Below are 135,725 nucleotides of genomic sequence, written 5' to 3' on the forward strand. Positions count from 1 at the left end.
CCATGTTTCTTGTTGGAATCATAGTCCTCTCATTCTTTTTAATCTCATTCGTAGTGGGAATGGACTAGTTACAATGCCAACGAAATCTTATTATGTGGCTTGAAAGACAAGCATCATGGCTTGTCGTTATGTTTATGTACGAACGCATAAAAATCAAATAAGTGAAATTTTTATCTCATTTCTGTTATTCCCTGGAATGTCGTTTGAGCACTCTGACTGTTTTCTCTTTCCTACTACTATATGTCAGTCCTTTAATAGAAGTCAGGGAAAATTGGGGGGAAAGAAATCACGCCTCTGACATATAAAAGAAGAGAAGAATCTGAAGGTGTATTATAATCTCAACCGCGAGAAGGCAATGAATTTGGATATAATTATGTGAAAGCGTCTAGTCTACAAATGCATGATGTAATCCAAATTGCAAATTGTCGTTTGCGAGTTCAAAATTTGAGCACTTGAATGCTGCAATGTATCTTGAAGAGGTTGAACGGTTCCCTTAGTCAGTTTAACCACATCATAGATAATGTGATGGTCAGAATCAGGTCTGTGAGATTTCAACGTACAACTGTCGAAGAAGTGTAAGAGCAGTTACACTTTCCAATGCACAGCACCTATTTCTTCCATACAAGGATTGCAGTTAAGGTCATTGTTTTCAATTTACACCCCATTTGTAAGTGCTAAGCTCTGCTGAAGTTTCACCTGTGTTACCTTCCTAATAATATTTGACATGTGAAAGGATTTCTAAAATAAGCACGCTGGATCTGGTCTATCATAATGTAGTTACCTCATTGATGTTGAATTACATGAGGCAGCTACCTGTCTTAAGCAAAAACTAACTTGCGCATGCCTTAAGAGGCTTTGAATTCTTGCAAATTCAGTGGGTTCACTGGAGACCATCTGTGGGTTTAAATTGTGATTGGCTGATTTTTAATTCCACAACTTGATTTGTTAACTGTTTGAATGCACCTTTTGGTTCTGTTTGGGATTGAAAGGCAATAATAGAGGCCTTAGTTTGGATGGAACCAGTGGTTTTATTGTTATTTTGTTAAGGAAAGATGTGCCATAAAATCCATCTACTGGTCACATCAGATTTCTATTACCTGCCCCAACCATGGAGTAACCTTCGACTTGAGCATGTATAAGCTGTGTTGGAATGCAAATCCAATCATGCTGTGAAAATATTTGAAGGCTTTAATCATGTGATTCCTTCTTTATAATGTGAAGTGTCGATGCCTAGTCATAAGTTGGCGACCTCGATTTTATAGTAAACGAAGATGAATAACACAACTATTCCATTTCATGGATCCATGACTGTCGCAAAATGCCATTGAATAGACTTTGGTTCCTATTTTTTGGCCCACACCTTTTGACTGAGTCAAAGTCCAGATACTAAATAAAATTCCAAAGTTGCAGTTACGTCATGTCTTGAACAGCAGTTCCAACAGACAACCTATGAAAAACAAGGCACCGGCAGTTCACAATTCGCGTTAGGATAAAGTGAACTCAGCACGTTCTCACTGAGAAACTAATAACACAGAAAGAAAAACAAAGCACCGGCAGTTCGCATTTAATAAAGGAACATGTTCTCAATGAGCAATCATCTCCCTTCTCTAATATTTGAAATCTATAGGTGGTAGTTAGAGCGAAAGTACAACGCATATTCTAAACTAATCCCTTATCCTAATTAAATTGTTAGTATCAGATTATTTGTTGACCTTTTCTGTAGGCACATACTTATGTTACTTCTGCAGATATATTGATATGTAGCAATAAGGTGGAGATGATTTAGCTACCAACACATAGAGAAGCTTTCCACTTCCGAGCTCGGGGAAAGAAGCATTTCAGATTTGACAAAGAAAAAGGGGGTGACGCTAGCTTATAACTGTAGACAATCTGCACTTTGTCGAGGTCGAATCCAGCAGGACGAATGGCAGATCACATGACTATGCATGGATCTTTGCAGATGGCCGTACATATGTCAGCCAACATTGTTTCTAATTATCAGCATTGTGTGCATTATGTCGGAACCTCAGAGGACACGCCTATGTTCCGTGAAAAACTGTGAGTCTGCCTAATCACTTTTCTTTGATATATTCAAGTTTCATCATACAGTCAATCATGTCTTGAAAAATCATGGAAATCCACTAAAAGCAATGAGAATACACCGTTCCGAGGCATTCATTTGTGTGAAATAAGGCAGATTGGATGTACAATGTGCGGTTCTTCAGTACATTCAGAGGCAAAAAAAAGCTTTACTAGATAAAGGAGTTGACCCTGTTACTCTCTCGCGAAATTCATGATCGCTCTCTCCTGAGTATACTTTATATGATTGTCAGGCATGAGGCTAGGCAACATGTTGGGGATCTGCTGAAAGATATATCAGCTATAATAGAACATGAAATCCACGATCATATCAAAGTTAGTATGACTTAATCCGCATCACTTTGTTTTCCTTGCTCTCCTCCTCCTTTTCTGTCTTCCTATCAATTAGAGACTGCATTTTCCTCTCACATGGAACATAAATTTCTTGTTCAGTGAGATGACCTAATGCTATCTTATTTTTCTACCTTGATTCCAGTCAGTTATCCTTTATATTAGCTCAACATTTTCATCATCGTCTTGCCAGGCTAAGAATAATGTTGTAGATGCCAAAATTGTCGAAGAGTTTGGTGCAGTTGTAAGGGAATATCAAGGGACTGAAAAGCTTGAAGCTGAAGAGGATGCATCGCATGTCCCTATTGCTCCCCAACAAGCAAATCTTTCGACTTCAAGGTGACCATATAGCTCTTGGCAGAAATTTGCCCGTCTTGTCCTCTGTTTATCATTTCCCTTCACTAACATCTCTCTCGTTGCATGCAACTCAAATGAAAAAAATGAAGCTATAAGTTTCCAAAGATTAGTGCATCATTGTTCTAATTTTTCAATGTGGTGATCTCGTGTTCTGAGTTGGTTTGACAGAGATCAGAACGATGAGGCAGGCAGACGTGCAGACCAAGACACCGATTTGTGTGAACCTCTTGACGAACTGAAAAGGTCAGCTTGCCGAACATTCTAAGACTAATTCGATGTTGTTGCAATTCGGCAACCCCTACTTTTATTTCTTTCCCTACAAAATATTTCAACATTTGCCCTTGATGGTTTTAAATTTTCTATAGCAATTGGTCGCCTCGTGAAGTTATCACTTGTCTCTCTTGAGATGTAGAATGGAGGCGTTGCTCCTGGAAAATGAGAATGCCCTCAAAGAGATCCTTAGAGATGGAGAAGAAGACGAGGAGGAATTCCGTCGAGTCCAAGGAGAAATTGATTCATTAAAAGCTTTGATCAATGATCTCAAATCACTCAAAGAGAAACAAGCCGATGCCACCAACATTCAGAGAGCTTGCGACAAAAAATCAAACTCAACATTTCTGGTAAGTTCTTACTGACAATCATAGGCTTTGAAGCTTCCGTGGTTGTCTGAACATTCCTTGTTTTTTCTCTTATTATTTGAAGGAAAGTGCTGGGGTATCAGGGACTAATGGAACTTTGCTCCTGTGTTTTCTTTTCAGGATTGCCTTCTTCAGATCATGCTTTCTGTGGGAATGATAGTTTCTGTGTATCTTACTTCCGTTTTGATCCTGGATTGCTGTTAATAGTGCAAGATCAGTCAAAAGTTATGTTGTGGTTGAATGGCAAGCCTCCTTGCTTGCTTATAGTCATGTTCATGTACCGAAAAATAAGCAAAACCGTGCTCCTTCACTTTCTTCTTTCCATTGACAGATGGGAAAAGCCACAAGGCTGAGTTAAGCCTGATGGAGTTCTCAAAGCTCAAGCTTAGATCAATACATCCATACTTAGTATTAGGTAAATAACTAGACTAAGCATGAGGGGGAGTGTAAGAATATTTAAAATAATAAACCACACTATTACTGAAAAGGAATAAAGAGGACAGGAGAACCCAATAATCAAATCTAATCACAGCCACTACAAGTCGACAGACTTGGAAAGTTCTTATGTGGTAGAATACTATATCTGCCTAAAAAGACGGTCAAGCTCATAATCGTACATGTTTCATGACACAAATAAGAGCATGTCCAGGGACCCGGGACCAATTTTCTTTATCCGATTTCGGCAAGTTTTTTTTTTTTTTTTAAATATCTTTTTCCAAAATAATTCCATGGGAATGACTAGGAAATTGGCACTCGGGAAGTAGTCTACATGGTATAATGATTTCCAACTACGGGGAGATTCGGAAGCAATGACCACATTAGAAAAGAAAGAGCATGAATAAATTATAGGAACTGAAATGACGTAGTAAATTATTGTTTTGGGGAGAAAATGAAACCTAAATAGGTTATCCATAACTCGATACCCCTTAAAATGCAGGTTTCTTGAGTATATTAAAATATGTATCGAGTTTCAAGCCCATATATAAACTCGGTCTAAAAGTGGATGTGGAAATTCGACTGGAATTTTCTGGTATACTCCGGATGCGGCATATATTTGCAAGGTTTATATAGGCGTTGAATCGTTGTTAACTTGGATGTTTCTTGAAGTTTGACTTTGGGTCAGAAATCAAGAAAAGGAAGTGTAAGAGAAAGAATAGGAAATATTCTTTCATAATTTCTGTGGAAGTCACGGTCAAGATTGGAAAATCCAATATGGACTTGAAGACCAAGGCCAATTGACTTCATATGTTTTGAAGCTAACTAAATCTTATAATAAGATTTGTGAATTTTTTCATGAGATTGAGAGATTGTAAGACATGTAACTGGTGGCTAAATAATAATTAAAATTGTTTGAATGACTCAAGTATGATTGTAATCTCATGAGAATTTGCAAAAAGGTTATGAATTTATTGAAATTATGTTAATTCAATTTTATAAAAAAAAATTAACTAATTGAATATTAAATCTTTTGTATTTGTATTAATTTAGCCTTCTTGGCCAATTTTCTTCTCAGGATAACACATACTACCTCAAGAAAACGCATATATACAGGCCAGACTGTACACATATTGTCCGCTTTGGACACTAAGTTTTGTTCTTCTCGGGGCAGCCCATACTACCTCAAGAAAATGTGTATATATATTTAGAGGGCCCATTGCCTTATAAGGCAGCCCAGAACTCTCTCCCTAGGCGATGTGGGATAAGAGAGGGACCCCTTCCTTACGCACGTTCGGGAACCGAGGTGAGAATGCACCACCATCCCTCCTCCCCACGCACCGCCGCTTGGGCCGTCACATAAACGTCGGTTGTCTTACGTTTTTAAATAATATTTTAATATATTTTCAAAGTTTTTTTTATGTATTTGTATTTATTCTACTCTTTTTCTTTTTTTTTTTCTTTTTTAATTCTCGCCTCCACCCTTCCTCTAGGAGGTCGCCAGATCAAGATGAGGTTGACCTCAACAAATCTAGCAAAATGGAGCCTCGTAGCCCACACTTGTAGCTAGTCATCGATCGTTGCCAAGGCCTGACAATTGATAGAGGAAGAAGGAAAAATAAAAATAAAAATAAATAATTATGGCCTTGGTGGATCCAGACATAGGCGTTGAGGACCTAGGCTCGACGTTGATATTGCCGAGCCTAGGTCTCGAGCACGGGCACCGGTGCTTAGGGCCTGATCTCAATGGACTTGGGCGTGGCCCAAATGGATCCGAGATTGGGCAAGAGTCCCAAGCCTAGCCTCAATGGACCCGGGCCCGCCTTGTTGCCAAGGGCTTGAGAACGAAGGATAGTCATATTTTGGAAAATGATTTCTGATTTTGAAGAGGTCATTTTCTAAATTTAAGCCTTTGTTGCAAAAAAAAAATTATTGACTAAGAAAATGTTTTAGGATGAGTCATTAGCTAAGTGATCCAAACACCGAAAAATAAGGAAAATATTTTCTTGAAAAATATTTTCTGTGAAACAAATGGATTATTAAACTACTTATGTCTCACTGGTTTGAAGTACATGAAATCCAGCGAAAATATATAAAATCACAGATGGGGTTGACCAGGATGCTCCTCCAGAAGTAGCATCAGAAAAATTCCAAAGTTGCAGTCACGGCGTGTCTTGAACAAGTTCAACAACAACCAATGAAAAACAAGGCACCGGCAGTTCACAATTCGCGTCAGAATAAGGGGTACTCAGCACGTTCTCACTGAAACTAATAGCACACTAAGAAAGAAAAAGCACGGGCAGTTCACAATCCGCGTTAGAAAAACAAGACACGGCGTTTCTTGAACATCAGTTTAAGAACGACCTATGGAAAACAAGGCACCGGCAGTTCAGGATTCGTGTCAGAATAAGTAAACTTGGCATGATCTCACTGCGAAACAAATAACACACTAAGAATAATAAAGCACCTCTGCAGTTCGCGTTGAATAACGGAAATTAGCATGTTCTCAACGAGCAATTATCTCCGTTCTTTAATAATAAAAATCCAAAGGTGGTAGTTGGAGCGAAAGCACAACGCATGTTCTAAACTAATTCCTGGTTGACTTTTTCTGTAGGCACGTACTTATGTTGCTTCTGCAGGTACTCCTTTATATAGCATTAAAGTGGAGATGATTTAGCTATCAACACATAGAGAAGCTTTCCACCTCCTAGTTCTGGGGAAAAAGGATTTCGGATTTTTACAAAGAAAAAAGGGGGCGACACTTGCTTAAAACTCTAGACGATGTGCACTATGTCGAGGTTGCATCCGCCAGGACGGATGGCCGGTCGGGTGACCACTCATAGATCTTTGCAGAAGGTCGTACATCAGTCAGCCGGCATCGTTTCTAAGTATCGTCACTATGTGCATTACCTTGGAACCTCGAAGGACACCCCCGAGTTCCGTGAAAAACTGTGAGTCTGCCTAGTCACTTTTCTTCGACATATTCGAGTTTAATCATATAGCTGATCATAGCTTAGGAAGTTACAGGAAATCCACTAATGGCTACAACAAAACAACGTGTCCGAGGCATTTGGTTTGTGTGAAAAAATTTACAAGCATTCGTAAATTGTTTCACTTGCGGACCACAATATATCAGACGTCCAACATCATGACCGGTTAGTTATCAAGGTTTCGTTGATTTCATCAGGACCTCCAAAGACACTCCTGTGTTTCGCGAAAAACTGTGATGTCTGTCTAATAGGTTTTCCTTGCTTCTGACTATTACATGTGCTGCATATGTGATCATATAGCCATCACTGGCTTTAGAAAGTCATGGAGGTCCAATAGCATAAAAATGGACTATATCTCTGGCATGTGTTTCATACGAAGTAAAAGCTGTTGCGATTAAGCGAGCGATCGAACAATAATATAGACAAAAGAAGAAAATTAATCATACACTAGATTTACATGGTTCAGTGGTAAAGACCTACGTCCACGGGGAGAGCAGTAGCGAATTTCACTATAGATCAAGCAATACAAGGAGATTACACACTTGAGTCACTCAAACACTCTCTCGGTATTTCCCAAACCCCAATTACACCCAATAACGCACGCAGTGTTTAGCCCCGAAATTCCTCACGAAAATAATTTCTCGATCTCACAAAGGAATTATACGCAAACCTTACCTCAAGATTTAATCGGCTACAAACACTAATTCTTCTCGGATGTAATTGCACGAACGAAAATCAACGACGAAACCCACGTCAAGCACTCGCTTAGAAAACGGTGCTTCAAGAGATCTTCACGTTTGCCACAGCGTGAAGACCACGTTGCTCTGCTCGCATCAACAAACCCTCTGGCAACCACACGCACTCTTACGGCAAAAAAAGAGAACAAATATATATGATATAATATGCATGGCAGCCAACTTCAAATCAGAATAGGAAAGTTGGACACGTCAGTCAACAAGTCCAACTTGGACTTTCCTCTTTTTCTTGTTATCTTGAACGTGCAGTAATACGAAATTTGATTTCCGTAATCTATAAATTCATGGCTTGGTCTCTACAAATCAGCAACTTGAAGTCCAAATATCAATTTTTCCTTTAATTTATCTTGGGTTCGGTTTCGTTCATAGACTCAAACTCGAGACATATTATAACAAAAGCAAAAGAAATCATGTAGACGATACTCGACTGTCGCTTCATGCTTGCATTTTTCCCATTTGATTTTTGTATTGGAAATTGCGACGACCAGGCACCAGGTGAGGCGACGTACAGGGAACATACTACAAGGGCTATCACCACTGCTTGAACAAGACACAGATCGTGGTGATGTTAGTATGCATTAATCTGGACTGCCTTACTTTTTCTCCGTCCCCTACATTTCTCTCTTTCAACAAGACTGCACATTTCTCCAATTCTGAACGTTCATTTTCTTGTTAGGTAAGAAAAAGTCACAAATTTTACATTCTTTTATGCTCTGTTGTTTTCTTCCTTGAACAGTCCTCTAAGACTAGAAGACCCGATTACTTTCCTCCTCATTTTCTCTCTTCCTTTCAATTAGAGTTCGCATTTTTATCTCATATTGAACCTGAGTTTCTTGTTAAGGATTTGGACGCTGGTAGGCGCGGTCTGATCAGTGGCAACCATGACCAGACGCTGGCCGTGGCATCCTGTGTATTCCAGATCAACACCGCTGTCAGCACCTTCCGTCGGCAGGTCAATGCTCTCGGAACTCCCAAGGACACGCCTGAGCTTCGGGAGAAGCTGTGAATGCTTTAATTCATTGTTGTAGGGATTGAATTCGCGGTTTTGAGCTGCATAGTGGCCAAATTTATTGGATTTATGTTGGTACGGATGGATGATAACTCTCGGGGACTTGCAGTTCAGTTTTGAATCCTTTAATTAGGATCGGATTTAGAAATCTGGGTAATTGCCTTCTTAACTGGAATTAGCATCCATCATACTCCTAAACTGGACTCTTGGACTAGTATATGGCTAACAAACAAGTCAGTGTATGTATTGTTGGCGGTCGCAAAATGGTTCTCATCTGTCACCCTCATTATGGCTTGTGCACCGTACCTTTTTAGAACCTTGTACTTATGAATGTGCATGTGTTTGTCAAATTTAGTATCAGATTAAAAAATAAAAAATAAAAAAACGGTGATCTTTGTTTTGAAGGTCTTTATTACCTGAAATTCTTATCAAAATCATGCTAAGCCTGTCACTCCGGTAAATCAGCAGCGATGTCCTATTTATGCTCAAGAGTCTAGACTCCTCTGTCTCCATAACTCCATGTTTGTTACAGGCAGAAGACACGGCTGTATATCGGGAACCTGCTGAAGGATACTTCAGAAAGACTTAGACAAGCCATTGGGACAGATCATCAAGCTGGTGTTAGCGTATGTTAGCTCTCTCATTAAACACCCAACTGCTGATTTGGGAAAAAAAAAGGTTTCATTTTGGTTTATTATATTAGTGGATACGTCAATGTGAGAATAAAGAGGTATAGACTTGTTTGTTTAAAATCTTACAACTTCTCGTGATAGTCTGTCTTGTACCTTAATGATTATCTAACAAGATTTGAATGACAATTTTTTTCTTATTTCTATGTCATTTATAGGAAGTTAAAATGGTTGGGCTTGAACATATACCACAGATTAGACCGCTTGTTAAGGGAGAGAAGAACTAGCTAACTAGAAGATCTTTTACTTTGTCACGGATAGAACCAGTTAAGCTGTGAGTTTGCATAAAAAAAAAAAAAAAAAAAGATGCATACTTGCGGCATGAGTAGAGCTACCCTTTCGTCTTTGAAATTTGTTAAACTTACTATTGTCTTTAACATTTCAAGTATGAGTAATGGCATTGGTATGTCAGAATGACTACCAAAATTAGCTTCTGATAATGGTTCATTACTTAATGTTATTAAATCTCTTGTTAACATATCTATAGGCCATATCACATTTTGAGTTCAGTGTGATAATGAAAAAAAAAAAATTGGACAACAGCTATACATTTCTTGTAGAAACCCCTTCATGTATCCGTATTCCCTCTAATAGAGTATTTGGGGTACGTAACCCCATCTAAAGGGAGGCTTAAGTCTGATCTCCAACAATCTGTGTCCTCCTTTTTAACCTTTGGCTTCTTAACTTTTAGATGTTTGGAGTTCCCTGATTCCATTCCATGTACATTTCCTTCACTTTTTGGAGTTTGCTCTCGGTCGGTTTCTTGAATCTTGACTTTTTATTTGGTTGCAGCCTGCCAAGAAGATTGCCGATGCCCAAGTTGCAAAAGATTTTCAGGCTGTTCTGAAGGAGTTTCAGAAGACTCAACTTGCAGCTGAGAAGGAAACAGCACATGATCCATTTGTTCCCCGGACTGTTCTTTCTTCTAGGTAATGGTTGTAGAACTGCGAAGCTAATTTATGATCTTGATTTTCTTTATTCCACCCAATCCAGTCAAACTGATGGGATTGAGAACGCTTTCTGGATGAGTTGTTTTCCTGATAAGTAATTGTTATTTCAATGGAAACTGAGAATACTTTCAGCAGGCTGAAATTTATTGTGTGCTAAGAATTCCATGTTATATTGGTGCATGCATGCTTGTTCACCTTAAGTGATTGATCTGTATTATACGCTTATTCATTCTTAACCAGCTATTCTGCCAGTGACCGAGACGTAAGTGCAGATAAGAGTTCGGAACAGCGTGCTCACCTTGTTGAATCAAGGAGGTAAGGGAAGCATCTTTCGTTCATATTTGCTCTCTTTAATGAGTTTGTGCTTTCCCACAACTGTGGCCTTTCCTGATACGCGAAACTTTTTCAAAATGCTGTTTTAGCTGAGAAGTTAAAACCCCATTCTAAGTATCTTTTTCCAGACAGAAAAAGGTAGGAGAACTTCTGGAAGTCCTGGGACCATGTCATGTCATTCATTCTTTCTAATTCACAGTATGCCCGTGTCCAGAAAATTTTATACGTTGAACGAGTCTTCTTAACATCTTTATGTCTGAAAAATATGTATTCAGTTTTCCCACAAGCTATACTTCTCTTTATGGGTTGCCTAGTTTTTGTTGCTTCTATAACTTCTACTTTGGCTTCAAATATCTACGGTGTTCTATTGCTATATATCAGCTTGTTAAATTGATCACTTGTCTCTCTTGAGATCCAGAATGGAGGCGTTGCTCCTGGAAAATGAGAATGCCCTCAAAGAGATCCTCAGAGACAGAGGAAAACGAGGAGAAAGTCCGTCGAGTCCAAGAAGAAAATGATTTTTTAAAAGATATTTTCGATGATCTTAAATCACTAAAAAAAAAAAAAAAAACAAGTCAATGCCGCCAACATTCGGGGAGCGTGTGACAAAAATCAAACTCGACATTTTTGGTAATCTCTAACTGACATATTTGAAGGAAAGTGTCGGGGTTTCAGGGACTGATGGAACTTCGCTCCTGTGTTTTTCCTTTCAGGATTGCTTTCTTCAAATCTTCGGATCGTGCTTTCTGTGGGAATGATAGTTTCTGTATCTTACTTCCGTTTGGGAACCACTTCCCAAAGCCCCTTTTTTTTTTTTTTTTTCCCTTGGAAGCAGTTTATAGTGCAAGATCAGTCAAAGTTTCTATACCTTACTTTCGTTTCTATACCTCCTTGCTTGCTTCTTGTTTTGTTCATGTACTGAAAAATAAGCGAAACCGTGCTTCTTTACTTTCTTCGTACACGTTACCATGATGCAAGTAAGAACATGTTTGGCGGCCTTTTCATTCCCGAACACCTAAAAATTTGGCATTCGGGAAGTAATCTACATGGTGCCATGATTTCCTACAACGAGTACATAACCAAAGAAAGAACGTAAAAGAAATTACAGAAGGTGAATGATGCAGTAGTTGATGGAAACAAAGTGATATCGCGAAGGAGAAACGAAATCTGAAGTAGCTTATCCGTCGCTTGATACTCTCTTAAAAGGCAGGTTTCTTGATTCCATTATAAATAATGACATCAAGCAACAAAATCCAAGTTGCAGATTTGACGTCATAGGTTGGTTTGAACAGCAATGACATAATTACTGTGAAGGACAATAAACCATAGGACGGTCAAACGTCAGCTAAGCAATTTTTACAATCGTTCGCTGTAATACCAACAAATGTTAGACGCAACCTCAAAGTCAAAACAACATATCAAAGTTATATATATATAGAAGCTAAACCTCAACATATAGCAATTCGGACATATCCAATAATCTATATTCATACTCATAATTCAACTACCAAAAGCTTCTATCGATATCTCTTTCATACTATCCATTGCTAGCTGAAGAACCTGAAAAAGATTCAAAGGAATGGGGTGAGAAACCACAGATTAGTAAGTATTGCATATCTTCTAAGCGGATCGAACATTTACTATGCACCTTTACAAAATAATATTAAAACTTACTTGTCTCAGATCCAATATATAATACATGTACAAGATAAGAATGAGCTATATCACTTTACCATAATCATATACATATTGGAAAATATACGTTAAATCAATAATATAATAATAAATATCAATAATCCAATCCATTGATCAATTTTAACAACTCACATATTAATGGTCTATTCCATTAATTAATATCATTAAATCACATGTTGATGGTCCCTTTCATAGGTTAATCTCAAATCACATGTTAATGGTCAATTCCATTGACTAAATTTGTGCTCAAATATCTAATCATAATTATGCATAACGTGCCTATGACAAGGCAACCAAGGTTTTCCCTTGGCTAGGTCTCTGGCTATGTTGTCGATGGCTAGGCTCACAAGGGTATCCTAAATTAGTATGTGCATATCTACAAACCCTCAATTGAGTTTATAGTGATATTAAGTACCAAACTCACATCCTCTTATTCTAGAAATCAAATTCAAAATCAATATTACCAATTGATTTCACAAAACAACACGCATGATTTTTTCAACAACATTTTTAACCATAATATGTTTCACAAAGCATTTCTCAAGCCATTTTAGAATCCATTTCATAACCAAGTTCACAAATCAATATATCACCTCTCGCAATGCATTTCTTAAAAAAACTGTCAAACCATTCACAAATATCAAATTGTAATAAACTTCCGATCCAATTTTTATGCAACAAATATGTTTATTCATAACTCATAATATATCACACCGTTATTGCTTTCAAGACTTGAGTTTACAAATTCATAGAAGAGATACTACTACTCACCTAGAAAAGTTGAAACTAACTTGTGGTGGTTACTTGAGCTATCGTACTTATATTCCTAATAATTAATTGAAAAACAATATCAAAATCCGAGTAACAGACTATTCAAATAAACAAATTGACTAACTACGCTTAATCGTCGATAAAACGACTCTGCCCCACTAAAGAAGAAACTTGTTTGAAGCAAATGTTCTTCTTTTTACTTATGCATATTATCCATTACACGTAACTCACACGCAAAATTTTTTAATTTTGTTCCAAACAAACCATACTTTGAAATTGATTTTCATGAATCCCCACAGTTGTAGAATGCCAAAAGCTATCGGTTCTATGTATATCAACAGCTCGTTAACTCCTCAATCGAACTTTACAGTTTGAAATCTACGTAACTCCAAATTTGTATGCTAGCTTCCAAAATTACTCTGATTAGACGAATAGTTGACTTGAATACTTACTTGGCATTGCAATTTGGAGTTGATTCGGCTTGTCATGGTGTCCAGTTCCACTACGCATATATTTGTTTCCTTGCTTTTTCGCTGGTTCAATGTGCATTATCTGATGAAGAAGAAGAGAAATAAAATGGGCTTGGGCTCGAGAGACTCATAACATCACACACATACTCCGATGTCCATGTCAACAATTTGATGATCCATGTAATTGACCGGCAAAGGATGAAAAATTAATCGAATGACTAACGGGAAAAATCTTACAAGGCATAAATATGCTTTTTAAACCGACAAAAAGAAGGTAGAGGACCATTATTGAATTTCATATGAAAGTACAAAGATTACGGATGAGATTATTCTATAATGAAAGATCACAAGACGAGCGAAGTCAAAAATCTATAAACAAGTAGACGTTCGGGACTTTCATCTGTAGGTTGAAGGAAGGCAGATTGCTTGACTTGCAAAAGAAAGGTCTTTACGTTTAGGCTTCTTTTGAATTGTTGCTCGGCCTCCAGTTAAGAATACCTTTTCAGGAAACAGAAGATCACAGAAGAAAGTTGTTATGGCTATAACTATCACCTAGAGGGGTGAATAGGTGATTGAGTGGAAATGAAAGAATTTAAACAAATATTGCAACGAGACAACTTATGATAAAGTGGTCAGATCTTACCAATGTACAATGCTACCACAATAAATAAATAGAGTAAAGGATAAAAAATTTTACGCTCAAGATTATAATGATTCGGCTTTGGCAAGCCTACATCTACTCTCCTACTCTATAGCCTATTGGTTGGAATTCACTAATAAGTGCCGATTAGATGTTACAAGTCCTAAGCTAAAAGCACTCAAGTTTGTGTGAACAACTCCTCACACTCTTAACCTCTAAAGGGTTACACAATATCGCTCTACAAAGACGAATATATGAGATCACAAAAACATTATTCAGACTCTCGGAATTAAAAGTTTCAAGTCTCGTGAATGTGAAACCTCCTCTCACACTTCTCCTAGTCCAAGCTAACCGTTGGACATATCTCCAAGATGACTTATCTAGCCAATTTACCCGTTGGCTTGGATCTACTTGTAAAGATCTAATGACTTCAGGATCACCAAGGTTGATCCTTCCCATAATTTTTGCCGCCCATAGAGCAATTTGAGTTTCCAAAAAGTCAAGTGCTTACAAATGGAAAGAATGTATTGCCTCTAGAAAGAAATTCCAGGAAAGTTGAATCTCCGAAAGATATTAGCAAGACTTTCCTTTTGAAACTCTTTATAAGTATATTAGAAAATCTAGCCAATCGCCACTAGCCGTCGCACGAGGATGTTTTGTCTCTCCTAGCCGTTTAACAGAATGTATAAGGAAGGAACGATAAACTACGACTCTGATTTTAAAATTGTCTAATCCTATCCCATTGAACTTTCCATATGAAAAACTTTTTCAGAAACAAAAGTCTCTAAGTTTTGTCAGTCATCGAAGCCACTTAGAGAATGTTTTCTCAATAAAGTTATTTCACCAAACATGTTTATGACAATGAAACTGATCTACTGAGGTTCATAATCTAAAGGAGAATGCTTTAAGAAGAAGATGGGTAATTTGAAGCTGAAATCGGAAACTGAACTGCTCCTTAAACTATTTATGTCACAATTCACCGGTCTGAAGGACAAGACATCCAACGAATACGTATAAAATCACAGATGGGGTTGACCAAGATGCTCCTCCAGTTGTAGCATCAGAAAAAATCCAAGGTTGCGGTCACGGCACATCTTGAACAGCAGTTCAACAACGGCCCATGAAAAACAAGGCACCGGCAGTTCACAATTCGCGTTAGAATAAAGGAAACTCAGCATGTTCACACTGAGAAAGTAGTAACATACTAAGAAAAACAGAGCACTGGCAATTCGCATTAAATAACGGAAAATTAGCATGTTCTCAACCAGCAATTGTCTCCCTTCTTTCATAATTAAAACTCAAAAGCGGTAGTTGGAGCAAAAGCACAACGGATGTTCTATTTTAATCCCTCGTCCTGATTCAATTATTAGTACCAGATTATTCGTTGACCTTTTCTGTAGGCACATAATTATGTTACTTCCGCAGATACTTGTATATATAGATAGGGGAAGATGATATAGCTATCAACACATAGAGAAGCTTCCCACTTCCTAGTTCAGGGAAAGAAGCATTTCAGTTTCGACAAAGAAAAAGGGGGTGACGCTAGCTTAGAACTCTAGACGATCGGCACTTTGTGAAGGTTGAATCCACCAGGAAGAATGGCCGATCACGTGACCACTCAAGGATCTTTGCAGACGGTCGTACATCAGTCCGCTGATGTCGTTTCTAAGTATCAACACTATGTACATTACATAGGAACCTCGGAGGACACCCCATGTTCCGTGAAAAGCTGTGAGTGTGCCCAGTCACTTTTCTTCTACATATTCAAGTTTAATCAGATAGGCGATCATGGCTTGGGAAGTTACGGAAATCCACTAATAGCTACGACAACACACTGTGTCCAAGGCATTTGGTTTGTGTGAAAAAATTTACGAGCACTAGTAAATTGTTACGCTTATAGACCACAATATATCAGACACAGCCAACATCGTCACAGTTAGTCATCATGGTTTCGTTGATTTCACCAGGACCTCCATAGACACTCCTGTGTTCTGCGAAAAACTGTGAATCTGTTTTAGAGGTTCTCCTTGTTTCTGACTATTACATGTGCTGCATATAAGATCATATAACCAATCACCGGCTTTAGAAAGTCATGGAGGTCTGATGGCACAAAAACGAACCGTGTCTCTGCCGTGTGTTCGTGTGAAATAAAAGCAAGACGAATCATGCAGACGATACTCGACTGTCTGCTTCATGTTTGCATTTTTCCCGTGTAATTTTCGTATGGGGAGTTGCGATGACCAGGCACCAGGAAAGGCAGCTTATAGGGAACATACTACAAGTGCTATCAGCTCAGCTTGAACAAGACGGAAGAAATCGTGGTGATGTTAGTATGCATTAATCTGGACTGCCTTATTATTTCCTGCCCCTACCCTGCCTTTTCGGTCTTTCAACTATAGTTGAGATTTATCCAATTTTGAACGTTTATTTTTAAAAGGTCACAAGTCTACATTCTTTTATGCTCTGTTGTTCTCTTCCTTGAGTTTTTTTATTTTGTTTCCAGTATCTTTTATGTGAACTTTCGATTTCTTTTCGTTTTTCGTTGCCATGCCATGCCGAATATGCCAAGCTTGCCAAAGAATTGGCTGCAATTTTTAGGATATTTCAAGATGCCAAGAGGCTTGAAGCAAAACAGGAAGCATTTTATGTTCCCGTTGTTCCTCAACAAGCAAGTCTTTTTACATCAAGGTGATTATGTAGCCCTTGGCACAATCATATTCATCTCCATTTTTTTTCTTATGTTGGCGTTGGAAATTTTCTTGTATGACAAGTCTAATTTGCAGATCAAAGACCAATGAAGCAGGCATAAATGCAGACCAGAACTCCAATCTGCACGATCTTCTGGAGAAATTAAAAGGGTAAGCTCCTGAACGTTGTAAGACTAGTTACATGCAGCCTGTGCTACCGAATTCGGATAACATTTGTTCTTCATACTAAAAGATGACACATCATATTGCATTAAGGCAATCGAAAAGAAAAGTTCATGATTAGGACAATAAAGAAGGGTCTGAAAAGATTTTGCCCATTTAATATAGCAGTATCACAATTTCCTGCCTAGTCTTTTCTGAGATCCTGACAATGCATTGCGCATCTGATCCACGAAATTCAGCTCATGATGTTTTGACTGCTCTCAATTGAGATGCAGAATGAAGGCTTTGCTCTTGGAAAGTGAGAACTCCCTCGAAGAGATACTTAGAGATGGAGAGGAAGACGAGGATGAAGTTCATCGAATCCAAGGAGAAATTAACTCACTAAAGGCTTTCATCAATGACTATGAATCACTTTCAAAGGAGCAAGCTCGTGGTATCGATGACATTGAGAGTTCCCAGCAGGTTTCAAACGTTCATCAAACATTGAAGCACAAGAACACTATAGTTCGAAGACACAACTTATCATTTCTGGTAATTAAATATCATCATTTTTTTCCTTGTACTTGAAGCTTCCATTTATAGTAATGTCCATAGGGTCTTGTTGCTTTCCTTAATAGCATTTGAAGGAAAGTATAGAAGTGCAGTGAGTTAATGAAATTCTGTTCCCCTGTTCTTCTTTCAGGATTGCTTCCGTCAAATCTTCCGGCCGTGCTTCTTGTTGGAACCATAGTCCTCTCACTTTTTTCTCTCATTTGCAGTGGGAATAAACCAGTTACAATGCCAATGAAATCTTATTACGCGTTTTGAAAGACAGACATCATGGCTTGATTATTTGTTGTGTTTATGTACGGACAAAAAAAAAAAATCAGTGAAATATTTTGGTCATTTCTGTTATTCCGTGGAGCGTCCTGTGGGCATTCTGACTGTTTCTTCTTTGCTACTATTAGTTGTCAGTTTATTAACATAAGTCAGTGAAAATTGGGAAAAATATCATGTCTCTGAATTATAAAAGAGAAGAACCCGGTACTATCTCTTAATCTCAACCATGAATGGGCAAGGAATCTGGACATTCTTATGTGAAAGCAATTAGCTCGTAATTGCATGACAAGATCCAAATAGTGAGTTGTCAATTGCAACTTCAAATCTTGAGCATTTGAATGCTGTGTAGTGGAACTCTAAGTCAAAAACAACAATGGATCTTGAAGAGTTGAATGGTTCCCTTAGTCAGTTTAACCTCATCACGGATGATTTGAGGTTCAGAATCAGGTCTGTGAGATTTCAATTTACAACTCTTGAAGAAGTGTGAGAGCATTACACTTTCTTATGCACAGCACCAATTAATTCTTTCATACAAGGATTGCAGTTAAAGTCATGTTTTCAATTTACTCTCCATTTGTAAATCCTTGGCCTCTGCTGAAGTTTTACCTGTGTTACCTTTCTAATAATATTTGACATATAAAAGGATTTATAAAATAAGCAAACTGGATCTGGTGTAACCTCTTGATGTTGAATTACATGAGGCAGCTACTTGTATTAAACAAAAATCAACTTGCAAATGCCTTAAGAGGCTTTGAATTGCTGCAAATCCTGTGGGGAGACCATCTGTGGGTATAAAGTATGATTGCGAGATTTTTAATTTCACGACATGATTTATTAAACTGTTTAAATGCACCTTTTGTATCTGTTTGGGATTGAAAGGCAATACTAGAGGCCTAAGTTTGGATGGAACCAGTGGCTTCATTGTTATTTTGTTAGGAAAAGATGTGCAGTAAAATCCATCTACTGGTCACAGATTGAACATCAGATTTCTATTACCCGCCACAACCGTCGAATAATCTTTGACTTGAGCATGTGTAAGCTGCACATCATCCCTTACTCATCAAAGTTGCCAGTGTAGTTGGTCACTTTTGTGTACATGTACAGAAGTTAAAAGTTTTGATTTGATGAATACATCAAGTCATTGCTCCGTCAGTTTATCTATCAGAGTAAGAAAAGCATGAAACAGAAACCAAATTAAATTTTCTTCCTGATCAACATCGAACACTCGATGTTGTGCACCGTGCATAAGTTCAACATGATTGAAGATTCATTTCACCTTTGGAAAATGAAAGAAACTAAATCGGCTTTTCTAAATTAACTAAATTAATTTTTCTGTGAGTTGCATCTCTCTTTTATTTTTCCCAGGATGTTTCTCTCAACCGTGTTATATTTATATGCTGCACATGAGACAAATTCTCAACTAAATTTCCAATGCTTGGTTACTTTTTATTTCCTTGATAGATGAATCTTCACAACTCAAGTGCAGTCCAAGAGGAAGATGATGAGAGAAGATCTCGTAACAGAATTTCAAGCTGTTGAGGAGTTTCCAGTGGCTTAGCGACATAAATCAAAGCAAGGAGCAGCGTGTTCTTCTTTTCTTCACCAACAAGATACTCAATTCAGGTAGTAAGCGTAATCGCTCGATTCAAGGGCTCATTTTCTCCAGTAACAGTATGCTCACTCGAGCGTGCTTTCTTTCTTAATGTATTAATGATAATTCAAAGGTTGCCGAGCTAGAGACAAGTTTCAATCTGGATCTGGGAGCAACTCCTCTTCTCGTGCAACTGAAAAGGTCTGACCGTGCACGATATGCACTCTAATATCAAAAACCCACCCAAATAAACGCTTCTATGAGTCCATCATAATCGATCGGGAGTGACTCCTTTGGCATATCTAAATAGAGGAACTGTGTACAAGAAAACCAATGTGAAAATAAGCTAATGACCTTTTGAGCTGCAGAATGGAATTATTGCTCTTGGAGCTGGAGAATACCCCCAAAGAAGGTAGAAAAATGCAGAGGAGCAGCAGAAAATTCAGAAGCAAATCGATCGCATCAAATTACTTGTTAAAAAATTTTGGATGTGTGCGCTACGGAAGCATGGTTTTGGTATTAGTTATAATTTTTAGTTAGTGACGTGTACAAGTGTATGGTATAGTTTGTAGTGGATGAACAGGATATAAACTAGGATAATTGAATGACAAAGAACATGGGATATGGGAAATAGTTTCATTAGTTGGATAAAATAATTTTACAATAGTTGTAGGAGGTGTTGGTGAGGAAGGTACATGATATGGAGTATGTTCTCATGCTCCTCTCATGGTGGAGGTATAAACCTCATCGAAGCATCGTTGGCCCTCGGCCACGCCGAGCCATGGCAAGGCTCGTTGGCCCAAGCCTTGTCATGGCTAGGCGAAGCCGAGCTCGCCTAGCTACCGACGAGGATCAACCTCGCCGAGCCACCTCCAGGTTGGCGTTGCCTAGCAATGGCCTCGGCAAGGCCAAGCCTCGCACAGCCACAGCGAGGCTCGGCCTTGCCAAGCCAGGGCGAGGCTGACCTCGCGCCTCTTGGGCGAGATCGAGCCTCACCCAGATCTGGCTAGTGTCACAGACCACCACCGTGGCCACGACTAGCTAAAGGGGAAGAAGAAGAGAAAAATAAGAAAAGTATTAAAAAATTAAAAGAAATGAAAAAATTTAAGAATTTTACCAAACGCATTTCTATCTCGGGAATAGAAATTTTGAACAATTATCAAGCATACTCTTTTACTTAGAAATTGTTACCAAAAACATAATCAAGAAAAATCATTTCTAATCAAAAATTGTTTCCAGGAACAGAATCGTTACCAAACGCGTCTTTATAGTCATCTTCATATTTTTTCTTATATTAGTGTTGGAAATTTTCTTGTATGACAAGTCTAATTTGCAGATCAAAGACCAATGAAGCAGGCATAAATGCAGACCAGAACTCCAATTTGCACGATCTTCTGGAGAAATTAAAAGGGTAAGCTCCCGAACATTGTAAGACTAGTTACGTGCAGCCTGTGCCCCCGAATTTGGATAACATTTGTTCTTCATACTAAAAGATGACACATCATATTGCATTAAGGCAATCGAAAAGAAAAGTTCATGATTAGGACAATAAAGAAGGGTCTGAAAAGATTTTGCCCATTTAATATAGCAGTATCACAATTTCCTGCCTAGTCTTTTTCTGAGATCCTGACAATGCATTGCGCATCTGATCCACGAAATTCAGCTCATGATGTTTTGACTGCTCTCAATTGAGATGCAGAATGAAGGCTTTGCTCTTGGAAAGTGAGAACTCCCTCGAAGAGATACTTAGAGATGGAGAGGAAGACGAGGATGAAGTTCATCGAATCCAAGGAGAAATTAACTCACTAAAGGCTTTCATCAATGACTATGAATCACTTTCAAAGGAGCAAGCTCATGGTACTGACGACATTGAGAGTTCCCAGCAGGTATCAAACGTTCATCAAACATTGAAGCGCAAGAACACTATAGTTCGAAGATACAACTTATCATTTCTGGTAATTAAATATCATCATTTTTTTTCTTGTACTTGAAGCTTCCATTTATAGTAATTTCCATAGGGTCTTGTTGTTTTCCTTAATACCATTTGAAGGAAAGTACAGAAGTGCAGTGAGTTAATGAAATTCTGTTCCCATGTTCTTCTTTCAGGATTGCTTCTGTCAAATCTTCGGCCCATGCTTTTTGTCGGAACCATAGTCCTCTCATTTTTTCTCTCATTTGCAGTGGGAATAAACCAGTTACAATGCCAATGAAATCTTATTACGCGTTTTGAAAGACAGACATCATGGCTTGATTATTTGTTGTGTTTATGTACGGACATGTGAAAAAAATCAGTGAAATATTTTGGTCATTTCTGTTATTCCGTGGAGCGTCCTGTGGGCATTCTGACTGTTTCTTCTTTGCTACTATTAGTTGTCAGTTTATTAACATAAGTCAGTGAAAATTGGGAAAAATATCATGTCTCTGAATTATAAAAGAGAAGAACCCGGTACTATCTCTTAATTTCAACCATGAATGGGCAAGGAATCTGGACATTCTTATGTGAAAGCAATTAGCTCGTAATTGCACGACAAGATCCAAATAGTGAGTTATCAATTGTGTTAAATTATGTCTCGAATTTGAGCCCGTTAGACAAATACACACGTTAGACAAATACACGCATAAGTCTGGCCAAATATAAACAAAGTTCAGGGGAGACTTTGTGATGTCTTCGAATTTTTTGTTCCGGCATTAATCCTATCTCCATGCGCGCAGGAGGAAGAAGCCAAAGAAAGCCGCATGAGTGCTTTAAATTCTTTGACTTCCAAGCGGCAAGCGAAGTCAGAGAGGAAAGATTTTCGGCCAGCAAAGTCTTGAAGAGAGATCGTCTTCTGCCGAAAAGGAAGGCATCCACAATGTTCTGCATTAAATAAAGGACCCACAACCTGCTGCAAATGCATGAAGAAGAGCATGAAGAAGGAGGAAATATTGGGTACGTCTTATGCTCCAACCTGGCAAACAAGAAGGCGGTGGGAGCGCAACACGTGTCTTCGTGGGACCCATAAGGTCAGGCACCATCTTCCTCTCCTCATCTCGACTCAGCGCTTCTTTCTCTCTCTTCTCTCCCAAATGACTCGGCTGCTGGCTCGGCTCGGCTGGCAGAAGAAAGGACAGGTAATAAATGCGCAACGCTCCCGCTTAAATTTTCTCTCTCCTCGCTTGAATTTTTTAGGTTTTGTCTCTCTTTCGTGGAAGAGCTGACGGAACGAGCTGCACTTACTTCCTCCGTTTCCTTCTTAGCGCATCTCACCCCTCCGCCTCCGCCTCTCCAAAAAAGCCTCGCCGGTCATCTACCTCTGTCACGTCACCTCCTCCAAGAGCCCCGCCGGTCGCAGCTGGTTTCTCAAACCTTCGCCTCCGACTGTTTCCAACGCGGAGATCGAGGTTTGTGCTCGCGTTGGTCTCTCGGCAACTCCTGGGCCTCCGTCCGATTGCCTCCCTCCGACAAACTCGTCACTAACTCCGACTCCGAGCCATCGCCACCGCCGATGGCGTCCTCCATCTCTGGTATCTGCTCGTCCTCCCCCTCCCTCAGGCCAAAGACGCCGCCAGCCTCCGCCGCGAAGCCGTTGGCCTCCGGCAGGAGGGAGGCGGCCTCGGTCTCGTTCCCGAGCGGCGCCAGGCTCCCCGCCGTCGACCGGGTGTTGTCCCTGTCGCTGGCCCAATCGGTCGCGAGAGGGATCTCGATGGACCTAGGCAAGGCCGACGGCGCGGCGAAGAAGGAGAGGCATGGGCTAGAGGGCCGGGAGGATTCCCGCCGCCGTGGACGAGGTACGTGGACTGGCTACACCAGCACCGGAGCTAGGGCTTTTCCTTGGACGTGAGCCGAATCAGGTCCACGGACGAGTTCATGGAGGAGATAGAGCCTCGGTTCCAAGCCGCGTTCAAGGCGATGGAGGAGTTGGGGAAGGGCGCGATCGCGAACCTGGCCCAGACGAGGCCGCATGGTCGGGCACTACTGGTTGAGGAAGTCGGAACTCGCGCCGGCCGGGTTCCTGAGGAGCAGATTGAGAGCACGCTTGACGTGGTCTGCAATTTCCCCATGTTCTTCTTTAATTGCTGTTTCCTGAGTTTAATGAGCTCGTGGTAATGATAATAATGATATCTATTGCTCCTATTCTAGAGGATTCTTAGAAGAGAAGCTTGACGATCGGTTTATTTGTTGACATTTGCTGAATGCCAAGTGTCAATTCTGTTGAAAGATGATAAAATTTTCATATGTTTTTGGAGCTATTATTCATTGGAGCAAGTTCAATAAGACAGGAAGCTCATGACTTTTAACTTACAATGTTGGACACTCCTGCCATATAGGTTTGTCTTTCAGTCGACTTAGATGGATGTTGGAGCTCCCGAACGACATAGAGATAGTCAGATAGATCGGTATCCTTTGCTAATGGAACAAGGGGAGAGTAGTAGTGGTCATCAGCACATAATTGATGTAGAGAGAAATGGGGACGCTCATTGACAGCATCTCATGGTGATCAGCAATGCGGGGGTAGACTCGACGAGAGGATGAGGATGGACTTTCGCCTATCATGCCAGCCCCCCGCGGATCAAACAACTGTAAATTCATCAAACAGATTGAACTCCGTGAATTCCTCTAGCACGAGAAGAAGGAGTGATGATTACCACCAGCATCGAACAAGTCCATTGAATTCTGGACTATGGATTTCAGTGGAGTTAGTTGTCACCGTGGGTCAAATTATAGCATCCATAGTAGGTTGAATTTACAAGGTATCTTCTTGTCAGATTCAATTTTCGTAATTACTCAAGTAAAATATGTCTGGTGCAAATTACAATTGTGTACAGTCAATTTTATTTAGACTTGAGTCCCTAGATATCCATCTATGAAATGGTAAATAGTTAGGCTACGATTAAAAAAAAAAAGTGTCTCGTAAAATACTAATATTGGAATTGGTGATTACATTCCTTTCGCCAAAGATGTGCTTTATCGTTTCTAGAGAGAGCATGATATGTACCAATGAGCAGCTTCTTCCTGATAAATTAGTGTATGTAATATTCATGCGCACATTCTTTCGTTTGAAGTAAATATGAGGAAACACACATTCTATCATGATATACAATTTTCTATCTAATTCACAGTATGCCATTGTCCAGAAAACTTCATACCTAAAATGACTTTTCTTAACATCACTATGCATGTACAATAAGTATTCAGTTTTCCAACAAGCTATACTTCTCCTGTGGGGCAGCCAAGTTTGTGTTGCTTCCATAGTTTATACTATGCTTCAAATATTTAAGTTGTTGGTATTGTGAAATGGCTGTTGATGAGGGCTGTTCAAGGTGGGTAAAGACCACTTGGAAATATCTGGCAAAATTCAATTCAACATCCAAAATGACATGTGTTTAACTATTATTCTGGAACATCCCATACGGTCTTAGATATGCACATCATTCATGGGTCAGCTGGTTGTGTAACTTCAATATCCTCAATGTTAAGCCAAATTTTATTGCAGAGAACAAGTATTGCTGGCCGAAAATGAGATTGCCTTCAATGAAGCTATCATTGAGGAAAGGGATCAAGGAATCCAGGAAATCCAGCAGCAAATTGGTGAGGTGAATGAAATGTTCAAAGATCTTGCAGTGCTTGTTCATGATCAAGGGACAATGATTGGTAAGTTATTGTATCCAGATCTAGTCAGTTTTGTTTTACTAGTTTTTGAGGCTTGTTCTGTAATTTGCACTAATATGCTGTGCAGATGATATTGGTTCTCATATTGAAAGTGCACATGCATCCACTGCTCAAGGAAAGTCCCATTTGGTGAAAGCTGCAAAGACTCAAAGATCAAATTCATCTATGGTATATTCTGGAAAAAATACTTCTTCAAAAGTTATTTGCAACTATTTCCTGTTCAGAAAATCGCATATCTCGTGCCATAAGCAACGTCAGTTTTGTTTGTGCAATTTTTTTTAACTTTCATGTACAGCATAGTAGTCTGAATGTCGTAGCCTCGTTTTTCACTTGCTTCCATGGCTGGGCTTGTTCTTAAGTGTCATGGCAAAGGCTACCATTACTCTTGATGAGGAATCAATGCAGTTATACCTCTCTGTTCTCCTTTTTTGGCTGGTTATTTAGTGCATCCCATATTTGCATTGGACTTGAAGTAAAAGAAAAAACAGAAAAAATCACACCAACACAAGTTCAGCGGCATTACAATGCTATGTGCATTAATATTGAGATCATTTTTCTTGTTTTCTGCAGAGTTGTTTGCTTATGGTGATGGTTGGGGTAGCCCTTCTTATTGTGGTCATAGTAGTTGCAGCTTAAGCAGAAGAATAAGCAAGCGTTAGTGGAGACTGCTCATCGGAGTGAATGATACAATGGGGTTATCTTGATTGACCACCCTTCTTTGTTCTTTCACTATAAAACATGGTCGACAGGAGTCTGCTATATGTAAAACTGGGAGTAAACAATTTATAATTTTTTCTCTACTAAGGAAGAAAAACAGTGGGGAGGAAAGAAGAGAGAGGAGGTGGGAGGGTTGCTTGCTGCGTTGGCTGGTGAAGTTCCTGTATACGTACCATCTGGGATTATGATTTGGCCTATCAAGGTTTGTGTCACTGCTGTCCTGTAAAGGTGCTCTCATTGTTATCAATAATAGCCTCTGCAATTCTTTGAATTGTCTTACCAAAGAAAGAGTCTGGAATCGCGGTTGATCTTGCATAACATTGCTATATCGTCATTGTTATATATAGGGGTGTGCATGGTCTGGGCTGGCGGTTCTTGACCTAGAACCAAGAACCATTTGCTAAGGACCGGTTCGGAAAAATTGAAACCGGGATCCATTCGTTTATTGCATGGATCCACTTGGGAATTGGACTGGCGGTCCGGTTTGGTTCCCGAGTAGATCCACGGAACCGGTCTCACAATAATAATAATTACTTTCTAAATTCCACCATGATAACTTTTCATATCGAGCAATATACTAGAAATCAAAAGCTACAACAACTAGAAATCAAAACATAAGCAAAAACAGCAACTAATTTGAGAAACTACATTAATCAAGTTTTACTAAAACATTCAAGAAGCAGCCAAGAGTTCTAGCTTATCGGTCATTTTTCTTCATAAAAGCTACAGCAACATAAGGATAAAAAAGAATCTTAAACTTCGCAAAAGAATCCTAAACTATTGCGAAGGTCTCAGAATTCAGAATCAATGATCAGCTACTTGTGCTTTTGTCTCTATTCTATTGAATAAAGGACTCGACTGTCAAAAACATTTCCAGTAGTTTACCATCTCACTGCATCTTCTTCACTTCTCCATGATTTTTGCTTCTTCAAGTGCCTCATAAAACATGGAGACAGTGCCCTCTCTCCCATTGATGGAACCTTCTCAAAATTCAATTCTCCTGGCAAACCACTCACCCACTGCACATCTTATGATAAGTACATACTTCACATCCAAATTTCTTACATACCTCAAAACCACTCACCCACTGCACATCTTATGTTAATTAGTAATTTCAATTTTTTTTAATATTAAAAATTAATCGGTCCAGTCTGAATGGGCGAGTGGACGGATCTGCTCACAGGCGGGGAACCGGACCGGTATCCACCGATTTCCATAATTGGGCGGGAACCGGAATGGTTCCCTAAAAAACCACCGGTTCCGAGTGGTTCCGATCTAGTTCCGAGCGGTCCGGGTGGATCCTGGTTCTTTTGCACACCCCTAGTTATATCCATTGCGTTTTGTCATGGTTCTAGGATGCATTTGGCGACACCTTGAATTGTTGGCTGAAAAGCTACTTGAGGTTGCGTTTGATAATATCCTTGTCTCTCTCTTTTTCCCAGGAAGAGAAATAGAATATAAATCCGTTTGTGTAGATTTGTGTTCCCAAAAATAGATTTGGAATAGAAATTTAAAAAAAAAAAATACTTTTTTATTTTCAAGAACAACTCAAGAATCAAGTCTAATTTTTTCTCTTTTTTTTTATCTATTTCTTTTCTTTCTTTTTCTCATCCTCCTTTTCTTCTCCCAACTAGTCGTTGGCTCTTGTTTGGTCCGTTGGTAGCCAACTAGAGGAAGAAGAAGAAAAGGAAAAAAAAAAAAAAAGGAAAAAAAGAGAAAATGTAAAAAAAATTATTAAAAAATTAAAAGAAATTTTAAGTTACGAAACATTTAAAGGTGAGATCTATCGATTGATTTGATATTAGATAAGCGGTTGTACTATGATCATTCAAGAGGCATGACCCATTCAAATAAAAATAGAACGAGCATCTCCAACTAAAGGGAATGAAATGTCGACCACAAGGTCAGATGATCTTTTAATATGAAGTCGAGTGGCTCATCAAGTCATGAAACTTAGTCATTTTGATCAACATGGCTGCAAGTGGACTGGGTCTATGTGTTTGAACTGACTAGGACCGAAGTCGTGACTACTTCAACCAAAAAAAGGGGTACTCTCTATTCAAATCGAAAGAAGAACCTCCCCTCACTTACAAAGAAGTAATTGGAGTTGGGCTATGAACTATGAGAGTTTGCTACAAAACACGCTTTTACTCCATGAATATAAATTTTATGCAGTAACCAACTATGGTTTTTTACTCAGAAATTTATCCAAGTGATATAAATTTTTAAAAAAAAATCTGAATAGAAATTGTTTTAAGAAACAAGAACATTACCATATGCGGCTGAGTTGTTGAATGGCTAAACACCCCATCGAAGGTTAAGCAAACACCAATGGAGAGTGTTTAATAAAAGGAATAATGTCACCAACAGTTCCTCTATTTTTGTTCGAATATCAAAATCTTTTATCCTTTTATTTTTTTATTTTTTTTTATTTTAAAGGTTCGAAAGCAACCCTTTACTTTTCAAAAAAACGTCACCGGCGGTCTTTCTGTAGGTTCAGTGATGGGTTTTCCTGATTTTTTTTTTCCAAGATCACAATATAAAAAATAAAAGTTACTTGGCCAAAAGTTCGTGAGAATGATTTCAATTACTGATTTTTTCATCAACAAAAGGAGCATGCAGACATAGACCTCTAAATATAAATATAAAAATAAAATGTGGATTATTTGAAGTTGAAGCGATTATGAAAGTGTAATTGAATCCTCAATTTTTAAAAAGTGCAATTAAGTTTTAAAACTTATCAGGAAAGTGTAATTGAATTCTAAATTTTTTAAAAGAGTAATCAAATCCTAAAACTTATCGTAAAAATATAATGGGATCCTAAAATTTTCAAACAATTTGACAATTTTTAGGGCTTGTTACACTTTTTGAAAGTTTTAAAATTGAATTATACTTTTTGAATTTTTTACGACTTAATTATACTTTCATTATAAGTTTTAGAACTTTTAATGCACATATGCCAAAGTGAAAAGGGTAAGAATTACTCCTTGAAGTTTCAAGTAATGTTTGAAAGACAACTCATAAAATAAAATTCCAAAATTGCAGTCACGGCGTGTCTTGAACAGCAGCTCAACAACAATCTATAAATAAAAAAAAAACAAGGCGCCGGCCCTTCCCGTTTTCTCGTTCAAATAAAGCAAACTCAACATGTTCTCATCGACTGAGAAAATAATCACGACCTAGGAAACAAAGCGCCGGCAGTTCGCACCAAGTAATGGAAATTAGCATGTTCTCAACGAGCAATTATCTCCCCTTCTGTAATGATCAAATCCAAAGGTGGTAGTTGGAGCGAAAGCACAAACACATGTTCTAACAAATTCCTCTTCCCAATTCAATTATTAGTACCAGATTATTTTTTGACCTTTTCTGTAGGTACATACTTATGTTACGTCTGCAGATTTTTGATAAATAGCATGAACAAATAGAGAAGCTATCAACACAGAAGCTTCCCACGTCCTCGTTCAGGGGAAGAAGCATTTCAGATCTTGACAAAGAAAAAGGGGGCGACGCAAGTTTAGAACTCTAGCCGATCTGCAGTTTGTCGAGGTTGAATCCCCCAGGACGAATGGCCGATCACGTGACAACTCATGGATCTTTGCACACGGCTGTATATCATTCAGCCGATTTCGTTTCCAAGTATCAACACTATGTGCATAACATAGCCCCCAAGTTCCGTGAAAAACTGTGAGTCTGCTCAGTCACTTTTCTTCGACATATTTGAGTTTTAATCATATAACCAATCATGGCTAGGAAATTAAGGAAATCCACCAATAGCTTCGACAACATACCATGTCTGAGGCATTTGGTTTGTGTAAAATAAGGCAGACCGGATGTGCAATTTTCAGTTCTTCAGTACATTCAGGAGGGAAAAGAAGCTTTATTAGCTGAAGGAGCTGACTCTGTTACTCTTTCGTGAACTTCTTGATCACTCTCTCCTGAGCATATTTCATTTGATTGTCAGGCACAAGGCAAAGCAACATTTCAGGGATCTGCTTAAAGATATATCAGCTGAAATAAAACATGAAATCCACGATCATATCAAAGTTACTATGACTTAATCCGCATCACTTTAATGTTGTCCTTACTCTCCTCCTTTTCTCTCTTCCTTTCAATTAGAATTCGCATTTTTCTCTCGTGTCAAACATGAGTTTCTCGTTCAGTGAGATGCCCTTATGCCATTTATTTTCCTACCTTGATTCGTCTCTTTTATATTAGCTCAACCTTTTCACCGTTGTCCTGCCAGGCTAGGAGTAATGCTGTAGATGCCAATGTCATCGACGAGTCTGGTGCAGTTGTAAAGGAATATCAAAGAGACTGAAAGGCTTGAAGCTGAAGAGGAAGCATCGCATGTTCCTGTTGCTCCCCAGCAAGCAAATCTTTAGACTTCAAGGTGACCACATAGCTCTTGGCAGATATTTGCCCTTGTCTTGTCCTCTGTTTGTTGTTTCCCTTCGCTAACATCTATCTCTTTCCATGCACTTGAACGAAAAGGGTAAAGCTATAGTTTGCATTTACTTCCTAGAAAGTCTCTGAAAGCCAAAGCACTGCGATTCATGTAACCCGATACCATAACATTTATACATTTCTGAAGATTAGTGCATTTTTGCACTAATTTCTCAAATTGGTGATCTTGTGTTTTGAGTTGGTTTGACAGAGATAAGGATGATGAGGCAGGCAGAAAAGCAGACCAGGATGCTGATTTGCGTAAATCTCTTGATGAACTGAAAAGGTTAGCTTCCTGAACATTTTAAGACAAATTTGACGTCGTTGTAAGCTGCGAAATTTGGCAACCCCTAATTCACTTCTTTCCTATGTTTCAGCATTTACCCTTAATGGTTTTTCAAAATTTTCTATTGCAATGGATCACCTCCGGAAGTTATCACTTGTCTCTCTTGAGATGCAGCATGGAGGCGTTGCTCCTGGGAAATGAGAATGCCCTCAAAGAGATCCTCAGAGACGGAGGGGAAAATGAGGAGGAAGTCCGTCGAGTCCAAGAAGAAATCAATTTTGTGAAAGCTCTAATCAATGACCTTAAATCACTCGAAGAAGAACAAGTCGATGCTGCCAACAATCCGAGAGCCCTGCAGATGCCGACCACTCAACCTGAAGCTTGTGACATAAAATCAAAGTCGACATTTCTGGTAATCTCTAACTGACAATTATAGGCTCTGAAGCTTCTGTGGTTTTCCGAACATTCCTTTTTGTTTCTCTTATTATTTGAAGGGAAGTGTTGGGGTTTCAGGGACTAATGAACTTCACTCCTGTCCTTTTCTTTTCAGGATTGCTTTCTTCAACCCTTCGTATTGTGCTTTCTGTGGAAATGATGGTTTCTATGTCTCTTACTTCTGTGTTTTTTTCCTGGATTGCTGTTAATAGTACAAGATCAGTCAAAGCTTATGTGTGTGGTTGAATGGCAAGCCTTCTTGCTTGCTTCTTGTTTTGTTCATGTACCGAAAATTAATCGAATTGTTTATTTGTGAATACTCTGAGCTTGGGTGTAATTTTGATGTAGGAAACCCTTGAGCAGGTATGTAGTATGTACTAACACTCGGATTGATCCACGTAAGTCATTGGTGTCAAGTTCATCGTTTATTTCCTCGATGATTTCATGTTGATTTAATTGTAAGATCCTGTCGGTTTCCACATCAATCTTGCAACAAGTTCTCCTGCGGTAGAAAGCTGAATCCTCCTACAAAGACGGTCAAGCTCATAATCATAGATGGTTCAATGTTACAAATGAGAACACGTCTGGTTTAGAGAAATGGTCCTTGAGCAGAGTTAGATAATCCAAGTTGCAGATTTTACATCATGGGGTTGTTTTAACAGCAATGACAGAACTACTACGAAGGAGAAAATAAGGACAATTCACATTAATAGTGAAGGAAACTGAGCGTGTTTTCAACAAGAGACCGTTTTCCTTGAGAATAACAAAATTAAGAAGTAGCAGTTGGGTCGAAAAACGCAGTGCGGGTTCTGGTAATCTATATACTTTTTGACCTTTAGCTATAGTCAGCTGATATAATGAACTTCCGCAGAATATTTATCAACAGTATTAAGATGAACCTGATGTGCCGGTGCATTGCATTTCCACCCCCATTCAATTTATCTAGACAAGCTTTTCACCACTCCATGGAAGACCCCTTATGGTTAAGGTCTGCCCCATGAAGAAGTTGCAAGGACCGTGACATGTACTCAACCTGGACGAAGGGCAGATGACACGAGCACTAGATATTATTGCACTGTTGGACTGTAGTATCTCAGACAGCCAACATCGTGACCACTTATCGAGGTTTTGTCAATCTCATCAGGACCTCCAAGGACAACCCTTTGCTCCGCGAAATTCTGTGGGTTCGTCTAATAGGTTTTCCTAGTTTCTGACTATTACATGTCCTGCATGTGAGATCATATAGCCAATCACTGGCTTTAGAAAGTCATGGAGGTCCAATAGCATGAAAATGAACCATATCTCTGGCATGTGTTTCGTGCAAAATAAAAGCAAAGCAAATCATGTTGACGATACTCGACTGTTGCTTCATGCTTGCATTTTTCCTGTCTAATTTATCTATGGGGAATTGCAACGACCAGGGACATGGCAGGGCAACGTATAAGGAATATCCTACAAGCGCTATCAGCTCTGCTTGAACAAGATGGCAAAGATCGTGATGATGTTAGTATGCATTTAATCTGGACTGCCTTATTTTTTCCTTCTTCTACCCTACCTTTTATCTCTTTCAACTAGAGCTTAGATTTTACCAATTTTGAACGTTCATTTTCTTGTTTGGAAAGAGAAACTCACAAGTCTACATTCTTTTATGCTGTGTTGCTTTCTACCTTGAATTCTTTATTTTGTTTCCAATATCTTTGTTGGGAACTTCTGATTTTTTTTTTCTCCTCATTGCCATGCCAGGCTGGGAAGACTGTCGAATATGCCAAACTTGCCAAAGATTTGGCTGCAATTTTTAGGGAATTTCAAGATGCTAAGAGGCTTGAAGTTGAACAGTAAGCATTTTATGTTCCTGTTGCTCCCCAACAAGCAAGTCTTTTAACTTCGAGGTGATTATGTAGCCCTCAGCACAATCAGTCATCTTCATATTTTTCCTTATATTGGTATCAGAAATCTTCTTGTATGACAAGTCTATTTGGTAGGTCAAAGACCATTGAAGTAGGTATAAATGCAGACCAGAACTCCGATCCACACATCTTCTTCAGAAATTAAAAGGGTAAGCTCCTCGAACATTTTAAGACTAGTTCAGTGTTGCAGTGTGTGCCAGAATTCAGAGAACATTGTTCTCCGTACTTATAAAAGATGAGGCATCAAATTGCATGAAGGCAATCAAAGAAGAAGTATATGATTAGAACAATGAAGAAAGGTCTAAAAAGTTTTTGCCCATCTAATTTTGAGGAATCACAGTTTCCTGCCTAGTCATTTTCTGTGATCCTGACCATGTGCTGTGCATCTGATTCTTTTATCCAAGGAGTTCAGCTCATGATGTTTTGACTGCTATGGATTGAGGTGCAGAATGGAGGCTTTGCCCTTGGAAAGCGAGAACTCCCTCAGAGAGATACTTAGAGATGGAGAGGAAAATGAGGAAGAAGTTCGTCGAATCCAAGAAGAAATTAACTCTTTATTGACGTCATAAATTACTTATAAGTATTGAGAGTGCCCTGCAGTTTTCAACCGTTCATGGAACGTAGGACCACAAGAATCTCAACATTATTTTCTTGTACTTGAAGCTTCCACCTATAGTAATATCCAAAAGGTCTTGTTGTTTTCCTTAATAGCATTTAAGGAAAGTATAGAAGTTCAGTGAGTAAATGAAATTCTGTTCCCATGTTCTTTCAGGATTGCTTCCATCAAATCTGCAGCCCCTGCTTCTTGTCGGAATCCTCTCATTTTTTTTAAATCTAATTTGTAGTGGGAATGGACTAGTTCCAATGCCAGTGAAATCTTATTATGTGGCTTGAAAGACGAGCATCATGGCTTGTCATTATGTTTATGTGCAAACGCATAAAAATCAAATAAGTGAAATTTGTATCTCATTTCTGTTATTCCCTGGAATGTCATATGAGCACTCTGACTGTTTCTTCTTTCCTACTATTATATGTCAGTCCTTTAATAGAAGTCAGGGAAAATTGAGGAAAAAATAATCATGCCTCTTGACATATAAAAGAAGAGAAGAATCTGATGGAGTATTATAATCTCAGCCGTGAAAAGGCAATGAATTTGGATATTATTATGTGAAAGTATCTAGTCTACAAATGTATGATGTAATCCAAATTGCGAATTGTCATTTGTGAGTTCAAAACTTGAGCACCCGAATGCTGTAATGTATCTTGAAGAGGTCGAATGGTTCCCTTAGTTTAACCACATCACGGATAATGTGATGGTCAGAATCGGGTCTGTGAGATTTCAACCTACAACTGTCGAAGAAGTGTGAGAGCAGCTACACTTTCCAATGTACGGCACCTATTAATTCTTCCATACAAGGATTGCGGTTAAGGTCATTGTTTTCAATTTACACCCCATTTGTAAGTGCTTAGCCTCTGCTGAAGTTTCACCTGTGTTACCTTCCCAATAATATTTGACATGTGAAAGGATTTCTAAAATAAGCAAGCTGGATGTGGTCTATCGTAATGTGGTTACCTTATTGAAGTTGAATTACGTGAGGCAGCTACTTGTATTAAGCAAAAATTAACTTGCGCATGCCTTAAGAGGCTTTGAATTCTTGCAAATTCTGTGGGTTCACTGGAGACCATCTGTGGGTTTAAATTGTGATTGGCTGATTTTTAATTCCACAACTTGATTTGTTAACCGTTTGAATGCACCTTTTGGTTCTGTTCGGGATTGAAAGGCAATAAAAGAGGCCTTAGTTTGGATGGAACCAGTTGTTTTATTGTTATTTTGTTAAGGAAAGATGCGCAATAAAATCCATCTACTGGTCACAGATTGAACATCAGATTTCTATTACCTGCCACAACCATGGAGTAACCTTCGACTTGAGCATGTGTAAGCTGTGTTGGAATGCAAATCCAATCATGCTGTGAAATTACTTGAAGGCTTTAATCATGTGATTACTTCTTTATAATGTGAAGTGTTGATGCTTAGTCATAAGTTGGTGACCTCGATTATATAGTAAACGAAGATGAATAGCACAAATTTTCCATTTCATGGATCCATGACTGTCGCAAGATGCCATTTTGGTTGCTATTTTTGGCCCACAGCTTTTGACTGAGTCAAAGTCCAGATACCTAAATAAATTCCAAAGTTGCAGTTACGTCATGTCTTGAACAGCAGTTCAACGAACAACCTATGATAAACAACGCACCCGCAGTTCACAATCTGCGTTAGAATGAAGGGAATTCGGCCTAGCTACCCTCAGCCTTTCTTTATGAAAGATGCTTCTGTTAGGTTCTTTATCTCTGAGTTCCTATAGATTCAAACTCAAACTGAACTAATGAAAAGTCAACTCCGGAAGCACTACAAGCTAGAGAAAAGGCAAGAATGACTATACCAATTTATTTAAGAGGGCTGCTTGTATGAAGATAGCCCGGACGGCAAGGAATTCCGTACTGCAGAGGGCTCTGTTCTCACTGAGAAACTAATAACACACAGAAAAACAAAGCACGGGCAGTTCGCATTTAATAATGGAACATGTTCTCAATGAGCAATCATCTCCCTTCTCTAATATTTAAAATCCATAGGTGGTAGTTAGAGCCAAAGTACAATGCATATTCTAAACTAATCCCTTATCCAAATCAAATTGTCAGTATCAGATTATTTGTTCACCTTTTCTGTAGGCACATACTTATGTTACTTCTGCAGAAATTTTTATATATAGCAATAAGGTGGAGATGATTTAGCTACCAACACATAGAGAAGCTTTCCACCCCCAAGCTCGGGGAAAGAAGCGTTTCAGATTTTGACAAAGAAAAAGGGGGCGACGCTAGCTTATAACTATAGACGATCTGCACTTTGTCAGGGAAAGAATTCACTAATAAGAACTGATTAGATGTTACAAATCCTGAGCTATAAGCACTCAAGTTTATGTGAACAACTCCTCACAGTTTCAACCTCTAAAGGGTTAGACAATGTCGCTCAACAAAGACGAATATATGAGATCACAAAAACATTCTTCAGACTCTTAGAATTGAAAGTTTCAAATCTCGTGAATGTGAAACCTCCTCTTACACTCCTCCTAGTCCAAGCTGACCGTTGGACATATCTCCAAGAGGACTTATCTAGCCAATGTATGCGTTGGCTTGGATCTACTTTATAAGATCTAATGGCTTCGATCACCAAGGTTGATGCTTCCCATAATTTCTGCCATGCCTCATAAACAGAACTCGCAGGTTGATGTATCATTACCTTGATAATATAACAAATGGTTCCTCTATCTCGCATGATGAGGTGAGGAGAAGAGATAAAGAATAATAAAAAAAGAAAGATAGAATTGAGCAACCGTACGGGCATCTTTTGTGCATTGCATATGGCTATATAATGGAATTCACTTTACCTTCCATTTCCATCGAAGAAAGAGAAAAAATATAGATAGAGGAAAGTCGAGTACTTACGAATGGAAAGAATGTTTCGCCTCTAGAAAGAAATTCCAGGAAAGTTGAATCTCCGAAAGATATTAGCAAGACTTTCTTTTTGAAACTCTTTATAAGTATGTCAGGAAATCCAGCTAATCGCCACTAGCCCGAGGATTTTTTATCTCATTCCTAGCCGTTTAATAGAATGTAAAAGGGAGGAAGGATAAACTACGACTCTGATTTTGATTGAAATCGTCTAATCCTATCCCATTAAACTTTCCATCTGAAAAACCTTTTCAAAAACAAAGTCTTTAAGTTTTGTCAGTCATTGAAACCACTCAGAGAATGTTTTCTTAACAAAAGTCATTTCACCAAACATGTTTATGAGAATGAAACTGATCTACTGAGGTTATAAACTAAAGGAGAATGCTTTAAGAAGAAGATGGGTAATTTGAAGCTGAAATCGGAAACTGAACTGCTCCTTAAACTACTTACGTCATAGTTCACCGGTCTGAAGGACAAGACATCCAACGAATACGTATAAAATCACAGATGGGGTTGACCAAGATGCTCCTCCAGTTGTAGCATCAGAAAAATTCCAAGTTTGCAGTCACGGCACATCTTGAACAGCAGTTCAACAACGGCCCATGAAAAACAAGGCACCAGCAGTTCACAATTCGCGTTAGAATAAAGGAAACTCAGCATGTTCACACTGAGAAAGTAGTAACATACTAAGAAAAACAAAGCACTGGCGGTTCACATTAAATAACGGAAATTAAGCATGTTCTCGACGAGCGATTATCTCCCTTCTTTAATAATTAAAACTCAAAAGCGGTAGTTGGAGCAAAAGCACAACGAATGTTCTATACTAATCCCCCGTCCTGATTCAATTATTAGTACCAGACTATTCGTTGACCTTTTCTGTAGGCACATAATTATGTTACTTCCGCAGATACTTGTATATATAGCATTGGCGAAGATGATATGGCTATCAACATAGAGAAGCTTCCCACCTCCTAGTTCAGGGAAAGAAGCATTTCAGTTTTGACATAGAAAAAGGGGGCAACGCTAGCTTAGAACTCTAGACGATCGGCACTTTGTGAAGGTTGAATCCACCAGGAAGAATGGCCGATCATGTGACCACTCAAGGATCTTTGCAGACGGTCATACATCAGTCCGCTGATGTCGTTTCTAAGTATCAACACTATGTACATTACATAGGAACCTCGGAGGACACCCCCATGTTCCGTGAAAAACTGTGAGTGAGCGTAGTCACTTTTCTTCTAGTTATTCAAGTTTAATCATATAGGCGATCATGGCTTACAAAGTTACGGAAATCCACTAATTGCTACGACAACACACTGTGTCCAAGGCATTTGGTTTGTGTGAAAAAATTTACGAGCACTAGTAAATTGTTACGCTTACAGACCACAATATATCAGAGACAGCCAACACCGTGATAGTTAGTCATCATGGTTTCGTTGATTTCATCGGGATCTCCATACACTTCTGTGTTCTGCAAAAAACTGAGTCTTTCTAAGAGGTTCTCCTTGTTTCTGACTAGTACATGTGCTGCATACAAGATCACATAGCCAATCACCGGCTTTAGAAAGTCATGGAGGTCTGATGGCACAGAAACAAACCGTGTCTCTGCCATGTGTTTTGTGCGAAATAAAAAGTAAGATGAATCATGCAGACGATACTCGACTGTCTGTTTCATGTTTGCATTTTTCCCGTGTAATTTTCGTATGGGGAATTGCGATGACCAGGCACCAGGAAAGGCAGCTTATAGGGAACATGCTACAAGCGCTATCGGCTCAGCTTGAACAAGACGGAAGAAATCGGGGTGATGTTAGTGTGCATTAATCTGGACTGCCTTATCATTTCCTGCCCCTACCCTGCCTTTTCTGTCTTTCAACTAGAGTTGAGATTTATCCAATTTTGAACGTTTACTTTTAAAAAGTCACGAGTCTACCTTCTTTTATGCTCTGTTGTTTTCTTCCTTGAGTTTTATATTTTGTTTCCAGTATCTTTTATGTGAACTTTTGATTTCTTTTCATTTTTCGTTGCCATGCCAGGCCGAAAAGGCTGCCGAATATGCCAAGCTTGCCAAAGAATTGGCTGCAATTTTTAGGATATTTCAAGATGCCAAGAGGCTTGAAGCAAAACAGGAAGCATTTTATGTTCCCGTTGTTCTTCAACAAGCAAGTCTTTTTACTTCAAGGTGATTATGTAGCCCTTGGCACAATCATAGTCATCTCCATATTTTTTCTTATATTGGCGTTGGAAATTTGCTTGTATGACAAGTCTAATTTGCAGATCAAAGACCAATGAAGCAGGCATAAATGCAGACCAGAACTCCAATTTGCACGATCTTCTGGAGAAATTAAAAGGGTAAGCTCCCGAACATTGTAAGACTAGTTACGTGCAACCTGTGCCCCCGAATTTGGATAACATTTGTTCTTCATGCTAAAAGATGACGCATCATATTGCATTAAGGCAATCGAAACAAAAAGTTCATGATTAGGACAACAAAGAAGGGTCTGAAAAGATTTGCCCATTTAATATAGCGGTATCACAATCTCCTGCCTAGTCTTTTTCTGAGATCCTGACAATGCATTGCGCATCTGATCCATGAAATTCAGCTCATGATGTTTTGACTGCTATCAATTGAGATGCAGAATGAAGGCTTTGCTCTTGGAAAGTGAGAACTCCCTCAAAGAGATACTTAGAGACGGAGAGGAAGACGAGGATGAAGTTCATCGAATGCAAGGAGAAATTAACTCACTAAAGGCTTTCATCAATGACTATGAATCACTTACAAAGGAGAAAGCTCATGGTACTGACGACATAGAGAGTTCCCAGCAGGTATCAAACGTTCATCAAACATTGAAGCGCAAGAACACTATAGTTCGAAGATACAACTTATCATTTCTGGTAATTAAATATCATCATTTTTTTTCTTGTACTTGAAGCTTCCATTTATAGTAATGTCCAGAGGGTCTTGTTGTTTTCCTTAATAGCATTTGAAGGAAAGTACAGAAGTGCGGTGAGTTAATGAAATTCTGTTCCCATGTTCTTCTTTCAGGATTGCTTCTGTCAAATCTTCGGCCCATGCTTTTTGTCGGAACCATAGTCCTCTCATTTTTTCTCTCATTTGCAGTGGGAATAAACCAGTTACAATGCCAATGAAATCTTATTATGCGTTTTGAAAGACAGACATCATGGCTTGATTATTTGTTGTGTTTATGTACGGACATGTAAAAATAAATCAGTGAAATATTTTGTTCATTTCTGTTATTCCCTGGAGCGTCCTGTGAGCATTCTGACTGTTTCTTCTTTGCTACTATTAGTTGTCAGTTTATTAACATAAGTCGGTGAAAACTGGGAAAAATATCATGTCTCTGAATTATAAAAGAGAAGAACCCGGTACTATCTCTTAATCTCAACCATGAATGGGCAAGGAATCTGGACATTGTTACGTGAAAGCAGTTAGTTCGTAATTGCATGACACAATCCAAATAGTGAGTTGTCAATTGCAACTTCAAATCTTGAGCATTTGAATGCTGTGTAGTGGGACTCTTAAGTCAAAAACAACAATGGATCTTGAAGAGTTGAATGGTTTCCTTAGTCAGTTTAACCTCATCACGGATGATTTGAGGGCCTGAATTAGGTCCGTGAGATTTCAATTTACGACAGTTGAAGAAGTGTGAGAGCATTACACTTTCCCATGCACAGCACCTATTAATTCTTCCATACAAGGATTGCAGTTAAAGTCATGTTTTAAATTTACTCTCCATTTGTAAATCCTTGGCCTCTGCTGAAGTTTCGCCTGTGTTACCGTCCTAATAATATTTGACATGTAAAAGGATTTATAAAATAAGCGAACTGGATCTGGTCTATCATAATGGAGTAACCTCTTGATGTTGAATTGCATGAGGCAGCTACTTGTCTTAAACAAAAATCAACTTGCAAATGCCTTAAGAGGCTTTGAATTGCTGCAAATCCTGTGGGGAGACCATCCGTGGGTTTAAAGTATGATTGGGAGAATTTTTATTCCACGACTTGATATATTAAACTGTTTGAATGCACCTTTTGGATCTGTTTGGATGGTACCAGTGGCTTCATTGTTATTTTGTCAGAAAAAGATGTGCAGTAAAATCCATCTACTGGTCACAGATTGAACATCAGATTTCTATTACCCGCCATAACCGTCGAATAATCTTTGACTTGAGCATGTGTAAGCTGCACATCAACCCTTACTCATCTAAGTTGCCAGTGTAGTTGGTCACTTTTGTGTACATGTACAGAAGTTAAAAGTTTTGATTTGATGAACACATCAAGTAATTGATCCATCAGTTTATCTATCAGAGTAAGAGAAGCGTGTAACAGAAACCAAATTAAAATTTCTTGCTGATCAACATCGAACACTCAATGTTGTGCACCGTGCATAAGTTCAACATGATTGAAGATTCATCTCACCCTTGGAAAATGAAAGAAACTAAATCGGCTTTTCTAAATTAACTAAGTTAATTTTTCTCTGAGTTGCATCTCTCTTTTATTTTTCCAAGGATGTTTCTCTCAACCGTGTTATACTTATATGCTGCACATGAGACAAATTCTCAACTAAATTTCCAATGCTCAGTTACTTTTTATTTCCTTGATAGATGAATCATCACAACTCAAGTGCAGTCCAAGAGGAAGATGATGAGAGAAGATCTCGTAAAAGAATTTCAAGCTGTTGAGAAGGAGTTTCCAGAGGCTCAGTGACATGAATCAAAGCAAGGAGCAGCATGTTCTTCTTTTCTTCACCAACAAGATACTCAATTCAGGTAGTAAGCGTAATCGCTTGATTCAAGGGCTCATTTTCTCCAGTAACAGTATGCTCACTGGAACGCGCTTTCTTTCTTAATGTATTAATGATCTGGGATCTGGGAGCTAGAGACAAGTTTCAATCTGGATCTGGGAGCAACTCCTCTTCTCGTGCAACTGAAAAGGTCTGACCGTGCACAAAATATGCAATCTAATATCAAAAACCCACCCAAATACACGCTTCTATGAGTCCATCATAATCGATCGGGAGTGACTCCTCTGGCATATATAAATAGAGGAACTGTGCACAAGAAAACCATTGTGAAAATAAGTTAATGACCTTTTGAGGTGCAGAATGGAATTATTGCTCTTGGAGCTGGAGAATACCCCCAAAGAAGGTAGAAAAAATGCAGAGGAGCAGCAGAAAATTCAGAAGCAAATCGATCCCATCAAATTACTGATAGAGAATTTTGTTAAATCATTCAAGAAGTCTAAAATGGGTGCGCCATGCGTCCTTCACCTTCAATTTTTATCTTTTTGGGCCTCTGAACTGAAGCTTAATCATGTTAGTTTCTACATGAGCTACTTAAACAATATCTTGCCTTTTGAGCCCAATTGGTTTTTTTCTGCAGATATGATGGAACTCAATGTTAAGAGTTACTCGGCCAAATTATCTGAATATACAGATTTCTATTCAAAACAGCCCTCAAAGACTAGGAGACCCTATTATTTTAAGGCATGAATTTAGACCCTATTAGTAGTCGGGAACATGATGTTTACTATCGCATGTCTGACTAATTCGCAACCTATGATGCAACCTGTACGGGCATAGTTTCTTACTTTGCTGACATGGTTTACCCTTACAATTCCTAGTCTTGAGTGTCAACTAATTTCAGATCAACAGTCGAAAAGTGCATCCACAGCATCGATCCCGTTTATGATTGTGTAGCTTCACCGATCCTAGGTTATCACGTCACCAAGATGTCACTGCATCGACTAATTTCGAGTCCTTCTCATTAAAGATTGCTTTTGTAAAATGTTTAAAGCATGCTTCTCTTCGAAGTAAATTCGCAATGATAAGGTGGAGCCACAGATTCAATTTATGCCTTTCGCTTTTCCTATGTATATAGGGTCCTAGTTCGAAACTTTGTGAGCAACACAGAAGTAGAAGCGATAACTATACAGTAATCAAGCTATTTTATCTAGTTAAAATGCAAATCCAATCATGCTGTAAAATTACTTGAAGGCTTTACTTGTGCGATTCCTTCTATATAATGTAAAGTGTCAATGCTTAGTCATAATTTGGCAACCTCGATTAGATAGGCTACGTTTGGTAACGCTCTCGGGAATAGGTGTTTCTATTTTTTTATTATCAAGAGTAGAAATATAATAGAAATACTTTTGGTAAGTTTTTTGTTCTCGAAACACATTTGAAACAAAAACAAGAAATAAGAAAATTTGTTTTTATTCCTAGAAACAATTCAAGAAATAAGAATCAAGAATCAAGCTTTTTTTTTTCCTTTTCTTTTTTCTTTCCCTTCCTCCCTTCTTCCCCTTGCCAATCGCCAGCCTTAACACCGGCCGACGACCGGCCAGACGAGGCCCGGCGACCGCGCCGGCTACCGGCAAGGCCCCCTTGAGCCTCGTCATGGATGGGGAGGCTCCCACAAGCCTCGCCCGACCATCGCAAGGCCAAGGCCTCACCCATGGCCAAGCGAGGTCGCCTCGCCTAGTCACGGCGAGGCTCGGGGTGACCTCACCGATGACCGGTGAGCCTCCTCCGAGGCTAACCTTGCAGGCCCTTGTCTAGCTAGTCACCAACTAGCGACCGGTTAGAAGGAAGGAGAAAAAAAATAAAAAAAAATAAAATAATAAAAATATTAATAAATTAAAAGAAATTATAAGTCATAAAAATATATGGGGTTGTACCAAATGCATTTCTCTCTTGAAAATAGAAATTTTGTATAATTATAAAACGCGCTCAAATACTTAGAAACAAAAAAAATATATATTTCTTAAAAAAATTATTCTCCAAAATAGAAACATTACCAAAACATCCATGAACGAACCATAAACGCCATCAAATAGACTTTGGTTTCTATTTCGTAAATGGCAATGAGAACTAACCCATACCATTAAAATATCTTGCGTGATTAATTTGATTAAATGCTTCATGTGCATTAAATTTTCTTTACAGACATATTTTCTGGGTTTGTAGAACCGAAAATTGTTTCGATCGCCTTTCAATCAATCTCCCTTCGATTCCAGCATCGCAAACTATGGATGGGGATTGTTGTCTTTGGCAGTGATATCGCTATTAAAGAAGAGGATCTCCTGTGCAGATAGGTTTAGGCCTTTATCTACCTACCAACAATGGAATTCTCAATCAAATATCTTTTTTAACTCCTACAAGCCTTGCGAAATTCTTCTTATGCGGGGCCTTCAATAAATTCAGCTAGAAAAGACGGCACTGATCGAACACTAACCCAATCTAGAATAAATTGAACATTAAAAAAACTAGAAGCATAAAAAACTTCCTTTCCGAAAGAGAGAAAACAGCACTCTGGCTAATGTAAAAGCAGTGGTTTTCAAGTCATTTGAAGGGAAGTGGGAACTTATGAAATTTTACTTAAAATACGGGTTCTTACCGAGTCAAAGGAAAAAAAAAGTTGAACGGTCAAAAGAAGAGAAAGAAGGAGGAAGAAGGAGGAGGACAGGCCGAGCGAGGAAGAAAAAGAAGAAAGAGAAAGGTTGAACAGTCAAAAGAAGAGAAAGAAGGAGGGGGAGGACAGACCGAGAGAGGAAGAAAAAGAAGACAGAGAGAGAAGGAAAGAAAAGAAAGAAATGAAAAGGAGGAGGAGGAGAGAAAAGGGAAAGAGAGGGAAAGGAATGAAAGAAGGAGAGGCAGGACTAGTGAGCTCGTGCAAGGGAAAGAAAAGAGAGAAGGAAAAGAAGAAAGAAGAAAGGGGGAAGGGGGAGAAAAGAGAAGGAGAAATAAGAAGAAGAAAGAAAAGAAGAAAGAGGGCTACGCATGTTCTCACACTGGGAGCCTCGCCAAGCAGATTCGAAACACTTGGTAAGCACTCTCGCCTCTTGTTCATTCAATCGGAGTAGCTTCTGATATAGGACTCGAAATTCGGAATTATATAAGATTTGTGCGGCAAAATCCAATTTTTGAATCGTTCAGTTGCGTATTTACATAGAAATAATAGTTTAGGATTATGAAAATGTAGAATTTTATGAATCTCGATTTGAGCTTAGATTTATCCAAAATAAAATTTTGAAGTATCCGAGAGCTCCCTTGACCGAGAGAGAGAGAGAGAGAGAGGAAGGAAGAAGAGTAAAGGGGTTTGACGCGTACACACCATGGATGCCTCGTGAATGCGACTCCACCCGTAACACAATGTCCAATAAATGCTCAAGCCCCTCATTTGATCAATCGAAGTATTTTTTGGGTTTAGAGCTCAAATACAAAATTTTGGGAAAATCGGATGGCGAACTCCAATTTTTGAGTCGTTGAGTAGTTTTTTTTTTTTATAGAAATGATAATTTAGGATATTATGGAACCGTAAAATTTTACGAATTTTGATTTGAGTTTATGGTTTGCCCGAAACAAAATTTCAAAGTTTCCCACGCACAATGAACAGTTAATGTCCAGCATATGCAGGCCTATATTTTGTCTATTTTTGGCTTGATTTCGAGATGATCAAGTTGAAATTCTTGTAGTATGTTTGAAGGGCAATCTATTGACTATAAATACGTTTGGAACGGGGTTTGGTGGCGAAAGTTATGGCATGATAAAGTTTTGTGCTCAAGCTCTGTGTTGCGAAGAGTATGCAATTTATTAGCGCATAAGAGTCATTTTGCTAACGTAGGCATAGCATAACCATTTCGTAGTTGAGGTAACATGTTACTCAATTTTAACATTATTTCTCGCTTATTTGATAGAATCGTGAGAGAAATGGTTCGAATAATGTTTGTTATTTGGTTTTGGGGCATCCTTAGGTGAGTGGTACTAATATCTTAAGATTACATGGAGGTAAGAATAACTCGACATATATGTGTGTGTGTGTGTGTGGAAGTGAGAATGCAATTGTTGTATAAAGCTAGATGGAGTATTTTTGTACTTTTGAATTATTGTAGGATGGTTCGACAAACCTTTCTTGAAGGATTATGCATACTATTTTATACAATTAAGATATGAAATGGGTTCCTTGATGATTTGAGAAATGTTTAATAAGAAAGACATTTCGAAATATTATTGATTTATGATATGAATTCTAAATTGGTTTTGGGGAGAGAATTGATTTGTGAAAAGTTATGTTTTGATTTGTGAAGCCAATCATAAGATGAATTAGTAGGATTAAGTGTTACATGAAGCCTTGTAGTCAATGGCTAAGTGCTACACAGTGACTTAAATCATGTGGAAGCCACTTTTAGAGTCTTATACTATTGATATACGTTGATAAAAAACTAAGTACTACACAATAATATAATTTCACGAAAGCCACATCTAGAGTCTTATACTATTGATATGTGTCAATTCAAGGCTAAGTGCTACAAGATAATGTAATTTCATGGAAATCACCTCTAGAGCCTTGTGGTCTAGGACTAATTGCTATACGATAACATAATTTCATGAGGACCATCTCTAGAATCTTGTATTATTTATATATATGGGTTAGGGCTATGTGTTACACGATGATACGATCTCGTAAGTGCAACCTCTAGAGCCTTGAGGTGATGTGGTACGTGTTTGGAAAATGGAATGAGATACTGACATGAAATCTAATGAGTTTGATTATTAAATTGAACTAGCAATACTTGTTTTGATGTTACGGATGAACAAGAAATTCTACTATTGATGTAGCAAGGTTGAAAAAAATATATGACTCATTTATTCTTGTGAGTTATTATATTTTGGTTTAGTATAAAAGAGTCATGTCTTCGAGTTTTTAATGTGTAAGGTAGAGGTTGATATGCTTAGAAGATTTATAGTACTCACTGAGCTGTGGTTACTCACTATTTTTTTTCCTAATATCTTTGAATTCTTCGGTGAACGATGATAGTGCGAGAGTGCTAACGATGGGGCCTTTTGGGCACGGATTTTTAGGTATAGTTTGAGGTTGCATTCTTCGGATGGAAGGATAGTCATGTCATAATTGTTCCTATTAGGATATGGGGTGCAATAGATTTTATTTTTGGAAGGTTAAGTTGGGATTTTTGTAGTACGTTGAAAGAGCTTTTTATAGATTGTATGTACGTTTGAAACAAGGTTCGATTGAGAGAGTTATGGTATAACTAAATTCTGCGCTCAAGCTCCACGTTGCAAACGGCTTATAAAATCACTTTGGGCATATGATTTGTTAGCATTTAGGTGTAGTATAGCTGTTTCGTAATTGAGGTAGTGTGTTACTCGATTTTATCGTTGTTTCCCACTTATTTGATAGGATTGCAAATTCAACGGTTGGAGAAATCTTTATCATTTGAACGTAGGCATTTTGAGGTAAGTGATTCTATCTTTTCTAAGAATTTGTAAACTCATGTCTTCAAAATGATAAAGATTTAATATGTTATGAGATATAAATAAGCACATTTTGTTACATAAAATTTGGATCAAGCATTTATCACGTTTTGATATTTATGAATGGTTTGTCAAATGTTTTTGGAAAGTTATTGCAAAAGGTTATATGTATATATACATATGCTAATTTGTGAACTTGGTTTATGAAATGTGTTGTGAAAATATATGTGAAATTTATTCTAGTTTAAGCAATGAGTTCTGAAATGATTTGAAGATTGCTTTATGAAAAGTATCTTTGGTGAATGAGTTAGGTTATAGAAAGATTATATGTTTTGGTTTGTAAAACCTATATTTTGGTTTGGATTTGTGAATTGTGGAGGTTGTTGTGGATTGGTGTTGATGTTCAATAACATTGTGATATTAGTGAAGGGCTCATGGATATGCACATACTAGTCCAAGCCATTGGCTAATAATATGTGGAGACCTGGCAAGGGAGGAATTGCCTTCTTACCAAGCATTATATCGTGACTATGAAATTGATAAATGGAATGGACTACTGACATATAATATGAGTTTGATTGATAGAGTGGACCACTGACATGTCATTTAAGTTTAGTCGATGGAGATGTGTGATTTGAGATTAATCGTTGGAATGGATCATCGATGTGTAGTTTTATATGAGATAGATCAATAAAATATACTATTGATGTGTGACATAAGATTAATAAATGGAATGGATCATTGGTGTACAAATTAATAAGATTGATCAATGGATTGGACTATTAATGTTTGTTTTGATATTATTGTGAAATGAATTTTTTTTCCATAAATATAACCATGTTGAAACATATGTAACTGATTTTCTTATTATATGTTTATTCTATTCTTGATTTAGGTTAAAGGAGTTGTGGTTTAATTTGTAAATATACATAGTGGGTGCTCAATTTGTTTAGAAGAGATGCAATACTCACTCACTAAGCTGTAATTGCTCACCCTCCTATTTTCCCCAATATTTTCAGGTTTTTTAGCTAGCGATGAGTAAAGTAACAAGGGGACTTTTGGGAGCTTTGAGACTGTGTTCTTTGGATGGAAGGATGGTTGTGTCATCTCCTATTTGTGATGGTTTTGAGGTATGATATTTACAATGACATAACTCAACCATAAAACTCCATTCTATCTAACATTCTTATTATTTATAGATATGCAACGTGATCCACCTATCCATTAGATTCATTTAGAAACTCGAATTGTCTGGTAACTTCTTGGAACGATAGTGGCAGATCCGCCAAACAGAACTACAATGCTTGCAAGACTTGCTCAAACCAAAACATTTCCCTTGCACGACAAAATCTTCGGGCGGGTTTTTTGAAGCTCAACGTTTAACATATATTCTAGCGTCCAAAGCGAACGGAATATGCCTTTGCTTGTCATGTAGCTTTACTCTCCTCAAAGGATAGCATGTGTATAAGACGTTTCATTCCCACATTTTCTCATTAGAAGAAGCTCATCAACATGGGGAATCGCCTCGCACATACTTGTGCCGATGAGAACGTCGCCGACCCCATCGAAACCACCTTCAAGCTTCCATCCCCATTGCCGGCTTGGCCATCAGGTAACTCTCTCTTGTGCAAAGTCTGGTTTTCTCGAGTCGTTCTCGTCGCAAATTACATGATGAAGTTTTTAAGGAGCCGTTGTTCATCGTACTATACAGGTTCGGGTTTTGCGACTGGCACTATTGACTTTGGAGGGCTACAAGTGTGTCAAGTTTCTTCTTTCAACAAGATTTGGGCTACTCATGAGGGTGGACCAAACAATCTTGGAGCAACGTTCTTTGAACCTTCACAAGTACCAGAAGGATTCTCCGTTTTGGGATTCTATTGCCAACCCAATAACCAGGCTCTTCATGGGTGGGTTCTTGTTGGGAAGGACGAGACGGATGACCCCTCAAATGGAGCTCTCAAGGAGCCAATCGACTATGCTCCGACATGGAACAGTGAGTCCTCGCAAATTAAGAAAGATGGCAATGGTTATATTTGGTGCCCAATTCCCCCTGAAGGCTATGCTGCCGTCGGACATGTTGTGACCACCTCGCCGGAGAAGCCGTCCACTGACAAAATCCAATGTGTTCGGTTGGACTTCACCGACCAATGCGAGAGCGACATGTGGATTTGGGGCCCTGGCAAGGCAATTGACCCGAATGGGATCAACATGTTCACCACAAGACCCAAGAGCAGAGGAACACAGGCCAGAGGCGCATGTCTCGGAACATTCGTAGCCAAAAATGGTGGTAAAGATTCTCCTCATTCTCTCACGTGCTTGAAGAATAACAACCCGGATTACGCACACTTTTTGCCCAACCTGAGCCAAATTGAGGCATTATTTCAAGCTTATGCGCCAGTCATATATTTTCATCCAGAAGAATCCTATTTCCCATCGTCGGTGGATTGGTTTTTCAGCAATGGGGCGCTGCTATATCACAAAGGCGAAGAGTCGAACCCCATTAAAATTGAGCCTACTGGCTCGAACCTTCCCCAAGGCAGTTCCAATGACGGCGAGTACTGGTTGGATCTTCCCGGGAACGGAAGAGAAAAGGACACAGTAAAAAGAGGAGACTTGCAGAGCTCCCAGGCATACTTGCATGTCAAACCCATGAATGGTGCTACCTTCAGTGACATAGCCATATGGCTCTTCTACCCTTTCAATGGCCCTGCTACGGCTAAAGTTAAGTTCTTCGATGTCTCGTTGGGACAAATCGGCCAGCATGTCGGTGACTGGGAGCATGTGACCTTAAGAGTAAGCAACTTCACCGGAGAGCTATGGAGGGTGTATTTCTCGCAGCACAGTAAGGGTGTCTGGGTGAGTGCTTCAGAACTAGAGTTTCATAGTGGGAATAAGATCGTGGTCTATTCATCGCAGCATGGCCACGCTACATACTCAAAACCAGGATCAGTATTGCAGGGCAATGGAGGTATTGGATTAAGGAATGACACGAAGAAGAGTAAGAATTTCATGGACACCGGAGTCAACTACTCAGTAGTTGCAGTGGACTATCCAAATGCTCCGGTGACTGAACCGCCGTGGCTAAACTATTTCAGAAAGTGGGGTCCAAGAATTAGTTATAATCTCGAAAGAGAGATCAAGAAAGTGGAGAAGCTTTTTCCCAGAAAGCTTAAATCGGCTTTTGAAAAATTTGTGAGAGGTCTGCCTGGAGAGATCCTGGGTGAGGAAGGGCCTACTGGGCCAAAGGTGAAGAGCTACTGGAGTGGAGATGAACCTTGAAGATTTCTTCTTTCCTGGTGAAATGAAATTTAATGAAGGCTAATCTTCAAGGATGTGTATTTACTTCAGATTGGGGCAAAAAAGGCAGCTAGAATCTGTAGCCAGAAATTAAGTTCAATTGAATACTGCAAAGCAAATAGACATCATGCAAAATCATGTACCTTATTATCCAAGAAGAGAGCAATTTGCACTTTCATTCTTCCATAACCTTACAGTTTGGCAAGCAGAAATGTTCTGTAATCTTACTAAGCATCAAAAGGGCCATTGGATTGTTGCACCAATTAGTGGGAGCACAATTTTCATTTCATCTCATGCCCAACATATGAGCATTTAATTCTCAACTACCAAACTTGAAAACATACAACTGCGGAAAAATTGCGAAATGCAAGGATAAACTCTAAACTCACATCCTCACAGAGACTAATAGCCTCTCTATAAATGCTTGTACAGTAAGTTGCTCCCGACGAACTACAATGTTTTCACATTTTTGTGCAGTTTGATGCCGGAATGAAAGACAGATGCCACAATTATCACAAGGGCAGATAATGAGGCTGAAAGAAAGGTAACAACAGATACAAATCCAGCATGTGTTTCTATGCCTGAGGGTATTTTCCAAACTATAGGATTCTTATAAGATATAGCAGCACCATTACTGGTCAAAACAAAGAAATGGGATTGATTGCTTGACCTTTGCTCCATGCTGCAACGTGCAAAAACATCTGGTTCTCCAAATTGAACTGCTGAATAGCCACTTCCATCTAGGGCCTGCAAAGTTTTCCAATTTTCAGATGCTAGGTGTCCATTCATTTGCCTTTTACTAGTGGACCAGTACCAACAAATTTGAAATCCAAAAAACAATGCAAAATTTATCCTAAGTACCATATTCTAAGCTTCAAAGCATGTTGCACAGCAAGATTCAGATATTTTGATCAAGATATAGCCAATGCCAATTTGCATCTATGATCAAGGATAATTTCTCGATTTTCTTCCCTTTCTTTAGTATGTGATTAGGAAACTAGTAGGGGTATCATAAGCGAAATTTGAATATCCGTGGAAGTTTGATACAGTAAATTAAGAAGCCATTATTGTCATGACCTCACTCAATCTACACAAACCATATTTTTCTTTGGTGACTTATTTACAATTACTCAGTATATGAACAAATTGTTCTAAACTAAATGGAACTTTGATGACCACATCTAAAAGTGGAGGAAGAAAATGCAAATTACCATTCCCATTCAACTACTTATAGGTAACACAAGATTACAATGGATTGCCTGTAGTGAAATAAAGTATCTACTAAGGAAACTAGGTGGATACACCTGCCACTTGCTAAAAGCTTTGAACAAGATGGTACAGAAAACATATTCATGAGCAGGAAATGGAATCAAATGGAACCAATGACGTTAGCAAATTTTAGTTCATTCGCTTTTTGATATCTCAGGTAATCGGAAAGACAAGCTGATTACATGCATAACCCGAGCAGTCCCTATCATTTAAGAACAAAAAGAAAGCAAGTACATGGGGGCAACAGTTTATAATAGCACCTGATCTGTTCTTCCTCAAAAAAATTCAATCTTATCATAATTTCTACTTGTGAAAGGAGAAAAGGGCAATTCCTTCAAACTGACCTGATAGCGCGCATGTACTGGAACGTCTACTTTGATTTCGAGTCCATTCATCTGTTCCAACAGGTTGTTGGGGCTAAAAAACATGTGAACCTCAACAAGCGTACGATTTGAAAGAAATGACGGCAACTCCAAATTCGCATCTCCGAAGACAGCAACTTCACCATATACTGCAACAGCAGATTAAACTTAGCATAGCAAAATAAAAATGGAAACAGCATAAATGCTAGAGCGTCCAGGCATCAAATTTTCAGCATCCGTTACAGCTGATTAGAAGGATACACCAGGAACTTACCTCCACGGTCCCGAATGTGTTGCAGCTCAAACGGGTCAGCAAACACTCCGGAGGGCAGTCTTTCGACGAGTACAACCTCACAGAAGCGGAAAGGCGACTTGGCTGCAAGCTCTTCATCAACACTAATCCTAATAGATGTAAAGAGACTCCGATGAGAGCCATCGCCAGTCAGACGGCGATCCAAATCAGACAGTTTGAACGCGTCACGTAGATCCAAAGGCTGCATTTCGCAGGAGCAACGAGTAAGCTCGGCATCCCTATAATGTTCGAAAGCGGCATCTTCTAAACTTCCAAACTTGTCAAAGTAAGCTTTCGCAACCCATTTCTCGCGGCAAGGGACGGCACATGCATCAGAAGCCGTGGAATAGCCGTCTAAGCTAGGCGTTTCCTCCTGCAGACCAAAGAGACTGACTCAACAAGCATGATCCAGGAGATCATTGCCCCGTGATGGCGATTCGATCTTACTGTCAAGTAACTTCTTTTACAGGATGAATTGAGCTCGTGAAAGTGTCGCGGCAATGCTAATTGAAAGCCACCGGATGGGACAACGATGCAACAAGTCGATGATGAAGAAGGAGAACGAATTCAGACAATCAGACTGACCTCGCTCGTCGCCGACGATGCAAACGCGATCATCAGCATTCCCAGTCCCAGACAAATCCCGGGGCGTCCTCGCCGGCGATCTTCCATGGAGCCGCCGCGGCGGAGGAGAAGCCCCTTTCGCTCCAGCTTGCGGTTCCTCCCTGGTCTCGCGAATCCCAGCGAGCCGAGACGGGACGTAAGAAGAGCGAATTTCGATGCCGAGAGCGGCGAAACCGTCGGGTCGCTTGCGCCGACGAGCGAAAACGAGGACGAAATGAGAGATGATCGGCGAGTACGGACCGACCGAGGCTGATCCGGCAGCGGCTCCCCGTCTCCGGCGAATCTTCAGGTCGGAGTAGTTCCGTCCTGGAACGGCTATGCGTCGCAGCTCAGGTCACTCTGGAGGAGCAAAGGCGCGATTTTTAAGCTCAGGCCCAAAGGGCTTTGCCATTGAAAAGGAAGCCCACTCTCTCTCTCTCTCTCTCTTCTCGTCTCTTTCGTTCTGAGTTTCGCCTTCGTCTCCTGCTCTCGATCCAGCGGAATCCGCCTCGGAATCGTTGCTGGCTCCGGTGAACTGAGCCGAAGCAGGACGAGCGTCCGAACCGGCGATATAAAGAGAGAGAGAGAGAGAGGGGAAGCGGCGGCGATGAACAGTAGCTCGTCGTCGCCGTCGCGCTCGTCGATGTCGACGGCGGCGGCGGTCTTCGGGGGGAGCGCCGGCAACGCCGCTCTGTCCGTGGAGGAGTTCGCCTTCCCGCCCGACCACATGTGCCTCCACGACCGCAAGGCCGAGGCGATGCAAGGTCAGCGAGTGATCAAATCAAATCTCCCGCCGCCGCTCGTCGTTTCGCTTTCTGTTTCTTCAGCGATGAATTCGGCGTGCGTAATGTTGTTGCTTGAATTTGGGTTGCAGTTCTGAAAGCTGATCTGAAGGCTGCGCTGGAGAAGGAGGTCAAATCCATGGATGAGGAGAGCTGGAAGTTCGAAGGCCCTCGGTCTCGGATCAATCTCTTGTCTAAACCAGGTTTGTTCCCTTTCGAACCGGGCTCCGGCGCCAGTCTTCTCATGTTGGATTCCTTGTCTTACTTCTGCTAGCGCGAATTCGAATTCGAATTCGACATGCTTCATTATCATCTTGGGGGTGCAAGTCTTCGATAAGATATAACTCTGTTGGTCTAATTAGGAGGGTTGGTGTAATCCCATTTGCTGAGTTCAGAATGCATGCATATGTGGATTGTCTGAGTGAACATCTCCTTTACTTTTTGCAGCATTTATATTCTTCATTCCTCGCGTAATTGCAGTCGTAAAGTTTTGAATTTTGAGCAATTTTGAGCATTGAGACGTGTTTGCCATAATCTCCACATAAATTTAAACGCAGGTGGATTTCTTCCCAGACAAATGGCGATAACTAGGCATAAGGACTCCACTTCTGCAAAGTAATGGAGACATCTTTTTGGCCGGTGACGCACAGTGTCTCTGATCAATCAGAGAGTAGTTTCTTGGATTACCACTGAAGTAACTCAAGCACTTCTATGGGTGAACTTCATTCTAGGCGGTTTCACTGGGTAAGTAAGTATATGGTTTTGATCCTTGAGTCCCATTTACAAGTTAGCTGTGTATCGGTTTGTCCTGAGATGCAATAATTTTGTACGAGCTTGAATTGGCAATTAAGAAGTCAGAGTGATCTGCTGGTGTATCTTACAGTTTTCTTGGAATCATGCTCCTAGAGCCATAGAGAGACTATGAAGATGCGAAGGTCAGAAGAGATGTACTTCACAAGGACATTCGCTCTTCTTGTTTCTTTAGAATTTTCAGTTCGTCAGTTTCTGCTCATGCAGTTGGTTTATTGGTTGTAGATGTTGAAACTTGATTCCACAAAGCCCTCTTGGACTTATTGGTGTTACTTCAACTTACGCCATCTTATGAACTCAATGCTTTTGGTAATTCAAACATTGAAGTCGCAAGCAATGAAGTATTGACATTTTATCTTTTACTATGTCGTTAATCTCTAGTAAAATCTTGGACTTTGGAGCATCATTTAAATTTTGAAAGAGTTCTGCCCAGATTCTGCAAGTCGTCTTCTGCTCCTAGATTTGGATTGCGGCATTAAAATTCAAGTGTTTACATGTCTGGTGAAGAACTTGATATCGGTGCTCAACATTTTAAGAAAGAGTAATTAGTCACGAATACTTGATGATAGTGCCACAAGTCAAGTCTCCTTTTCCTTAAGATTATTGCCAAATAAGGGAAACTTTTGTATTGGAGACTGCCTTGTTGAAGAGATCTTACGTAAGCCAAACTTCCTGCTTCTGGCCTTTGCGTTCTTGAAAGTTAAGCCTCTTTTCTCCGAGTCATAGACCATAGATATTAAATACTTAGTAAGTTATCGCATATTGTGGTCTTAAACTCCTGATGGATGTGATGATCGCTGATGTATTCCGACCCTTTGTAATTAATACAGGCTAATGATATTCCCACAACAATAGCAGCTTCTTCCACAGATTTTACAAAAGCATTTTACGTGTCAAGTTGTAAAAATATTTGAGGAAGAAGTTATTATTTTTGTGGTAGTATCATATCCTTTATCATGTCTAGACTGCATAAACATACTTTTAGCAAGTTTTGCTGTTCCTTCTTCTTTGTTCTGTTACAACTGTCCAGAAACTTTTGATGATTTTGCTGGATCAATCACATGTTATTTGCATTTCATCGAAGTACAAATGCTTTTGTCTTGCCGATTCAGAGGCCTCTCCCTTTTTCTCCCATCACCTACCAATTTATCCTCTTTCCTTTAGCGTCAGAACTGGAATCTGCACGAGGCGTACAGCTTTTTAAGTGTGAGTCTCTTTTTTCATTTTGATTGATTGAGAAGATATCCACATTCATGTGTAAGACACGATTTTCAACTAGTTCCTCTGAAATCTCAAGGTTCAGATAACCACCCTATGAAATGATTTAAAACCTTCATCAAATAGAACTTCCAATTAATCTTGAGCAATCTTCATATCTTAGAAGGATTTTAATATGCCAGTCCAAACCTAACCTGTAGAATTTGAAGAAACATCTGTTGCTTAATAAGATCATACATATAAAACGAATAAATTTCCAAGGAAGAAGGCGAGAGCAGGTGTAAACACGCCGTGCTGAGCTAACCAAACCACCCTTTTGTACCACTGCTTTTGTTCACAAAAGGGTGACGGAGGAGCTCGTCGACTGTCCCTCTAGCCCTCCAATCCTTCTCCAGACACCTACTAACGAAACTCTTGAACTCTGGTGATGCCGTTTCAGGAATCTCCAACCTATCTGAAAAGCAAATAGCACACATTAGAGTTGCCCAATCTGGTGTCTCTCCTGGACTTATCAAGGGAAAATGACCCACGTGGCATTCTAGTAAGACAATTCCTAGAGACCAAACGTCCCCTGCAAACCCTCCTTCTTTTTCACCGTCCCACCTTTCTGGATCAAACCTCTCAGGACTCATATAAGCACATGTCCCTAAATAAGAAACATGAGGGTCACAAGTACTAGCTACAACCTGACTCACACCGAAATCTGCAATCTTCAACTCGCCTTTACTGTTTATAAGCAAGTTTGATGGCTTAATATCCCTATGCACTATTTTCATACTGTGCAAATAGCATAGCCCCTCCAAAACTCGTCTCGCCACTCTAGAAATCGCCTCTTCGGGCAATTTCCTATGGATACATAATATATCTTGTAGAGACCCTCCTTCCATGTACTCCATTAGGAAGTATAGTTCCCCTGCATTATCCGAGTCGATGCACCCGCTGTTCAGAACTGCATGACATTTAACGATCAGTGGCGAGTCTACCCGTTTAAGAATTTCTGCTTCTTGTCCTGCCTGTTGCCATACATCTGTTGTGTGCTGATCAACACGGAGGACCTTCAGAGCATAAATTGAAGCTGTTTGACAATGCCAGACTTTATAGATAGTAGCTTCATTACCGTGGCCTAGAACAGCCAGTTTCTCTAACTTAGAGAAGCTTTCAACATCAGGGGACTCTGGCTGGATGGCGAAGGACAATGCTGGTAACTTGGCAGGTTGCCAAAGATCAGCTGCGAGTATCTGTGGAGGCAGGGAGAGCTTCAATGCTTGTTGGCGCCTTCTTTCTCTTACCAATGTCATTTACACTCCAGGAAGACCAGTGTTTTTTTCTGTCTATTATGTGAAGAATGAAGTTCACGGGTTTATAAACATGGGTTGAGACATGAACGTGGTTGTTTTCCAACAACGAAGACCTGACAAGTGGCTGTGACTATCCCTGAATTCAAGGGCAGGTGAGCTTTTTGTGGTGATGTCAGTGCCTTTTCGTCTGGCTACGAGTGCAATTAGTTTTGGGGAGCGTTCATGGAGCGCAACGTGGAGTCTGGCTGCTTGGATTCGTAGCTTGTTTCCTGATAACAAAGTTGCCAATTTTTATGGATGTCGTTAAACATGTGCATCTACTCTCCTTCACTCCCTTTTTAAATTTCCCCAGTGGGTGAAACGTGGACGATTATAATGCACACGCCCTTCTATCTTGTTTCATCGTGAGGAAGAGCTTAAGCGAATGGCTCGCTCCTAATTTGCGTAATCAACATCGACAAGTGAGTTTCTTAACCTAATGTCTAATGCATAATCAAGCTGAAAAGTGACTAATCGTGGCCATTAATCATTCAAATTTGAAACCCCCAGTTAAAGGAAGAACGCCAGTCCAGCATATGACTCATGGGCAAGGTTAATGAGGGACGGTAAAGAAATCTCAAAATTCCTCAAGGCAGTTAGTGTGAAAACTCCCACCCGCTGCACTAAAAAGGTGAAAAACCAATGGACATAAATCTCAAATGAGACATACGATTAGAGAAGGGGTTTTCATCAGCTTAACAAATTAACAAATTATACAATACTTCTTCAGCAACGCTTTAGCTCGGCAAACGTCCATCCTTTATATTCTTTCCATCTAAGAGCCGACTAAACTGAAGCTGTAGTACCCCTTAACTAAGCTATCCGACTTATGGCCCCTTCTTCCACCAGAGCTCAAGTATCAAAATGATGTGCAGAGTTTGGGGCCCGTGACATTCAGAAAAGGCTTGTATATGTATGAATACTCGGATGCCCGATATGCTCTTGGGGAAGGCCAAAATGAGCCCCTCTCACCAACGATCTTTCAACCTGAGCTATGGTGGGAACAGACTGAAAATTTGTATAAGGTCAAATCCCCTTGTTATCAGATGCGAGGAGGCCCATCTGTTCAGTAAGCTGATCCATGTGCTCGGCTTTGTCCCATCCATTCTCCATCGGCTGCGCGTCATTAGCCCCAGCATGAGCTTCTGCTGAAGTTGATTCACCCTCCTCCGGTAAAAGGTTCTGCATAAGAAGATCATCCCAGAAGGTGGAACTCTCTAACAAAGCATCAATGTCGGGGTCAGGGGAAATGCTATCGATCTCTATAGGCATCGACCCATTCATAAATGATGCAGGATCCATGTAATCACCATTATGCAGATCTGCTCCCATGTAGTCATCTCTGGATATATTAGCAATATCCTCCAGCACCATGTCTTGTGTTTGAGAGATCCCAGTCATAACGGTATCTGCCTGATTAACGGAGACTGCTTCAGACTCCTGTGCTCCTGCGAGCATACCCATATCTGGAAACTGGTTAGTAGTGACCTTAGCAGTACCCTGTGACGGAGCCTTTAGTTCAGATACGGCAGATGAGGGATCATTTGCTGAGGCCCCCAAAGCTGGTGGAATCTCAGGAACCTGGCTAGAAGTTGGCGGGACCTCCTGAAGAGTCACCCCAGAGATGCGACTCGAAGTCCTACTGTCCATGCCACTGGACAGAGATGAACCATCACCGAGAAGAAAACTCTCTGGACTATCGTCAAAAGACTCCTGCTGAGGAGCTTCTACTTTCATCATCTGCCTGAACAATGCTTTGGCAGTCTCATTTATTGGAGGCTGGTACTTAACAATCTGTCCATCAGAAGCAGCAGTATGCTCATTCTCAGATAAGCCATCTCGCCTTAGTCTGCGTTTCTTATTCACTTCAGTGATGCGCCTGTTGCTCTCATTTTGTTGCTGTACAAACTGAGCAAAGAAACCCGGGCTCTGCACAGCTTTTGCTAGGAATGACATCATCTGCTGCTGTCGTTGTTCCATCCCATGGAGTCGTTGGACCATCGTTTGCAGTTGGCCATCAGTGGCCTGCTGCTGCTGTCTCAACCTCACAAGCTCTGTCATGAGCACATTTTTGTCCCTTTTGAGCCTTTCAACTTCTTCCTCAAGCCCAAACTTGCCAACCTCTACACATGCCCCAACTGAAGAACTCTGTCCAGGTGGTTGCTGCGGCTGTTGACTGCCCTGTCCATGCACGGGTTTTCGTCTACTTATACTTTTTAAAAGGTGTTTCTGACCCCTCAGGAAACCCTCATTTGCAAATTCCCAGCGATCTGGATCAACTTTCCGGAAACCCTGTAGGGCCAATAGCATATGATTAAAATGCTCAACATCACACATATTGGAAGGATGGTCAAATTTTGCTCATGCTGACAGTGCTCTGCCATTTTAATATAGAAAGAACAGTAGCAGACAGAAGATAACCCGCACAAATCTAAATTTCAACAAAAGCTGATCCTAGTAAAACTGAATTCAAGAATGATCCTCATTTTCTTAAAATTTTTACCCGCAAAACATGCTCTTAGTCACATAACTGCCAATGCAAAAGTTCTTGCCAAGATGCTAGGTTTATGATCCTTCTTATTTTCTTCTCCCTTTGTGTTACAAGATCAAATATGAAGAATAACCAGCCACAAGTTTAAAAAATCCAGCACAGAATAATTGCATGACCATCTGCCAGAATGCTGGAAATTGGCTTGCAAAACAAATCACCATCAAAATCTATTAAAAAGAAAAAGATATTGTTTCACATAAAAGTGCAAGGGCAACAAATCATACAAAGAACAAAAACAATCTTATTGGAAAATGACTTGTCTAGAGTCACAGCTCCATTCATAGGAGACAGTACACAGGTTTCACACAGCCCCTGGGCTTGGCCAACTTCATGAAAAAGGAAAATAAGTTGGCACCATAAACAAATTGGTAGTCTGGAAGACCAGGAGGCTAATAATCCAAAAAAATTTCCACATGAAGAAACCAGAAAGCTCATCGCAATCCTCATTAAAGTAGGTTATGCAGCAAGGATTCCACTAGCAAACTTATTCACAACAAACCTCAATCTTCCTTATGAAACATACTAGGAATAAAAGAGACTTCACAGAACAACTGTATATTGCAAATCAAGCCTTAGATGCATGAAGCAATTAGCCATCAGTTGACCCACCTCCACCACACATAGCAGGTCATTCACCAAACTGCTTCCTCAATCTATTGCATAACACTCAAAATGAAATTGTAATAAAAATGCATCATCTCATAGAGGGATTTTACCATGAGTTTATTGATTGACTGTTTTCTTTTTTTGCGTGTTCCTTCCGATTATCCAGTCATGCCCAGGACGAGAAAGGATAGTTGAGATGTCCGTTTTTAATCAATAGTAATCAAATGCCTTAATAATGTCTTCAAATATGCTACGCCAACTTTTGATAATTCTGGTAAAGGGAAAAGATAACAATGTGAAACTTCAGACCCCAGAATTCTACACGATATTGCAATGTCATCCCCATTATTGATCTATGAAAACTATAGATCTTAGGTCCCATGGTTCGGTTATGCATGGGAGAATTAGCATCCCACGACAATTTTTCAGCACCACAACCCTCTTCTTCCCAACATACATACACAAAGCCTTATGTCCACAAACAAGTGCCTACACCCTATGCGATGCCCATCCCCCATCATTCACTTATGCGCCACTGTTTCTAGGGCCACAAGCCTACCCTTCCGTTCTTCAAGTCTTTTACCGGATGTGATTTATCCGGTGGCACTTGGCAGAATTCACTCACCCAGATGGATTCACCCGGCTGATGAAAGCTGAAGCCACTGATGTTGCTAATGCTGTCCTTGATGGCACCGATTGTGTGATGCTAAGTGGTGAAATGGCTCCAGGTTCAGCAAATCAAGTCTATCCCGGTCATCCATGTGAGACCCATAAAATGGACAAATGTGATAGACCTGGTTTAATTTCCTATGATTTATTGTCGCTCAGTGAGAACTTAGACAAGTATAGATATTCAATTCTTCAAGCCAAAACCAAAAGTAGGCCTATCTTTGCCCAGATTTTGTAATCACTAGTTTCCGCGCTTAAATGCCCCTTTCAACCAAAGAGCCGGATAGACTACGAGGAGATGCACAACGGTGTCTTGCCACCACAAAGACCCGTACTTTCGAATTAAATCAAATCTAAACCTCATTAAAGGACCGTTCAATCTAAAACAAATCCCGCACCCTAATACAATCCCCAATCCCTTTACAATTACCTATCTTCGCGCTAATCCTGCTCCAAAACTAGCCGTTGAAACTAGACCAGTATAGATCATCCACCACAAGCCAGCCTCAAGACTCTCAGGTCAACGTAGACGAAAACCACCAAAGCCAAAACTCCAATCAACACGGGTAAACGAAAGGCGGGAAAGAAAGAAGAGAGGAAAGCAAAAAAAGGGACAAGAGATGGGAGCCGCGTACGTAAGTGTTGAGCTGGCGAACGAAGCTGGAGAAGTTGTTGTGCTTGAAATACTTGGGCAACAAATCCCTAGCGAACTCCGCCGGCTTCCACACCACGAAGCTGTTGTTCGTGGCGCTCCACGACACGATCGAGTCCGTCGCCGGGTCGTCCACCATGTCGTACGTCTTGCTCAGGAAAGGCGGTGGCGCGTTCGCGCTCGACATCGGCGCGGGCGCGGGAGAAGGGGCCGCCGCCGGGCCGCCGCCGGGGCGTTGCTCTGCTTGGAGGCGCCGCCTGCGCCGTCGTCGCCGGCACCGTCCATCGGGAGCTGAGGCGATGAGGTTCAAGGGGGGGATTGGGGAGGGAGGAGGGCGGATTTTCTAGGGTTCTGCGGGAATCGGGGGGGAAGCCATGGACGTGAAGCCGAGGGAGAGAGAGGGTTAGAGGGAGAGAAGAGTAATTTCGCTAACGGTGGAAGAGAGTGAGCGGAAGAACAGAGCCAGCAGGCACGACCCGGTTGCGACCTTTATCGCGAAGAACATGCGTTGACAATCGTTTCTTTCTTTTTCTTTTTCTTTTTAATATATATATTTTTCTTCTTCTTTTTACATTGGTCAAAATCTTTTTTATTGGCTTCACAAGGTTTTCTGCATTTTCTTCACGCACCAAAACAGAAGGGGGAAGGAAATAGATTTCTTTTTTTTCCTCCTCTTTTTCCCATTTTAGGAATTCGTCCTTTTATTTTATTTTTTTTGTTATTTTCAACGGGCTTTATGGGCCGGTAGGGGCCGGGCTTTCGGGATTGTCCGGCCATCGATCGAGCTGCATCAGCAAGCCCAAGCCCAAAACCAACGCAGGGTCCGTTTGGTAGAGAAAAGCTATTTTACCTTCCAAATGGACTGTTGCTGCTGCCCGGTGAATTTTGATGATAAACTGCAATTGCTTTTCTGCCTTTCATGGAACTAGGAACTCCTCCCATCGCAAAACTCAGAAAGACAACCGAACTTACTGCCTACGCCGGAATTAGTGTCGGGAAGCTAGACAAAGCCGACGAGAGTACACTGTCGCGACTCGCGAAGGCACATCCCATCTAGGAAGCGGCGATCGCTCTTGTTCTCGTTCGGTCCCCTCGACGCTGTAAATCTCTCCGCACCGGTGTGAAAATGGATTTCGATGAGACCGTCGGTTTTTCGTGGCTTTAGGTTGGCTTTAGGTTGTCAATAAAAACTTTGTCGATGTCCTTGTTGAATGGCCCCATGAACACAACCAACACGGTCACTCTCCTAAATCTGTCAAGAATGTTTGCTACTGAATAAAGGGGGAGAGACTCCAAATAAATTAACAAATACCGAAGGGCATACCTGTTCACACGAAATACCAATATAATCACACTAATACACAATAGGCGGCCGCAACTCTTTCACGCGAATTGATACTTGCACATCACGTGTGTCTGCAGATGTACATGCATTCATCTTGAATGTCATCTATGCATTTGACAAAGGGTATATCACATACTATTGTTGGGTCGGCAGTTGGCAACCGACTAATGCCTATCGGGCATTGCAGTCCCCCTCTCCCAACCACATCAATAATTACAAGGTCGGGCAGGTCCGTGACTCTTGAGAAGCCGCCAAGGAACTAACAACGGCGAGGTCCTAATGAAAGACCATACACCTGAAGAATACGCCAACCTACAAGGTAGCCAGCATTTCCTTGCGAAACCCAGCATTCCCTTTCGGCACCAGTGCTTGGGTCTTGTGGGGAAAAACCATAGCCATCTGTCAGCAGCAGGTTCAGTAACACTTGATATGCATGACGACTGGACCAGTGCAGAAGCATCCGATTTTGATCATCTTAAGACTGTCTGAAACTAGAAAAGAACACCGCCCACGTGACGCTTTTTTGAACTGTGAAGCAATCCTACTGTTTAAAGAAGAGCTCGCGATGTCTATCATGAGCCTTCCTTATGGTATCAGCATCTCCCGCTCCATCAAGCAGCTGCAAGAAATTGGAAAGCAAATTAACAAACCGACAAGGAGAACTAACAAACCGCTGGCTTATCATGAGCCTTTCCGCCCATTTAACTATAACAAAAGGTGGAAAAAAAACACATGACAAAAACTCAGCTATCCAAGCTTTCGATCTTCACACATCATACATGACTCATTTTCTTATATAGTAGAAATGTATTCCACTTTCAAGCGTGGCATGTCTTTAGGCATAGCCGGGGTAGGCAGACCAACAAAAAACAAAAGGCCAATTTTGAACTCAACAGAGCGCATGCAAATCAGGATCCTGCTTCCTAATGTATCACTGACAACCAACAGCTCCAAAAGAGACACGGATACCTTGAATAAGAACACTGTCAAATAGTAAAACAGATCTTCCTAAACATCCAGGAATGTTTAGCAGAACTGGTATGATGTCCAATAGCAGCTTATTTAAGGGTTCAAATTGCAACCGGACATGCGAGTCAGAACATAGAGAAAATGACAAATGAAGAGGGTATAGACAACCTAAAATTTCTTACATTTAGACCAAAAACGTCACAATTATGCATGAATATGGTCTTCAGTGAGAGGAAGAGAAAGCAGATAACATGATGAAGATGACAATATCACATCCGCATATATTATTTGTCTTTTTCTCAAACTAAACATAATAAGTTTTATCAACAGAGCCACTATCACCTTGCAATTTAACAAGCACAGCACAGTAAACCATAATTGCCAAACAAAATTATGCAGACATCATCCCACTTGACTGAACATTTCGAATTCCATCAGAAAATGTTTCAAAGTTCTTTCTGGCCTTTTTAAGTAACTGAAAGAACATAAACTCCCCAACTATTTTAGAAAAGAGGTATGTCTAGCACAATGACACAGAGATTGTGGTATCGAATGGGACATAATAGGGGATTCAACACGGACAGGGTTTGTCACTTGTCATGAAAACGATATGTAACAGGTTAGGTTAGCCGGTATGTTTTGAAGAACTTGTGGGAGCATATTATGCGTATCATAGCAAATTGCTCATTTGCTGTAGTTATATTTGCTTGGAATTACTCATGAGATGCAATGCCAAACATAAATAATTAGATTTTGTTAACAAAAGCCCAAGACACTTGATACAATCAATAAAAAAAGGTTATCATTTTCAATGCATCTTATTTCTCGTGTTTTGTGTAGTCAGTGCATTAGAAATGCAAACATTTCTGTATTAAGTATGAATAACAAGTTCCCCAAGAGCACTTGTTAAAAAAACCCTAATTAATTAAGGTAAACTGCTAGTCTTTCTTTCAATGCATTCAAAAGTCTAAATTAGGTCAAAGAAGGAACGATGTCATGCTCACAAACAAATTGTGAGCATGATATTAATTTGGCATACTCTAATTTAAGGATGTGAAGGAGTCACTTGGATCACCAAATCAGTGATCCAGTCATAGGAGCATCCAAATTCTGAACAATGTATGCCTATCATGGTTTGCAAGGGAACGTAAGTTGTCACTTGTGCTGCTGTGCCTCGGTAAAACTGCAAAGTAGCTATATTGAATAAGACAATTCCAGTGACAAGCAAATTTTCAGAAATATGGAAAACAGAATATTCAGAAGAATCCTATTGCTTTCCTTTTAGGAAATTCCACACATTTATACTTTAAAAGTTTAAAATATGAGAGAACCTTTTCACAATCTTTTAAAGGAACAAATTCAAGGCTTCTTTAGAAGGAGAGATATTTATACCTCTAAAAGGATGCTAGATAGTTCCTCTTCTTCAGCTATACCTGCAGTATCAGAGGTATCAGCATTGAACACAATGAACTTCTAAACAAAGCTGTCCGATGGATCAATTCTTCTTGGCAATGACAGCTGTCTCCATGGAAACTAAGGTCTGCATGCATTCAAAAAGCAAATAATCAGCATTAGCACTGGCCTAAGAGAACAAGATTAGTAAGTTAAGAGAACAAGATTAGTTGCCAAAATAGGTCAAAAAGAATGAGGAAGCCCAGAGTAACCCAAGGAACGATTGGGACAGCTAGACATGTTCAGGTGTTTCAGCTTAGTGGCCTGCCAAACAAGAAAAAGAACCAAAAGCAATGTACTATTTAACCAAAGAAATCCAGTCCATTATGTCACAGATTCAATATGAGGAAGCCCAGAGTAACCCAAGGAACGATTGGGACAGCTAGACATGTTCAGGTGTTTCAGCTTAGTGGCCTGCCAAACAAGAAAAAGAACCAAAAGCAATGTACTATTTAACCAAAGAAATCCAGTCCATTATGTCACAGATTCAATTGACAGCGGAAATGCATGTATCAATGCATTACTATGCTAGACAGAGCTTTCTGAATACTAAACTGACTCTTTCTTTTCCTTCCTGTGTGTGCACATGCATACGTGTGTGGTGTGTGGGTATGTGTGTGTGTATTGGGGTGCAAGCAAAAGAGAGGGAGAGAAAGGAGAAAACGTACAAACAATCAACTGAGATAATTTGTTTCCTTCCAAATAGCATAACACTTTGCAAAGCTAGCCTATTGCAGGAAAGAGTATGTCTGTACATATGGAAAAATAACACTCACCCTGTTAAAACTGGAGATTAAAAAGAACTACCAGCTCGGAGCCTCGCCTGCTAGGTTTCTGGTCAGCAGAATATTCTGATTCAGTCCCCCGATAACTGGTAAACATGGACTTTTTCAGTAGCTGGCTAATATGCATTTGACATGTACATTGCATAGCAGTCTCACCTTTCTTTGCCAAATATGTAAACAGTATAGAATACTTGTGCAGATTTATTATCTCGAGTTGAATTTCTTTCCTAAAATATCAGATTATGTAAATCAGTACTCTAAAGTATTATGAAAATTTCTTCCATTATAAGAGCAATTAACTGTCCTCCTTCCATCTTACTACCGAACTCTCCATCTAAATTCCCCTGCCCCAGTCAAACAAGCAACAAGTGTTTGCTTACATCATTACTGATCACAGCATACTAAACTAGAGCTTACATACAAATGCAACACGACCATGTCAGCAGCAAACATGGAAAAAGCATTTATATGCAGATGTTGCACAATAATGTTCATGTGAAGAAAAGCGAGCTGATCCACTCCACACCAGCAAGCACACTTAAGGATGTGTACACGTAAATATGCACTTACATGCAAATGGTGCATCTCAGTGGACCCCATACAGCCCTGGCATACACGCACGCTCACTCTTGTAGAACCCCATATAAATGAACTTGATCGCCACTCCACAACATGTGTACACAAACATGTACTTGCAAATGTCTAGAACCAGCCTCAATAAACTAACGAGAATTCAATAACAGCAACATTGGCTGTCTTATGATGTTAACATTTACAGCATGAAATTAACTAAGATTTAACAGCGTAGAGACCAAGGCTTTCGATGCATATCCCAAATACATCCAATGCCAAGTTGATTGATTCTTGTCAAGACACCCCTTCCAGGTTCCACTACTTTCAAAGAAGTCACGAATTATACAGAAATTGAAGATGCTAGAAAAATCATAATGAATATTAGTATGAACGACTCACCTTCTGGTGCTTATCAAATCAATCTTTCATCCACTCCACAGTTTCTAAGCCATTCTTCTGCATTTCAAGAAGCATCTCTTCCTTTTTCTTCATATTGCCAGTTCTGTGATAGGCAGCTGCAAGGACATTGTATGTTGCCACATCAGGAGCAACTCCTTGTCTTTTCATCTCATGAAACAACAACTCAGCCATGTCCATGCGTCCTTGCTTGGAGAATCCATCAATCAGACAGGTAAAAGTAAAAACGCTAGGAAGAACTCTTTTCCTTGACATTTGATTGAATAACGCCCAAGCCTTCCTAATTTCTCCAAGTCTACAAAAGCCAGCTATGATAGATGTGTAGCATATATCATCAAGAGGCAAACCCTCTTCAATCATCTCCATGAACAAAGCATAAGCTTTGTACATATGTCCCTCATGACAGAAAATGTTTATAAGAATAGTATTCGTGACCACGTCAGGCATCATACCAGCTTTTAGCATTTTCCCATACAACTTTCGAGCTTCTTTCAACTTTGAGTTTTTTGCAAAACCGTCCATAAGAATACTACACATGACAACATCTGGGAATATATTTTTCTTAAGCATTGGAGCAAGGAGCTCCCATGCTTTCTCTGGTTTTCCCTCCTTGCAGAGTCTGTTTATAACTGTAGTATACATATATGAGGTGCGAAATATGTCCTGGTCTAGTTTCAAAGCTTCCTGAGAATTTCCTTCTCTGCAATATTGGCAAAATCCATCAATAATATTTCTAAAGCTGGAAGTGCAGGGATCAACGTCATGATTGATCATCTCTTGAAAAAGTCTGCTGGCAGAATCGATGTGACCCTGATTTACAAAACCATCAATTAATATGTCATAAGCAATATTGTCATACTCATAGCCACGATACCCAATATCTCGGAAAAAACCATGCGACAATTCCATCAAACCTGCCTTGCATAGACCATAACAAAGTGAGCTATAGCTAACTATTGTAGGTTTAATGTTGGAAACTTCCATCTCATGAAACAGACTTAGACTTTTCTCAACATCCCCATTCTTGCAGAACCCATCAATCAAAATGCTATAGCTATAGACATCTGGAAATACACCACAGTTCTGCATCTCCTCCAGTACTTCCAGTGCCTCTGACAACTGGCCTTTCTGGCAAAAACCATAAATAACAGCATTATAACAATAATCATTTAAAAGCAGGCCCTCCTTCTGCATTGTCCGTATCAAATCCAAAGCAACCTCAATGGCACCAACTTTACAAAGTCCATGTATGAATGTACCATATGTTACAATGGTGCAGCTTATCCCACCATTCTCCATATCTTCCAGGATTGCTGAAGCACGACTGAGAAATTCATCCGCACTAAGATTTAGCTTAGAAAGAGAGTTCAGCATAATTGTATAGGTCCTCACATTAGGTGCTGGCCCACGATTTTTCATGATGTCAAATAACTCTTTAGCAACGTCCTCTCTATCTGCTTCAACAAAGCATTTGAGCAAGAAGTTGCTCGAGTAGACATCAGGCTCGAGCCCAATTTTCGTACCCTCTGAAAACAGATCTTTGGCATTCTTAAGCATTGAATTGGCTGCAAAGACCTTTATCAGTACATTATAAATAACAGCCAATCCCACCGCATCAGCCAGCCTATCAAGCAGAAAGTCGGTCAATTCTTCCAACATGTCTGCATCCAACTCCTTGAAATAGCAAACCACGTCTCTCAGCAAGGCATAAACTTCAAGCCGCATGCCCGTGACCGCGAAAACATGAACAATCATCCTAAGGGCCACAACGGAATCTTCCAACCCGTGTTCATTCACAACTCTCTGGAATCTAATTCTCCAGGCGACCTCCCAATTCAAAGACTTCAGCACTCTACCGACTAAAGAGAACAACCTGTACTTACTCCTCTCTTCGCGTTTCCAATTCTCAACCTCTGGATTTTCATCAAACACGTGGCGTCCATCTTCGCGCCCCCACGTCACAGCAGGTTTCCAAGCCTCAGCCTCCGGAATTCCCGCAAACGCACGGCTCCTCCCTTCGTGCCTATACGTCAGGGCGGGTCTCCAAGTCTCGACTTCCGGAATTTCATCGAACACGTGGTCCTCAACCAGCGCGGCCGAAGAGACCGCGCAATGCAACCGGAAAGGCGGTTGCTTTCGCAGGACCGCGGAATGGCGAAGCAAATGGAAACGGTTAAGCGTGCATTCCGACGGAGACATACACCCATGAATAGCTCGAAGTCGCCGGGCGACGATCAAAAGGAAGGTGCTTTCTTCCGAAGTGTTCGGCAAAGACGGAGCTTTCCCAGCTTTCCCACCGCTGAATCATGCCTCATGGGTTCGGAAAGAGAACGGCGAGCTGGAGAACGAAACGGGACATGCCACGATTGAAGTTGTGAACTGAGAAGTGCCCACTGCCCAGTTGTCCACTCCGAGTATCTACGCGCGCGCGCGCAGGAGAGGGAGAGGGGGAGAGAGAGAGAGTGCAGAGAGGAGTACCGACAGGTTTTCGGTGCTGAAGGGGGAGACTTCGCGCAGCGGCTGCTGTTTGGGACATGAACTTCCCTGGTTCCTTCCTTTGCCCGGATTGCTTGGCAGTGTTTTGTTTTTATTTTTTATTTTTTTTAATCATTTCCGAACACCATTTGTTTTGGTCGGTTCTACTCTACTAGAATTTACTAAAAATATAACTCTTATTTTTAAACTTTTATCATGCCATACTTTTATCTACCTACTGCAAAATATATAAATCAAAATTCATATTTAAAATTAAATCATCTCCACTTCAAGCATTGAGATTTAAACCCATCAGGCTATCATCTCCTCATTCTTTTGTAAGAAGGATGGTCAGTAGACAAATCTCATGGTTCATTTCTAAACATTAGACATCGCAGGGATACATAGAAAGTATTTTCCATTCCAATTTAATTGTTTTCTTTTTTGACCGAAACTCTTTTCAATGGTTTTATTTTAAAAGCATGATTTACGAAATTATACATCATTCGTTTAGGATGCAAAGATAAGAAACCTTAATAGCCTTTAAAGAGAGAAATAATCATAGATATACCAGTTTTGGATTTTTCGTGATCAAAAAATTAATTTTAGATAAATTTGTCACATGTGTACTGAGTTGGAGTTTTTCAGGGTATTAATCCTTATTTCAAATAAATGATTAACTTTTTGGCTAATCAAGGCATTTAGTGATTTATCTCTTGTTCTTTTTTTAAAGTTTTTCCTTTTTTCTTTTTTCTAGTTTTGTTTTCTTCTTCGCTTGTGGCTGGCCAGCAATCAACAATGTCAGAAAGGGTTGGGCAATGGTCTCCCTTGCCCAATTTGGCAAGGGCCACCTTCACCGGCCCTTGGTAAGGGCCAACAAGGACCTGTCACCTATGGCCAACTAGGGCTTGGCGATCGCCCTTGGGAGGCCGCCTTTGTGGCCATCAATGAGGTTAGTCCTAGCCCTAGGTGAGGTTGCCCTCGCTGAGACCTCGTCAGCCCTAAGTAAGGCCAACGAGCACTGGTAGGCCCTAGTTAGCCCTTACTAGCGACTAGCAAGGTTGGCAGAGCTTTTGCCCCAAAAAAAAAGAACTAAAATTAAATTTGTAATTAGACAAAAACTTCCATGATTGGTCGCAATAGTTAGCCAACCGATGACCTACAAGGTCAAGCCTTTATTTGAAATGACCATGACCACTTTAGACTTTTATTTGAAATAATCATTACCACTTCATACCCTTATTGATACAAAGTTTATTTTATGTCCTTATTTGAGAGAATGATAGCACTCCATGCCCTTATTTGGAATTTTCCCTATAGATAGGAGTTTTTTTTTTTTTTTTTGTCAAATATATATACTAAACCAATCTCCCCCAAACTTTTGTTTAGAATTTTATAATTTTACATTTCAAATATAAGAAGTGATTGGTTACAAAATGAGTAAGATCTAAAACCTATCATGTCAAAATCAGTTCTCAGTTCATAGAATCAAACCGATCAACCGTTAATTGACCTACTTTTATTTAGTTACTCTATCGTCTAAGTTAGTTCTATAAAAGTGATCAATTGGAATACCATATGGTTTGGTTATGTAAGAATGCTCAATCCTTTTTATAATATTTTGCAAAAATTTAAAATCAAGACTTGTAGAGTTTGATTTTGAATTGTTTCATACCCATTTTTATATGAAAACCACGAATCGACCTGATCAAGATTAGTTGCCAAGTATTTTACCTCGGAACCAAACAGGTCCTGATGCGAATTGGCTTGTGATCTGTTGGGTAAAGTCGGTTCGATTCGGTTCCAGCTTGAATCGGCCCGTTTGCTTACCCCTGCCAATTATATCGGAGGAAGCTTGTGATCTATCGATGTAGATGTCTAAGGCCTTTATCGAGAAAATAAATAGTACAAGGGGCGCCTTTGGAGAAAAATCCATAATATGGGGCTCAATTAAGATTTTGAAAATGATGAGATCTAGCCACAGTACTTCATCGCCCGAATCCTGAAGGAACCAAAAGGCGAAACAGCGAAAAAACGCTTCCTTCGCGGTGGCCGAGATTTTGTAGAGCGGCGGCCGGTGATTCTCCAGTGGGTGATTGACGGCGTCAGGTGGTGGTTCGGCGGTCGTCCTCTTCCGGCGAGAGGGTGGGCGTTAAGGCCGGTCACAGCGAGAGAAAAAGCAGTCCCGGCAAGTCTCCGTTTCACAGACTTTATGGCTTGAAATTATCGAGCGATTTTTCGTGTTATTTGCGCTTGTTATCGCTACTGTATTGATGTTCTAGAAATCGGTATTCTATTAATCGGATTTTAGTTCAGTTCGTTGCTAGCTTGATTCAAAGCGGGGTTAGGTGTGGTCTTTCGTTTGATCTGTGTAAATGTGAATACTGGTTGATTTCGTGTGTGCTTGTTTCGAATCTTTATGGGGTTTATGAGTTTCTTGTTGACGGGCTTTTGTAATTTTCGTTTTACGCGAAGTGTGGTCGAAAAAGACTTGGTTTTTGATGATGGATAATCGTGGGTAAGGATGGGTTTTTCACTGAAATTGTTTGGGATGGGATTTAATTGTTACCTGCCTTGTTCAACTAGACTGGATGGGTAGAATGTTCAGTCCTTGAGGCGAGGAGCTGGTGACCATTGATTAAGTTTTTCAGTCCTTGTGGCTAGAGTTACGGGGCTGAAGATCACCTTGTCGGCTGAATTTTCTTTATTTCTGTGAGAAAAGGGAATGTCAAGTGCTACTGTCGGACTTTGAACAAAAAGCTGTTGGATGTCAATGGTGGATTTGTGTGCAAGCATGTTTCTGCGTTTCCAAATATTCACGTCCCAAACCTTGTCATACTATATGTTCAGAAGGGTGTCGTAGCTAGTGATGGTTCAAGCTGACTATTTGGATGAAAGGTGGAGTACTGAGCTTGCTCTTATGTTATGATCCCTTTACAAAGTAGTGTATACTTGCAAGTAAGCTGTGAGAGATGAAATGTGGATTAAGCTGGTTTGCTGAAACTAGTGGATAGAAACTCATAAAATGAAGCAACACTAATTACCCATGACCGCATAGCCGCTGCCACTTTCTGTGATGACTGTACATCAGTGCCATTCGGGAACTTTCTTTCTAATTGAACTCCTAGAGCTTGCTTGTCATCATGCCCTTCTATTTAATTGAATACCTAGAGCTTGCTTGTCATCATGCCCGTGAGTGGTGTTTTCCTCATGAGCAATCCTTGCTTCTGGACCGTCTTCTGCTTTCACCACCATATTTTTCAAGCGTGGATTGCTTAGTTTATTTGGTACTTTTGGCCATTTCTTTCACACATCATCTCCAATAGCATCCCAAGCCATCTGGTTCCTAGGTCACCAAAGAAGCGTTAACAGTCTAATATGTTCATGCTCCTATTGATGCTAATAAGAGGTAGTGAAAGGTCACTTGTAAGAGCTCATGAATGATTGTGGAAACTGCTTCTTCCAGGGAATGGGTTTGTGGACATTACTTGAAGGCCTTTTGCTTCTTGCCAATGCTCTTGCAATATTGAATGAGGACCGTTTCTTAGCTCCCAGGGGCTGGGGCTTCCAAGAATTTCCAGGCGGGAAAGCGAAATCATTAAAAGGACAGGTTATAGGTCTCATTTATGCAACACAGTACTTAAGGGTTCCCCTTATTATCTTAAACAGCATTTGTATAATCATAAAGCTGGTCTCTGGCTAGTATCTTGTGGTAACCATACCCTATGAGAAGCTTAATTGGTATGTCCTTCCTCACATATGTTGTGCCTGTAACATCTATTTTTCCTCTCTTTTTTTTGAATTTGCACTGTGAAGAACAGAGTTTTAGAGAAGATTGGGCTATGTTTTTTATCTCTAGGGGGTGATGATGGTGAATAGTACAGTTCATTAGTCATTTACAATGGAAGAATGTGCTCATTTGACGATGTTGATGTTTATTGCTTTTCATTTGATTGTATTGAACTTGTGAAGGAATGCATTTTTTGAGGTAGAAAAATTTTGCCAATAGTTTTGACTCCCTCTTATGTGGACTGGTCTAAATTCTTGGTACCTTTTCAAGTATTGTGGTTTCATCCCTTTATTTCCCGGGGGTAATGAAACCAGAGATCTGGACCTTTGAGTGGCCAATGAGACTGATTGAAACGTTTAGGACTTCTGGAATAATCGAAAGGTTTGTGGGCAAAAATCTGGGTTCCGGAGGTAGAGATTTAGTGCAATGATTTGGGGCATTCCTTTTCTGTTGTCCAGTTTGCCATAATAGACCTCAATGGGGTCTTCCAAGATGGCCCCTGGTTTATCAATGGTATCTCTTCAGCAAGGGATCCCAAGTTCTGCCCTTCCAAAGCTGCCATGTCGCCGGTGGCAGTCTCAATTTGTATCCTAGAGTTGGGGCGTTCGGTTCTCTGATATGGAAATGTTGAAGAAGGTAGGAAGTCGGGTCGGACTGGTTTTGAGAATCAATTGGGGAGTGCCGTAGCTTTGCGAGGTTTAGCGTCCAAGTTCTGTATTGTGATGTCGAATTTGCATTTCTAGATGTGCTTCAATTCTGGTTTGGTCGTTCTCAGAAAGGACCGATGCATATATATTGCCTGAGAGCATGAAGGCGGCAGCCGGCCGACATGCACAACCCGCAGGGACTCACAATTGTTCCTCTACCGACGCAAAGGACTGTCTGATTTGTAAACAATAAAATTGCACATTTCAATTATGAGGTTGCCCTTCGACCAAAAAAATAAAATAAAATTTATGAGGTTGCCCTTTTAATGATGACTTTATCTTATTAATAATCTGTTTATTTTATGGAAAACTTTTTTTGGACAAATATTTTCCTCATTTTTCATTATTTTATTTGCTTAGAAAAATGATTTAATGAAAATTTGTACTTGAATTCTGGAAAATGATTTCCTTTTTAAAAAATCGAAAATTATTTTCTAAAATATGATTAAATAGCAAGGCTTGGATTAGATGCTCTGCGTTTGGGCACAAGAATCCATATTCTTATTCTTGGGCCCATGGCCCCATGGTAGAGGTGGCAAGCTGGGTTTAGATCTATATATGATCCATTTAAATCATAAATGGGTCATTTAGTTTTTGAGAAAAAGTAGTTAAATGGATTTAATAATCAAAGACTTAAAATAGGTGGGTCTTAAGTGAGTCTTAAATGGGTTGGATTTAGAATCCACTTTAATGAAAACCTCACAATCTCTCTCTCTTCCTTCTTTAACTTTACAAAAATATATTTTTTATAAAAATCGAAATTATAATTATTTTTTATTTTAATTTTCTTTTCTTTTTCTTTCTTCCTCCTCCTTCCGATGGTTTGGCATGGTGATTACCGGGTGATCGACCTGGCGAGCCTCGAGCTCGCCAAATCGGCAAGACTCAAACTCGCCGGTGTGTCGGGTGAGGCTCGACCCTCACCGGATTCAAAGGGCAAGCTCAAGCCTCACCAATGGGCGAGCCTTAAGCTCGCCGGGTGTCAATGGCGTCAACGAGGGCGAGCTCAAGGCTCACTGTGGCGGGTTGTCACCGTTGTCGTGGCCAAGAAACACCAAAGAAGAAAAAAAAAAAAAAAAAAAAAGAGAAAAAGGAAATTAAAAATTATATTCTTAAAAATAAAAATAATTTTAATTTTAATTTTAATTTTTAAAAATAAAAAATAATTAAAATTGATTTTTAAAAATTATTTGTCCATTAAATTTGTGTTGTATAAAACTATATTAACAATATCATTTTTAAAATATTGTATATAAAATAAATAATTTTTTTTTAAGTTTAGTTAAGTGGGTTGGGTATGGATTGAGTATAGATCGGGTCTAGTATGAGTCAAAAATTTTGCATTGCAATAAATGGGTCATAAACGAATTAAATAGATCCGACATGACCCGACTCAAACTCGACCTGACCCACCCGTTTAGGCCCTATTTGGCAATTTCTATTCATGTTTTCCAGAACACAAATTTTTGTTCTTTTATTTCGGGAAACAAAAAAAGAACAGAAACACATTTATTTACACTTTTGTTCCTGGGCGAGAACAGATTTAGAACATAAACAAGAAGTATAAAAACATGTTTCTTATTCACGAGAATACTTCCGAGAAACACTTTTATTCTTCTTTTTCTTCTTCCTTTTGCCGATCATCGACCTTGGCCATGGCCGGTGCCGGCGACCGGCCAAACAAGGGCCGGCAACCTCGCCGAAGCATCCCCCAACCCCTAGAGAGGCCGAGAAACGGCGTGGCGTGCGGCCTGAGCCTCACCGAGGCTGGGCCTTGCCAGGCTAGGGCAAGGCCGAACCTTGGGGCGGGCCGGCCTTCGGTGAGGCCGATCTCGCGCTAGCAAGCAAGCTTGGCTCGCTGCATTTGGGCGAGCTTGAGCTCGCCTAGCCAAGGCGAGCCTTGCCGTGGCCGGGCGAGGCCGCCGTAAGGAAGAAAAAAAAAATGAAAAATAAAATAAAAATATTTAAAAATTTTAAAAAATTATACAAGTTTAACAAACATGTTTTTGTTGTTTTTTTTTTATTCCAAGAATATAAATTTTGTGCAGCTACCAAACACGTTCTTCTATTCAAAATTGTTCCCGTAACAAAAATAGTTTTTTCTATTTCGTTTCTAGGAACAATTTTTGAAAGAAATCCTTACCAAAGGCACCCTTAATGTGTCTAGCCCATAGTAACGAGCCCGGGATTTAGCGGCTGAGGCTGAGTTCATTGAGTCCTATTGAGGCCAAGCTCGAGTCTAAAGAGGTCAAGCTTGGAACCTCAACACCCCAGCTTGGGTCTACAAAGGCCGAGCTAAAGATCCCATTGCTCGTGCCCGCATCTTCAGCACCTAGAGTCCATTAAGGTAGAGCTCAAGTCCATAGTGTTCATGCTCAAGACCTGCACTTGGGATTAGATCCATCAAGTCCTTACTCATGACCTTGGTGCCAATGCCAGGGTCCTTGGTGACCAGGCCCAAGTACATCAAGATCAAGCTCGAAACCCTAGCACTCATGCATGTGTCCCTATGCTCGGGATATAGTGCATCGAGGCTAAGCCTAGGACTCTATTGCTAGTGCCTGGTTCCATCGAGGTCGAGCCCATGTCCATCAAGGTGGGGTTTGAGCTGGCACACTCACCTAGGTCCATTGAGGCCAAGCTTGAAACCCTAGCACTTGTGCCTTTATCCATCAAGGCTTGGCTTGAGTCCATCAAGGTTAGGCATGGAACCCCAGTGCTCATGCTCAAGTCCTCTAGACTCATACTCGAGTCCATTAAGGTTAGGTTGGGACCTTAAAGCCATACACTGATATGCAACACCCGATTCCATTGAGACTAGACTTAGGATCAATGCCTATGCTTGTACCCAGGACTTAGGTGCCCATGCTCAGGTTGTGGTTCATTGAGGCCAAACCCAAGGCCTTGGTATCCATACTTGATTTACCGGTTATCCATAGGTGAGTCATTAGCACCCGTGTAAGGATAATTTGATCTTCCTAACCAAACAACAAGAAATATTTTCTGGTTCATTTTTAGGTTTTAGCTAAATATTGAAAAATATTGTTATTTTTTTGGAAAATAACTTTTTGGAAAAGATTTTATTTCCAATAATTTATTTCCCTACTTTCTAGTGTTTGTTGAGTATGATTTTCATAGAAAATCATTTCTTTTTTTATGAAATTTTTAGTGAAACACACGCACACCCTAAAACCGACTGTTATGCGGTTTGCCATAATAGACCTCAATAGGGTCTTCAAAGATGGCCCTCGGTTTATCAATGGTATCTCTTCAGCAAGGGATCCCAAGTTCTGCCCTTCCAAAGCTGCCATGTCGCCCGTGGCGGTCTCAATTCATATCCTAGAGTTGGGGCATTCGGTTCTCTGATATGGAAATGTTGAAGAAGGTGGGAAGTCAGGGCGGACTGGTTTTGAGAATCGATTGGGGAGTGCCGTAGCTTTGCGAGGTTTAGTATCCAAGTCTTGTTGGATAAACCATCGGACAGGAATATCTGTATTGTGATGTCGAATTTGCATTTCTGCATGTGCTTCAATTCTGGTCTGGTCGTTCTCAGAAAGGACTGATGCATATACATTGCCTGAGAGCATGAAGGCGGCAGCCGGCCGACATGCACAACCCGCAGGGACTCACAATTGTTCCTCTACCGGTGCGAAGGACTGTCTGATTTGTAAACAATAAAATTGAACATTTCAATTATGAGGTTGCCCTTTTAATGATGACTTTATCTTATTAATAGTCTGTTTATTTTATGGAAAACTTTTTTTGGAAAAATATTTTCCTCATTTTTCATTATTTGAATTGCTTAGGAAAATGATTTAATGAAAAATTTGTACTTGAATTCTGGAAAATGATTTCCTTTTTAAAAATCGAAAATTATTTTCTAAAATATAATTAAATAGCAAGGTTTGGATTAGATGCTCTGCGTTTGGGCACAAGAATCCATATTCGTATTATTGGGCCCATGGTAACGAGCCTGGATTTAGCGGCTGAGGCTGAGTTCATTGAGTCCTATCGAGGCCAAGCTTGAGTCTAAAAGGTCGGGCTTGGAACCTAGCACCCTAGCTTGGGTCTACAAAGGCCGAGCTAAAGATCCCATTGCTCGTGCTCCGCGTCTTTAGCACCTAGGCATGAGTCCATTAAGGTAGAGCTCAAGTCCATAGCATTCATGCTCGAGACCCTATACTTGGGATTGGATCCATCAAGTCCTGACTCATGACCTTAGTGCCAATGCTTGGGTCCTTGGGTCCTTGGTGACCAAGCCCAGGTACATCAAGATCGGGCCTGAAACCCTATCACTCATGCCTGTGTCCCTATGCTCGGGATAAAGTGCATCGAGGCTAAGCCTATGACTCTAGTGCTTGTGTCCGGTTCCATCGAGGTCAGGCCCATGTCCATCAAGGTGGGGTTTGAGCCAGCACACTCACCTAGGTCCATTGAGGCCAAGCTTGAAACCCAAGCACTTGTGCCCTTATCCATCAAGGTTAGGCATGGAACCCCAGTGCTCATGCTCAAGTCCTCTAGACTCCTACTTGGGTCCATTAAGGTTAGGCTGGGACCTTAAAGCCATACATCGATTTGCAACACTTGGTTCCATTGAGACCGGACCTAGGATCAATGCCTATGCTTGTACGCAAGACTTAGGTGCCCATGCTCAGGTTGTGGTTCATTGAGGCCAAACCCAGGGCCTTGGTATCCATACTTGATTCACCAGTTGTCCATAGATAAGTCATTAGCGCCCATGTAAGGATAATTTGATTTTCCTAATGAAACAACAGGAAATATCTTCGGGTTCATTTTTAAGTTTTAACTAAATGTCGAAAAATATTGTTATTCTTTTAGAAAATAACTTTTTGGAAAACATTCTATTTCCAAGAATTTATTTCCCTACTTTTCTGGTGTTTGTTGAATATGATTTTCATAGAAAATAATTTCTTTTTTTTTAATGAAATTTTTAGTGAAACACATGCACACCCTTAAACAACATGGGCACCCACAATATGTCAAAGTGAAAATTTAAGGTTGAAATGGCTACTGAATTTGCTCTTAATATTTAGAAAAACAGCTTACTAAATATTTGGTTTAGTTTGCGAGATGAATATTAGTTGTTGTGGAATAACGAAGACCTAAGTGACCAAAAATAAGAAAGGTTTTTGGTATAAAAAAAAAAAGATATTGAGAAAATTTTCAATTGAACTTTGGAAAGTGCTAAATATCTAAGGCATCGTAATTACATTTTTTGGCCTCCAGTTGGATGTTACATATCATTCATCATGAGCTTTCTCATGCAATTCCCAAGAAAAAGTTTGATTGTCTTTTCGCGTTTGATTGTCCGACTTTTCTCGTCCGTATGCATCCACGCATCGACGCTATCGTCGGTATGTGCCGCTGTCGTGCGCATCTTAGCTTCAATGGGATTTTTTTTTTCGAAGGAGAAGGTTGATCGATGAGGGCATTGGATTTCCAAGGTATTAGGAACGTAAGTGGTTTGACCATGAGCTGGATCCCCAAAACATGGGAAAAAAAAACAAAAGAGCAGCTCGAGTGTTCTGACTAGTCTACTTAATCTGGGTCTTCTCAACGAAGTGCTCTGATGGAAAAAAAAAAAAAAATGAAGTGCTCTGATGTGTTGGAGATGGAATTCGATTGGACGGACGAGAGTCCGTTGATATTGTTTGATTCTATTTTTTTCAACCGGTTTTTAGTTGAAATTGATGTGACGAGATTGAAGCAGCGGACTGGATTGACGCCGTCTCTCTTGAATTCTCTTCCTTTGAAATCGTGTTCTCTCTTCTATTTCTCTGTTTCTTTACCTTCTGCAAATTTTCTGTTTGTTTTATTTGGGGGGTTGAATTGGACAGCAACGTGCTGCTCAAGTCTTCCGGTCAAATTCGATCGACTCAGACGAACCAACAAGATGTGGAATGTTCTCTTTGGGAGTTGGACGGTATTATTCTAAAAATACGAGTAGGCGGCTGAGGGTTGCCAATTGCCTTTTTTGTCCAAGACAAAGCATTTAGGAGGGCCGGAGTTTTAAAGAAAAAGTAAGGTTTTTGTTTTTTTGGGCAAGTTACTTCTGCACTGGTACTTTTTTCTTTGTGAGTTACCGGTTTCCTTAAACCCTCAAATAAATAAAAACTAACCTTTTTTTTTTTATTGTAAATAATTTTTATAAAAATAAATTTTTTTTCGTGAAATTTTTAGTGAGACATGCATCCTAAAAGAACATGGACGCCAACCATATGTCAAAGTGAAAATTTAATGTTGAAATGATTATTGAATTTGCTCTTTATATTAAGAAAGATGGCATTCTAAATATTTGGCTTAGTTTGCGAGATAAATATAAGTTGTTGTGAAATGATGGAGATCTAAGTTGAAAAAAAAAAAAAAAAAGGAAAGGTTTTCGGTAAAAATAAGATGCGACAAAATTTTCCATTGAACTTTGGAAAGTGCTTAATATTTAAGGCATCATGATTTAGAAATTTAAAAGATTCAATTTACTTTTGAACTACATTTTTAGCCTCTAGTTCGATATTACACCATTATCATTCATTATGAGCTTTTTCATGAAATTTTTGGGGACAAGATTGAGGTTAATTTAAAAAAAAAAAAAAATTGTGTTTGCTTTGTTATATATAGAGAGAGAAGAGATATTCAGATACAAAATTAAATATTTCTCAATCAACAATACTATAGTGTATGCATCCCTTTGCTCCAATATCAATTGTAGTATGCATAAGCGTTATTATGATAACACGAGAGAATTGTAATAGACAACTAAAAACACACTAGTAATATAACACTCAAAATAATCACTTCCACACAGCTATGATATACTTCTGTCTCAACATACAAAATACTTGTACTCAAACTTATTTAAAATTTATTAAGAAAGTACAATTTAATAATATAATTTTTAAAAAGTGCAATTAAATCTCAAAGCTTATTACAAAAGTACAATGAAGTTCTAAAATTTTTAAAAAGTATAATCAAGTCTTAAAACTTATCAAATCAATTAAATCAAGTTCTTCTATTGATAATAATTTTTGAAAATTTTAAAATTTAATTGTACTTTCATGACAAGTTTTATAACTTGTAGCACACTTATGCTAATTCTCACGTGTGTAATGGAGAATTCTTTCTTTGCTTTCTTCGTGCTTGTGGCTTCTTGTTTTTATATTAGGGGTTGACTCCAACAAACAGTCTAAACTCTCTTATTTTATAAAAATCAAAAAATCATTATTTTATTCCTTCCTCTGTTTCAACGCTACTTTTTTAAAATAAAAATAAAAATAAATTCGAAGCCCGAACCGGCCCGGATCCGTAGCTTTATTTTGAGGCGGCAATGGCAGGACCAGCATTTTTGCACCGGCGTCCTCCGTGTCTTCTCCTCCAACCTCTCCGCCACTCCTTCAACGACGACGATGCACAGCTCCACCGCCAGACGACCTGGGCGCGGTTCTCGGCGGCACCGGAGCTCCCGCCCGGACGGAAACTGGAGAACCAAGCCTCTTGGCGGCGGCGGCGGCGGCGGCGATGACCACGACGGTCGATCGCAGTTGGAGTCTCCCGAACCGGAGATCGATCACGAGTCTCTCCCCTCCACTTCTCTGCGAGAGCCTCGCCCGAGGCTCCGAGGGTCCGGGAATCCGCGGAGCCGCCGGTGGGCGCCGCGCGATCGGTCGGGAGCTCGGTCCGCCGGGAGCTCCGACGTGGACCGGGCGGAACCGGAGCTGCCGAGCTCGTCGGGCCTCGAGGAGAGGAAGGCGAGCGGCGCCGACGCGGTTAGGCCGGGCTCCGGTGAGAAGGTGGGCGGAGACGTGGCGCCGAATGAGAGGGAAGCGAGGGAGGCGAGTGGGGACGTGGACGGTGTTGTGGCGGAGCTGGAGGAGTTGAGGCTGGGGATGGAGGAGCCGGAGTTGGAGGAAGAGCAGCTGAATTCCAACGATCAATTGCAGGAGGACGAGGTATGTGACTTCGATGGAGGATTGCTGGCTTCTTGCTGTCCTTCAATTATCTGCTGAAGAGGAGTTGATAATGAACGTGTAAAGTAAGATCATAGGAATTTGTTGGTGCAGAAAAACGTCGTTATTCGTTAATGGCCGTAACGTGGATATTGAGAATGAACAAGCATTGGATGATGGTGTGGCCAAAGAGTTTTCTTTGAGCCTTGAATTAAGTTACAAAGGTGTAGGTGTCTAAAGTGAGCAGGTTTGCAATATCATAAGGTTCCTTTTGGGTGTCTCCAATCTGAGTTGCTTGTGATACCTCAACTTGTCCAGTAAATGAGGAGACTGCACAATCACGCATTGTGAATATGCTCCTTTTGCTTAGATCTTGTGAAATCAACCCTCATTGAGTGACGTAATGCATATGTGGTTAGATAGCCAAAATCCAGCAAGGGGTGCCAGAATTGGTGACTTGCGGTGCTATTATAGTTTCATTGTCGTTAATGTTATCCAGTTATTCTAATTGGTAGAGAGCTATGAGCCGTTTGGCCAAGAATAGCAGAGCTAACTAAAAAGTTATTTATGAGGGAGCTAAGTTGCAATAGCAAGTTGAGAACTTTGGAAGGCCTGCTTTTTTAGGCTTGTGTTTTTCTGTTGGTGGCTTGTGATGGGAGTCGTCCACCCATGTTTCTTTTTGGTGGACCAATAAAAGTTTAGTTACTCGCCCAAAGTACAAGTTGAATTTTTGGAGACTTTTGTATATTCCACATGATGTATGTGCATTTCTAGTCATCATTATGTATGTTACGGCATTATTTCACGTGTCTCATTGTAGCAGCGATTTGAAGTAGATTTTTAGACCATAGGGTACTTTCTCGTTCTGAAATTACCTAATGGGTAGAAAAGGGTGGAAGGGCTCTGACAGCTTTACTTAAGCTCGTTGACCATTACAGAATAATGTAGCTTTTGCATGTCTTCTTTCTTATCCTCAACTTTATTGCAGTTGCTTGTGATGGAGTCAATATATGGAGATAATGTCTGTATCCTTGACAGAAGGTGGGGTTCTCGGTTGTTCAAGGTTCGTCAAGAAGCTGAAAGCACTGAATCATGAAATTTTGCACTCAAAAAAAAAAAAAAAAAAAAAAAAAGATTGACTCTTGTGTGACATTTTTGCAGATTTATATTGACGTCAAGGCTGCTAGTGAAATTACAGTGATTGCTAGGCTGAATCCATCCAATGATCTCAATATCACAAGTGGCAATTCAGATGGCTTTTCTTACTCTTTCAAAGTCCAGCACCTTCCTCCAATTGTGCTGACATGTCTATTACCTAAGTCGTACCCCAGTCATGTTCCTCCTTGCTTTACCATCTCTGTCCGGTGGTTGGCTTCCATTAAAATCTCTAGTTTATGCTCCATGCTTGACTCTATATGGCAAGAACAACCAGGGCAGGAAGTTGTATATCATTGGGTGGAATGGCTGCAGAGCTCCTCGCTTTCTTATCTCGGATTTGGTGAAAAAATAGAGCTTGGTCCTTATGGAGTAAGAGGAAACGGAGATAAGCGTGCAATTTCAGGAATTGTCTCTCCCGATGTCGATATTCCCGTAATTAGGAGTTATAATGATGACAAGTGCCACGAGAACTTCTTGAAGAACTTGCATGAATGCTGCATATGTTTCAGTGAGTATGCAGGTAATTACAAAGCCTTGTCTTGACACTATGCTCTATCATCCCTGGTGAAACTTCTCAAGTTAAATCTTGTATCCTTTTTCACTGTAAAGTAATGTGTCTATGCTGTATCATCCCTGGTGAAACTTCTCGAGTTAAAGCTCATGTCCTTTTTCAATGTAAAGTAATGTGTGGATTCTTGTGTTTGTCATTTCTTTATCTGTTATGATAGCCTCATAGATGTTATACTGGCCTGAGCTAAGCAGGCGAAACAAGCATCGATAAAATGTTAATGATCTAAAGTTATTTCTGTTAGAGCTTTATGCTAGTTATTTAAAGATTCTTTATAAGAATGGTCATTATTGACATTTACAAAGACTTCAAGGTTGTCCAAATTCCGCAAGTGGTCTTCATTGATGCACTATGGTTTTTTCAAAAGTCTACTTGCGTTTTTCACTTGGAGTGGTGAATATCAATGTTCTTCTTATGCAGTGGCTTAGCACACTTGTCATTTCTCATGAAACTATTGAATCCTCTTGTTTGATTGATTTCTCCTCACCTTCCCAGGGACGGAGTTCATCAAATTGCCATGTCAGCATTTCTTCTGCTCGAAATGCATGAAGACTTGTTCTGATTTGCATGTCAAGGAAGGAACAGTATACAAGCTTCAGTGTCTTGCTTCGAAATGTGGGGGTGTGGTCCCACCCAGTTTGTTGAAACGGCTACTTGGTGATGAAGAGTATGAGCATTGGGAGTCTCTAATGTTGCAAAAATCCCTTGAGTCAATGTCTGATGTAGCATACTGCCCCAGATGTGAAACACCGTGTATAGAGGATGAAGATCAACATGCCCAATGCTCAAAATGCTTCTTTAGCTTTTGTACTCTTTGCAGGGAGAAGCGACATGTAGGCGTTGAATGTATGACACCAGAAATGAAACTGCGCATCTTGCAGGTAATAGTTGCATGACGGCCACAAGTTACCATACTACATAATTCTTCCTGACAACTGTTTTGGGTTTGTGTAATGCCGGAAAGGATGAGATTAGTACAAGGAAGTGGGGAAAAAGGGCTGACTAAGCTTTGCTTAGATGTGAAATATTGATAGCTTTGCTTAGATGTGAAATATTGATAGCTTTGCTTATATGTGAAATTATTATATTCTTCTGAGAAGATCTATCTCAACGTTCCATTGTTAGATTAATCGAACTTGCTTCTTTTTGCCTTTCTTGTTCATGCGGTGCCCTCTTGTGGAAACCTAACGGTATGTATATTATGTGGCACAAGCCTAGATTCTGGAGTAATTTCGTGATGACTTCAGTTTGTGCCAGTTATGGTTTCCTAAAGTCCTATATGCGATAGTTTTGCTTTTGGTTGCAAGCTTTGTGGTTTTGATGACTTGATCTTTAAGATCAATTGTGATCTCCCCGCACCCCCCCAAACAACATGTCCATGCATGTGTGGTTTTGAATGCACTTTGTCATTGCCTATGTGAGACCTACACATCCTTATCCATTTGAATGACAGGTTGTAGAAGTTCTATGTATTAGTCTTATAGAGGCAGCAGTTCTGCTCTAGCTATTGATTGTCGTCATGCGTTCCATCAAATATGAGAAGATTAATTTCATGCATTTTAACTCTACATAGAATGTTGGCATAGGGTGACACATAAACTGAAGTTCCATTGGTGTAAATAATTTTTCTAAGCGGCTGAATTGTTCCCTCAAGGCTCATTTAGGGTGCTAATTTTAGTGTTCCGTCAGTATGTTTATCTACTAACATATATAGGGTAGCCTTTTTTGAGTATGTTTATCTACTAACATATATAAGGTGGCCTTTTTTGGGATGAGAACCCTAGCACATGGAAGAACCAATTTCCCGACTTGTTCGCCAATCATAATTTTTGGTTGTTTAGATCTATGGCTTTACGATGGGATTGGCGGCTAAAAAACATTGTTACTTTGGTTGCCCGACTTATATTTTGTACTTAATGCTTGCTGCATCTAACTCGCCCCTTCGTTGTTTCACTTGCTTATTGCCAAGAATCAGGGACTGCTCCCTGGTTTATGATTTTTCTGAATATAACATGTCTATGTCCTTTGCATCCAGGAGCGCCAAAGTTCATCCCAACTTAAGGATGAACAAAAACTAAGGGAGCGTGAATTAATCAATGAACTTTTAAGTGTGAAGGAAATCAATAAGATAGCCAAACAATGCCCCTCTTGTAAAATGGCAATCTCTCGAACTGAAGGTTGTAACAAGATGGTATGCGAAAATTGTGGGCAGTACTTTTGTTATTCCTGCAATAAGGCAATTGATGGATATGAGCATTTCAGGTCAGCAACGACATCTGATGAGTTTTTTACACCCTTCTCATTATGATAAAGCGGTGGTTCAGTTCTTACTTTGATGGACTAATTAGCTTGCGCTATTTGAAGGGATGGAACATGTGAACTTTTTCCAGCACAAGAGATTCGGCAATGGGAAGAGCAAATGAATGCTCGCCAGTTGGTGGGTCAGGTTCAGGCTGAACTTTTTCCTAATCATGGCCAAACATGCCCCAATTGTCGTCAGTTTAATGCGAAGGTTGGCAATCAACATCCAACTGCAGATTTGTTTACTACCCTGCAACTTGGCATTGCTTAGAGCAGAAAAATGTCAATCGAACAATTTCTTCGGGCACAGTAATATAGTCGGCAGAGTCTCTGGAATCTGAATTTTGGACTAATTATGTGTGCCGATACCAGACATCTACTTGCACCCCTTCTTATCATTGATTATCGAATTCCTAAAAGTCAAGAAGGATGGTTTCTCTCTGTTTAGGTCATTTCTAGCTAAAGAGGAAGATTGATATAGAAAAACGAACAAATGTGCTGTTTAGCTCCAGTAATTTTAAAGTATTCTTCATAATATGCTTTTTTCTCAGGATCGGCAGCAAAAGAAGAGGTTGAGAACATGAATGCGTTTTAGTTCGTGTTATATTGGAGGATATGAAAATGAGAACCTGGTGTTTTAATTAAAATATTGCTTGTTGCCCCTTTTTAGGATTTCCACTTTGGAGAGTGTGATATGATTTTAATTTAGTAGTCCATGTCTGTCTCTGCAGTTATTCTGAAGTGATAATCAACTAAAATTAGCCAATTAGGTTGTGCTTACACAAAATAGTAATAGTTTACCACGCAAAAAATATAGTAATAGTCATTGTCAGACTTTTGGAAGATTTACAGGAGAATGCATGAATGTAGGATTATAGGCGGGGACTCAAAAGGAGTCGCTGCTCTCCACTCATTTCTCAATTATTCCAAGAAACCCATTATTCTTATTACTATTTTCCTTGCTCACAGATTGGCAACAACAACCACATGTTCTGCTGGGCATGTCAGACACACTATTGTTACCTATGTAAGAAGATTGTGAGGCGTGCTTCTGAGCACTACGGGCCCAAAGGATGCAAGCAGCATACTGCAGGATAGGTACATACATGGACCCTACGTATAAGGGTATCTTCAAGGATGACAATGCTGCATGTACGGAATGATTGTTCATTGAACTGCATTCCTTGGTTTGGATCGATGAAATCGGTTGATCTGATCTTGTGCAGTCTTTTAAGTGAATCCTTGGGATAATGCAAATTGTGGTGCTTGAAGTTAGACGATCTCATCTCTGGCAGATTTTTCCTGGGCAGCGAGTTCTTGCATTTGATTCTTGAACAGAATCAAAATCATAAAGAATTATTATAAGGAGCAAAGTATAAAGGTTGCTTCCAGCGTTATTCTCCACTGTGGAGTGAGTAGTTGCATTTTTTTTTAGCGACAGAGTCAATGGGGTTGCTGATTGGAACACAGAAATAACGATTATCAATGATATGTTCATTTTGGAGATTTGATCTCACTCGAGGCTTTTTTCTGTTTATCAACCGCTTCAAGTCAGTTGTTGCACTGCTCTTTGTGATGCAATTTAGTATTCTGTCAAGCGCTTTAAAACTTTGCCACCAAAACTTGTCCATCTTTGGTGACACGCATGAGACAGGGAGTGGTTTTTTAGAAACCAAAGAAAAATAGGCTCATCAATTCAGAGTACGCGAGATGGGTGACTGAATCATCATCATCGCTTGCTTATATGATTCTGTCTAATGAACTGAATGCCCTTTGGAGTCGTGAACAATCCAGTAATCGCATTTATCCGGTACCTACTCGTTAAAGAAGAATAAGGCAGCTGTCGGAAATGTGACAATTTGAGCTGAAGCAATGAAGTATTTGCTCATGCTCCAATTGAGGGATGGCACTCGAATAATGACGTACACGATGTATCGGGATCTGGCCATGCCACTAGCTCTACTAGCAGTACTGGGAGGAGTTGCACCCAGCACAGGAATGGAGCCAAGTAGAATGACACCTCGCACTGCTTTTTTGAGGTACGAAAGAGAAGATTCATACCAATACATCATTGAAGAGTCTGTCACCAAGTCAAAACACAACTCGACTCGAGACCAGAAAGTAAACTCTCAACTTCGTTGCATGTGTTCATTGCAAGAATATAATGCAGGATTGCTCCCAAATTCCATATGATTCAGCTTTTGCCAGTGTTTTTCAGCCGCCTGCGATTGATAGTGGGGGGAAAAGCTCGACCCAGTTCAATGTCAAAGCATCAAAAAGCGAGACACGTAACACCATCTGCGCTATCGCGACACGCGTATGCACGCGGAGGCAACAGTCATTTCTCGATTTGATTACAGGGTTGAATAGGAACACCATGGCCACAACATCGGAAGTGGCTCATGGGACCAATGTTTTCTCGAGTGGCTCGTTCTCTGTCGAAGATTATCATGCACGTTTACGAGCACAGCCTTACGGTTGAAGGCAGGCTCCACGAACCCAAGAAGAGCATATTCTATTTCTCTTCTATCGGATCCAAATTTCACGCTCAAAATCCATACAAATCGAAGCCATCTGTTCCCCGCGTCGTGTCGCTTTCCGTCTCCCCAACGCAACCAATAATGCCAAAACCATATCCTTTCCCAAACCTACAAACAGCGACCCTTCTTTGTGTCATTTCATGGAGGTCTCTCTCCCTATCTCTCTTTCTGTCACACGAACCATCCCGTCGCATTAGTGTACTGTAGAATTCACGAATTCCTCTCGCGAGAAGCCCCCGGAAGATTTCATCGTCCCATGCACAGCGCGGGTAGCAATCAACCGCGTGGAAAACCCTCTTGAAAATGGCCCCTTAGTGGCTCGCTCAAGTAGACTGCGTCACGCCTAATTATACTCCATAATCACGCTTTTTCTCTCGTTTTGATTTTCCCCCCTTCTCCTTGGCAACTAATTCTCCTGCCCGTCCTGTTCTCGGCCAGCGTTGAGCACATGGAGTTCTATATGCGACAAACCATGAGGGAGGTAGTTCCAGATGATGATCTCCTTCGATTCACTGCTTCATATCTGAGTGTGGAAACGCGATGGGTCATCATTGCACCATATCATGTGTAACAGTGACATTGAATCGAGGACAACCGGCCATCATTGCACACGACAATCATTGCCTACGCGACCGCGGCAGATTGAATGACCGGTAGGCAATGAATGAAGGGGATGTTAACAAGGGGTGACCCACCATTTTCCCATCATTGGAAGTGGTACCATCATTAGCACTCCGGAAACGAAACTAAAGTTGAAGAGTCTTGTTGCCATTTTCGTTTTTCCATTGCGCTTTGTTGTGAGGATGCTCTGGCCATGATGAAGATCCCGAAACTTGCTGAGCTTAGGACTGAGCAGAACCTGAGTGGATCAGAATCAATCAACATCCAACTCTTCAAATCGGCGCATACCCATTCCTTAGATTTGCTAGCTGACTTTTTTATCCCATAGCATTATCTCCAAATCGTAAAGACATTTGAAGTACCATCACGTGATACATGGACCATTGCAAAGGCAACTCACCCACTTCGAACATTCGTTTGAACTTTTTACAAAAAAAACAAAATGGTGCATCCATTTTCGTAGATTCTTCTCTTTTTTTATTTAACGCGAGTTTCTTCATCGTACGGTCCAAATTAAATTTGCGATGTATTTAGGCATCGTTTTGAAATAGGAGAAAAGTTCCAAAAAGAACAATTAGGCACATAACCAAACAGCATACAGCTTCATCTTATTGGTGGGTAGGATAAAACCTCACATCGCAGCAGAAACAAGAACCATCAATAGCGACCAAAGATGCACAAAAAGTCCTGAGTAAATGACGTGGGGATGGATCTTGAAGAGAGCGAAGCAATTATAGCGGAAGCTTCTTTGTCCTTATTACAGACTGACCGTCCCTAAAAAGTTATTTATTGATCATTCGACAGGAAAAATGTCACAGTGTCTGGTCCCAGAACGGCTGAAAGGTCGAGTTATCATCTCACAGTCAACTCTCTCTCTCTCTCTCTCACTCTCCCTCTCTCTCAATTGCTCCATTTTACCTAGCCTATCTCTATGATTAATGGCCAAAAAAAGAAAAAAAAATCAATCTAATTTTTATGGGAGAAAACTTCACAAGGTGAAAATCGAATGACAAGCGCCGTGTCTAATCATATGAAGGGGTGTCCTTTTCTCTTTACGAAAAAGATGAAATGACACGCGAGCAATGCATTTGTCCTGTTCAGTTTGGACATTTTGGGTCCTCTTGTTTGCTTTCAAATTGAGCCATCCAGCATCAAATCAGCGGCTCGAAGTGCCGTGTCCGTCGCAAACTCAACAGCAAGACGATCAAGAATGTCATCAATATGCACATTAGAGATCAAAACTATTGTACCCGACAATCTAAAGAATCTTGTGAAACGATGCGGTCTGATGAGGGGTGGAAAGTGATCATCAAAGGACAAAAGGCGTGTACAAGAATCAATTCTTGATGGATTTTTAGAATAGTGAATGAGTCAAACTATGTACATTATAGGAGAGCAATTACAAAATAATTAGAATTAACTCATAAATACACATTAAGAATACTATCAGGAGGTCACAAAACAGTGAGATTCAATGTAAAGATGATCAAAATGGACAATATCTCAATAAGTTAATTTAATGTTGTCACATCTCTAGCCAAACTTATTTTGAATCGGACGGTCCTTATGTTAATTGTTTCAACAATAATAAGGTACTAGATAAGTTTTGTCAAAACATGAACTCACGTGAAGTTTGCCAAAAGTGAGATGTCACGAGAGGGAGTCAACCGACATACCATGTGTCGAAATAGTAATTAGGTCAATCAAATATGTCTAAAGAAGGCCAAAGATACGGCCATTTAACAAACTATCTTTTCTTAAGTTTTTAATCCTAGTTAACTGAAAAAGACAGAAAATTAGGTGAAAACTAACAACTTGGCTCTTCCTTTTTTGTGGTGGGTTAGTTGCGGGATGGGGACATACGTGATAAAATAATTAAAAAAAATTAAATGGAGTTAATGAAATGACTTGATTGGGTTAATTTGATAGATTTAAGAATGTGATTGTACTTTTTTGAAAAATTTAAGATTCAATTACATTTTTATGACAAATTTTAGGACTTTTTAGACAATTATCCCCCTTTATAAATTTATTTCTGAATTTAACCCAAACTGAGTGAATAGAGACATGTTTATATTTGGTATTGTAATAATGTGATATATTAATCTTGAATTACTTCGCAGTATAATAAATTAAGTATGCATTTCGAATTGGGAAAAAGCAAGCCACTCACTTTAAAGGTAGGAGGTTCATGAAAAACCCATACCATATAAGGATCTAATACAATACAAAAAGGGATCCAAATTGAGTAAAGTAGCTACATTGATAAAGAAGTTACATTAATATACATATGCCGAAAACAAGGATCCATAATCACATCTTGAAACCAGTTCAATCCTTTGGACAATAGGACTTGCGAAAAGGACAAGTAGGTGACTTTTCATGCTATTGCTCATTTAGCTCAATACCTATGATTACACTAATTATCACATCACTTTCGGATACAGCAATGACGCTACAATCTCGACGGCGGCCGGCGTACAAAAGTGGCTCCAAATGGGATCAATCGAATAAGAAAAAAACTTTTCAACACTCAAAAGCAAAAATTCTTAATTCTTTTCTTTTCTCTCTCTGTGCGTGATGCATGCGTTTCAAAATTTAAATAATTTCTCGATAAAACGCAGATCAAGCAATAATCACTAGACACGAGACAAAAATTTTCAGGACGCCCATTGGCATTATCCATGTAAACAGTGGATTAAATTAGGGGAAATCCTGTTAAATTAGTCACATAAAAAAATTTAAAAAAAACTGAAAAATTACGAGGCATGGCGTACGGTGTCCGCCCATGTGAAGGACACGCGAAGGACGATTCCACAGCGGGGCAGAGCGTGCCGGCCGTTTCTCTCTCCGTCGTAGGTTTAAACTAGCGGACATGTCGAGATGCATTTATTTATTTATTTATTTATCGTAATTAAATATCTTAAACTATGATTTTCGATGCTAATTACGTTTGTCTCACCTCACCCGCCCGGACAGCGCGTGCAGCTACTCCCCGCTGAGAGGACTTTTCTTTCTTCTTCTATTTTTTTGGGGTTGCACTATTTCTCAGCTTTTCCGGAGGGTTTTTGGAAAGTTGTTTAATTTTCCAAAGACAGGGGCCTTTGGAAATTCCTTAGCAGTGAAGCAAAAAGTGAGTATTGGGGAGAAGAAATTTCCCTGGTTGCTGCTAAAACCGGGAGCTCTCCTCCACTCTACTCTATTTTTTTAATAGATTTTAGGTGCAAATTCCACATCATCTTTCAAGGAAGGTGAATCTGAGCCTGAAAATTAGAGACAAATCAAAAAAAAAATTTTTTTTTTCTAGCGGGGTTGTTATCACATATCCAAGTTAATTTCATTTACGACGGTAGCACTTCCTTATAAATAGTGAAAAAAGGATGACGAATGATGACCCTTTATATAATTATGTGCTTTTTTAAATGTATAAATATAGCAATATTTTGGGTCTCTATTTGAATCAGAGCTAAATAAGTGCTTGCCCCGTTTATGAGTGGGTTTCCGTGTTACTTTCGTCTTGACAATGAGGCTTATCTGGACCCGTAAGTCTTAAAGTAGGCAAAGGCTAATTCATACTGGTTAATCGATCTCCACTTTTCCTGTGTTGAAAACGATTTGGTACTTTTCATTTCTTAGTGTACTGTACCAAGGCTAATGCAGTGTTAAATACACATACTGGTGCAATAATCCCTCTTCTTTTTTTTTTTCTCGGTATAGTTCCCCCAATAGCATATACAACTTAGAGACCGGCTTTATTCACAACTTTTCGTAATATATGATTATGTCTCTGAGACTAATGTAATTAGTTCATGACTTTTTAAAATGATCTTTTATGTCACGTCAATAGAAAATTAGAAAATTTCAAAACATCATTCCCTTATTTACCAAGACCGCAAAACTCCAAGCACAATATCGTTTAGAAATTAAAGATGAAATTTCATATATTCTGTCAGATGATTTTCCAACTGTCTTGACTTGTCCCGATTCATTCTCCACCGGTGCTCAAGCACCTACTCCACGATAGATGCCTATGGCTGTTGCAAAACATGCATCTCCCCTTGTCCAAATTGACTAACGGGTAGCAAGTACCGAGAAATTCCTCTCCTTTTTGGTCCAAGACGACGATACGTGGGGCAGATCTCCCACGCGCCACACGGGAGCGTCGGCTGAGCAAACCGATGAGAAGCGAATTGCAGAGAGGAGTTTCAGAGGCTAATCGCATGTTAAGCACTAACTGACCATGGTTTAGATGCTGGGGGGTGAACCTGTTCCGTGCTCTTCGTGTCATCACTCCCCACTCGCTATCACTCATTCATTGAGAGAGAGAGAGAGAGAGAGAGAGGGAGAGGGAGGGAATCGAATGCTTTGCACAGAGACATCCCGATTGTTGTCGGATGTAAAAAAGATGGAGAGACCATCACCGTGAAAATAAATTTTTTGGGCAAGTTGAATCTCTCCCTGTCTGTCTGTCTGTCTGTCTGTCTCTCCCTCTGCCATTAGTCTAAAGACCGCATCTTTCAGCTGAATTTGGTGAGGCGGGGTGATCGTGAGAAGGAAAGGGGAGGAAGAATCTTTTGGGTTTGTTTCAAACCTCAGCCCACTTCCCCTCTCTCTCTCTCTACCTTGTGGAAGGTCGGTAAGCTTGTCTTCTCTTTTCACCCCTCCTCCCCATTTCAAAAGCTCGCCTTTCTTCTTCTTTTCTTTTCCTTTCTATGTGCTTCGATGTTTCTCCTCTCTCGTGTTGCATGCTGCTTTAGCACGTGTGCCCTGTTTCTTGTTTTTCTTTCTTTCCCTTTGAGTATGTTTGTTGCTTCCGGTTGCTCGCTGGATGGATGAGTTATCCGTGTGCTGAATTCTAAAAGAAATCTGAGCTGTATTGATGCTGAGGGCTCCCTGTTGCAGTACGGTTGTTTAGTGGTCGTGGGTTGTTGGGCTTCTCTGTTGGGTTGGATGTGGCCTCCGGATATATTTCTATGCACATGTCATGTGATTCGACCTCCAATTAACGAAATTACCGCCTGTGTCTGTGTACATGTTTCAGCTTTGGTCTTTTTCTTGCTTTCGAATGCCATGCTGGTGATCTTCCTTCTTCCCTGTTCTCAGTTCAGTTTCGGTGCTTTGCTTGTCCTTTGAGCTAATGCAGAAGCTTAGACTCTTGTTTGCTAGTTCTTTCTGTCCCTTTTTCTCGTGTTTAATTTTTCTGGTTGATGGCTGTATGCTTTATTGAAGGAACTATGTCTGCCTTTCCTTGGGAATATGTCGTGTGCTGAAATTTTGTACATTTCTATGGCGACAGGGTGTCTCCAGTGTTTTATGCAAATTGTAGGTGAAATAAGAGAGGAGGTGCTGTTGCCAATCTTCTTATCGAGCGAGAATCATTTCTCACTTCCACGCGATGGTCTCAAGGTCTTATTCTAACCTCTTAGACCTTACTTCGGGCGAGGCCCTGGGTTTTGGTCGTGAGAGGAGGAGGTTCTCACGCGTGGCCACTGTCAGTGGACCACTGTCTGAGCTCGATGATGATAACAGCAACAGTGTTGGCTCAGATGCTCCCTCGTCTTTGTCTCAGGAACGGATGATTATTGTTGGAAACCAGCTCCCAATACGATCCCATAAAAGAGACAATGGAGAATGGTATTTTTCCTGGGACGAGGACTCACTTCTTTATCAACTCAAAGATGGCATTGCGCAAGACGTTGAAGTGATCTATGTTGGTAGTCTGAAGGAAGAAATAGACATGAGTGACCAAGATGATATAGCCCAAACCTTGCTTGACACTTTCAAATGTGTTCCAGCTTTCATTCCTCCTGACCTGTTCAGTAAATTCTATCATGGGTTTTGTAAACAGCAACTCTGGCCTCTGTTTCATTACATGCTTCCATTGTCACCAGAACTTGGTGGTCGGTTTGATCGGTCTCTTTGGCAGGCGTATCTCTCTGTAAACAAGATTTTTGCAGATAAAGTCATGGAAGTGATTAGCCCTGACGATGATTTTGTGTGGGTTCATGACTATCATTTGATGGTTTTGCCAACATTCTTGAGGAAACGATTCAATAGTGTGAAGCTTGGGTTTTTCCTTCACAGCCCATTTCCATCATCAGAGATATATCGAACTCTTCCTGTGAGGGATGACCTACTGAGAGCGCTTTTAAATTCCGATCTTATCGGTTTCCATACTTTTGATTATGCCAGGCACTTCCTATCTTGTTGCAGCAGAATGCTTGGCCTTTCTTATCAATCGAAACGAGGCTACATAGGTTTAGAGTATTATGGTCGGACAGTGAGTATTAAGATCCTTCCTGTGGGAATTCACATAGGTCAGCTTCAATCTGTGTTAGATCTTCCTGAGACTGCATCAAGGGTTGCAGAGTTACGAGATCAGTTTAGGGGTCAGACAGTGATGCTTGGGGTAGATGATATGGACATATTTAAAGGGATCAGCTTGAAACTCCTGGCTATGGAGCAATTGCTTTTGCAGCATCCCGAAATGAGGGGCAAAGTTGTCTTGGTCCAAATTGCGAACCCAGCAAGAGGACGAGGGAAGGATGTGCAGGAGGTTCGGTCTGAAACTTTCGCTGCAGTGAAGAGAATTAACGAATCATTTGGAAGGCAAGGATACAAACCTATAGTTCTCATAGACAGTCCGCTGCAGTTTTATGAGCGGATTGCTTTCTATGTAATTGCAGAGTGTTGTCTAGTCACGGCGGTGAGGGATGGGATGAACCTTATTCCCTATGAATATATCATATGCAGACAAGGAAATGAAAAACTGAATGAGACGTTAGGTCTAGACCAATCAGGACCTAGGAAGAGCATGCTGGTACTCTCTGAGTTCATTGGGTGCTCCCCGTCCTTAAGCGGTGCAATCAGAGTTAACCCATGGAACATTGATGCTGTGGCAGAAGCGATGGATTATGCTCTTATGGTTTCGGAAGCTGAAAAACAGTTGAGGCATGAGAAACACTATAAATATGTTAGTACCCATGATGTTGCGTATTGGGCTCGCAGCTTCTATCAGGACCTTGAAAGAGCTTGTAGGGATCATGTAAGGAGGAGATGCTGGGGAATTGGTTTCGGCTTAGGGTTCCGCGTGATTGCTTTGGATCCCAGTTTTAAGAAGCTATCAGTTGACCATATTGTTTCGGCTTATAAGAGAACCAAAAGCCGAGCGATTCTTTTGGATTATGATGGAGCTATGGGGTCAACAGGATCCAATTCCATCAGTGTGATACCTACTGCTGAGACAGTTGGACTCATTAACAGTTTGTGCCGAGATCCCAAGAATGTTGTCTTCCTTGTCAGTGGAAAGGAGCGAGTTATCCTAAGTAAATGGTTCTCATCGTGTGATAGACTTGGGTTAGCAGCAGAGCATGGCTATTTTCTTAGGCGAGTTGCCTTCTCCTTTAACCAAGAGTCCGTTTCATTCTTTGAAATTAGAAAATTTGACATAATGTAGGATGAGTTCAGATTCGTATCACTGAAAACACTGAACAACCATTGTAGAGGTAAACAGATGCTGGGTTTATGCCATATTGATGTACTTTAGGATGTCATATGATCTATCACCAACTCAATGTCCAGTCCAAATTCAGTCTTTGTACCGTTTAAGGCATAGCAAAGGTGGTGCTATTGGCTCTTTAATTAATTAATCTCGAACTGTTAGGTGGAAGAATAAGAGTTTAGCTAATTCATTGACGATAACATTAGGTTATTCTGTTATCCAATGAATGGTGCACTAAATGGCCACCAGCACACTTAAGTACATCGCAGAAAGCTTTTTTGGGTTTTCTGAATCTTAAATCGGTAGACATTGATTAATGTAATTTGAGCCAGTGAAAGGTGTTTATTTGAATCCTTAATGTTTTTCTCTTTGTTGGGAGAGATGGTCCTCATTTCCTTGGCCCAACCTGCATTGCTTAATCAAGTCTTATTTTTATTTTTATTTTTATCATTTCAAGCATACTCACAGTTATCATTTTGTTCCTTCCCACTATTCTTGTTGTTTGACTTCATGTGCGCCCTGATTTTGAATTCTAAGAGCTAAATTTTTAGGCCTTAATCTGTCATAGCAAAACCTTGGCCAAAATCTTTTGTCTAGCCGAACTGATCATTATCCTCTTTCAGGCCAAACCAAGAAGGAGATTGGGAAACTTGTGTTTCGGTGACAGATTTTGACTGGAAACAGACAGCTGAGCCGGTTATGAGATTATACATGGAAACAACTGATGGCTCTACTATAGAAATCAAAGAGAGTTCAATTGTGTGGAACTACCAGTGCGCAGATCCAGATTTTGGTTTTTGCCAGGCAAAGGAACTTTTAGATCACCTGGAAAGTGTTCTTGCAAATGAACCTGTTTCTGTCAAGAGTGGCCAACACATTGTGGAAGTTAAACCTCAGGTTTTTCCCAGTTTTTTCCTTTTTCACAAGCAGCATTGTCTTTCAGAATCATGAAGTTCTATAAAAGCTACTGAAATATCACTGGAGCTGTTTTTGTTGACTTTAATTTTTAATGTCCCTAGTTGGTCCAGACCCCACAATCAGGTAATTTGAGTCTCTATTGTGCAGTCAGAAACTATTGAAACTTGTGTTGCACTTAGTCAATGGAAATGTGCTTGCATATTGAGAGAGTTTCTTCTCACAAGGAAATGAAAAGAACAAGATCAGTCGATCATCATAAACATTGTGCTGAGCATGTAGTCCATACTATCTTCATGCTTGAATCATGCCAAGTTTATAGCTTTCAGTAACATTTGTATAGAAGGGTCATGGAACCTGTGGAATTTTTATTAGATTATGGTCTATCTTTTCAGATGTAGGTCAGATTGATTGATTGGATCACATGAACTGGCATATTGTTGGACACATTTATTAGCATATTTTGGTTTGAGGTCTCTTTTTTGGGTCAGAAATTTGATTTCCCGGTTGAATTAGTCATTAGTAAACATCCTCACTTTGCTCAAAGATATTCAGGTTTATAGTTCATCTGTCAGTAAATTTGGAGGTTCCTGTGTTGATTTGCTTTTGATCTTAGCTGAAGTTTGCAACCTCTAGGATATGACTAAAGCCTTTTCTTACATTGCTGAACATTTTCCACCTTATCCAAAGCAACAAAGTTATGTTATTTTCTGGCTATGTCCGTCAAATCAACATGCTCCATAGTAATCGGGAAAAAATTCCAATCCACTTCAACATCAACTTATGTGTCAACTCTTTCGCAGGGTGTCAACAAGGGTCTTGTGGCCGAACGTCTATTGGAGACAATGCGGCAAAGGGGAATGCTTCCAGACTTTGTTCTCTGCATTGGAGATGACCGCTCCGACGAAGACATGTTTGGGGTAATAATGAGCGCGAGAGATGGTCCAGCGCTTTCTCCGGTTGCGGAAGTGTTCCCATGCACCGTGGGCCAGAAACCAAGCAAAGCCAAGTACTACCTAGAAGACACAAACGAGATCTTGAGGATGCTTCAAGGGCTGGCCAACGCCTCCGAGCAAGCCGCCCGAAATTCTTTGCCAACCTCCTTGGCCAACGCTTCAGCGACTAAAGAGTAAATAACCCTCCTTTCAAAATCCAAAATCGATGTGATATGCAAGAACCCATGTGTATCGGTCGGATGGCATCGTGTATTCACTCTTGTAATTTTCAATTTGGGACGGGGAGGGAGCTCTACCCCCTTCCTTCGCGGAGTCTTTTTGCAGTCTATCTTTTCGGCGCCCTATTGCATGGTATTTTCTGGCTATTGTACCATAATGATGTGGTGTTGTATCTCAAAAGATTGTGGTAGCTCCTAGGTTGTAGATGATGATTGAAGATTTGAGTATTGGAAGTGGGATTGAGTTCTGGACATTTGAGTTCAAGGAAATAACACCAATACCAACCAAGAGCAATATCAAAAGTGCTCTCAAAATGGTCTGTCCAAATCTTTCGACAGGAAGAGTGGTTGAAAACTGAAAACGCATTAAATTTGCTAGCAATGGCAGTTGAATCGGGGAAACGAGTCAAGAGGATTCTTCAGTGAGGGTTAGACCTTCACTTCACTACTCATTTCTTGGTTAAGAACGATTATGGAGATATCACATATGTGCATGCAAAACATAAATCCTTTCATGGGTTTTTTTTTTTTCCTTTTTTTCCTTTTTTGATCTTTTTTCGTTTTTCCTGAGGTTGGAGAGGATTGGATGGGAGACACTCACGCACCAGCTGCGATAATACAGTTGAGTTCAGTCCCATATCTATGTGATGCATAACCAAGGATTCACATGATCCTTCAATGTCTAATTTTTCTCCTAATTTTATTTTCACAAACTTTCTCCCTTTTTTCCTTTTGCCTTTTCCACCGTTGATTCTTCAAAGTAGTCATTACACATGATACAGAAAAGTCGGCGTTTTAAAAGCCATAAAACTTCCTAAATCAACTTATTACACATGGTACAGAAAAGTCGGTGTTTTAAAAGCAGTGAAACTTCCTAAATCAACGGCATTTGTACTGATTCATAGTATCTATTTATCTTTATCACCCAATTTTCTATATTTGAAGGCGACATTCTCTGCATGATTGATAAAAAAATTGTACATTGACTTGAAGAACAATTTGTTTCACTATCATCTGTTTTGGGCGGCCCTTATCTTTGTAAGTGCAAAAGGAGGGCAATGGTGGGGAAATTCACATTGGTGGACTTAGCCTAGCCCAACCAAGCATTAAATCAAATCATCCCCCTCCAAAACCCACCACAAAACTCCCTCTTGAGTCCCTTTCAAAGGCTTTAAAATCACCCAACAAACTCAAGGACCTCATTCACACTCCATCTCCTCTCAACTGCCCTCATTAAATCCTTCCTTGCAACATTAGCCTCCCTTCAATTTTGTCTTTTCCCCCTAAAAAGGTTTTATTGATGACCCCTCTTAGTATATTATGGTCTTGTTAAGTATGTTTAATAATTTCACATAACCATGTCACAAATTACGATCTTTCTTGAATGGGTCAACAGGTGTCCTTACGCTCTTGTTAACAAAAACCCATTGTAGTTATACATGGTGGTTTTCATTTACCGTGCTTGGGAAACATATAAAATTACATACATCTCTACTATGCCTACTATGCATTTCATAAATTCTTATGTGCGGAATCATTGTGGTTGAATTCATCAGTGATGTTGAGAGAAACGTAAGCTTAGTCTTGCGTAATCGATTTGATTAGATGTGCTAAGGACATTGCTCGACAGAAATATAAGCTTCGCCTTGTGTAATCGATCTAATTAGATGTGCTAAGCACATTGCTAGACGAGACTTTTGAGATATTTTTTCTTACGCTGTCGTAAGCAGCATCTTCTTGCAACATCCTAATAATTTTGCGGGTCCCGTCTTCCGAATACAAACAAAAGAGCGACAATAGCAAGAGACTTCCCCAATCCAATAGATTGGAAAGAAAGCACGGCAAGTCAACCATTGAAAAGGAAGAGAGAGGTCCCTGCGATTTCACTGTCCTGAAAAGGCTCGAAACTCATGCGTGGGGGAGACATTCAGTTGCTCCTTTAGAAGAGAAGGCGTGAGGGTTTGGCACCGTATGAAATGTCACCAAACGAGTTGATGCTTGTCCTTTTCCTTCAACCCACATTTTACTGCATTAAACTCGGAACAGGTTTCATATGTTGTCATTACAATACAACAAACTTGTAAGGAAGGTAGTTAATTAAGGAAAATTGTCTAAAAGGTTCGAAACTTATTATATATACTCTAATTCATTTATAAACCTTTCAGTTTTGCCAACTTAATCTTACACCTTTCGATGATTTGTTAATTTAGTTTTAAACTTTTCAATTGTGTCAATTCAATCTTAATTTTCAAAAACAATGTAGTCATTCCGGTCGAATTACCAAATAATAGGTTTATGACTAAATTACCAAATCTTCAAAAAGTATATGACTAAATTGATAAATTAAAAATTTTATGACTAAATTGACACAGCTAAAATTTTTGGATCAGATCGATTGCTATACAATAGGTTTAGGAGTTTTTCGATAATTATCCCTAATTAATTATATTTTCTTGCCCCTCTCAAAGTTCTTTAATTAGGAGACAGCTTTATGCCAACTATTTCGATGGAGGGAATGCTTCTATAAGTATAATCAATCTATTTTAGACGATGACTAAATGATTTTAATAGCACCATAATGTTCAAGTGAATCGAAATTCTTCTGGAGGTTGAGATGACAAAAGTTGTGGATGGAAAGCAGCCCACATCTCGACTTTTGAGGGGCCAACTCTCAAAGTCTAATCCGAAATCGCATCGCATTTATAGCACAAATAGATTAGGATTTTTCCCCCTTTTTTTTTAATGACCTACAACAGTACGAACGAGTAAACTTAGTGGATTTTAGTTTCAGTGTAAGTACAATTTTAGTCTTAGAAGCTCCAACACTAGATTCGACTTCAATGTGAATCGGATGGTGATTATTCACTAATAACAAAAATTCTTCTTTTCTTTTATGACATGAGAACCACTGTACAACCGACAGGCCTGTAAAGGCGGGGCAACCCACTGGGACCCCCTCCCACGGACCGCAGTTTAGTTGCACAGGCGAACGCGGGGATTTGAACTCGCTCCCTTCCAGTAGAGGGATTAAGCGCAAACCAAGCAACCACCAATGGGGTGGGTACTAATAACAAAAATTCTTTTCTTTTCTTTTTTCTTTTCCCATAAAAAGTTGACAAATAAAAAAGAACAATAAGAAAAATGAAAAAAATAATAATGTGGGGGCAGGAATGCAGTTACAAATGAATGGCAAAGGCATGAAAGTGGCAAAAGTCGTACCGCATTGGCATTGCAATAAAAGCCAGTTTCAACCGCATAAGCCATTCATCATATGCCAATTTAGTGTTAAATATTTAGACAATTTGTCAATTTAATTTTAAACTTTTCAATCCTGTCAATTTAGTATTAAATCTTTAAACGACTTGCCAATATAGTCCTTCTAGCCAAATTATAAGTTTAAGACTAGATTAGTAAATCGTTAAAATATTTATAATTAAATTGACATAATTAAAAGGTTTAATATCGAATTGCCTGCTATATAATAGATTTAGAGCTTTTGGGACGAATTTTCCCAAGTAATTATACTTTCCTACCCCTCTCAAAGTTCTTTAATCAGGAGACGTGTTCCGATAGCTTGATTCCGACTATTTTGGTCGAGGGAATACTTCTATAAGTAGAATCAATCTATTTCATACGATGACTAAATGATTATAATAGAGCACCATAGTATTCTAGTGAATCGAAATTCTTATGGAGCTTGAAATGACAAAAGTTGTGGATGGATAGCTGCCCACATCTTGACTTTTGAGAGGCCAACTCTCAAAATCTTTCCAACCGCATCGCATTTATAGCACATATAAATTAGGGTTTTCCTTTCCTTTCCTTCCTTTTCGAAGACCCATAACAGTACAATCGAGTGAAATTAATGGATCTTAATTTCGGGTTAAGTACAATTTTAGTCTTCGGAGCTCCGACGTTAGATTCGACTTCAATGTGAATTGAACACTGATTCACTAGTAACAAAAATTTCTTTTGTTTTCTTTCCTTTCTTTATTTTTTTTTTCTTTTTTTCTAGAAAGTCGACAGAAGACAAAACAAGAACAATAAGAAAAATGAAAAAAAATGATGATGGGAGGGTAGGAATGCAGTTGAAAATGGCAGAGGCATGAAAAGTGGCAAAAAGTGGTACCACCCTGCAGTAAAAGCCGGTTTCAACCGTATCAAAACTTACGTCGTATGCAACGATTCGCATGAGAGACGCAGCTCCTACTCAATCAATGACCATTTCCAGCTGTCGGTCAAAAGACATATGCATAATCACAAGGTACAAATAATCCAATTTTTCTTAACTTAATATACACATATAGAATCAGAATTCAAAATCAAACATTAAAACTCTTTGTAAACAAGTTTTTTTTTTTTGCAAAATCCAGTGAAGACGGGACTGAATATATATAGCTCATAGGGTTAGAGCATGTGGCTACGGACCGTGATGTCGGGGAATATGAAACCCTCCTTGCCGACAACCGCGACCGGTCCGGAGTGGCAGAAGGGCTCCAGCGTCTTGTAAACCGGCCAGACCTACTGATGGTTCACTTCACTTATTATGCAAATTTGACGAGGACAAACATCGAACTATACGTGCCTTATCGCTTCGTGCATGTGATGTGGAAAATGGATAGGGCGTTCAAACCAAGCACCGCTCAAAGCTTTTACTTAAAGCTTGCATTAAATGATCCCATCTAACTCTCCTTTCCCTAACCATCTCGCTCTTCTTATAATTCTCCCTCCTCCGCTTCTCCTTCCTTCTAACTTCACTCCTCTCTTCTCCACCACCACCTTCTTCTTCTTCTTCTTCTTCTTCTTCTTCTTCTTCTTCTTCTTCTTCTTCTTCTAGTTCTAGCTCTTTCGTTCGGCCCACTTGAGTGGCCTAAGAGATGAGGCAGAACGGCTCGGCTTGGGGCCGCGGCGAGGTCCCCGACGATGACGACGTGAAGAAGAAGAGGACGGGCGAAGACAAGGCCGAGCGCAAGAAGCCGCAGCGAGTGTCCCTGCTGAAGCTCTTCTCGTTCGCAGACTTCTACGACTGTGTCCTCATGGCGGTCGGGTCGGTCGGCGCGTGCGTCCATGGCGTCTCCGTCCCCGTGTTCTTCATCTTCTTCGGCAAGCTGATAAACGTCATCGGGATGGCCTATCTCTTCCCTAAAGAGGCTTCCCATAAAGTTGCCAAGGTATGAAAACCAGAGTCTGTATTCATGACCCATGAATGTTCAGTTTGAGATCATGAATTGACCAATTGTGGGGAGCTTTCTCGCACTGAAGTGACAGCTTCTCCGCAAGTCTTTTCATAGCAAGGCAAAGATCCTTCTTCTTTTTTTTTAACAAGTGCTTAAGTGGAAATTTTTAGATTTTCAATGCTTTAATTAAGGAAGAGGTGCAATTCTTAATCTTTATCAAGAAAAGGGTTGGTCTTTACTTCTCTTTGTAGTCTGCATATATTGTACAGACGCTTCTGCTCATATCCTTCACTGACCAATTACTTTATTCTATGAATCTTCTTTCTGTTTTTCCGCAGTACTCGTTGGATTTTGTATATCTCAGTGTGGCTATCCTATTTTCATCATGGATAGGTATTGGCCAAGTGATTCAATATCTCTTCAACGGCTTACTACATATACTTCATGAAAAAAAGAAGAAACATGGGGTTATGCGTACATATTACGTGTGTTAATTTGATGTGGTTTATGCAGAGGTTGCATGCTGGATGCATACTGGAGAGCGGCAAGCGGCGAAGATGAGAATGGCGTATCTGAGGTCGATGCTGAGTCAAGACATTAGTATTTTCGACACGGAAGCTTCAACTGGGGAGGTCATTTCTGCAATCACGAGCGACATTATTCTTGTTCAAGATGCTCTCTCTGAGAAGGTACTTCAACCATCTTAAATATTTTTTCCCCCAAAAAGTCCATTTCTCTGGCATAATCCAGTAAAATTCTGAATTCGATGAGTCCATACTCACCCCAAATCAAAAACATCAAGCACCACCACCATCTTTTCCGGACCAAGTAAGAGACCAAACATTCAAAACGTGTCGAGTTAACCTGTCCACACCGACCGATATTTAGTGAACGAAACATCTTTTGTCACATATGATTTGGTCTTGTTTACCAAGAAAGAAAAAAAAAAAACTTTGAATAGAAACGTTCGCATTCCTAAAGAATACAAGTTGACTTGGGGGCATTCTCGAACATTTTCCCACAGAAGTTGCATTAGCGACAGAGGTCTGAATGTTTTGATGGTTACTTAGATTTGGTAAAATCAGAATTATTTGGCAAAGCATATACCCTAAAACTGCAAACTTTGTGGGTCAAGAGGGGCAGTAAGTACACCGCGCGGATGTGCATGCAGGGACGACAACACTGATTAACCACTGTAATTACTGTTGGAATAAATTATTCAGGAAGAGCTGGTCTGACATTTTTGCTTCCTGCGTCTGCTTCCTTTAGGGGTTCTTTACGGGGTGGCATAAATGCATTGCCTGGGAGCATTTATAATTCGGTTGGGGTTGGGTGAGAAATTGCGTCTTCTAGCTTCTAGGGTTTTAACTTGCACCTTTGCCAGCTGGAAACAGTTCAATATTGAATGCCCAACTCGTGTTTTCTGTCGTTAACATGAAAGAAATGAAAATGATAAGGTATGAGACACAAGAATTTGGATATAGAGAAACTAGAGGTCCATCACGGACCCAACCACGTACTTGACGATATGCCGCTTTCTTGTGAGATAGAGGTGTTAAAAATTCATGTCCATGAAAATGGGATTTAGTTGCATATTTTGAACACTAACAAGATTTGCCATCTTACCCAAAAAAAAAAAAAAAAAAAAAAAACAAGATTTGCCAGAACTCCGCTTGCTTGCGGATAGTTGAAGTCTTAGGAGGAATCACTTTTCCAGTAACGGGTTTTAGGTGACAAGCAAGCTGATCTATTGCACTTGTCAAAGTCTCAGTAATCAGGATGAGCTCTTATCTTGACATACAGCAATTAATTCCTCAGGAATTTCCAGAGTACGTGTTGATTATTGTTGCAATGGGTACGATGTGTTTGTGTTATTCACTGTGCCTTGTGGAGGATGCAGGTGGGGAACTTCATACACTACATAAGCCGGTTTCTGGGAGGCTTCATTATTGGGTTCGTCAGGGTATGGCAAATCACTCTTGTGACGCTGTCTATCGTACCCCTGATTGCCATTGCAGGCGGCTTGTATGCATATGTTGCCACGGGTCTTATTGCCCGAGCACGGAAATCCTATGTAAAAGCTGGAGAAATAGCAGAGGAGGTCAGTGTGATCCACCTAACATTGACATTTTCTTTTTTCTTTTTTCTTTTTTTTATGAAGGGTATGTACTTCTTTTACAACTGCGCTGTAGTCATTTGAAACTCAGGAGCAGCTTAAATTAACAGGTGATTGGGAATGTCAGAACAGTCCATGCATTTGCCGGAGAAGAGAGGGCAGTGAGATCATACAGGAGTGCTCTTATCAATACTTACAACTACGGGAGGAAGGCAGGATTAGCGAAGGGCTTGGGACTAGGCTCGATGCATTGCGTGCTTTTCCTTTCGTGGGCACTTCTCGTTTGGTTTACAAGCATCGTCGTTCATAAGGGTATCGCCAATGGTGGGGATTCCTTCACAACCATGCTCAATGTCGTCATAGCCGGACTGTAAGTCTTCTTCCCAAGTTCTGATGCCTGGGATTAATCAGCAAATGTTGGTCTTTATCCTGGCATTGCAAAATTGACGAAAAGCCACCTACATTTATGCTGTGTCTTGCCAGGTCACTAGGCCAGGCCGCACCGGATATTTCTGCATTTGTCCGTGCAAAAGCAGCTGCGTATCCCATTTTTGAGATGATTGAGAGGAGCACAATGAGCAAAACCAGCTCAAAAACTGGCCAAAAACTGAGCAATGTGGAAGGACACATACAATTCAAGGACGTGATGTTTAGCTACCCGTCTCGTCCCGACGTGGTCATCTTCAATAAGCTCTGCCTCAATATTGCTCCAGGTAAGATTATGGCTATCGTGGGTGGAAGTGGATCGGGGAAAAGCACAGTCATCTCTTTGATCGAGCGCTTCTATGAGCCACTCGCCGGGGAGATCCTGTTGGATGGATACAACCTCAAAGACATCGACCTCAAGTGGCTGAGGCAGCAAATTGGGCTGGTCAATCAGGAGCCTGCCTTGTTTGCCACAAGCATTAGGGAGAACATACTCTACGGCAAAGACAAGGCCACCCTCGATGAGATCACTCGTGCCGCAAAAATGTCAGAGGCTCTCTCTTTTATTAACAACCTGCCTGAGAGATTCGAAACTCAGGTATTTCTAGTATATATAGAGAAGCTGAGGCAAGCAGAGTCCGTAGATAATGTGATGGTCTTCTAATATAGAATGAATGTTTTATGTTGAGTTATTCGCTGAGAATTGAAAAGTTTGCAATTCACACAAGTTATTTCCAAGTTTAATGCTTGCTTTGGATAAAATTGGACTGAGTAGGGTCTGACATCGCAGGTCGGCGAGAGAGGAATACAACTATCGGGTGGCCAGAAGCAGAGGATAGCTATTGCACGGGCAATAGTTAAGAATCCGTCCATTCTTCTGCTGGATGAAGCCACGAGTGCGCTCGATGCCGAATCCGAGAAGAGCGTGCAGGAGGCGCTCAATCGTGCGATGGTGGGGAGGACCACAGTTGTGATCGCACATCGGCTTTCTACCGTAAGAAATGCAGATGTGATCTCGGTTGTCCAGGACGGAAAGATAGTGGAAACAGGGAACCATGATGAACTAATCTCAAACGCAAACAGCGCATATGCGTCACTGGTTCAACTCCAGGAGACCGCTCACTTGCAGCGGCACCCTTCACAAGGTCCTACAATGGGACGACCACTCAGGTACTATTTTGACCGATCGGCATTTTCAAGTGATGATTTACTTCTAGCAGTATACAAAAATTATCAGAAGAGTTCTTGTTATGAAGTCAGACTCGTCAGTTGATTATTCTTTATTTCAGCGTCAAGTTTTCAAGAGAACTATCCCGGACAACGGCCAGCTTTGGCACAAGTTTTCACTCAGACAAAGAGTCTCTTGGTCACGCTGGTGTTGATACAGGCGACGGTCTAAAGCCAACGCATGTTTCCGTCAGAAGATTGTACTCCATGGTCGGTCCCGATTGGATTTACGGGATGTTCGGCACCATTTGTGCTCTTATCGCTGGAGCCCAGATGCCTCTTTTCGCTCTCGGGGTCTCCCAAGCTCTTGTGTCCTATTACATGGGTTGGGAGACGACGAAGCACGAGGTTAAGAAGATTTCTCTGCTGTTTTGTGGAGCCGCAGTATTGACCGTCATTGTTCATGCGATCGAGCATTGTTGCTTTGGCATTATGGGAGAGCGGCTCACTCTTCGAGTCAGGGAAAGGATGTTTGCAGGTAATTCTACCAAAACTATTCTTAATGCCTATTTTACCCATGTCTACACAACTGATCTTCTGATAATGGAGGATAATCAGTCGTGTTATTGAGAATTTCAATAATTTGATTGCTTGCGATGTTAAGAGATCTGTCGTATACATAAATGAAATGAAATGCTAAAACTCGTTTTGCAGTTGAATGAAACGCTATAAACAGAGTGCTGGTTACTTTCCTATCTGTAGCTACATTTTAGGCTAAAGTTTCTGGCAAAGTTTTGTTGCAGCCATTTTGAAGAATGAGATCGGTTGGTTTGATGATGTGAACAATACAAGTGCTATGCTTTCATCACGGCTAGAAACAGATGCAACTTTGTTGCGGACCGTGGTTGTAGATCGTGCAACGATCCTCTTGCAAAATATGGGCTTGGTCCTTGGTTCTTTCGTCATTGCTTTCATCCTAAACTGGAGGATAACACTCGTTGTCATAGCCACCTATCCGTTAATCATAAGCGGGCACATCAGCGAGGTAACTTTTCCTTTCTGTAATGAGTAGTTTAACATAGAGTAAACAATCTTGCTAATGTTTTGATTAATCTGCCTTCAGAAAATGTTCATGCGAGGCTACGGTGGAAACTTGAGCAAAGCATATCTACGAGCCAACATGTTGGCTGGTGAGGCCGTGAGTAACATCCGCACGATAGCTGCGTTTTGCTCAGAAGAGAAGGTGATCGATCTCTATGCAAGCGAGCTTGTTGAGCCTTGCAAGCGTTCATTCTCTCGTGGTCAGATTGCAGGCATCTTCTACGGCATTTCCCAGTTCTTCATTTTCTCATCATACGGTCTTGCCTTGTGGTACGCAACTTAGCTTGGCATTCTCGACTTTGCCGGAACTTGTAAAAGGGGTCATGAAAAACGTAACAATATGCATATTTGCATGCTTCAAGACCTTCAAATCGATGAATTGGTACTTCATGCATTTTGTGATGAAAATCCAGGCAAACATTGGTGCTGAATCATTTTTTGAAATGCAGGTATGGCTCTGTTTTGATGGGGCAGGGACTCGCCAGCTTCAAATCGGTCATGAAATCATTCATGGTGTTGATCGTAACCGCTCTAGCTATGGGAGAGACCTTAGCTATGGCCCCGGACCTGCTCAAGGGGAATCAAATGGTTGCCTCAGTATTTGAAGTCCTTGACCGCAAGACCGAGGTGATGGGGGATGTTGGGGAAGAGCTAACCACGGTAGAGGGCATGGTTGAGCTCAGGGGAGTCCATTTTAGCTATCCCTCCAGGCCCGACGTGATCATTTTCAGGAATTTTGATCTGAAAGTGCGATCGGGCAAGAACATGGCTTTAGTGGGGCAAAGTGGGTCTGGTAAAAGCTCCGTGCTCACTCTTATACTCCGGTTTTATGATCCAATGGCTGGGGAAGTGATGATTGATGGTAAGTCTGATAGCAAAATCGACCACTTTGATTCGCTTACCATCTGCAAAAGCATCACATTGTTGCATTATCTGCTACAAAGGAAATTTCCTGATTACTTCAAAGCCCTTTTTCTTTTCTCAACTTGAATGAGAAAAGGAAACTGCATTGCGCACTGTCTTAATTAGGTCCAAAAATCAATGTTTCGCAGGCAAGGACATCAAGAAACTCAAACTTAAATCCCTCCGGAAACACATTGGCCTTGTCCAACAAGAGCCAGCTCTCTTTGCCACATCTATCTACGACAACATCATCTATGGCAAAGAAGGAGCATCTGAGGGAGAAGTCTTCGAAGCAGCTAAGCTTGCTAATGCTCACAACTTCATCAGTTCCCTTCCTGAGGGCTATTCGACAAAAGTTGGCGACCGTGGAGTGCAACTCTCGGGCGGACAGAAGCAAAGAGTAGCCATCGCTCGGGCCATCCTGAAGAACCCGGAGATCTTGCTTCTGGATGAAGCAACTAGCGCTCTGGACGTGGAGTCCGAGCGTATCGTGCAGCAGGCTCTAGATAGGCTGATGAGGAACCGGACAACGATCATGGTCGCGCATAGGCTATCAACCATTAAGAATGCCGACCAGATCTCCGTCATACAAAATGGGAAGATCATAGAGCAAGGGACTCATTCTGCCCTCGTAGAGAACAGGGACGGACCGTACTACAAGTTGATTAACCTCCAGCAACAGCAACAATGAAAACAGCGTCATCAATGATTATCGACGGACACAAACGTATTGACAGCATGATTTGTGAAGGGGACTTTTTGATCCCGTACTTATATGTCCTTGATTTTGTCGATTTTTGTCTTACCAATTATGTGTTTATGCGAAGTTTGGATCGATTATTTCTGAGTGATGATAATAATCAGAATGCCGAGGCGTCGGTCTATGTATAGAAAAGGGAACTTCTTACTTTGGTTCGGCTTATATGTAACCGCCGTAACGTCAGTTGATGTTTAGTGAGGCGAAGGAGAAGAAAGACAAGGTTACATGGCTTCTCTCTCTCTTTGTTTCCTGCATGGTTGCTAACAGAGGTAGCATGGGCTTGTCTATCCTTTAAGGGCTATGCTTTTCCTCTCTTGCTGTATAAGCTTGCGCAGAATGCATTCATCTATTGTATATGGAGTGCTTTGTTGTCTACGCTGGGTAAATTTTGATTCAATCCTTTCACAGATCAAGAAGTTGATCTAGAAAGACTTTCCAGCTGTTTGACCTGAGATGAAAATTGTCTTTGGACAAACATAAGCTGTTTATGCTGTAATTGGGGACTTCTAGATTGGACAAACATTAGCTGCTTTTTGTTGAGCATTTAGCAGGTTTTGCTCACCCTGTTTTTTTGCTGCTGAAGCTTGACGAAACCATCGATATGAATTATACATGATACTTCCATGTTGAACAAAAAGCTAGATCTATTAGAACAAACTAGCTAAACACCTTAAAATCTTCCAATTATGGTTTATGCGTTTCCATGACGATTATGAGATAGTCTTTCTTTAAAAAATTCGAGGGTACCTGAAGCAAAACGGTGAAACCCTGAAGCGAAAATGAGCACGGACAGTACTGTCTAAGGTTAACGGCAAGATGTTTCATCACGGATGATCCAGTTAGGAAGAGTTTCTGATATGACTCCAAACTAGGACTCGTACCGTTAATAACGATAAGAATCGCTGTGACTTTTGCGATTAGTTACACCAACCACGCTACCTCAAAATCTTGTAAAGTCATAGGAAGCTTCTTGGAAGGTTAACGCGAACATAAACCTTGGCTTATTATCGTATTTCCATGTCTGTGGCTGAAGATGCAAAGAGACAAAATTAGTTCTAAGCAAGGGAAAAAAAAATAAAAAATCGAGCGACTCATATTTCCATTTGTCAAACGGAGCAGTCCAAAGTCAATGAATTAAAGAAACCAAGTTGGATAAGTAAACTCCTCGCAGGTGGCTAATCAGATTTTAATCGCTTTGTTTACTCGACAGTCATCGTTTTATTTATAAGCTTGCCGATTAAGACAATGAGGTAAGAGGGTTTGAAAAAACAGCCCCCTCCCCCTCCCAGAAAATCTCGCCGTCCTGATTTTCGCAAAATCTTCACTAATCACTATTTAAACCTTCCTCAGCGTCATAACCTTGTGCGGACAAGAAACGTCGGACAAGAAACGTTAATCAAGGTTGAGTCCTGAGAGAGCAAGTCAAAGAAGGGTTTTAGAGTCCATGCGCTTTCAAATTGTCAACCCCGAGCTGTTTCCGGGTCAGCACCTACGTGCTCCCCGAAGCGAGCAGGTGAAGATTGGATGGCGAATACATGTGTCTCCTTCGTGCAAAGAATCATTAAGTTATGCACAAGCATATGCATCCCCGGTTAAAATTTGCTTGAGAGACGATTACAGAATCTCCAGCGTAATCAGCATCCAAGAAGTTAAGTCAACACGAGAGAGCACTTGGCCCAAAAATGTAGTGGAGAATACACGAAACTACAGCACAATAAGTAACGCGTGGAGCCGAACTGACCAACAACATGACCATAGAGGGTATATCGAAACAAGTAACTGTAATAAATGTTAAATAACTTGCTAGCCGACTCTACAAATCAACATCTTACCCCAAATTGATACAAGGTCACGAAAGTGAGCGCAAAAAATCCCGAGTGATTTCTATAATTCCTTAGAACGAACAAATACAAGCAATGGCGGTCCTTAATATAGATCCCAAATTGACTTGAAAAGACATATACAAGATATACACATGTTTCTAAATATTGGTGAGGTTTGGTAAATCGCAAAAAAGTATCCACCTAAAGACTACGTGGTTCATTTGGGTCAAGATAATAAGGATTGGCTGTATAACTAACTGAGGTTTAGAATGCTAACTATCACTAAAGTTTATACAAGTCAATGTACACATAGCTTTTGAGACTTTTCCGATCAATGGGCGTCATTAGCCTAGATTATATAAAAATAATAGCATAATAACGATAATCATAATAGATGAATGAGTCACGAAGATTATATCAACTTCATGTACGTGACGCTTGAGCATTGAGTTATCAAGGTCAGTCCTATCTTTAGGGTGCTAGTTTCGAAGACTTTTTTTCCGTGGGGGGAACTTGTGTAGGCATTATACACTGCATCTCGAGGCTGTTTGACTAAGTTGGCCTGGTTTAGGTTTAGGGTCCGTCTCCAATCTTGTGCCAAGCATCGCCAGATGGTAATTTTGTCTGACCTTCGTGATAATTCAAAGGTAGCTCAAGTAATAATCACGTGGAACCCCTGGAATAACCTAAGCTTTCTGTCCTGATAAATCGAGCCTGCTTTGCATATTTACAGGGGTTTAGCTAGGGTTTGGTAAAACAGGTTTGGAAAAACTACACGATAGCGTGAATTGACCAGCTAGATTGGTAACGGCAGCTGAGGTCATTTCGAGGACTTGGATAATCAAGGCTGAATCTACCTCCAGCCCCCTTCTTTGCCCAGTATTACTTTCAAACGGATTCATCATGATTCAAGTTGACTCGCATCGTCGTGTTTTAATCAGGGCCTCGAGTTCTTGGGTTTTCCTTATTCGCAATTTTCTAGCAAACCAAAAGGACAAGCTGACTCATGCAAATTAATTTTTTCCTAAAAAAAGAAGAAGAAAGAAAATCAAGATCAGTTGGTGGTGGCTGAGAGATACATGTGGAGATCGCAGTCAACCTCGTGCAGATCCCGAATTCAGGAAACGATGCGATTAGGTTAACGATAACAAGGACAGACAAAGGGGGTGTTCCATTTTCTTTTAAGGAAAGCAGTAATGCTTTGCTTTACGCAAGGTCAGTCGGACATGATAGATCGTGTTTTGTTGCGTCTGCGGTGTACGAATCCGAAGCGCCAGCCTCAGACATAATAGGGTTCAATCGACTCGTCCCTTCAAAAAGAGCAGTTGAAACCACTGGTGTGGAATTCCCAGCTTGAGATCCAGTCTTGGCGGCTGATCTCTCCTCGACGATGATGTCGGAGCATCTACATTTATAATCTTGTGAGAATCAAAATTGGCCTCTGCTTTCGTCTTTAAAGTACCAAAAAAATAGAATGAAGTCCTAATTCTCTCATTTTCAGATGTGGAAAATTGGCTGTAATAGGAGCTTGATTGTACCTTGTAGCGTATGGACCTCGCTACTTCTTCATTACATGTGAAAGGATGACTTGAACAATGTTGAAATGATCGAACAATTATTGGAGTTGGGAAATGTATCATCAGCACAATTTCCCAGTCCAACCATATATGATGGGTTCATATTGGTTGATATTGTGAAATTAATCTTCATAGGGAAACACTCAAGCTGCTCAAGAATGCAAGAACGGATCTAGAATGATGTATCAAAAGGTAAGGGTGATTAATTTCAAGATTAATAGATTTTGAACCAATAGTAGAGTCAATTCTCGGTTTTTGGAATTGGGAATTGAATAGGTCGGCCTTGGAAAGAGTGTGAAAACCTACCCTATAAAAATAATTAAATTATGGAAATTTTAATGAGAAATGATTGCTTTATATATATATATATATATATATATATATTTTGGTAACCAAGGAACCACTGGAGACTCCCTTTCGCTTACGGTATTCAGGGTCACATCGCCCTCCAATGCCCAGTGGTACCATTGAACGTCATCGCAAGCTACTATTTAGATGTAAAACCTCGGGAAAGCTGGCCTAGTAAACTATCCCTGAGACTCTCACTTAAGTCGCAAGTATCCGGAGATTCGAACTCGTTCCCTCGGCGATGAGGTAGTAAAGCCCAACCATCACGGCTATTTACGGGTAGATATTGCTTTATATATTTTGATAAAGAAATTTATGAGGTTTCATGTTTCATATTTCAATTTTCATGTTCTTGTGTGCATGTGTATATTATGAGCTAAGTTCACAACCTTAAGTTTGCATGCTCCATTCTGTTGAAAGTATACCATCTAGGTGGTGATCGAAGAATTCGCAAGAAACTACTTTCTTATGATCCAATCATGAGAAATTACGCTGAAATCTTTTCATAAGTTCGAGCCTGAGGAGGAATAACAACTAATGTGAAACGTTGAAGACAAGTGAAAATGATCTTTGTGTGTGTGCACAAACTACTTGAACTCTTCATCTCTTAGGCCTTTTTGACTCTACTTGAAAAGGAAAAAATATGAAGTCCACCCATCGAGAGAACAGCGATACTTCTCCCTTGAAATCTTAGAAGAGACAATCTAGAAATATCACCTCGTTATTTCAAGATCGAGATTCCGTATATGAGCAGCATTTTCTAACTAATCCTTGAAGTTTATGTGTCATCCACAGTTGTTGGACCTAAAAGCCAAATGACATCATAAACCCCCTTTGGCACGACAATCTGTTCACTCAACATCATTATTCTATTAGGGCTTTTTTGTTTAATGAAAAGCAGCATTATATTGACATTTACTTTAATCCGCAATACAAATGCACGCAAAAATGAGGCAAATACTATATTGTAAGAATAAGTCAACCATTTTATATGTAAACACTGAGTTAAGATCAGAAGAAGTTAATGAGAATAATGAAATTTATGTATCTTGCCGATTATCATGAGCGGTCTCTCATCACTATGTGATCGGAGATAGACCTTGATTTGTAATTTGAAAAATTAATAAAGGAAAGTGCTTGAGGGTTACAATGCTTCACGGTGAGATTGCGATGTGTCTTGGCAAGGACACCCTAAAATTCACACAGAACCTAACATTCATATTTCCTCACTCGATGCCTCCCTTCTTCGGGAGAGTTCAAACTGAGTTTCTTTTACGGTAAGTGAAAATTATATAAAAATCCACATGACTTATGTCATGACGACCTCGAGCTGTCTCTACTAACGTTGGCCATGCAATTATAAAAGCCCATGGCCGTACCTCAGAAGTTTCCAAATCATATATACTCTCTATCCATAAAAACATCCCTCACAGTGGTGCTCTCGTCTTTGGTTCGCTTCCCTAAATTGAACCCCCCCTCCAAGCGCAAAAATGGTTCGATCTCCATGTTGCTCCGGTGACCACGAGGCGGAGGGGTTGAAGAAAGGGCCGTGGAGCGCCGAGGAAGACGCAAAGCTGAGCGAGTACATAGAGAAGGAAGGGCACGGGAGATGGAGTGACCTCCCCAAGAAAGCAGGCCTCAACAGGTGCGGCAAGAGTTGCAGGTTGAGGTGGATCAATTACCTGAGGCCGGACATCAAGAGAGGCAACTTCTCTGATGAAGAAGAGGCCATGATCATCAACTTCCACTCTCTTTACGGAAACAAGTGAGTAGCCTAGCTCTTTCCTTTCTTTGACCCAATTTCTTGTCTGCTTTGGTTGATCAAACAAGTAAGAATCCAAGCAACTTTTTTTGAATTTTACTGGCTCGAGCAAAAGCATGTCATGCCAGAATTCAGATACTGTAGCTTTTTTGGACGCTTGCATTCTGTCACTGTGGAGTTTCGAAACGGCACGAATAGATCCATAGATAATTCATTCATTTTAGATACTCTTGTTAATTCAATCGGTCGTTACCATATTAACATGGATTTTTGCCCATTGATGATGACCGGAGTAAAGATTAGCCCTTGGCACGAGAAAAAACTAAGGACGAATTGTCAATCTACTAACGTTATTGTTAAAATTAATTGAGTCAACATATGTTTGAATATCGATAGTACATATTTACACTCTAGAATTGGCAAAAGTGAAATTAATAGGGTGGGCATACATACACATCGCATCTTGAGTGCATCTTGTGAAATTCCTAAGGACCATAATTGCTTGAGCTTGCTAAAGGATCAAACCATTAATCATTTGCCTTCTTTCTTTTCTTCACTTTTTTTGTATCACAGGTGGTCGAAGATTGCGACCCATCTCCAGGGGAGGACAGACAACGAAATCAAGAACCATTGGAACACCCGGATGAAGAAGAAACTACTCCGGATGGGCATCGACCCGAACACCCACAAGCCAAGAACTGATCATCTCAACCAAGCGATGAACCTTTCGCAGTTGCTAGGCACTGGTGGGGGACCGCACTTGGGCAGCCCACCGCTGAGCTCTCTGGAGAACGCCATCGCAAATGCCGCTGAGCTAGCCAAGCTACAACTGCAGAGCTTGCTAGTGCAAATCATAGGCACAAGCAACCCACCTCCAATCATGGACCATGGCAGCACCAATAATAGTCTACTGGGAATTCCAAATTACGATAATCACCATCTGGGTGTTCTAGGGTTTGCTCCACCCATGCAGCACCAAGCAGTGAACCATTCATCACCATGGCCAAGTTATGGAGGTGGGTTTGGAGTTATTAGGGGAGATGATAATGGTGGGTTGTGCGGCGATGCATGCATGATTCAACCAGAAAATCCACTTCCTCAATTGGTCTCAGCCTCTCCTGAGGGTTCTACAGTAAAGAACCAATTTGAAAGCGAGAGCCTTCCAATTTGTAGCGATTGGCCTACACAATCTCAAGCCCTCACATTTGTCGAGGACTGGGAGAAGTTGCTTGAAGAAGACACAAGTGCCTCCTTCTTGAGAGAGATCCTGCAATAGGTACGCTTTCGTTTGATTTTTCAACTCCTCATTTCAACATCGAATTAGCTACACCACGACTAAAAAAGAGGAATTACATCATCTTCTTATCTAACTTATGCGCGACTCCATCAAACCCCATAGTGGCCAATTAATCATTGAGAACTAGAAAGAGCAAGTTCTAGAAAATATCTATTCTTCCAAGATATGTGACCTGTTGACATTATGTATATTTCCTCATTTTTTTTGTTTACTTAGCTCTCTTTTGGTCAGTTTTTTTCTCAATATTTAAGTAGGATGTATTTTTCTCGTTTGTACAGCCGAAGACCATGTTCGTCCCTCACTGGAACTGTGCAAAATCAAAGTCGAGCCCATCTCCATACGGATTTACGAGCATCGCATGGAGAACTAGCGAAGCAAAATTCATCATCTTTTCTGGGTTTGCACAGTGGTCTATTCCTGTTCACTATTCACGTGTTGATAATTCTTAATAACTAGCGAAACTTATATTGTTGTGATGTTTTCAATGATGTGGAAAGTGAAAAGAAGGAAGAAGCCATGCGTAGAACCATGTAAACTTTCTGTTCATATGCTGTTGTATCAAATATAGACACACACATACACACCTGCAGCTTTTGTTCTTTTCCCTGTAAGATCATTTGTGTAAGTATAAAATGTGCACGAATAATGTTTCCTTCTTTGGAAGAAATAATATTTGATGGGTGACACTTTTTCATTTGACTAATTTCCCAGCCCTGGTCATCACGCTGTTACCGACACGTTGAATTTCTTGAAATCCTTCTTCTCTCTCTCTATCTCTCACACGTAACATCTAATCATTTATATTAACAAAAACAAAGGGTTTAGGTGTTTTGCTGTAGAGTTAATGATATGTTATAGCATAAGTGGTCGCATCTGCTCAAAAGTCTCCCCAAGACAGATCACATTAGGTCCAACATCGCACGCAACGAGCATAAGCCGATTGACTACTGTTTGCAAAAATCCTTAACTAACCAGACAACCTAATTTCCAGTGTGCCGTTTCACTGGCCCGATGTCTCTGTCGGGAAACTACATAATTAGGTGGATTTAGGAATTTAGGAGCTTGTCCTCATGTGCTTGTCCTCATCTGATATTAACACACGTAATTAAGGGTTTCCTAGGACGGCTCTACTTAGAACGAGGACCTATTTTTAGGAGGGAAAGAAGCAGAGAGAGAGAGAGAGAGAGACCTTCTTGATGCTTCCATCTATTTCATGCTCCTAAGCTGGATTCCTAGCAAATTAGTTGAGTCCTTATCAATAATGATGCATGATTGTGGGTCTAGATTTGACTTGTGCAAATCATGTATATTGACTTTAACTCACCGTTGAAAAGCACAATTGCAAAATGCATAACGGGAAAGCATGAAAGGAAAAACAAAAGAGGAATGAAAAATAGACGTATGATGTTCCGGAAATGTACTTATGGCACATGTTGTGCCGCATAAAGTTGGGCCGACATCAAAATTATTAAACGGATATAGGAGGGATGAATATTTATTTTGGCTCCCGTTCTTTCTTTCATTCCGTTTGTGTTCTTGATGCGGGTGGCCGAGCGTGAAGCAGGACTTAATCATCTCATCGAAAGTCCCTGTCTTTGGATGACGATTGTATTAACCGTGTGTCGAAAGTATCTCCAGCTAGGCGTTGCATCCCTGTCCGAGGAAGAATAGAAGAGAAGGGAAGGGAAGAGACCCCCGCTAGTTGTTTTTCTCACCAACCCAAGCAGAGAAACTAAACCCTAAACTTCGGATAAAGTCGTATATGAAGGGACCCCAGCTTAGGAATAAGTTACCTTGATCTTCTTTCGCAAGCAAAAAAAGTCAGACAAAATTATCGAAAAAACTTTAAAATTATTGTACGAATCCCAATTCGGTTATAAACATTTTAATTTAGTTATTTTAGTCGTTAACTTTTTAACATTTTGCCAATATAGTTCTTTTGATGCTTTTGGCCCGAAAGTGTTGTCATGGACACCGAATGTTCATGTGGCATGACTAACGTTAATATAAATAATTTTTGTAATTTTTTATTTTTTGTGATTTTTTTTTTATTTTGTTAATTTCCTTCCACTGGTCCACAACCTTAGTCATGGCCAATAGAGATCACCAATCACAAGTGAGGGCCAAGACGCACTTGCCTAGGACTAGGGAGGACCTGTGATCCCTCGTTTAGGGCCAGCAAGGGCCACAATGCCCTCGCCTACTAATAGCAAGGTTCATCTACTTTCAATTAAAAAAGGAAGAAAGAAAGAAAAAGGAAAAAAAAATCAGAAAAATTATTAAGATATTTAAAAAATTGCCCGTGTCAGTATCAATCGCGTCATGTAGGACATCCGATATTCACGTCAATTATTTTCGACTAAAATTGGTTGTGAAGACTATATTGACAAATCATCAAAAAGTTTAAGATTAAATCAGTTAATTTAAAATATTTATAATCGAATTGGCATATGTACAACAGTTTAAAGACTTTTTCCGTAATTATATCAAAAAAGTCCCTCGCAACCATGTGTGTGATATAGAGTACATTTCATATGGCTGAAATTAGATTTAAAATCTTCTTGTGCAACACTTGACGAAAGATTCAACATTAGTGGAAACTTATCAATGATCTATACGATAAAGCGTAATAGCTTGACTTCAAAACATAAACCAGATCTCGTAATTCTACTCTAGACGGAAACAGTATTTTGTAACATGATATCCTTTCAACACTTAACCGATCGGATTAGAGAGGTCTTGTGACTTAACATCAGGTTGAGGGAGGTCCAAGAGTTACTCGGATAGTCCCTACGCCATTTTTCATTCTGTAATGGGAGAGATGGGGATGTTTGGAGGTCGAGGAAAGTGAATACGTTGCAACGATCAGTGGTAACGCTTCTGATCGATGATGATTCCCGTTGTTCCGTCGAGAATTACCGCCTTGTTTCCTGCTAGAACAGCAGAATGAAACGCATGGTCGTAAGTTCCGAAATCAGAATGCGAGTTTTTTCGTTTTCCGGGAAGGTCTCGCCATTATTCTCATCGATTCCGAAAGCATTTGGGATCATGGGTTCGAGCCCAAAAGACAAATGCTAGTTACAAATGTACAGGCCCATGAAGATAAATTGGTAAGGAAGAGCCCACTGTCGAGAAGTCTTTTTGAGCTCTCATTTTGTCCACTTTCAAAAAAAAAAAATTCAATGAAAATTCCTCAGGATGCATTAATGCGAGGTGTTCCATCCGGGATTTTCTATATTTAAGAACGAACAGACGATAATCACGCGGCTTACTTTTCAACCAAAACCCATGTCGTAATTCGCGGGTAAACAGGCCTGATCTGCCCATAAGAGATAAACATTCTTTCTCATTTTTCAAGCACGAAAAGCCCCCTTTCCAGCCAGCAGACCGACGGACGCTTTGTACATACTAATCTATGGGTGGAACATCACCGTTACCCTCCAAATTCACGACATCTCATACGTTAATCACGACACACATAAACTGAATTTTGCACGGCTCAAGCAAAAATCAATAATTTTAAATTAAAAATTATAGCTCATATCATTTAAAATAATTAGTTAATAAATAATGTTTTCATTTTCAACAATAATTTGTGTGTAAATATTTTCGTGAACGATGAAAATATTTTTGGTCTATTCATTTTTGTATTTGATGCACATATTTAAAAGAACATTTTCCAAACCATTCTTTTTTTCAAGAAACAAACTTCACATTAGTCTTAAGCTTTGTTAATATTCGGTAAACCATTGCCCTCTTAATAAACCGGCGCCTAATGCCGTTACATTTGATAAAAACTATCGGCCTCCTCCGAAGCTTATTAATGTCGTTGTGGCGTTGAAAAGTCCAAGAGGAAGGTCAGGATTTAGGAGGCAACAATGGACGGTAAACATGGAATGCTGCGGTTTTGTCTCCTTTCAGCTGCCGCAACAAAAAAAAAAATCAATGGGAAATCCGACGCGTGGTGAACTGCTTGCACCAGCAAAATCGGTGGGCGAACTTTACACCTCCCTCTTATCTCCTGTTGAATTAAATTCGGGAAGAACTAAGGTGGCATGTATAAATAGGCCCCCCCTGAAACAGGCAGAGAGCATTTACATTGCCAAAGACTTTCCTGAACCCTTTGATCTGGTATCATCTCTTCTCATGGCTTCCCTCATCCTCCTCTTGTCCGAGCTGGTCCGCGTCCAGGGCACCGACCCGGCTTCTCTCCCGACTTCGCAGCTCTATTCTTCGAATGCTTCCGCGACGGCGTCATCTTGTGCGGTGGCGGCAGCGGCGGCGGCAGCTTCTGGCCGTTCGATCGGCGCAAAACAGAGGCCGGTGGCCAGTCACGAGAGCTACTACTCCAGCGGCGAGGATCTCCAGGAAGCGAGAGTCTGCGTCGACCTTGTTTGGCCGTAGATTGTCGATGCAAACTGTGTGGATCTTAGTTTTGAGAGTCTGAAATCCCGAAGAGAAATGTTGTCTCTTCTCTCCATTTTGTACATTTCCATTCTATTTTTACATCGACCAGCAAGCTCATTAGGGAATGCAATCCGTATGGATCTGATTTCGAATGCTGTACGAACATCGTATCCGTAGCGCTGTGCAATTTCACAATTTCTAGTAGACCATCCATGTGAAAAAAAAAAAAATGGACTTTCAGACTGGAGCTGAGAAAGCATGGCCGGAAAATTCCATTTCTCTGTTTGGGCAGGGCATTGCTGTTCTGGATACGAACACGGGTCAATCCACTTGACCTATATAAGCAAAACCCATGATGCTTTAACGTTGACACAGGCTAAAAACGCTATATCGCGAGCGCTTGAGCGCTTATTATCATTTTACCAATAATAAACAGCATCCTTCCCTAGCAGGTTGCGCGTTTATCATCATTTTACCGAAGTTTGGCCTCGCATTCTCTTCTCTTTTAGCCTCTATTTCGCCTCCACGATGATTACCGATGTTGACTCTTCTTTCTCGGGCCAAAATCTCAATCTACAAATGTGGTGAGTGGGGTCTGTATATTAAAGTTTAACGCTTTAGAACACCAGGCAGTCGACTCATAGCTATATACCAACCAAGCAATCGAGATCAAACGAACTCCCCATCTCACTGGTTCATTGAAAGTTTCGTGACTTTTCTTTTCCTTCCTTTTGCCAGGTTTTAATGGCCACGGGTGGCCATGAGGTGCAGCTCAGCTTCATTGATGATACATCTACTCGAGGTCAAAGGCCTCGAGAAATCCGCACCGGCACTTTGCCAGTGGCCACATGGGAAAGTGCAGGCTCACTTTGAGTTGTCGACATACAATCAGTGACCGAAAGCAATTGTTGTAGTAATTGCTCGCCGGACCACCCCCCCCAATGAGGGCCATAAGTGAAAAATCCCAGAATGTCTAGAACACTGGTCGATTTGATTTGATTTGATGGAGAATGCCACAGCACTTTTCTTCGATTGTGAATTTACGTGGGACCCCAAAGGAAGAAAATATTAGGTGAGGTGTCTTCGGGATCCATGGCCGGTTTAGCCTATCAATCATGCGGCGAAACCGCTCGAAGCCAAAGGTTTTCGGCTAAACAGAGGGGGACGACTTCTTCTCTGTATTGGTCGGCCGGGGATCACAAAACCAACAGCAAGCAATTTTGACCACCGAAAGCGCCGTCTTCCGTATCCCGCAAGCATAGGACGCGGAGCGGAACCAGAACTGTTCTCGTGGGAAGCAACCGTTTCGCTATAAAACGGCTAACAGCATATAAAACCAATGGGCATATCCGCCCTTGTCTCGACCCACCACGAGCTGCCTCGCCAAAAGATCGGGAAATTCTTGCCGACTGTTTGAATCTTGCGGAAACCCAGGTGCGATTCCCATGGGACCTACAGGATCATCAGCGGTTTGGTCACCGATTCGATCCACATTTGACTCCTGGTCCATGCGAGAATTTTCAATTCCCTGACCCATTTGAGCTCCCACCTTCCCCGAGCTCCCAAGAGACGCCGATAACACATCTTCTGGTCGTTCTGTTTTAGACTGAACAGCGGCTGAAGCAAAGAACAGAGCTGCTCTGCAATTGTTTAACACATGCAGGGAGGCGTGGAAGAGGATCATGAGAATGTAATTGCAGCAACATAACCGAGGATAGCTTAAAAGTCGTTGAATGACTTCGATGTAATCTCCATAAATCATAAGTTTCTGCAAAAAGAAGTAAAAAACTCTCTTTTGAACGAACCATCATGATGAACAAATTTCTCTCATCAAAACCGAATGCTTCTACAATGAATAATTAAGAACAGTGGATATCGATGATTTTATGATCATGTTGGAGACCAAACTGGATTTGGGTCTTAACGATTACAGATAAACCAAAATCAGTATAGGGCACATGTTTATCCCAGCTGATATGGCCAGGGCGTACGCAGTTCGCAGAATAGCTTGCCTGATTGAGTTTTGCTGAGGGTAACACAACAAATCACATTTTCTTTCTCCAAAGAGGGAAAGTTAGAGCATCATTCATCAACTCGTATGCAAACTGTGTTGTCAAGTGAACCCACAGCTCATTTGGTTGAATATGGTTGTGGAGTCAGTCCTCCAACAGAGCGTGGGTTCAAAGAGGAAGGGCTAAATTGGACAGAAACTGCGGACGAGATTTGATATGTCGCACAGGTCCAAAGCATCTGTATTCGTCATTTCAGTACTCGTAAGAAGCAAACCTGTCTTCAAGGAAGTCTGCCGAGTGAAGACTATGGACTGAACTGTAAAATTTAATTCTCTTAAGGTGCCAGAGCTGCAAAACTAGTGCATTAAGATAACTTTGCCCCAACTAGAATTCAGGTTGTCTGAGAATCCAGAGCAACGGTCGAGAGAGTTTACTTTATCACAGATCAAAAGCATGTAATCTTGTCAGGCACAAGAAACGTAAAGCTACCATTAGACATTCTTAGTATGCCACTATACCATGAAACAAATGTCGCAACTAACTTCAATTCATCGACAGCAAATAGAGCCTCGAGACCTTACCAATATCCAGTAGAGGAATCTTCAACTGACCTCCATTGGCAGCGGCAAAAAGAGCCCAGCACAATGGTTTTTCAATCCACTCTGCCAGGCTCGAGTTCAATCAAACCGGAAGCTTTCCTTCATCGCCATTTTCAACCACAGACAATTGCAGTTTGCACATGCTTTTATTCCTTACTCATCACAAGCATGCCCAGGTCATATCCCGCAAGCATAGGACACGTGGCAGAACCAAGACTGATCTCGTGAGAAGCAACTGTTTCGCTAAAAACAGCTAAGAGCATATCAAACCAATGGGCATATCTGCCTTTGTCTCAACCCACCACGAGCTGCCTCGCCAAAAGCTTGGGAAATATTTGCCTACTGTTGGAATCCTGTGAAACACAGGTGGGATTTCCACAGGACCTACAGGATCATCAGCAGTTGGTGACAGATCCAGTCCATATATGACTTGGGGTCCATGTGATAATTTTCAATTCCCAGACCCATTTGAGCTCCCACCTTCCCCGAGCCCCAAGAGATCCCGATAACACATCTTCCGGTTGTTCTGTTTTAGACTCTACAACAGCTGAAAAAAAGAACAGAGCTGCTCTGCAATTGTTCAACACATACAGGGAGGTGTGGAATAGAGTCACGAGAGTGTGATGGAAAAATGTAACGCAGAAAAGCATAATCATGGTTGAAAGAGTTCGATAGAATCTGCACATGCTGAGGTATTTGCAAAAGCTTCTGCAAAAGAAATACAAAGCTCTCTTTTTGAATGAACCATAAGTCCATGAATCCAGGGAACAATGCACAATGAACAAATTCTCGCATTGAAACCCGAATGCTCATATTATGAATAATTACAAACAGCAAACATTTTATAACCATATGGGAGGCACAGAAACCAAAACAACGGTACGGCACGTGTTTTGCGCTGCTGATATGGCAAGGGCGCATGTTGCTCACACTGTAGCTTGCCTGATCGAGTTTTGCTAAGTGCTACACAGCAACTTGACATTTTTCCTTTTCTCCAAAGAGAGAAACCGGTATGCATTATTAGTTAACTTGTATGCACACTACATTGTCAAGTGCAGCCACAGCCCAGTCAGTTGAATGAGGAGTCAGTCCTCCGACAGAGCGTGGATTTAAAGAGGAAGAACTAAGTTGGACAGAACTGAGAACGAAATTGATAGGTAGCACAAGTCCAAAGCATCTGTATGTGACATTTCAGTACTCATACATTAGTTGCGCACCTCATGCAGAGAACACCTCATAAGAAGCAAACCTATTTTAGAAGGAGTCTGCATTATTAAGACTATGGGCCGAACTGTAAAATTTAATTCTCTTAAGGTGCCAGAGCTGCAAAACTAGTGCAATGAGATAACTTTGCCCCAACTAGAATTCAGGCTGTCTAAGAATCCAGAGCAACGGTTGAGAGAGTTTACATTGTCACAAATCAAAGCCATGTAATCTCGTCAGGCACAAGAAACGAAAAGATACAATTAGACATTCTTAGTATGCCCATACACCATGAAACAAACGTGGCAACTAACTTCAATTCGTCAACAGTGAGTAGAGCCTCAAGACTTTACCAATTTCCAGCTGAGGAATCTTCAACTAATCTTCCAATTCGTCAACAGAACTGGAAGATTTTCCTTCGTCCCCATCTTCAACCGCAGACAATTGCAGTTTGCGCACGCTTTTATTAATTCCTCATCGCAAGCATGCGCAGGTTGCACATCGAATCAACCCTTCGAAGGGCAATTTTCATTCTCCAGATACTTCACCTCATCCTTCTCATTCTTGTGAACCACATCCCACAAGAAATCAGCGAAAACAGTCTCATAGCCCGGCATCTTTGAAAATCCAGGAAAATAGTTGATATCAATCACCAAGTACCTGTCCCTATTTTTAGCATCCCTTATCACATCGAAGTTGAACAAATTCAACTTCATAGCCCCCCTCAAACCCCTGCCAAGCTCCACGATCAAACTCCGGGGAGGCATCTCCGCCTCCTCCAATCCCGTCGCCTCCCCGCGAGGCTCGTCCCCGTCCTTCTCGCGGATCGCCGAATTCGACACCTGCGAGAACGGCATCAACCCTTCCGGACACCCCAGCTGCTCCTCCGAAACGTCGGGCAACGACGTGCGCTTCACGCACTGCACGTACCCCCCGACCACGTACACCTTGAACACGACCCCGCCGTGGTTCGCGAACTCCTGCAGCACGATCGGGGGCCGGAGCTTGCTCAAGCCGCCGCGGTTGAACACCAGGGACATCTCGTGCGACTTGGTGCTCCCGTTGGCGACGAACGGCTTCGCGATCACCGGGAACGCCAAGCCCTCGCACGATCGCGCATCCAGCAGCATCTCCCGATCGTTGACCACCACCTGAACGGGGACCCCGAACGACGCCCCCTCGGGACACTCGATCTCGAGCTCCGACACCCCCTGGAGCATCGCGACCCGGCCGTGGAGCCGCTCGATCGCGTCCGGCGGGTCCACGACCGCCGCGCCGGGATGCCGGGAGGCGAACTCGCGCAGCTGGCGGGTCCAGTCCTCGCTGTGGATCTTGTGGAGGACGCAGTCGAAGGGGCCCTGCTCGGCGAGCGGGCGGCGGTCGTCGACGGCGACGAGGTCGATGCCGCGGGAGTCGGCGGCGGCGAGGAGCGGGCCCTGGATGAAGCTGCTCTGCTTCTTGGGGAGGAGCGCGTAGCCGACGGTGAATCGTCGCGGTTGGTCGGCCATCCGGAACGGACGGTCGGGATCGGCGGAGAGGGAAGAGGGAGAGGGAGAGTGATGAATGAATGGAAGGAAGTAAGCGGTGCGTCGTCTTTATGTAGTTTTAGAGGGAATATCAACTCTTGCAAGTGTCGACATCCGACAAAAATCGATTATATTATTTCCTGCGAATCTTCCTACCGATCATCTTGCTTGGATTTCTTTAATATTTCTTTTTTCTTTAAAAATTAAAAAAAAAATTGAATTTGTTTGGATTTTTATTATTACTTTTATTCCCTTTTTTTTCTTTTTAGTGCCGACATTGGCAAGGGTAGGACCATTGGAAGTCTTGTGACCTCGCTTGGTGTGGCCTTGGGCAAGGCCAATATGACCTCATTGGCCTCAAGTGAGGCCGCGAAGGCCCTCATTGGCAATGAGCAAGGCCACAGAGGCCCTCGCCAAATATGGGCAAGGCTTGGCGAGGTTGCAATGGCCTCGCCTAGGCTTTCGCAGTTGAGGGTAAGGGTCATTGGTAACCCTCATCGATCCTTAAAAAAAAGGGACAAAAAATGAAAATAAAAATTAAAATTCATAAATTCAAAAAAAAAAAATATCAAAAATTATCTATCTCTACACCGACAAAACCATATAGAACAATTGACATACATGTCGGATTTTCTGACAAAGTAAAACGCCGATGGTATTCAAATGATCAATTTTTCATATTTATGGCCTTCAAGCGAAAATAAAAATAAAAATTATGTACTTATGTGAGCTTTAAACAAAAATTATGACACATGCATTGTTTTTACCTCATTTTAGTACATTGGGTGGACAGTGAGTGATTGAGTGAGAAAAACGGTTCAGTGCAAGATTAAGGTGACTCCAATGCATAATAATCCTTGAGTCATGTCAATTTAAGGTTGTCTTGTTTCGCCGGAAAGTGTCCAAGAAACACATCTTGAAATATGGATGGGTCCTTGCTTATTATTGGACATGAAAAGTAAATGGAGAGAAAATTAAATATACCGATGTCAGAGAAAATTGGGTGCAGCGTATAAGATGTACTAAAATGTCAAAATAAATTGGAAGCATAATTAAACAGTTGATGTTTGTTAATTGATTAGCTGCTGTTTGCACAAATTACGATTTGAATACTTATACTCATTGTCGGTGATAGTTCACAATGGTCGTGAAGATTTTATTTTATTTCACGATTGTGTTGATCTTCATTTTTATGAGTTTTAGAGCTTGTATGGTAATTACTATGTTCCCGAAAATAATTTTTGTTCATTAAAATAGTTTTTTTAATTATATTCCCTAAATAAGTTTTTGAGTATTCGAAAACATTTAATAATTGCACAATTCTATTATCGAAATTAAAATGCATTTGGTACGATTCTTATATTTTTGAATACTTAATTTTTACAAAATTTTTAATAATTTTATGAGATTTTTCTTTTCTTTTCTTTTTTTTTCCTTCTCTTCTTCTTCTTCCCCCTCTAGCTGCAAATTTCTTGGCTCTGGGGTAGCCTCCTCCGGTGGCTGGGTGCCTCGCCCAGCCAAAGCAAGGTCGCAAGCTAGTGGAGGAAGAAGGAGAAAACAAAAGAAAAAAAGAAAAAAAAGAAATTGTTTGATACCTTTAATTGTTTTAGAGAACAAATGTGTTCTCGGAAATAGAAAAATTAGTCGACATTACCAAATAAGTTGCTTTTCTTTATTTGTTTTAGGAAATAAAAGAACGAAAATAGCCACGAAATGGCCAGTTACCAAACAGGCCCTTAATATTCCATCTGAAATAGGGCTCTATTACTTAGATAACTACTTTGTATTTAGCTGATCTCGGATCGTGTCGATCATAGCCCTTGTCAATAGGTGGAATCTCACTGACCAATGCCCATTTTTCGGGACTTGGTTATTTCCCATTTGTATCTCCTGCCGACTAAAATCATTTGGCTTGTCGACCAATTGTATAAACGCAAGGTCTCTTTCCTCGTTGGTCTTTTGACATTCTCCGTGTTGAAAAGCAGTAGAGTCGATGGACGGCACGCGCCGGTGGGCGCTTTAATTGGCACCATGTGCCTTTGGCACCCTCCCCAAAAAAGGACTCTTGGGGATGGGATGCCGATGCCGATGCCGATGCCGATGCTCTTTCCATCTCATGTGAAATTTAATACCCCACCGCCCCTTTTCCTCTTTTCGAGAGAATAACTTTGCTTAGTTCCCAGTAATTGTTAGTAAGACGGTGGATGATCTTTTAAGAAATAAGCTATAAGTATATTAGAAATCTTAAAATATGTCATTAAAAAAATCTTGAGATACGGATGATGATGCTGATGCTAATGCTAATTTTTCTATCTAATGTGATGTTTAATCCCCCACTGGCCCTTCTCCACTTTTCAAGAGAATACCTTTGCTTAGTTTCCGGCAATTGTGAGTAAGATGATCAATGATCTTCAAAGGAATAAGAGATGAGTGTACTACAAATCCTGAAATTTATCATGGAAGTGTAATTAAGTCCTAAGATTTTTAGAAAGTGAGATTAAGTTATAAAACTTATCATGAAAACATAAATGAGTCTTGAAACTTATTAGCATTTTCCGATTGTCAAGTTAAAAGAAATTAATCAAAGATTTCAGTACTTAATTATACTTGACAAGTTTCATGACTTTATTGTACTTTTTGAAAATTAGAGGACTCAATTGTACTTTTGTGATCAGTTTAGGACTTTATTGTACTTTTCAAAAATTTCAGTACTTAATTATACTTTTGTGACAAGTTCAAGGACTTTCGATACATTTATCCCAAGACACAATAATAAAATGAGTTCGAAGATGGACGTTAGAAGTTATCACGGCATAAGCTTTTCTTTCAACTCTTACTCTAGATTCCGCTATTTCGTGGTAGAATTGGACATTTCACTACCAATTGTGAAGAAATACCATATCATGCATTAATTGAAGATGACATAACAATAAGTTCGGCAATTGGCTAAATCGTAGGTGAAAGTGCACAGCTTTTTGGGAACTCTTTTATAATGAACAAGTGGCTGAAGAAAAGGGGGAACTATAAGAGAGTAGTGATATATCCTCTCAGGATACCCAAATTGTCATATTTAACCAGAGCCACAAGAAGGAACTAATGTAGATCAAACACAACCACAAAAAAGGCACCAATGGATATTAATTTACCCGACACCAAAGGAGCAGTAAACGGAGAAAGGAAAGGGCATCATTAACATTAATGAACCTCAACAAAGCAAAACCAGCAAGCTGTTATTTCATCTTCCCCGGCACAAAAACAGGTGTAAAAAGGAAGCAGGGATTGTGAAAACTCACCAGCCAAGAAGTTGAAGAGGTATACTCCTTATTACCCTTCAATAGTTGATATAGCAAACCGACGAAACAAATTTACAGGAGACTCCCATCGCTTTTCGTAAGAAACCAGGGAAGGCTTCTGGTGGCTAGCCTAAACAAGCCACCGGTTCACAAATGAGAGTTATTTCGGAACCGCGGTTGGGCACACCACCGAGTTCAGGAATTTAAGAGCCACGGTGGCTCAAGAACGCCCAATCTTATCTTGTTAATGGAAACAAAAAACAAAGAAAACGTGGTAGCTCGCCTTAAAAGAAAATTAAAGTTCCAAAAGTTTTAGGAGAAACCGCAAGGCATTAGGGGGATGAGTGTATCAAAACATAGCAAGTGGAGGTGGAAGTGGAGTTCAATTCTCAAGAACTCATAAACTTGCTATGTTTTGATTATGAGAGCCGGACAAAACGCGGCTTTTGTGTGCATGCTCCAAACAGATATAGGGGACGGACTTCAGCTATGGGAGAAATTAAGACAGATGACTTCTTTCTAATACACTCCATGGATGTGTATGGGAGATTTTAATGAGATACTTTATTATTGGGAGAAAAGGGCAAAGGATAGCCGAGAGTTATAGAATGCAGGGCCTTCCAAGATTGCATCCATGATTGTTCTTTAATGGAAATTGATTGTAAAGGATGTGAGTTTACTCCGGTCAAACAAAGAGAATGTGCTGATAGGATTCAGGAGAAATTGGACAGGTCTTCTGCTCAATGGATTGGCGGGTTAGGTTTCTGGGAGGCTGAAGCTTTTGCTCTCCACCGGCTGTGGGTTCCGATCACAGCCCCTCCTTGTGGTTAGCACTTGAAAATGTAAAGAAAAGAAAAGACTTTAACTTCAGCTTACCTGGATTGAAGATAATGATTGCAGGAGATAGTAAAACATGCATGGAACTCCCAACCTTGCATTCAAAGAGGACTGAAAGAAAACTATTTTCTACCAACCAAGCATTGAAAGTATGGAGCAAACAGAAATTCCCCAATAATAACACTGCATTACAGCTTTGAAGAAGGAGCTTCAATCCATCACAAACAGCCACCGGAATTATCAAGATACAAACAATTAAAAGGATAAAAGAAGAGCTAGAAAGTCTATGGCGTAGGGAGGAAATGTTTTGGGGCTTGAAATCTAGAATTAATTGGCTTCGTTGGGGAGACAAAAATACAAAGTACTTTCATGCAGCAACCATCCAACAGAGACAAAAAAATAGAATTGAGATGCTGAAAAATGAAGAAAATCAGTGGGTTAAACAAATAACTCCAAAGACCTCACCACATCTTTTTCAAGGCACTATACACCCTAAGGACCTCGCAACTATGACCCCGTTTTAAATCAATGCCCTTGCTAATCGGAAACGAAATAAACGATTATCTAGTGGCGGAAGTAACCATGGAAGAAGTACGTGCTGCAGTTTTCCAATTAGGAGCTCAGAAAGCCCCTGGCCCAGATGGTTTAAACGGTCTGTTTTACCAGCATCATTGAGATATAATCGGGCCCCGATATCTTAAAAGAAGTTCCGAGATTTCTTTATCTCTGGGGATTTTGGATCCAGCCTTAACAACACACATATTACCCTAATACCAAAGGTTCCCATCCGTGAGAAGATAGATCAATACCGCCCTATCGCCTTATGCAACTTTGCCTACAAAATTATCTAAAAAATTCTAGCAAATAGGCTGAAGAGATGGCTGCCAACGATGATTTCAAGCGAGCAAAGCGCTTTCGTGAGTGGAAGACAGATTCAAGATAATATTTATATTGTACAAGAAGTACTGCATCAATTGAGAAAGAGGAAAAGAAAGAAGCATTTTCAAGCGGCAGACTCAAACTTGACATGACAAAAGCCTATGATAGGATTGAGGGGACTTTCTAGAAGGGTGCAGTTGAAAATGGGGTTTCAGGTGCTAAATGGGTTAATTGGATAATGCGTGTGTTACCACAGCCACATTTAAAATCAAACTCAATGGGAATCTCTTCCGAGTTCGCTCCCTCCCGAGGCATTCGGCAAGGCGATCCTATCTCACCCTATCTATTTATATTGGTAGCAAACAGTTTATCAACGCTGATGGGAAAGGCGCTACAAGAAGGAAATATTAAGGAAATTAAACTGAATAGATTCTGCCCTACTTTAACTCATTTGTTATTTGCAGATGATTCAGTTTTCTTCTTAGATGGTTCTATCCAGGAATGCCAAAATGTTGCTGCTGTCATTAACCAATATTGTTATGCCTCAGGATAAGCTGTCAACTTAAACAAATCAGGGATATTTTTCAGCAAAGACTGTCCACCGTTGCTAAAGGAAAATATGAAGAGAGAACTACGAGTACCAGAACTAGAACGAACGGGAAAGTATTTGGGACTACCATCTGATTGGGGAGTATCAAAAAAGCAGATGTTTGGGTGGATATAATCGAATCAACATGAAACTAGAGAGGGATGGAAGGAGCAACTCATATCAAAAGGTGTAAAGAAATTCTTTTGAAATCGAGTGTGCGGTACCACAATACGCCATGTCGGTTTCAAAATCCTGTGTCAATTTGCAAAGCGATAGAGAAAAAATAGCAAATTTCTGGTGGAAAACAATGATGCTCAAGTTGGTCTACATTGGAAATGATGGGAAACCATGAAGATGAGAAAAGATAGAGGAGGAAATGGGTTTCGAGATCCGGTCACCGTAAATAAAGCCTTATTGGGAAGCAAGCTTGGAGGATGGTTAAAGATCCAAATGCACTATGGGGAAAATTAATGAAGGGGCTATATTTTAATCACTCAGAGTTTTGGCATGTTGATTCTGGTTATAACCCTTCATGGGGATGGAAAAGTCTGTTAATAGGAAGAGAGGCTATTGCAAACTCAGTCAGATGGTCGATTGGAAGCGGCGAATCAATCAACATTAGAACAGATAAATGGCTAAGGAGAGGTTTAATAGGAGGGCCGGCAAACAGAAACGATCCCAAGAAAGTATCAGAGTTAATCTTACCGGGAACACAGGCGTGGAATGAACCATTGGTAAGAAATATGTTTGATGATCAGACAACACATGAAATTCTCGCAACACCAATCAATGGCTCTTTTTTTAACGATGAACTTGTATGGACAAGCACACAACATGGATCATTCACAGTTAAGAACGGGTACAACTTGCTGAGAAACAACATTACAGAAAACATAGCCAATCAAGACCCTTTCCTCCTCATACCAAACCCCATCATCATTATGGCATGCAATTGGCACATGAAAATCAACCCGAAAGTGAAGTTTTTCATATGGCGGGCTTGTCAAAACGCTCTACCAACTAAGGAAAACCTATGGAAAAGAAGAATTTTACCTGACCCGCTATGTGACTTATGTAGAGCCACGGTGGAAACAACTGAACATACTCTTCTCCTCTGTCCTTGGGCTGCAGGGGTCTGGAATCGCCTGGAATTAACCCAGAAAACCAACGCACATGAAGTCGACGCATTGATGAATGGCACATAAATTTTACAAGCAAAGATTCGCACCTCCCTCTGGGGAGACAATCGGCACTCTCCAAAAGTGGGTTGGCGGGGTCTCCATGATTCTTAGATGGATGAGAACGAACAAGGAGATAAAGATGATCATCCCATTTGGTTTCTCGTGTTCCTTTTAAAATACGGCTAATGATCGATGAGAAAAGTATCATGTGCCAATTTGGATTCCCTTGTTTGGTCGGACACGGTTTGCGTGTAGGAAAGTTTTGCATTTACCGGATGCATCGCAATCTAAGTAACCTTTTTTTCTATAGGAATAATGTACATGATAAAGTCCCGATTTCAATTATCTTTCTATGTACGTGAAGTAGTTTTCAATCCCAGATCTTATAGAAGTATTCTAAGAAGATCCATATCTATCATCACTACAATATAATCACGAGAAGATTATTATACAAAAGACAAATTGCACATATTCGAGCTTTTATATGATACTCAAATCGGAGAAATTATTCAATCGGTTATAAACCCACCACATGAATATCAATTTCACTCTAGATTTTTAAATTCAGTCCTAGACGGTTTGTGGGAAATTTCCATCCAGTCAATTTGACCCATTTTCTCCGAAAATAGTTGACATTTCTGCACAGACAATATCAAATCGCTTGATGGCAAAAGTTCATGATATTCGATCTCAAATTCAACGTTGGGCCCGACTCAGGCCCAATGGCCTCTCCCGGATCATTGAATCTATTTGGGCCAGCATTCGGCAATATTATTTCGCTTTGTAAGAAATATCAATGCGGCCCATTTACTTTGGCGGGGATAGCACCGTGGCATGAGCAGCGTCGCTATGGTAATGGTGCTACTTTGAAAATGAATTTCATTTTCATACAGATGTTGCATCTACAAGCCATTGATAGATGATGCCATAAACCAATCAATATCAATACATAGATTTTCATTGAAAAGAAAAGTCCATATATAGAAGTGCTTTTACGTGACATGCATTTACCTTCTTTCTTCAATTAACGAAGATTCGACGTCGTTTTCTTTAGTTTTCATCTAGTTCGATGATCACCAATGCAATTGTTTCTGTGATACAAAATGCTCTTTCCTTCGTTCTTATTTAATAGGAAGGGATAAAGACAAAAATGATTTATGAATTTTAACTTAACGTGCAATGTAGTCCCTAAAATTTTACTTTGTTTAATGTGATCAATAGATTTTGGTACTTTTGCAACTTAATCCTCAACCATATATTGTTCTTCAATTAATTGAAATTCAAGAACTAAAATTAGTTCGTGACATAAATTAAATATATATTAAAAGTTCAGATGTCCACAACCAGAGGGACAATTTATGTCATTTTCCTAACTCACAAATAAGGTTCAATTGGGCCTTTGGCTACTTTGTGAAATGGGCTTTGGGGGCTTTAAAGGGTTTGGGCAAATGGAAGTAGTGTTTGACAATTTTTTTTTTCAAAGGGTACTGAGAAGATGCAATTGGATTTTTAAAACCCTCTAAAGTCTTTTATTCAAGGTCCTTGCCTTGGGCTTTTAGCATTCTCGAAAAGTCAATTGATTTTTTCCTTCTCATTTTGTAGAGCTGTTAAATTGGTGGATCGGGTCAGGTTTGGATTGGGTCATTAATGGTCCGACCCAAATTGACTCATTAACCCATTTATGACCCATTTTATGTCTAATATAAATTTTCAAACTTATATCCAACCCGACCAATACCCAATCCATACCCGACCCAACATATATTAATAAAAAAATTTCATATTTAACCAAATTTAGAAAACTTATTCTTATGTTTTTTTATTAAGATTATATTACTAAAATATTTCCAAGCTTATTTCTTATATATATATATTTTAAATGGTATTGCTAAAATAGTTTTATACAACACAAATTTAATGGACAATTTTCATAATTTTTAAAATAATTATTTTAAAAAATCGATTTTTAATTATTTTATTTTTAAAATATATTTTTTAATTTTTTTTTTAATTTTTGTTCTTCTTCTTCTTTGGTCGATTGCCGGCCATGACGATGACCGTGACTGGCCATAGGCAAGCCTTGAGCTCGCCTCCGATGCCGGTGAGCTCGAGCTCGCCTAGCCGATTCTTGCCGCCATCGCCGTGCCTGGCCACGGAGGAAGAAGAAAATAAAGAAGAAAAAAGAAAATTAAAAATAAAAATAATTTTGGTTTTTATAAATATATATTTTTGTAAAGTTAAATGGGAAGAGAGATTGAGGAGAGGTTTTGGTTGAAAATGGGTTATTAATTCAACAAATTTAAGACCCATTTAAGACCCACCTATCAAAGTCTTTAATTATTAAACCTATTTAACTACTTTTTT

General features: G+C 40.3%; 13 protein-coding genes and 1 long non-coding RNA gene across 25 annotated transcripts; 9 read left to right on the forward strand and 5 right to left on the reverse strand.

Moving 5' to 3' along the window:
• The first annotated feature begins 29,159 nt into the window (after nucleotides 1–29,159).
• LOC108959815 lies at nucleotides 29,160–33,651 on the forward strand. Its single transcript, XR_005550731.1, has 8 exons — nucleotides 29,160–29,493; nucleotides 30,053–30,199; nucleotides 30,464–30,538; nucleotides 30,713–30,950; nucleotides 31,089–31,371; nucleotides 32,395–32,476; nucleotides 32,717–33,029; nucleotides 33,329–33,651. It is a non-coding gene; the product is annotated as an uncharacterized LOC108959815 (long non-coding RNA).
• A 3,815-nt stretch (nucleotides 33,652–37,466) lies between these two features.
• LOC108959447 (syntaxin-23-like) lies at nucleotides 37,467–40,010 on the forward strand. Its single transcript, XM_039312806.1, has 7 exons — nucleotides 37,467–37,600; nucleotides 38,112–38,193; nucleotides 38,421–38,566; nucleotides 38,662–38,736; nucleotides 39,024–39,279; nucleotides 39,366–39,391; nucleotides 39,917–40,010. Exons 1-7 carry the CDS (start codon nucleotides 37,467–37,469, stop codon nucleotides 40,008–40,010), a joined length of 813 nt encoding a protein of 270 aa, XP_039168740.1.
• A 4,030-nt stretch (nucleotides 40,011–44,040) lies between these two features.
• Nucleotides 44,041–50,147, forward strand: LOC104443521. Of its 3 annotated transcripts, none has more exons than XM_010056977.3 (5): nucleotides 44,041–44,230; nucleotides 46,605–46,660; nucleotides 47,698–47,808; nucleotides 48,176–48,290; nucleotides 48,390–50,147. In XM_010056977.3, exons 3-5 carry the CDS (start codon nucleotides 47,713–47,715, stop codon nucleotides 49,955–49,957), a joined length of 1,779 nt encoding a protein of 592 aa, XP_010055279.2. In that variant the 5' UTR covers nucleotides 44,041–44,230; nucleotides 46,605–46,660; nucleotides 47,698–47,712; the 3' UTR covers nucleotides 49,958–50,147. The 3 variants fall into 3 exon arrangements, with proteins under 3 accessions (XP_010055279.2, XP_039168985.1, XP_018730155.2); XM_039313051.1 differs by having other exon boundaries at nucleotides 48,179–48,290; XM_018874610.2 differs by lacking the exon at nucleotides 46,605–46,660.
• Nucleotides 50,148–50,226: 79 nt separating this feature from the next.
• LOC104443523 (phosphatidylinositol-glycan biosynthesis class X protein) lies at nucleotides 50,227–52,849 on the reverse strand. Its single transcript, XM_039313052.1, has 4 exons — nucleotides 52,484–52,849; nucleotides 51,881–52,271; nucleotides 51,589–51,755; nucleotides 50,227–50,722 (listed from the first exon to the last, which is right to left on the reverse strand). The coding sequence occupies exons 1-4, from the start codon at nucleotides 52,568–52,570 to the stop codon at nucleotides 50,426–50,428; spliced, it is 942 nt and encodes a 313-aa protein (XP_039168986.1). The 5' UTR covers nucleotides 52,571–52,849; the 3' UTR covers nucleotides 50,227–50,425.
• A 103-nt stretch (nucleotides 52,850–52,952) lies between these two features.
• LOC104443524 (protein SAMBA) lies at nucleotides 52,953–54,453 on the forward strand. Its single transcript, XM_010056979.3, has 3 exons — nucleotides 52,953–53,265; nucleotides 53,376–53,486; nucleotides 53,841–54,453. The coding sequence occupies exons 1-3, from the start codon at nucleotides 53,109–53,111 to the stop codon at nucleotides 53,900–53,902; spliced, it is 330 nt and encodes a 109-aa protein (XP_010055281.1). The 5' UTR covers nucleotides 52,953–53,108; the 3' UTR covers nucleotides 53,903–54,453.
• A 1,157-nt stretch (nucleotides 54,454–55,610) lies between these two features.
• Nucleotides 55,611–56,643, reverse strand: LOC104445937 (mitogen-activated protein kinase kinase 10). Its single transcript, XM_010059865.3, has one exon. It carries the CDS (start codon nucleotides 56,607–56,609, stop codon nucleotides 55,611–55,613), a length of 999 nt encoding a protein of 332 aa, XP_010058167.2. The 5' UTR covers nucleotides 56,610–56,643.
• A 588-nt stretch (nucleotides 56,644–57,231) lies between these two features.
• LOC104443525 (heat shock factor protein HSF8) lies at nucleotides 57,232–61,592 on the reverse strand. Of its 2 annotated transcripts, XM_039312909.1 has the most exons (3): nucleotides 61,110–61,247; nucleotides 59,916–60,076; nucleotides 57,232–58,940 (listed from the first exon to the last, which is right to left on the reverse strand). In XM_039312909.1, exons 2-3 carry the CDS (start codon nucleotides 59,916–59,918, stop codon nucleotides 57,675–57,677), a joined length of 1,269 nt encoding a protein of 422 aa, XP_039168843.1. In that variant the 5' UTR covers nucleotides 59,919–60,076; nucleotides 61,110–61,247; the 3' UTR covers nucleotides 57,232–57,674. The 2 variants fall into 2 exon arrangements, with proteins under 2 accessions (XP_039168843.1, XP_010055283.2); XM_010056981.3 differs by lacking the exon at nucleotides 59,916–60,076 and having other exon boundaries at nucleotides 61,110–61,592.
• An 803-nt stretch (nucleotides 61,593–62,395) lies between these two features.
• LOC104443526 (pentatricopeptide repeat-containing protein At1g64580) lies at nucleotides 62,396–69,207 on the reverse strand. Of its 4 annotated transcripts, none has more exons than XM_039313191.1 (4): nucleotides 66,650–69,207; nucleotides 65,669–65,726; nucleotides 64,833–64,980; nucleotides 62,396–63,090 (listed from the first exon to the last, which is right to left on the reverse strand). In XM_039313191.1, the coding sequence occupies exon 1, from the start codon at nucleotides 68,864–68,866 to the stop codon at nucleotides 66,668–66,670; it is 2,199 nt and encodes a 732-aa protein (XP_039169125.1). In that variant the 5' UTR covers nucleotides 68,867–69,207; the 3' UTR covers nucleotides 62,396–63,090; nucleotides 64,833–64,980; nucleotides 65,669–65,726; nucleotides 66,650–66,667. The 4 variants fall into 4 exon arrangements, with proteins under 4 accessions (XP_039169125.1, XP_010055285.2, XP_039169126.1 ...); XM_010056983.3 differs by having other exon boundaries at nucleotides 65,669–65,763; XM_039313192.1 differs by lacking the exons at nucleotides 62,396–63,090; nucleotides 64,833–64,980 and adding an exon at nucleotides 65,037–65,306.
• A 1,898-nt stretch (nucleotides 69,208–71,105) lies between these two features.
• On the forward strand, nucleotides 71,106–73,144 carry LOC104443527 (immediate early response 3-interacting protein 1). The gene is made up of 2 exons (XM_010056987.3): nucleotides 71,106–71,330; nucleotides 72,609–73,144. The coding sequence occupies exon 2, from the start codon at nucleotides 72,612–72,614 to the stop codon at nucleotides 72,843–72,845; it is 234 nt and encodes a 77-aa protein (XP_010055289.1). The 5' UTR covers nucleotides 71,106–71,330; nucleotides 72,609–72,611; the 3' UTR covers nucleotides 72,846–73,144.
• A 7,838-nt stretch (nucleotides 73,145–80,982) lies between these two features.
• Nucleotides 80,983–87,143, forward strand: LOC104443528 (E3 ubiquitin-protein ligase RNF14). Its single transcript, XM_039313202.1, has 8 exons — nucleotides 80,983–81,603; nucleotides 82,589–82,663; nucleotides 82,762–83,278; nucleotides 83,822–84,207; nucleotides 85,362–85,588; nucleotides 85,691–85,838; nucleotides 86,597–86,725; nucleotides 86,854–87,143. Exons 1-7 carry the CDS (start codon nucleotides 81,061–81,063, stop codon nucleotides 86,723–86,725), a joined length of 2,025 nt encoding a protein of 674 aa, XP_039169136.1. The 5' UTR covers nucleotides 80,983–81,060; the 3' UTR covers nucleotides 86,854–87,143.
• A 5,702-nt stretch (nucleotides 87,144–92,845) lies between these two features.
• On the forward strand, nucleotides 92,846–98,632 carry LOC104443529 (alpha,alpha-trehalose-phosphate synthase [UDP-forming] 5). 3 transcript variants are annotated; one of them, XM_010056991.3, is made up of 4 exons: nucleotides 92,874–93,424; nucleotides 94,085–96,174; nucleotides 96,913–97,186; nucleotides 98,008–98,461. In XM_010056991.3, the coding sequence occupies exons 2-4, from the start codon at nucleotides 94,184–94,186 to the stop codon at nucleotides 98,335–98,337; spliced, it is 2,595 nt and encodes an 864-aa protein (XP_010055293.1). In that variant the 5' UTR covers nucleotides 92,874–93,424; nucleotides 94,085–94,183; the 3' UTR covers nucleotides 98,338–98,461. The 3 variants fall into 3 exon arrangements, with proteins under 3 accessions (XP_039168088.1, XP_010055293.1, XP_010055292.1); XM_010056990.3 differs by having other exon boundaries at nucleotides 92,875–93,420; nucleotides 98,008–98,632; XM_039312154.1 differs by lacking the exon at nucleotides 98,008–98,461 and having other exon boundaries at nucleotides 92,846–93,420; nucleotides 94,085–96,293; nucleotides 96,913–97,044.
• Nucleotides 98,633–103,153: 4,521 nt separating this feature from the next.
• LOC104443530 (ABC transporter B family member 2) lies at nucleotides 103,154–110,425 on the forward strand. The gene is made up of 12 exons (XM_010056992.3): nucleotides 103,154–103,549; nucleotides 103,894–103,948; nucleotides 104,069–104,244; nucleotides 105,456–105,656; nucleotides 105,782–106,041; nucleotides 106,155–106,695; nucleotides 106,888–107,267; nucleotides 107,387–107,802; nucleotides 108,068–108,309; nucleotides 108,388–108,635; nucleotides 108,815–109,227; nucleotides 109,418–110,425. Exons 1-12 carry the CDS (start codon nucleotides 103,256–103,258, stop codon nucleotides 109,957–109,959), a joined length of 3,768 nt encoding a protein of 1,255 aa, XP_010055294.2. The 5' UTR covers nucleotides 103,154–103,255; the 3' UTR covers nucleotides 109,960–110,425.
• A 4,760-nt stretch (nucleotides 110,426–115,185) lies between these two features.
• Nucleotides 115,186–117,529, forward strand: LOC104443531 (transcription factor MYB41). The gene is made up of 3 exons (XM_010056995.3): nucleotides 115,186–115,541; nucleotides 116,112–116,814; nucleotides 117,114–117,529. The coding sequence occupies exons 1-2, from the start codon at nucleotides 115,267–115,269 to the stop codon at nucleotides 116,812–116,814; spliced, it is 978 nt and encodes a 325-aa protein (XP_010055297.1). The 5' UTR covers nucleotides 115,186–115,266; the 3' UTR covers nucleotides 117,114–117,529.
• A 4,382-nt stretch (nucleotides 117,530–121,911) lies between these two features.
• LOC104443532 (inositol-tetrakisphosphate 1-kinase 1) lies at nucleotides 121,912–126,659 on the reverse strand. 4 transcript variants are annotated; one of them, XM_039312723.1, is made up of 3 exons: nucleotides 125,410–126,659; nucleotides 123,836–124,423; nucleotides 121,912–123,010 (listed from the first exon to the last, which is right to left on the reverse strand). In XM_039312723.1, exon 1 carries the CDS (start codon nucleotides 126,562–126,564, stop codon nucleotides 125,563–125,565), a length of 1,002 nt encoding a protein of 333 aa, XP_039168657.1. In that variant the 5' UTR covers nucleotides 126,565–126,659; the 3' UTR covers nucleotides 121,912–123,010; nucleotides 123,836–124,423; nucleotides 125,410–125,562. The 4 variants fall into 4 exon arrangements, with proteins under 4 accessions (XP_039168657.1, XP_039168658.1, XP_010055298.2 ...); XM_039312724.1 differs by lacking the exon at nucleotides 121,912–123,010 and having other exon boundaries at nucleotides 123,619–124,400; XM_010056996.3 differs by lacking the exon at nucleotides 121,912–123,010 and having other exon boundaries at nucleotides 123,619–124,423.
• Nucleotides 126,660–135,725: the final 9,066 nt, after the last annotated feature.

The sequence above is a fragment of the Eucalyptus grandis genome, chromosome 5 (assembly GCF_016545825.1).
Source record: "Eucalyptus grandis isolate ANBG69807.140 chromosome 5, ASM1654582v1, whole genome shotgun sequence".
Lineage (NCBI taxonomy): Eukaryota > Viridiplantae > Streptophyta > Magnoliopsida > Myrtales > Myrtaceae > Eucalyptus > Eucalyptus grandis.

Excerpts from the sequence above, each read along its gene's own strand:
- LOC104443530 (XM_010056992.3), top strand. The coding sequence starts at position 103,256 with ATGAGGCAGAACGGCTCGGCTTGGGGCCGCGGCGAGGTCCCCGACGAT. Across the intron at positions 103,550-103,893 it reads CTTCCCATAAAGTTGCCAAG|TACTCGTTGGATTTTGTATA; the intron begins GTATGAAAACCA and ends GTTTTTCCGCAG. Across the intron at positions 108,636-108,814 it reads TCATACGGTCTTGCCTTGTG|GTATGGCTCTGTTTTGATGG; the intron begins GTACGCAACTTA and ends TTTGAAATGCAG.
- LOC104443528 (XM_039313202.1), top strand. The coding sequence starts at position 81,061 with ATGCACAGCTCCACCGCCAGACGACCTGGGCGCGGTTCTCGGCGGCAC. Across the intron at positions 85,589-85,690 it reads GATGGATATGAGCATTTCAG|GGATGGAACATGTGAACTTT; the intron begins GTCAGCAACGAC and ends CGCTATTTGAAG. Across the intron at positions 85,839-86,596 it reads GTCGTCAGTTTAATGCGAAG|ATTGGCAACAACAACCACAT; the intron begins GTTGGCAATCAA and ends CCTTGCTCACAG.
- LOC104443527 (XM_010056987.3), top strand. The coding sequence starts at position 72,612 with ATGGGTTTGTGGACATTACTTGAAGGCCTTTTGCTTCTTGCCAATGCT.
- LOC104443531 (XM_010056995.3), top strand. The coding sequence starts at position 115,267 with ATGGTTCGATCTCCATGTTGCTCCGGTGACCACGAGGCGGAGGGGTTG. Across the intron at positions 115,542-116,111 it reads CACTCTCTTTACGGAAACAA|GTGGTCGAAGATTGCGACCC; the intron begins GTGAGTAGCCTA and ends TTTGTATCACAG.
- LOC104443524 (XM_010056979.3), top strand. The coding sequence starts at position 53,109 with ATGAACAGTAGCTCGTCGTCGCCGTCGCGCTCGTCGATGTCGACGGCG. Across the intron at positions 53,266-53,375 it reads CAAGGCCGAGGCGATGCAAG|TTCTGAAAGCTGATCTGAAG; the intron begins GTCAGCGAGTGA and ends TTTGGGTTGCAG. Across the intron at positions 53,487-53,840 it reads CAATCTCTTGTCTAAACCAG|GTGGATTTCTTCCCAGACAA; the intron begins GTTTGTTCCCTT and ends ATTTAAACGCAG.
- LOC104443532 (XM_039312723.1), bottom strand. The coding sequence starts at position 126,564 with ATGGCCGACCAACCGCGACGATTCACCGTCGGCTACGCGCTCCTCCCC.
- LOC104445937 (XM_010059865.3), bottom strand. The coding sequence starts at position 56,609 with ATGACATTGGTAAGAGAAAGAAGGCGCCAACAAGCATTGAAGCTCTCC.
- LOC104443525 (XM_010056981.3), bottom strand. The coding sequence starts at position 61,313 with ATGTCGAGCGCGAACGCGCCACCGCCTTTCCTGAGCAAGACGTACGAC. Across the intron at positions 58,941-61,109 it reads TTCGCCAGCTCAACACTTAC|GGTTTCCGGAAAGTTGATCC; the intron begins GTACGCGGCTCC and ends TTGGCCCTACAG.
- LOC104443526 (XM_039313191.1), bottom strand. The coding sequence starts at position 68,866 with ATGTCTCCGTCGGAATGCACGCTTAACCGTTTCCATTTGCTTCGCCAT.
- LOC104443521 (XM_010056977.3), top strand. The coding sequence starts at position 47,713 with ATGAGTAAAGTAACAAGGGGACTTTTGGGAGCTTTGAGACTGTGTTCT. Across the intron at positions 47,809-48,175 it reads CTATTTGTGATGGTTTTGAG|AAGAAGCTCATCAACATGGG; the intron begins GTATGATATTTA and ends TTTTCTCATTAG. Across the intron at positions 48,291-48,389 it reads ATTGCCGGCTTGGCCATCAG|GTTCGGGTTTTGCGACTGGC; the intron begins GTAACTCTCTCT and ends CGTACTATACAG.
- LOC104443529 (XM_010056991.3), top strand. The coding sequence starts at position 94,184 with ATGGTCTCAAGGTCTTATTCTAACCTCTTAGACCTTACTTCGGGCGAG. Across the intron at positions 96,175-96,912 it reads GAGCATGGCTATTTTCTTAG|GCCAAACCAAGAAGGAGATT; the intron begins GCGAGTTGCCTT and ends ATCCTCTTTCAG. Across the intron at positions 97,187-98,007 it reads TTGTGGAAGTTAAACCTCAG|GGTGTCAACAAGGGTCTTGT; the intron begins GTTTTTCCCAGT and ends ACTCTTTCGCAG.
- LOC108959447 (XM_039312806.1), top strand. The coding sequence starts at position 37,467 with ATGGCCGATCATGTGACCACTCAAGGATCTTTGCAGACGGTCATACAT. Across the intron at positions 38,567-38,661 it reads GCAAGTCTTTTTACTTCAAG|ATCAAAGACCAATGAAGCAG; the intron begins GTGATTATGTAG and ends TCTAATTTGCAG. Across the intron at positions 39,280-39,365 it reads GATACAACTTATCATTTCTG|CATTTGAAGGAAAGTACAGA; the intron begins GTAATTAAATAT and ends TTTCCTTAATAG.
- LOC104443523 (XM_039313052.1), bottom strand. The coding sequence starts at position 52,570 with ATGGAAGATCGCCGGCGAGGACGCCCCGGGATTTGTCTGGGACTGGGA. Across the intron at positions 51,756-51,880 it reads ACACATTCGGGACCGTGGAG|TATATGGTGAAGTTGCTGTC; the intron begins GTAAGTTCCTGG and ends CTGCTGTTGCAG. Across the intron at positions 50,723-51,588 it reads CAGTACATGCGCGCTATCAG|GCCCTAGATGGAAGTGGCTA; the intron begins GTCAGTTTGAAG and ends AAAACTTTGCAG.